The 144,179-nt window shown below is 34.6% G+C and overlaps 4 protein-coding genes across 11 annotated transcripts in view; 2 read left to right on the forward strand and 2 right to left on the reverse strand.

Moving 5' to 3' along the window:
- Window positions 1–31,265: 31,265 nt before the first annotated feature.
- On the reverse strand, window positions 31,266–60,487 carry LOC138316221 (anamorsin homolog). 3 transcript variants are annotated; one of them, XM_069257808.1, is made up of 7 exons: window positions 60,341–60,487; window positions 57,689–57,905; window positions 55,681–55,910; window positions 54,064–54,217; window positions 51,213–51,356; window positions 50,203–50,318; window positions 31,266–33,624 (listed from the first exon to the last, which is right to left on the reverse strand). In XM_069257808.1, the coding sequence occupies exons 2-7, from the start codon at window positions 57,891–57,893 to the stop codon at window positions 33,511–33,513; spliced, it is 963 nt and encodes a 320-aa protein (XP_069113909.1). In that variant the 5' UTR covers window positions 57,894–57,905; window positions 60,341–60,487; the 3' UTR covers window positions 31,266–33,510. The 3 variants fall into 3 exon arrangements, with proteins under 3 accessions (XP_069113909.1, XP_069113912.1, XP_069113910.1); XM_069257811.1 differs by having other exon boundaries at window positions 57,731–57,905; window positions 60,341–60,486; XM_069257809.1 differs by lacking the exon at window positions 60,341–60,487 and adding an exon at window positions 59,948–60,198.
- Window positions 60,488–60,678: 191 nt separating this feature from the next.
- LOC138316222 (targeting protein for Xklp2 homolog) lies at window positions 60,679–92,612 on the forward strand. 3 transcript variants are annotated; one of them, XM_069257812.1, is made up of 14 exons: window positions 60,679–60,876; window positions 63,056–63,256; window positions 64,678–64,806; window positions 66,849–66,996; window positions 69,944–70,318; window positions 70,520–70,829; window positions 71,059–71,257; window positions 71,645–71,789; window positions 72,063–72,270; window positions 72,725–72,826; window positions 75,698–75,871; window positions 80,457–80,609; window positions 91,505–91,616; window positions 91,953–92,612. In XM_069257812.1, the coding sequence occupies exons 1-14, from the start codon at window positions 60,771–60,773 to the stop codon at window positions 92,246–92,248; spliced, it is 2,658 nt and encodes an 885-aa protein (XP_069113913.1). In that variant the 5' UTR covers window positions 60,679–60,770; the 3' UTR covers window positions 92,249–92,612. The 3 variants fall into 3 exon arrangements, with proteins under 3 accessions (XP_069113913.1, XP_069113915.1, XP_069113914.1); XM_069257814.1 differs by having other exon boundaries at window positions 80,457–80,603; XM_069257813.1 differs by having other exon boundaries at window positions 64,681–64,806.
- An 8,347-nt stretch (window positions 92,613–100,959) lies between these two features.
- LOC138316223 (proteasome assembly chaperone 2-like) lies at window positions 100,960–131,996 on the reverse strand. Its single transcript, XM_069257815.1, has 7 exons — window positions 131,810–131,996; window positions 126,046–126,217; window positions 125,850–125,908; window positions 123,766–123,884; window positions 120,841–121,047; window positions 102,652–102,769; window positions 100,960–102,210 (listed from the first exon to the last, which is right to left on the reverse strand). Exons 1-7 carry the CDS (start codon window positions 131,870–131,872, stop codon window positions 102,100–102,102), a joined length of 849 nt encoding a protein of 282 aa, XP_069113916.1. The 5' UTR covers window positions 131,873–131,996; the 3' UTR covers window positions 100,960–102,099.
- Window positions 131,997–132,186: 190 nt separating this feature from the next.
- The window catches only part of LOC138316224 (uncharacterized), a 19,190-nt gene continuing 7,197 nt past the window's right edge, over window positions 132,187–144,179 (forward strand). The window contains exon 1 of one of the 4 annotated variants that reach the window (XM_069257818.1): window positions 132,187–132,227. The gene's annotated coding sequence lies outside the window, so the exon portion shown is untranslated. Of the gene's footprint in view, window positions 132,228–142,136; window positions 142,702–144,179 lie in introns of those variants that run through there. The other 3 variants (XM_069257819.1, XM_069257820.1, XM_069257817.1) reach the window with 3 other exon arrangements.

Genomic DNA, 144,179 nt, shown 5'->3' on the forward strand with positions numbered 1-144,179 from the left:
CCTGAATTATTGAATAAGATATTAATGCGCCACAATTCAATTTGTTTAATTGTAAGTAAGTAAAATTACGGAAATTTATGCCTAATTAGTATCTGATTGAGTTATCTTAATTAAACTCTTAACATGATCTATTCACAGTTAACACAATTGTGAAGAACCTCTAGATCTATGCCGTACAACGTATCTTTCCAGGAATTTAAATGCATACGTTCCTCCCTCTCCACCTACGATCCCTGATGTTTGGTGATCAAAACCAATCAAAATGATAACGTTCTTCATTATCATAAGACATATATTCTTCAATGCCAATTAAAAATTATAACCCTCTTTGTTGTCTATTTTATATCTGTCTCTCTCTCTCTCTCTCTCTCTCTCTCTCTCCCTCCCCCCTCTCTCCCTCCCTCTCTCTCCCCTCTCCCCCCTCTCTCTCCACCCCCCCCAACCCCAATCTCTCTCCCTCTCTTACAATCTCGAGACTCACCATGATTGTGTAATATTCTGTTTGCCATCTTCATATTGTTGATAAGTGATTGTAACTTATGGTTGAGAGAGCTTTATATATGATGATAACTTGTACCCAATCCTTAATAAAATCTGTTTAAACTAAAATCAATTGTGAGCTGATTATTTTTTTATTTTTTTATATTTTTTTTTTTTAGAAAAAAGAAAGATTTTTATTACTTAAAAGAGGGAAATGATACAATAAGCTGCCCTCACACAGGAGGGGATCCATTCAACTCGCAACTTTTATACGTATTATTTAAATTCAAAAGACACGTAAAAGCTGTGTGAGCTGATTATAGTAATAGACCCATCACCTAGCCTCGGTACACTTGCACACACCTTGGAATGGATGCCTGAAAATACTCTGTCCTTTCGGACAATACCAAAATGACGTACCGTAAGTATACGTTACATTGGTCATCGTTTGTAAGTGATGTCCAGACATGGATCATTGATCATTCATATTGACCTAAGAATAAGACAAGAATGTGTATATATTCAGCTACGTTTGACATCTTAATTCTAGACCCGGTAAAAAAACATTCGGACCAACCGTGAACACATGGATATAAGTGTTATAATTTAATTATTTCATCCGGAAATCAGCTCTATAATGTATCTTCTCGTGTACAGTTTTACGTCGGTTAATGACGACACATTCTGACAGAATAATAAATGGTAGTTCTGACTTCTGACTCCAGCAAGTTGTGAGATAATCAACTGATGATTATCCTATATGTATACTGTATACGTGCAAGTGCGAACCGATAATTATAAATAATTAATCGGGTGCACTAAATAGCCGATTCGCTGAAGTTACCTTTGCTAGATTAGTCATAAATGATATCTCAAAAAGGTGTTCAAAACCAGTAACAAAACGGAAGTAATCTGGAAACTTCGGTAAAATATATTTATATTGCATCATCATGCAGCATAAATGAATTCCTTTCGTTTGTATGTCTGCTAAAAGATCATAGATTAGAAAGACATTTGAGGATGGGAGGGGGAGTCATGGATGTAAACAGTCGGATCTTAAATTAGAATATATTTTTGTTATGATTTTTCTCTTCCCTTTCTTTTCTTTTTAGTTTTCAGAATGGCCATTTATTTAACATATTATTTCTCAAGAACAAAACTCTACTACAAACAGTCGTAACATTTTATCGACAAATTATGTGAATATCCGTTGATAAAAAGTGAGTCAGGCTTTGTTGACATTGCCCTCAGAAGGTGTTCGACTCTAAACGAGATACTCTATATCGCATGTAAGACTGTCCTATATATAGCTGGTAAATACACCCCAGTCAGCCTCGAGAGGTCTGTGGTTTCCTTATCAAACATATATTCTATATTCTGTGTGTCGGTCCTGGACACCGTAATACTACACACCTGTCCATGTTTTACCTGTATTTATATTTGACACTAAGTAAATATGATAATCGTACCGGATTACTGATTGATGTCATATACAGCATTCCCTACATAAGGGTTAGAAACATATTGTAGAGGGCTCATGAATATTGTAGAGAGATCTTAGATATAGTAGAGGGCTCGTGGCTATTGTAGAGGACTCGTGGATAATGTATAGGGCTCGAGACTATTGTAGAGGGCTCGTGGATATTGTAGAGGGATCGTACATGTAGATATTGTAGAGGGCTCGTGACTATTGTAGAGGGCTCGTGGCTATTGTAGAGGGATCGTACATGTAGATATTGTAGAGGGCTCGTGTATAATGTATAGGGCTCGAGACTATTGTAGAGGGCTCGTGGATATTGTAGAGGGCTCGTGACTATTGTAGAGGGCTCGTGGCTATTGTAGAGGGCTCGTGGATATTGTATAGGACTCGAGACTATTGTAAAGGGCTTGTGGATATTGGTAGAGGACTCGTGGCTATTGTAGAGGGCTCGTGGATATTGAGAGATGGCTCATGGATATTGTAGAGGACTCATGGACATTGTAGAAAGCTCGTGGCTATTGAAGATGGCTCGTGAATATTGTAGAGGGCTCGTGGATATTGTAAAAGGATCGTTGATACTGTAAAAGGATCGTTGATATTGTATAGGGTTCATGGCTATTGTAGAGGGCTCGTGGATATTGTAGAGGGTTCGTGGCTATTGTATAGGGCTCGAGACTATTGTAGAGGACTCCTGGATATTGTATAGGGCTCGAGACTATTGAAGAGGGCTCGTGGATATTGTATAGAGCTCGAGACTATTGTAGAGGGCTCGTGGCTATTGAAGAGGGCTCGTGGCTATTGCAGAAAGATCGTACATGTATATATTGTAGAGGGCTCGTGGATATTGTAGATGGCTCGTGGCTATTGTAGAGGGCTCGTGGATATTGTATAGGGCTCGAGACTATTGTAAAGGGCTTATGGATATTGGAGAGGACTCGTGGCTATTGTAGATGGTTCGTGGCTATTGTAGAGGGCTCGTGGATATTGTATAGGGCTCGAGACTATTGTAAAGGGCTTGTGGATATTGGAGAGGACTCGTGGCTATTGTAGAGGGCTCATGGATATTGTAGAGGACTAATGGATATTGTAGAAAGCTCGTGGCTATTGTAGAAAGCTCGTGGCTATTGAAGATGGCTCGTGAATATTGTAGAGGGCTCTCGTGGATATTGTAAAATGATCGTTGATATTGTAGAGGGTTCATTGCTATTGTAGAGGGCTCGTGGATGTTGTAGAGGGCTCGTGGATATTGTAGGGGGTTCGTGGCTATTGTAGAGGGCTCGTGGCTATTGTAGAGGGTTCGTAAATATCGTAGAGGGCTCGTGGATATTGTAGAGGACCCGTCGCTATTGTAGAGGGCTCGTGGCTATTGTAGAGGGCTCATGGCTATTGTAAAGGGCTCGTGGGTATTGTAGAGGGCTTGTAGCTATTGTAGAGGGCTCGTTGATATTATAGAGGGCTCGTGGCTATTTTAGAGGGCTTGTGTAATTGTAGAGGGTCCGTGGCTGTTGCGGTTTTACTGCCAATACAGTGTAACTAATTTTAATCTCATTATCGCTCCTAAAGATGGCTAACCGCAACTCCAGCAATTCTCCAATCTCACAGGAGACACTTCAGTTGATGTTCATATTTTGGTTCCGTGGTTTGCTTTCAGTGTGTGAAAGGTTTTAGTAGTAGAGAACCGGAGTATCCAGAGGAAAAACACTGTTTAACGCAAAACATCTTATATTCCCCATAAGTGGGTATCTAGAGGTATCTGATTAGTTGTTGAATTTGATTCTTGGAATAACGACAAAGAATTTGTCGCAATGGTTTGAGAGGTTCCAAAAGTACAGTTACGCCCACTCTTCATCCGACCCAATGGTAACTTACTTGTACTTTATTTCTAGAAAGATCACTTATTTTACAGTCTCTACTCCATCAACAGGTTTAACATTAATCATGTGTTGGCTCCATGTCCTGGTTTATGAGTTGTGTCCTTTGTAGGAAGTGTATATTTTGAATTTCAGAGTTATATCCCTTCATATGAGTTGTGTCGCTTGTCGGCATTTATATTTTGTACAGGTGCAAGTATGTTATTAAATTATTCGTAAATCATTGGTTTTAAGTCGATTTTGATATGTCCGAAATGTAGATTTACTCAACATGATAGTGTTAAAGGTGTTTAAAGGTATTATAAATTATAATGATGATATTTTTCCATTTGCATACCACATGTTAATCTTAGGAAACCCTAGTGCTGGTAAATTAGGACAGCAATATGTCTATGTCGATGTGATTTTGTGGTGGTGTATTCTCTGTACTTTATAGTGTTTGTGCTGTCTCAGTAGTCATTGAAGAAATATAGAACTTGGACATAGCAATTCTCATCTTATTTTGTTATGTTCAATACATAGACCTCTAAGATATAATATGAAGACGTGTTCATATATCTGATCGTCAGAACCACATGGATACTGGGAATATATTACATGTATATACGTGTATAGTACTATGTAGAACACAAATTTTACCGTTTTTTTCGAGACCCCTAAAACGTCTAGAATGGTCTATGGACATTGGTCGATCCATAATGTTATAAACTGTATCTAATTATCATATCCCTGTGGTCAGAACATTACACTGCTTGATATGTGATTCATAGGAATGTAGGTATCTACATGTAGTAACGAACACACAGACACTATCATAGGAATGTAGGTATCTACATGTTAGTAACGAACACACAGACACTGTCATAGGAATGTAGGTATCTACATGTAGTAACGAACACACACACAGACACTCGCCATAGGAATGTAGGTATCTACATGTAGTAACGAACACACAGACACTATCATAGGAATGTAGGTATCTACATGTAGTAACGAACACACAGACACTATCATGGACATAGGAATGTAGGTATCTACATGTAGTAACGAACACACAGACACTATCATAGGAATGTAGGTATCTACATGTAGTAACGAACACACAGACACTATCATAGGAATGTAGGTATCTACATGTAGTAACGAACACACAGACACTACCATAGGAATGTAGGTATCTACATGTAGTAACGAACACACAGACACTATCATAGGAATGTAGGTATCTACATGTAGTAACGAACACACAGACACTACCATAGGAATGTAGGTATCTACATGTAGTAACGAACACACAGACACTATCATAGGAATGTAGGTATCTACATGTAGTAACGAACACACAGACACTATCATAGGAATGTAGGTATCTACATGTAGTAACGAACACACAGACACTATCATAGGAATGTAGGTATCTACATGTAGTAACGAACACACAGACACTATCATAGGAATGTAGATATCTACATGTAGTAACGAACACACAGACACTATCATAGGAATGTAGGTATCTACATGTAGTAACGAACACACAGACACTATCATAGGAATGTAGGTATCTACATGTAGTAACGAACACACAGACACTATCATAGGAATGTAGGTATCTACATGTAGTAACGAACACACAGACACTATCATAGGAATGTAGGTATCTACATGTAGTAACGAACACACAGACACTATCATAGGAATGTAGGTATCTACATGTAGTAACGAACACACAGACACTATCATAGGAATGTAGGTATCTACATGTAGTAACGAACACACAGACACTGTCATAGGAATGTAGGTATCTACATGTAGTAACGAACACACAGACACTATCATAGGAATGTAGGTATCTACATGTAGTAACGAACACACAGACACTATCATAGGAATGTAGGTATCTACATGTAGTAAACGAACACACAGACACTATCATAGGAATGTAGGTATCTACATGTAGTAACGAACACACAGACACTATCATAGGAATGTAGGTATCTACATGTAGTAACGAACACACAGACACTGTCATAGGAATGTAGGTATCTACATGTAGTAACGAACACACAGACACTATCATAGGAATGTAGGTATCTACATGTAGTAACGAACACACAGACACTATCATAGGAATGTAGGTATCTACATGTAGTAACGAACACACAGACACTATCATAGGAATGTAGGTATCTACATGTAGTAACGAACACACAGACACTATTATAGGAATGTAGGTATCTACATGTAGTAACGAACACACAGACACTATCATAGGAATGTAGGTATCTACATGTAGTAACGAACACACAGACACTACCATAGGAATGTAGGTATCTACATGTAGTAACGAACACACAGACACTATCATAGGAATGTAGGTATCTACATGTAGTAACGAACACACAGACACTATCATAGGAATGTAGGTATCTACATGTAGTAACGAACACACAGACACTATCATAGGAATGTAGGTATCTACATGTAGTAACGAACACACAGACACTATCATAGGAATGTAGGTATCTACATGTAGTAACGAACACACAGACACTATCATAGGAATGTAGGTATCTACATGTAGTAACGAACACACAGACACTATCATAGGAATGTAGGTATCTACATGTAGTAACGAACACACAGACACTATCATAGGAATGTAGGTATCTACATGTAGTAACGAACACACAGACACTATCATAGGAATGTAGGTATCTACATGTAGTAACGAACACACAGACACTATCATAGGAATGTAGGTATCTACATGTAGTAACGAACACACAGACACTATCATAGGAATGTAGGTATCTACATGTAGTAACGAACACACAGACACTATCATAGGAATGTAGGTATCTACATGTAGTAACGAACACACAGACAATGTCATAGGAATGTAGGTATCTACATGTAGTAACGAACACACAGACACTATCATAGGAATGTAGGTATCTACATGTAGTAACGAACACACAGACACTATCATAGGAATGTAGGTATCTACATGTAGTAACGAACACACAGACACTATCATAGGAATGTAGGTATCTACATGTAGTAACGAACACACAGACACTATCATAGGAATGTAGGTATCTACATGTAGTAACGAACACACAGACACTATCATAGGAATGTAGGTATCTACATGTAGTAACGAACACACAGACACTATCATAGGAATGTAGGTATCTACATGTAGTAACGAACACACAGACACTATCATAGGAATGTAGGTATCTACATGTAGTAACGAACACACAGACACTATCATAGGAATGTAGGTATCTACATGTAGTAACGAACACACAGACACTATCATAGGAATGTAGGTATCTACATGTAGTAACGAACACACAGACACTATCATAGGAATGTAGGTATCTACATGTAGTAACGAACACACAGACACTATCATAGGAATGTAGGTATCTACATGTAGTAACGAACACACAGACACTATCATAGGAATGTAGGTATCTACATGTAGTAACGAACACACAGACACTGTCATAGGAATGTAGGTATCTACATGTAGTAACGAACACACAGACACTGTCATAGGAATGTAGGTATCTACATGTAGTAACGAACACACAGACACTATCATAGGAATGTAGGTATCTACATGTACGTAACGAAACACAGTAAGAACACACAGACACTATCATAGGAATGTAGGTATCTACATGTAGTAACGAACACACAGACACTATCATAGGAATGTAGGTATCTACATGTAGTAACGAACACACAGACACTATCATAGGAATGTAGGTATCTACATGTAGTAACGAACACACAGACACTATCATAGGAATGTAGGTATCTACATGTAGTAACGAACACACAGACACTATCATAGGAATGTAGGTATCTACATGTAGTAACGAACACACAGACACTATCATAGGAATGTAGGTATCTACATGTAGTAACGAACACACAGACACTATCATAGGAATGTAGGTATCTACATGTAGTAACGAACACACAGACACTATCATAGGAATGTAGGTATCTACATGTAGTAACGAACACACAGACACTATCATAGGAATGTAGGTATCTACATGTAGTAACGAACACACAGACACTATCATAGGAATGTAGGTATCTACATGTAGTAACGAACACACAGACACTGTCATAGGAATGTAGGTATCTACATGTAGTAACGAACACACAGACACTATCATAGGAATGTAGGTATCTACATGTAGTAACGAACACACAGACACTATCATAGGAATGTAGGTATCTACATGTAGTAACGAACACACAGACACTATCATAGGAATGTAGGTATCTACATGTAGTAACGAACACACAGACACTATCATAGGAATGTAGGTATCTACATGTAGTAACGAACACACAGACACTATCATAGGAATGTAGGTATCTACATGTAGTAACGAACACACAGACACTATCATAGGAATGTAGGTATCTACATGTAGTAACGAACACAACACACAGACACTACCATAGGAATGTAGGTATCTACATGTAGTAACGAACACACAGACACTATCATAGGAATGTAGGTATCTACATGTAGTAACGAACACACAGACACTACCATAGGAATGTAGGTATCTACATGTAGTAACGAACACACAGACACTACCATAGGAATGTAGGTATCTACATGTAGTAACGAACACACAGACACTATCATAGGAATGTAGGTATCTACATGTAGTAACGAACACACAGACACTATCATAGGAATGTAGGTATCTACATGTAGTAACGAACACACAGACACTACCATAGGAATGTAGGTATCTACATGTAGTAACGAACACACAGACACTATCATAGGAATGTAGGTATCTACATGTAGTAACGAACACACAGACACTATCATAGGAATGTAGGTATCTACATCTAGTAACGAACACACAGACACTATCATAGGAATGTAGGTATCTACATGTAGTAACGAACACACAGACACTATCATAGGAATGTAGGTATCTACATGTAGTAACGAACACACAGACACTATCATAGGAATGTAGGTATCTACATGTAGTAACGAACACACAGACACTATCATAGGAATGTAGGTATCTACATGTAGTAACGAACACACAGACACTATCATAGGAATGTAGGTATCTACATGTAGTAACGAACACACAGACACTATCATAGGAATGTAGGTATCTACATGTAGTAACGAACACACAGACACTATCATAGGAATGTAGGTATCTACATGTAGTAACGAACACACAGACACTATCATAGGAATGTAGGTATCTACATGTAGTAACGAACACACAGACACTACCATAGGAATGTAGGTATCTACATGTAGTAACGAACACACAGACACTATCATAGGAATGTAGGTATCTACATGTAGTAACGAACACACAGACACTATCATAGGAATGTAGGTATCTACATGTAGTAACGAACACACAGACACTATCATAGGAATGTAGGTATCTACATGTAGTAACGAACACACAGACACTATCATAGGAATGTAGGTATCTACATGTAGTAACGAACACACAGACACTACCATAGGAATGTAGGTATCTACATGTAGTAACGAACACACAGAAACTACCATAGGAATGTAGGTATCTACATGTAGTAACGAACACACAGACACTACCATAGGAATGTAGGTATCTACATGTAGTAACGAACACACAGACACTATCATAGGAATGTAGGTATCTACATGTAGTAACGAACACACAGACACTATCATAGAATGTAGGTATCTACATGTAGTAACGAACACACAGACACTATCATAGGAATGTAGGTATCTACATGTAGTAACGAACACACAGACACTATCATAGGAATGTAGGTATCTACATGTAGTAACGAACACACAGACACTATCATAGGAATGTAGGTATCTACATGTAGTAACGAACACACAGACACTATCATAGGAATGTAGGTATCTACATGTAGTAACGAACACACAGACACTATCATAGGAATGTAGGTATCTACATGTAGTAACGAACACACAGACACTATCATAGAAATGTAGGTATCTACATGTAGTAACGAACACACAGACACTATCATAGGAATGTAGGTATCTACATGTAGTAACGAACACACAGACACTATCATAGGAATGTAGGTATCTACATGTAGTAACGAACACACAGACACTATCATAGGAATGTAGGTATCTACATGTAGTAACGAACACACAGACACTATCATAGGAATGTAGGTATCTACATGTAGTAACGAACACACAGACACTATCATAGGAATGTAGGTATCTACATGTAGTAACGAACACACAGACACTATCATAGGAATGTAGGTATCTACATGTAGTAACGAACACACAGACACTATCATAGGAATGTAGGTATCTACATGTAGTAACGAACACACAGACACTAACATAGGAATGTAGGTATCTACATGTAGTAACGAACACACAGACACTATCATAGGAATGTAGGTATCTACATGTAGTAACGAACACACAGACACTATCATAGGAATGTAGGTATCTACATGTAGTAACGAACACACAGACACTATCATAGGAATGTAGGTATCTACATGTAGTAACGAACACACAGACACTATCATAGGAATGTAGGTATCTACATGTAGTAACGAACACACAGACACTATCATAGGAATGTAGGTATCTACATGTAGTAACGAACACACAGACACTATCATAGGAATGTAGGTATCTACATGTAGTAACGAACACACAGACACTATCATAGGAATGTAGGTATCTACATGTAGTAACGAACACACAGACACTATCATAGGAATGTAGGTATCTACATGTAGTAACGAACACACAGACACTATCATAGGAATGTAGGTATCTACATGTAGTAACGAACACACAGACACTATCATAGGAATGTAGGTATCTACATGTAGTAACGAACACACAGACACTATCATAGGAATGTAGGTATCTACATGTAGTAACGAACACACAGACACTATCATAGGAATGTAGGTATCTACATGTAGTAACGAACACACAGACACTATCATAGGAATGTAGGTATCTACATGTAGTAACGAACACACAGACACTATCATAGGAATGTAGGTATCTACATGTAGTAACGAACACACAGACACTATCATAGGAATGTAGGTATCTACATGTAGTAACGAACACACAGACACTATCATAGGAATGTAGGTATCTACATGTAGTAACGAACACACAGACACTATCATAGGAATGTAGGTATCTACATGTAGTAACGAACACACAGACACTATCATAGGAATGTAGGTATCTACATGTAGTAACGAACACACAGACACTATCATAGGAATGTAGGTATCTACATGTAGTAACGAACACACAGACACTATCATAGGAATGTAGGTATCTACATGTAGAAACGAACACACAGACACTATCATAGGAATGTAGGTATCTACATGTAGTAACGAACACACAGACACTATCATAGGAATGTAGGTATCTACATGTAGTAACGAACACACAGACACTATCATAGGAATGTAGGTATCTACTATCATAGGTATGTAGGTATCTACATGTAGTAACGAACACACAGACACTATCATAGGAATGTAGGTATCTACATGTAGTAACGAACACACAGACACTATCATAGGAATGTAGGTATCTACATGTAGTAACGAACACACAGACACCATCATAGGAATGTAGGTATCTACATGTAGTAACGAACACACAGACACTATCATAGGAATGTAGGTATCTACATGTAGTAACGAACACACAGACACTATCATAGGAATGTAGGTATCTACATGTAGTAACGAACACACAGACACTACCATAGGAATGTAGGTATCTACATGTAGTAACGAACACACAGACACTATCATAGGAATGTAGGTATCTACATGTAGTAACGAACACACAGACACTATCATAGGAATGTAGGTATCTACATGTAGTAACGAACACACAGACACTATCATAGGAATGTAGGTATCTACATGTAGTAACGAACACACAGACACTGTCATAGGAATGTAGGTATCTACATGTAGTAACGAACACACAGACACTATCATAGGAATGTAGGTATCTACATGTAGTAACGAACACACAGACACTATCATAGGAATGTAGGTATCTACATGTAGTAACGAACACACAGACACTATCATAGGAATGTAGGTATCTACATGTAGTAACGAACACACAGACACTATCATAGGAATGTAGGTATCTACATGTAGTAACGAACACACAGACACTATCATAGGAATGTAGGTATCTACATGTAGTAACGAACACACAGACACTATCATAGGAATGTAGGTATCTACATGTAGTAACGAACACACAGACACTATCATAGGAATGTAGGTATCTACATGTAGTAACGAACACACAGACACTACTCATAGGAATGTAGGTATCTACATGTAGTAACGAAACACACAGACACTATCATAGGAATGTAGGTATCTACATGTAGTAACGAACACACAGACACTATCATAGGAATGTAGGTATCTACATGTAGTAACGAACACACAGACACTATCATAGGAATGTAGGTATCTACATGTAGTAACGAACACACAGACACTATCATAGGAATGTAGGTATCTACATGTAGTAACGAACACACAGACACTATCATAGGAATGTAGGTATCTACATGTAGTAACGAACACACAGACACTATCATAGGAATGTAGGTATCTACATGTAGTAACGAACACACAGACACTATCATAGGAATGTAGGTATCTACATGTAGTAACGAACACACAGACACTATCATAGGAATGTAGGTATCTACATGTAGTAACGAACACACAGACACTATCATAGGAATGTAGGTATCTACATGTAGTAACGAACACACAGACACTATCATAGGAATGTAGGTATCTACATGTAGTAACGAACACACAGACACTATCATAGGAATGTAGGTATCTACATGTAGTAACGAACACACAGACACTATCATAGGAATGTAGGTATCTACATGTAGTAACGAACACACAGACACTATCATAGGAATGTAGGTGTCTACATGTAGTAACGAACACACAGACACTATCATAGGAATGTAGGTATCTACATGTAGTAACGAACACACAGACACTATCATAGGAATGTAGGTATCTACATGTAGTAACGAACACACAGACACTATCATAGGAATGTAGGTATCTACATGTAGTAACGAACACACAGACACTATCATAGGAATGTAGGTATCTACATGTAGTAACGAACACACAGACACTATCATAGGAATGTAGGTATCTACATGTAGTAACGAACACACAGACACTATCATAGGAATGTAGGTATCTACATGTAGTAACGAACACACAGACACTATCATAGGAATGTAGGTATCTACATGTAATAACGAACACACAGACACTATCATAGGAATGTAGGTATCTACATGTAGTAACGAACACACAGACACTATCATAGGAATGTAGGTATCTACATGTAGTAACGAACACACAGACACTATCATAGGAATGTAGGTATCTACATGTAGTAACGAACACACAGACACTATCATAGGAATGTAGGTGTCTACATGTAGTAACGAACACACAGACACTATCATAGGAATGTAGGTATCTACATGTAGTAACGAACACACAGACACTATCATAGGAATGTAGGTATCTACATGTAGTAACGAACACACAGACACTATCATAGGAATGTAGGTATCTACATGTAGTAACGAACACACAGACACTATCATAGGAATGTAGGTATCTACATGTAGTAACGAACACACAGACACTATCATAGGAATGTAGGTATCTACATGTAGTAACGAACACACAGACACTATCATAGGAATGTAGGTATCTACATGTAGTAACGAACACACAGACACTATCATAGGAATGTAGGTATCTACATGTAGTAACGAACACACAGACACTATCATAGGAATGTAGGTATCTACATGTAGTAACGAACACACAGACACTATCATAGGAATGTAGGTATCTACATGTAGTAACGAACACACAGACACTATCATAGGAATGTAGGTATCTACATGTAGTAACGAACACACAGACACCATCATAGGAATGTAGGTATCTACATGTAGTAACGAACACACAGACACTACCATAGGAATGTAGGTATCTACATGTAGTAACGAACACACAGACACTATCATAGGAATGTAGGTATCTACATGTAGTAACGAACACACAGACACTATCATAGGAATGTAGGTATCTACATGTAGTAACGAACACACAGACACTATCATAGGAATGTAGGTATCTACATGTAGTAACGAACACACAGACACTATCATAGGAATGTAGGTATCTACATGTAGTAACGAACACACAGACACTATCATAGGAATGTAGGTATCTACATGTACTACATGTACATGTAGTAACGAACACACAGACACTATCATAGGAATGTAGGTATCTACATGTAGTAACGAACACACAGACACTACCATAGGAATGTAGGTATCTACATGTAGTAACGAACACACAGACACTATCATAGGAATGTAGGTATCTACATGTAGTAACGAACACACAGACACTACCATAGGAATGTAGGTATCTACATGTAGTAACGAACACACAGACACTATCATAGGAATGTAGGTATCTACATGTAGTAACGAACACACAGACACTATCATAGGAATGTAGGTATCTACATGTAGTAACGAACACACAGACACTATCATAGGAATGTAGGTATCTACATGTAGTAAACGAACACACAGACACTACCATAGGAATGTAGGTATCTACATGTAGTAACGAACACACAGACACTATCATAGGAATGTAGGTATCTACATGTAGTAACGAACACACAGACACTATCATAGGAATGTAGGTATCTACATGTAGTAACGAACACACAGACACTATCATAGGAATGTAGGTATCTACATGTAGTAACGAACACACAGACACTATCATAGGAATGTAGGTATCTACATGTAGTAACGAACACACAGACACTATCATAGGAATGTAGGTATCTACATGTAGGTATTAACGAACACACAGACACTACCATAGGAATGTAGGTATCTACATGTAGTAACGAACACACAGACACTATCATAGGAATGTAGGTATCTACATGTAGTAACGAACACACAGACACTATCATAGGAATGTAGGTATCTACATGTAGTAACGAACACACAGACACTATCATAGGAATGTAGGTATCTACATGTAGTAACTTCCGATACAAAATATGATGTCACACAAGTGTCTCTGTTGACAAAAATGTCAACTCCAAGCTTGATTCCACCACTCTTGAAATGGAAAGTTGATAAGTTCTATCTAGATTTCCATAACACAATTGTACTGATCTGATATAGAATTGAATAGAATCTTACACTCATGGCTTGATAATATTAAATTTATTAATCTCCTTAAACGCTTTGATATGCCACTTTCCACAGTGTTCATAGACACTCAATCATGTCCAGAGAAGGGCATCAAAACTTATTCTGGGACTCAAAAACCTAACATACGAGGAACGCTTAGAAAGACTAAATCTTCCAACTTTACAACATCAGAGAACTAGAGACGACATTATAACTGTTTTTAAAAATAGTTAAAAACATATATGATCATAGAGTCACTGAGAACTTTTTCCAAATGGACAGTACAGGCAAGAGAGGTCACTCTGAGAAAATTTTTAAGAAACGTTGCAATTTAGAATTAAGAAAGAATTTCTTCAGTAACAGAATAGTAGACATATGGAATAATTTGCCGCAACATATTATAGATGCAGATACTGTATACAACTTTGAAGTAATGTTAGATAAACACTGGAAAAAATATTTGTTTTAAAATCTAATAGTCTATATTGTAGGATCATAGCCATTGATATACTGGAATTTATTTACTTATTTTATGAATGCATATTGTTGATATGGATATAGAGGCTTCCAGCCTGCATCCATCAATTGTCCTAATAAATCCTAATAAAAAAAAATGTAAGTCTGATTAAGATCCTCTATCTATCATACATAAAACATTGTTATATATGTTATTGAGATATCATAAGGTACTCTAAAAGAGATTAAAATAAATGCTGCAGATATTACGATGCCTTAATTCAATATGAGAGTTACTAAACCCCTGTCATAGCTACATTTGTACGTGTAAGAGCTTAGGCCTACATGTCCATGCATATGTAGATCTATGGTATAAGTTGATGATGTCTTGTTTAGGTCTCCGTTTTGCTGCTTTTATTGCAATACATGATGTTCAACATGCAGGTTGGGTATCTGGGTGTTTTGTGGTCCTAGTTCTCCTCGCAACATAATGTTGTTTAACATATTTGTGTCGCTTTATTTACACTTTGCATCGTTCAAACTGCCGATTTGTCGTAGGGAAATTTATCAACGTGACCCTGTGGATTTATTCTTTGCTACTAAACATGGATTCACTATTGCAGATGCCCCAACAAATGTGTTTTACCCTATTTTTACTTCATTTCAGGCCAGGTTTCGGATTGTCTGCATGTAGTGAAAACCTACTTTCGCTTCGCGTATGTCTGGCATATCGCTTATGTCATTGAAGAAAATAGGCGCGCCGCTTAAGACTCGTACAATTGGAAAATCGACGAAATTGGATAGAGATGAGAGATACTGTTCTGTACCAAAATTATTTTTTAAATGACAATGAGTTGAGAGCTTGCTATCCTTCAACATACTGCGTGTTGTGTGCCACAATTTAATATAATGTTCACGAAGACTTGTACTAGTGGATAGTGTTACAAAACTTTAATTATGGGGTATTATTAATTTGTTTCTTAATGATTTTTTATGATTATATTTTCGACGATTTTACGTTTGCCAGATATTCCCTGCAATACAAGAATGCATGTATCATATATCTGCATATGTATCAGTTATGTTCTGCGTATGGTTGTGTTGTGTTGTTTTGTGGTTGTGTGTGTTTGTGTTGTGTGTTGTTTGTTTGTGGTGTTGTTGTGTGTTGTTTTGTTGTTGTTTTGTTGTTGTGTGATGTTGTGTTGTTATGTTGTGTGGTGTTGTGTTGTTGTGTGTTGTGTTGTTGTTGTAATATCTTGGGTTCCGTCGATATTCAAAACACAACTCGTGCAAATGGCGGTGATCTTACTACTAATTTATTCTAACAGTAAAACCCGGAAACCGGATACAGAGTTCCGGACGTCGTCCTAAAAGCGGACAACAAGGTTACACATGATGTAGCGACAACACATCTTGAACAATTAATGTCACTACACTACACTCCTCCCCTTTTAACGTTAATGTTCCTGACACAGAGCACAGTGTGTATCGTTCAGAACTCTTTAAAGTCATTCACAAACTTGCTGAACAAATCAACTTACACTGTCAATAAAAAAATTATCCTCAAAAGACCTACTTGATCTTCATTATCTTTTTCCAAAATTTAACTTTTTATCAAAACTCTTAAAAAAACACTTTAAACACAGTTAATAGTATTTAACACAATCAACAGTTCACAGATCAAGTCTTGATGGTGCCTGGCGCGTCCTTGGTGGATTGCGGCGTACAGGAGTCATCGGACTGGGATTTGGCGGGCTTACAATAGGCATAGGACTGGTGGTGGGAGCTGGCAGAACTCCTTTTGGACTACTGTCATTATGTGTTACTTTTGCCGGAGAGGGCATCGCTGGTGGTTCCTTTACATTTAGAGATTCTGGCGGTAAAGAAACGACTAGTTTCGGAGATCTAGCGATTGTCTCGGGTAACACAAATGGACTGTCGTTTGTCATAGGCACTTCCTCATTTAACAGTTCTTCCCCCGATGCTAAGATGTGATCGACATGTGCGTAACGAATGTTTGGTCCGACGCGCACGAGGTACGTAAGAGGACCTAATTGCTTCACAATCTTGCCCGGAATCCATTTCTCATGACCCCCACGGAAATTCCTAACACGTACAGTCTGCTTAGGTGAGAATGTTCGAACTTTGACGCGTCCTTTGTCATGTTGGCGTTTCTGTTCGGCTTGCTTACCTGCCACATGCCTTCCTAGATTTGGTTTCAGCATTGATAACTGGGTTCGGATTTGTCGCTTAAGAAACAATTCAGCGGGCGATACTCCAGTTACCGAATGTGGTGTTGATCGATACTTCAGCAAGAAATTACTGAGTCTATGCTGAATAGAAAGCTGACCATTCCCATCAAAAACTTGCTTCTCGAGCGCACACTTAAGTATCTGTACCGATCGTTCGGCAGCTCCGTTGGAAGCGGGATGGTACGGTGCCACGAGCGTATGCTTCACTCCGTTTTTGCTAAGGAACAGTTCAAATTCACTGGATGTGAATTGCGGCCCATTGTCGGAGACAATCTCCTCTGGTAGACCATACGAACTAAACAGTGAACGCAGAACCTCAATCGTTCTACTAGCGGGAGTCACCTCGATCCACTTTGAATGACTATCAATAACGACCAAAAAGTTCTGTTGTCTTTCTCCGCAAAGTCTATATGTAGACGTTGCCACACACGTGTAGGCCATGACCAAGAATGAAGCGGAACTACCGGAGACATGTTTCGCGTAGCCTGACAAGCACTACAGGCTTTCACCATGCTCTCATGCAATGTCTTTGTCCAGATTAGGCCACCACAGATAACTCCGGCCTAGCGCTTTCATACGACTCATTCCAACATGCTGGTCATGAAGATCTGACAGAAGTCTCTCGCGATAAGTTGGCGGTATAACAACACGCAAACCCCACAACACGCATCCTTGCTCACTTGACAGTTCATCTTTGCGTTGGAAGTACGGCTGTAGATCGCTATCTGATGTATATTCAGCCATCCCCTAAGGGTGTAGTCAAGTACTTTCGAGAGTACAAGGTCGCGTCGTGTCTCTGTCGCTATATCATCAGACATAATCGGCAAGTCGTCCAGTATTGTGAAATGGTAAATGTCAAGCGGTTATCAAGATATCGTCTATACGACACATTACATGCGGTATTCCTTGTAGAATTTGATCCATGACTGACTGGAAGATGGCTGGAGCTGACGACACACCAAACGCTAATTTGTGATATCGAAACAGACCTAGATGTGTGTTGATTGTCAGGTATTGCTTTGATTGTTCGTCCAGGCTCAATTGCTGATATGCCTGCGATAGATCCAACTTTGTGAATTTTTGTCCACCGGCTAGTTGAGCAAACATTTCTTCCACATTTGGTAGTGGATATTGCTGTTCGTCCAGACACCTATTCACAGTCACTTTGAAATCGCAACAGCGGCGTATCGATTTGTCCGATTTTGGCACGACAACTATCGGGGTGGCCCAATCGCTTCGCTCGACTCCCGATAAAGCTCCTTCGCTCTGTAGTCGTTTGAGTTCTTTCTCAACGCGTTCCTTCAATGAGAAAGGCACCGGTCTTGCCTTACAAAAAATCGGCTGTGCACCATCTTTGACCTTGACCTGCGCTTTGAACTCGGTTATGGTTCCTAAACCCTTTTCAAACAGTTTATGATGCTTCGCAAGCAGCTTGTCGACTTCAGATTTCACACCATCGGATTTCGGATAACGCTTCAAGGCAAAAATACTTGGCCAGTCTAACTTCACGTGTTTAAGCCAGTTTCTACCTAGCAATGACGGTCGATCGCCACAAACAACACGTAATGGTAACACATAATTCTGACTACCATAGTTCACTGGAACTGATATCTCACCAAGTAATGGTACTCGTCCTTCACCATAGTCTCTAAGCCTTACGGTCGGTTTTTGCAAGGGCAGATGAGAAAAGTACCGGTCATACACATTCTCCACGCACACGGTTACTGCCGCACCCGTATCGATCTCGAACTCGACCGGATTACCGTCCAGCTTTAGATTTACCTTGTATCCTGAATTGTCCGAATCATTCACTGAATATAGTCCAAATAAGAATCCATCTTCATCGTCATTGTCCCTGTCACATTCCTCTACTTCGACATACTTATTCTGAGCACCTACATGACCTTTGGACCTTTTGTTTGGACATTTTTTCCCGATATGTCCAATCTGCTGACAAGAGTAGCACTTCTCTTTGATAAACTTACAGTCCGACTGTGCATGCTTTCCTCCACACCGAAAACACGACTTCAGATTGTCCGGCTTTTTAGACTTCTCACTTTGACCTAGTTTCAAAGATTTTCCCATACGACTCCGATTAGACTTACGGTTTACATAATTGACCGTCTGGGTTACCAATACAGGCTGTCCCATCTCCTCTGTGTTTTTGGTCGCCATCTCTACAGCTAACGCTATCTCGGTTGCCTTGGCAAGATCCAAATCTTTTTCGGCCAACAGTTTCTTTTGGATTACCTCACTCATTAACCCACAAACCAGTCTATCACGTAGGGCTTGATTCAGAAAATCTTGAAAGTCACAGTCTTTGGCTAATTTCTTAAGACTCACAACATAATCAGACACGGATTCCCCCACTTGCTGTTTCCTACTGTGAAACTTAAACCGTTCAGCTATTACGAGGGGTTTTGGGGCGAAATGTCCTGACAATGCAGTCTTTATTTCATCATAGGACTTCGTACTTGGGAGGTCTGGGGTCAGAATGTTTCTCAATAACGCGTATGTGTCAGCCCCTACCACGGCTAGAAACACAGCAACACGTTTATCATCGGCAATGTCATTGGCTGCAAAAAATTGCTCGAGCCGTTCAATGTAACAATTGAAATCTTCTTTCCCCTCCACGAACTCGCCTATCCGTCCTACTTTCGCCATAGTGCTTATCTACATAAACACTGAGTTGGTTATTCGACAAAATCAGCCTCGTCGCCAGTTGTAATATCTTGGGTTCCGTCGATATTCAAAACACAACTCGTGCAAATGGCGGTGATCTTACTACTAATTTATTCTAACAGTAAAACCCGGAAACCGGATACAGAGTTCCGGATGTAAAAGCGGACAACAAGGTTACACATGATGTAGCGACAAAACACCTTGAACAATTAATGTCACTACACTACAGTTGTGTGTTGTGTTGTTGTTCCGTGTTTATGTAATGAGTTGTTACGTGATGTTTTTGTGATGTGTTGTTGCATTATGTTGTGTTATGTTGTGTTTTTGTCGGATGTTATCTTGTTGTGTATTGTTGTGTTGGTAGGTGGTGTTGTATTGTGGCTGTGTTGTGTGTTGTTGTGTTGTGGTGTTGTGTTGTGTTGTTGTGTGATGTTTTGTTGTGTGATTTTGTGTTGTGTTATGTTGTGTTGTATGATGTTGTCGTGTGTTGTGTTGTTGTGTGTTATTGTGTTGTTTTTGGGTGGTGTTGCATTGTTGTTGCGTGGTTGTGTGTTATGGCTTTGTTGTGTGTTGTGTTGTTGTGTGATGTTGTGTTGTTGTCGGGTGTTGTATTGTTGTTGTGTTGTATGTTGTGGTGTGGTTGTGTTGTGTATTGTCGTTGCGTGGTTGTTTGATGTTTTGTTGTGTGATTTTGTGTTGTGTTATGTTGTGTAATGTTGCGTTGTTGTGTGATGTTGTCGTGTGTTGTGTGTTTTGTGTTGTTTTTGGGTGGTGTTGTATTGTTGTTGCGTGGTTGTGTGTTGTGGTTGTGTTATGTGTTGTTGTGTGATGTTTTGTTGTTATGTTGTGTTGTGTTGTTAAGTGTGTTGTGTTTTTGTGGTGTTGTTGTTGGGTGGTGTTGTGTTGTTGTTGCGTGTTTGCGTGATGTGTATTTGTGTTATGTTGTGTTGTGTGATGTTGTGTTGTGTGGTGTTGTTGAATGTTGTTGTTGGATGTTGTTGTATTGTTGTAGCGTGGTTGTATGTTGTGGTGTGGTTGTGTTGTGTGTTGTTGTGTTTTGTGATGTTTTGTTGTGATGTTGCGTCGTGTTGTTGTGTAATGTTGTCTTGTGTTGTGTTTTGTTTAGTGTGATGCGTTGTTGTGTTGTGTGATGTTATGTTGTGTGATGTTATGTTGTTTGATGTTTCGTTGTGTGATGTGTTGTTGGTTGGTGTTGTGTTGTGTAGTGTTGTGGTGTTGTGGTGTCGTGTTGTGTTGTTGTGTAAAAACGAGTTCTTTATGGGGTCACTTTTCAACGGGGTCTATTTTCAACGGGTCGGTGTAAAAAATGCGCTGAAAGTTCAGTTTTCAACGGTTTTCGGGGTCATTTTTCAACGTTGAAAAATGACCCGAGGTCAATTTTCAACGGGGGTCCATTTTCAACGTTACACCGGTAAAAGCAAATTCCCAAAGTCAACAAATTCATGGCTATGAATTTTTGACACAATTTTTGTATCTAAGTTTAGCCCCAGAGGTAAGGAGATGCTGCTGTAAGGTGACACATTATTAGTCTCACCTGTCATGTTGTTAATAACAGACTGTAATGGTGGCAGGATAGTACAAGGTGGCGAAACTACCATATTATCAGTCTCATCTTGCAATTGTACTATAGGTGTTGCAGACATCTGGGTTGTGGAAGAAGATGATGTAGCAATTGGTGCCACAAGTGGTGCCCCCAAGGCAGCAGATGGATGCATCGTAGGCATTGGTACAAGTGGAGCACTTTGGACTACGGAAGGTGGTGTAGTAGTTGGTACTACAGGTGGTGCATCAATAGCAGCTGATGATGATGTCGCAGCAGTTGGTACCACAGGTGGTGCCCCCAGTGCAGCCGAAGGTGGTGCTCTTCTATGGGCTGTATGTAATGAAGGCAATGTGGCACCAGTTGCCACACCCTTTTCCAACATTTGCTGCATTAATTCCGATGCTATTTCTCTAGCGGAAGGAAATTGTGACTGTCCAGAATTTGATTCATTTACAGTTGAGTTTGGTTCCGCAGTGTCCTGTTGGTTCTCATGAACTCTGACAGCTCTATTATTAAGGGCTGCCTGTCGCCTTGGTAGGCGTCTTATTGGACCCATATCTGAAATAAGTGATAAATAAAGAAAACCCTTTGTTCGAAACTTGATGATTGTGAACATTTCATATAATACACCTGATACATATTACTACTCGAAACCACCTTGGGTAAGAGTTGAAATCTGCAATATGTATCAATTATATCATATTAAGATAGGTGATTTATGCATTAACCAAGCACTCAATTACCAACCTGTTTGGTAATGTAATCAGTACTATATATGCTGGTATCTTTTTGCTGGTACCTAATACATAAACATATTGTTACAAATTGCCAATTCAATTAATTATACCTATACATACCTATGATGTAAGACAAAATATTTATAATTGTACACACCTTAGATGTAATCAACATTCACCTGTACATACCTGTGATGTAAGGCAATATTAAAGTGAACAGTCGGGCAAGGATGGCTAAAGTCGGTAAAAATGGTGTGAATGTATCCAGTATAATTTCTTATGAAATAGAAATAGAATATCTCTCGTCAAAATCTGTCTGCGTACGAAGAAATTAATTTTAAGTATAGGAATCCTAAAACGTCCTCCCGGCTGACTATGTCGGTGGCTACATTTCCACGCAGCCTCGCTTTCAATGCTTCAACTTTTATTTATTTCAATGGTCAGAACTGGGAAATGTAAGCAGAACTTGACCGTGGTATTAATATGTGAGAACTTTTGGAAGGCCAATGAACGCATTTAGACTGGTTTTCTTTGCCCGACTATTCACTTTAAGTTGTACACCTTTAGATGTACTCACCATTCACCTGTACATACCGGAGATGTAAAGCAATATTTAATTGTACACACCTTAGATGTACTAAACATTTACCTTTACATACCTATGATGTAAGGCCATATTTAATTGTACATACCTTAGATGTACTAAACATTTACCTTTACATACCTATGATGTAAGGCCATATTTAATTGTACATACCTTAGATGTACTAAACATTTACCTTTACATACCTATGATGTAAGGCCATATTGAATTGTACACACCTTAGATGTACAGTACTAAACATTTACCTTTACATACCTATGATGTAAGGCCATATTTAATTGTACATACCTTAGATGTACTAAACATTTACCTATACATACTCATGATGTAAGGCCATATTGAATTGTACATACCTTAGATGTACTAAACATTTACCTGTACATACCTATGATGTAAGGCCATATTGAATTGTACATACCTTAGATGTAATAAACATTTACCTTTACATACCTATGATGTAAGGCAATATTTAATTGTACATACCTTAGATGTACTAAACATTTACCTGTACATACCTATGATGTAAGGCCATATTGAATTGTACATACCTTAGATGTACTAAACATTTACCTTTACATACCTATGATGTAAGGCAATATTTAATTGTATATACCTTAGATGTACTAAACATTTACCTGTACATACCTATGATGTAAGGCCATATTGAATTGTACATACCTTAGATGTACTAAACATTTACCTTTACATACCTATGATGTAAGGCAATATTTAATTGTACATACATTAGATGTACTAAACATTTACCTGTACATACCTATGATGTAAGGCCATATTGAATTGTACATACCTTAGATGTACTAAACATTTACCTGTATATACCTATGATGTAAGGCCATATTGAATTGTACATACCTTAGATGTACTAAACATTTACCTGTACATACCTATGGCGTAAGGCCATATTGAATTGTACATACCTTAGATGTACTAAACATTTACCTGTACATACCTATGATGTAAGGCAATATTGAATTGTACATACCTTAGATGTACTAAACATTTACCTGTACATACCTATGATGTAAGGCCATATTGAATTGTACATACCTTAGATGTACTAAACATTTACCTATACATACTCATGATGTAAGGCCATATTGAATTGTACATACCTTAGATGTACTAAACATTTACCTGTACATACCTATGATGTAAGGCCATATTGAATTGTACATACCTTAGATGTACTAAACATTTACCTTTACATACCTATGATGTAAGGCCATATTTAATTGTACATACCTTAGATGTACTAAACATTTACCTGTACATACCTATGATGTAAGGCCATATTGAATTGTACATACCTTAGATGTACTAAACATTTACCTGTACATACCTATGATGTAAGGCCATATTGAATTGTACATACCTTAGATGTACTAAACATTTACCTGTACATACCTATGATGTAAGGCCATATTGAATTGTACATACCTTAGATGTACTAAACATTTACCTGTACATACCTATGATGTAAGGCAATATTTAATTGTACATACCTTAGATGTACTAAACATTTACCTGTACATACCTTAGATGTACTAAACATTTACCTTTACATACTCATGATGTAAGGCAATATTTAATTGTACATACCTTAGATGTACTAAACATTTACCTTTACATACTCATGATGTAAGGCCATATTGAATTGTACATACCTTAGATGTACTAAACATTTACCTTTACATACTCATGATGTAAGGCCATATTGAATTGTACATACCTTAGATGTACTAAACATTTACCTTTACATACTCATGATGTAAGGCCATATTGAATTGTACACACCTTAGATGTACTAAACATTTGCCTATACATACCTATGATGTAAGGCCATATTGAATTGTACATACCTTAGATGTACTAAACATTTACCTATACATACTCATGATGTAAGGCAATATACTCACCATTCACCATTTATGTAAGTAGGATGTATTAAGTAGGATGTTAGTAGGATGTATTTAAGCAGGATGTATGTGAGTAGGATGTTAGTAGGATGTATTTAAGCAGGATGTATGTAAGTAGGATGTATGTAAGTAGGATGTATTTATGTTAGTAGGATTTATGTAAGTAGGATGTATGTGAGATGTATGTAAGTAGGATGTATGCAAAGTAGGATGTATGTAAGTAGGATGTATGTAAGTAGGATGTATGTAAGTAAGATGTATGTAAGTAGGATGTATGTAAGTAGGATGTATGTTAGAAGGATGTATGTAAGTAGGATGTATGTATGTAAGTAGGATGTATGTAAGTAGGATGTATGTAAGTAGGATGTATGTAAGTAGGATGTATGTAAGTAGGGTATGTTAGTAGGATGTATGTAAGTAGGATGTATGTAAGTAGGATGTATGTAAGTAGGATGTATGTAAGTAGGATGTATGTAAGTAGGATGTATGTAAGTAGGATGTATGTAAGTAGGATGTATGTAAGTAGGATGTATGTAAGTAAGATGTATGTAAGTAGGATGTATGTAAGTAGGATGTATGTAAGTAGGATGTATGTAAGTAGGATGTATGTATGTAAGTAGGATGTATGTAAGTAGGATGTATGTAAGTAGGATGTATGTAAGTAGGATGTATGTAAGTAGGATGTATGTAAGTAGGATGTATGTAAGTAGGATGTATGTAAGTAGGATGTATGTAAAGTAGGATGTATGTAAGTAGGATGTATGTAAGTAGGATGTATGTAAGTAGGATGTATGTAAGTAGGATGTATGTAAGTAGGATGTATGTAAGTAGGATGTATGTAAGTAGGATATGTAAGTAGGATGTATGTAAGTAGGATGTATGTAAGTAGGATGTATGTAAAGTAGGATGTATGTAAGTAGGATGTATGTAAGTAGGATGTATGTAAGTAGGATGTATGTAAGTAGGATGTATGTAAGTAGGATGTATGTAAGTAGGATGTATGTAAGTAGGATGTATGTAAGTAGGATGTATGTAAGTAGGATGCATGTAAAGTAGGATGTATGTAAGTAGGATGAATGTAGGATGTATGTAAGTCAACATGTGCCATGGAGAGTTTATCAACACCATAATTATAACACCACATATTAAGTAGAAATCCAGTAAACATTTTACAATCTAACCCTTAATTGGAAAATAATAATAATTGTTCTGGAAACCAATTTACCTGAGAAAGATTTATAGAGAGTACTTCTATTATTTGGTGCTTATATAGTGGAGGTTCTTAAATTTGTAACCTAAGTTTCCTTAACTTCAGTAATGCTTTCCTATTGAAAATTTTTAAGTTAAGGAAATCCTTCAAGTTAATGTTCGTGAAGCTGTGGCCTGTACAATATATTGTCACATATTCATTAGAAATATAGTGATTATCTTACAATCTAACAAGGTATTTGGAAAATCTTGAAAAATTATGTTGGAAACCATTTGCTTTAAAAGGTAGTACTACTCTTATTTGGTGTTAATGCACTGGAATTTCTTAAGTGTTTAAGCTGAATTTAAGTGTTCCGAATGAACAGTTCATTTTTCAGTACATATAACCTATAGTATATTGAACTACCAGGTTTATTGATTATCAATTTACAAATAATTTAAGTCTAACTATTCAGTATATTTACGCTTTACATAGAGTATACAGTACATTGAACTGTTCTGTTATTTGCTTTTCACATATATTTCGGTCAGAGAAAAATATATAATTATACATTTCCAGTTTTGCATTACTTGAATAAGTATAGAAAACCATCCATTTCCTCAAGTGTTATCTGGGTTAATCCCTTGTTGATAAAAGACGCCTTCAAAGCCTGCCAACCTTCCACAGCTGTCGTTATATCAGGCCAAATGAGTCAGTGCTATCCAATATCCTTACCTATACTTTTTCACATGTCAAGATTAAACGATTTGTATTGAATTGTGAACTTCAATTCAATTACACTATATACATTTAAATGTGTTTGGCAGGCTTAAAGGGTGTGAAGGTTGCAGTTTATATTCAAAATTTCGTCGAATCTGCAAGACGACAAACCATCTCGATCTGCTTTGAACAAAGTGCCATGTCTAATTCAAAAATCATGCCAAGGACAAAGTTGAATGGAGCTTGTTTACCTCATGTGGACAAGTCTGCCTCACCAATTCATTAGTTTTACTGGATTATGAATATATAATATTTAAAATGTTTCATAATGTTGAAAGAGGATTATTTTTGACACATTGAAAGGACTGCCATTTTTACGGATTGGAAAATGTTGAAATTGCCTTTCGTTAATGTCCTACATACACGAATAATGAATTATCTGCGAGATCCCAATTCGTGTAATAAGAGTTATATTTGATCTGCTGACAAGTGACACCCACATTTACTCAAGACCAATATGTATCAAGGTTTCATGTTTTATGTTCAGTAGAATCAAATGTAAAAACTTAACAGTCACTACTGAAATATCCCAACCTGTCTCTCTACCACAATGTCTGTCATAAAATCCATCTCCCTTTCAATAGCCCCTCATGATGAAAAGACTATCACAAAATCCCTCTCTGACACAAAATTCCTGTTGTCACAAAGTCCCTTTCTGTCATGAAGTCTCTCTCTGTCACAATATCCCTCTTTGTCACCAAGTCCCTTTCTGTCACCAAGTATCTCTTTGTCCCAAAATTCCTGTTGTAACAAAATCCCTTTCTGTCATAAGTCTCTCTCCGTCACAATATCCCTCTTTGTCACTAAGTCCCTCTCTGTCACCAAGTATCTTTCTGTCCCAAAATTCCTGTTGTCACAAAGTCCCTTTCTGTCATGAAGTCTCTCTCTGTCACAATATCCCTCTTTGTCACCAAGTCTCTTTCTGTCACCAAGTATCTCTTTGTCCCAAAATTCCTGTTGTCACAAAATCCCTTTCTGTCATGAAGTCTCTCTCTGTCACAATATCCCTCTTTATCACCAAGTCCCTCTCTGTCACAATATCCCTCTTTGTCACCAAGTCCCTCTCTGTCACTAAGTCTCTCTCTGACACAAAATTCCTGTTGTCACAAAGTCTCTCTCTGTCATAAAATTCCTCTCTGTTATCAAGTCACTGTCTGTCAAAAAATCTTTTTCTATCATTTCCCTCTCTGTCCCAAAGACCATCCTTGTCAAAAAATCCTTTTCCATCATTAAGTCCCACTTGGTCCCTCCCTGCCATAAATGTGTCCCTGTTGTAAGCCCCTCTCTGCGACTAAGTCCCCAGCTCACAAAGCTTCCCTGTTGTTAAAAACCTATAGCACAAATTCTTCATCCCCACCCATTCACCCATTAAGGTAAACTCTTTCACAATCCTGCAAGTCACAATTGCCTTACCTATTCCTTTCTTCAAATTCAGCATTGTTGCAAAACTCTTGTCACAAAATTTCACTCTATGACAGCTCCTAATAATTTCAAAATTTGTCCTATTAAATTTATTTACCCTAGTCACAAAAAAAAATGTTTTGTCACCACATATTGTGTCAACAAATGAAGAAAAAGGTCATTCTTGATTCTTCCGAGGAAAGTTAAGCAATGGGCCCATGGGACTATTGGCCCATCTGACTATTGGCAAAATACAACACCTCAAAGAATATAGTAGTGGCAAACAATTAAAGCAATACAAAAGAACTCTCTTGTTTGAAGAAGTTCAAGTTCTGATATATTTGATGAATTAGACCAAGATTAGAATGAAGATCCCTTACTCCTCACCATGTTACAAGTCCAATATCCTTTCGCTTTGTCTCTTCCTGTTTACAAGAAATTGTTTAAAGATTTTAGCCTAATTGATGCCAGTGACCTTGAATGAAAGTCAAGGTCATTCATTTGAACAAACTTGGTAGCCCTTCATCCCAGCATGCTGCAGGCCCAATATGAGTACCTGGACCTTTTGGTTCTTGAGAAGAAAATTTTAGCCTATTTGATCCCTCATTGAATTGAACAAACTTGGTAGCCCTTCATCCCAGCATGTCACATCCCCAATATCAGGTCTCTATGCCTCTTAGTTATTCACAAGAAGTCAATTAAAGATTTAAGTCTATTTGGACCCTGTGACCTTGAATGAAGGTCAAGGCCATTGATTTGAACAAACTTGGTAGCCCTTCATCCAGGCATGTCACAGGCCCAATATCAAGTATCTAGGCCTCTTAGTTATTCACAAGACGTTATTTAAAAGATTTAGCCTATTTGACCCCTATGACCTTGAATGGAGATCAAGGTCATTCATTTGAACAAACTTGGTAGCCCTTCATCCCAGCATGCTGCAGGCCCAATATGAGTACCCGGACCTTTTGGTTCTTGAGAAGAAAATTTTAGCCTATTTGACCCATGTGACCTTGAATGAAGGTCAAGGCCATTGATTTGAACAAACTTGGTAGCCCTTCATCCAGGCATGTCACAGGTCCAATATCAAGTATCTAGGCCTCTTAGTTATTCACAAGAAGTTGTTTAAAAGATTTAGCCTATTTGACCCCATGACCTTGAATGGAGATCAAGGTCATTCATTTGAACAAACTTGGTAGCCCTTCATCCCAGCATGTCACGGGCCCAATATCAAGTATCTAGGCCTCTTAGTTATTCACAAGAAGTTGTTTAAAAGATTTTTACCTATTTGACCCCTGTGACCTTGAATGGAGATCAAGGTTATTCATTTGAACAAATTTGGTCGCCTTCCATCCCTGCATGTCTTTAGGCCTCTTAGTTATTCACAAGACTTTATTTAAAAGATTTAGCCTATTTGACCCCTATGACCTTGAATGGAGATCAAGGTCATTCATTTGAACGAACTTGGTAGCCCTTCATCCCAGCATGTCACAGGTCAATATAAAGTATCTAGGCCTCTTAGTTATTCACAAGAAGTTGTTTAAAAGATTTTTGCCTATTTGACCCCTGTGACCTTGAATGGAGATCAAGGTCATTCATCGAACAAACTTGGTCATCCTTCATCCTAGCATGTCATAGGCCCAACATCGAATAAGTCAAATATTTTGCATGGTCCCGCTGACTTCGACTTAGCTGATGGTTTGTATCATCCGTGTTTTACTGTTCATGAAGACAATGACGTCTAAGTTGTACTGACTGTACCGACTGTTGCCAGGTTGGCCTTTTACACACATATTGGTTTAAGATAGGCAATAAATATATAATAGGAACATTTTTTGATAAAACAATAACATTCGTTAGCATTGTTACAGTTGATCTGTCATATTCGGTCAATCCGTCCGAGACTTGACTTGACGCTGGGATGTTCAACACAAAAAAAGAAGTTTTGGTATATTTTAGAAGGTAGGGACTACATAATGTATTCAATTCAACCCCAGTATTCCATTCAAACTTGTTCGATTCATCCATGCTTTATTTACTAAATACAAAGAAGGAAAATAATCGTGACCTATTGAAACATTCAACTCGTCAAATGTATTCCATTCAACCCTGTTCGACACAAATGATTTTTACTGTATCTTGTGTTTTTTACAATACAAAATCCCAAATCTGTCCTAAACACCATTGATCACTGTACATTACAGACATATATCTAGTGCTGCTATACATAATTCATACAGAATCCAAAGTAATATATATTTGCACTTTCTGGTGTGGAAAGATACTCAGCACTATAGAGAAAGTAAGATCGTGATTTTTGTGTGTTAAACAGACATATACATACATGATTAAACACCAATTATTATTCAAATGATGATTATCATTTATGCTCTGTTGGCGATAAAGCATCTTTAATATTTGCAAGAAATAAAACAAAGCCAATCACTCCTTCCTCTATCTTTTATTGACATGGTGTTGTGTCTAAAGGGACACAACTTCCGATCATTTACACATCACTAAACTTAAAAACAATTAAAACCATTATTATGTTTCGACTATATAGACAAAAACATCACTTAATTACTTAAGATTATGAATAGTCTACATTCAGTGAACCATTAACCAAAATCTAAATATGTAAGTATTCAGATCCACTGGCTATAACGGTCATTGAGAGTAAAATGAAGATTAACATTACTGGATGCATGTAGAATATACTGAACTGATATAAGAAATTCAGAAATGTATTTGAGCACACAGTAACACTGCATTAATCCAAACCATTATCACGTGTAACTTGTAATGGACATTTGATAGACTTCATTTATAGATTCTAACTTTCATCCTCTAACATTTCCACCCTATCTGTTTAATCCTCTATCATTTCCAACCTATCTGTTTAAAAGTCCCTCAAATATATGTAAAATATCAGAGAATATTTACATTTCCGTTTTCTCTTTGCTATATAACCTTACCAACTGCGAAATCATTTACACTTTCATAAATGCAGTGGTTGCTACGCAAGAATACACACACATGAACATTGACTTCCGCAAGTAGTGTGAATGCGCATCTGATTAGGCCTATTGTATCTGTATTGACTAAACTTAAATGTAATGTGAGTATGAATGTAATGTAAATATTAAATTATATATCAGAAAATAAATGTATTTAACAAATATTGTTTAAATGGGATGAAAAAAAGATAAAGTTAATGTGGAACTACATTTTGTGTACTCTCTGAATTTGACAACATTTCCCGCCAAATTGAAGCCAGCTGTTCCGGGATTCCACCAATCGACCGGCTGTTCCAACAATCTTATAACATTGAAAAAACAAAGTTTTATTTTATTTGAACACTTAATCTAAATAAAATGGTCAACATGACGCGCTAACACACGTCATTTAAAATTTCTTTACAAAAAATGCAGTTGACTCACCAGTAAACAACAAAAAATAAAAATCATTCCTTAAAAATGCTCCACCGCTGACAAATGGTATTTTTTCACTATTAAAAACAGGAGCAGAGGATTTAGTATTTTTCATCAGTTACAAAAGTAACTTACTTTACAATATTACCACCATTGAAAAGTTTGAGCTTCTAATTTTACTTCAAGTTAAAAATATAAAAAATAATTAATTGCATCCTGAAAAAATTCCGTGCCGCTATATCCTATATGGGATGAAGTACTGATTTCGCATGCACCAAAGGCAAAATAATTTATTTTATATCTATTTTTGTGTTAATTAGACATATAAATACACGATTAAACACCAATAATTGTTCAAATGATGAATATCATTTATGCTCTGTTGGCGATGCAGCATCTTTAAATATTTGAAATCTGAACTGCATTCATTAACTTCCTTTGAACAAAGTCATTCATACGCTTTGGTGGGAGGTAAATTTTTGGACTGGTTTTAGTCCAATCATTATGCTCTAAAAGTTAAAAGTGTTTGACAGTTTTTTTGCCTGCTGTAGGCTTTATCTTATCATTACCAGTAGTAGGTTCATGTGATCATGAACGACATTACAAAAAGCTCTCTTGGTAGTTACAAAATGAGGTTAACTTGAAGCCTCAGATCCACATATGAAAAAAACAAAAAAATTTCATACCAACAAAAGTCTAAATTGTGATTCTTAGTGAAAACTTGAATTTGTTTTACCTATAAACTTAATGGTTAGCCATATTTTCCATTACACATGAATAAACAAGACTGATTTTTCTCACACTAGACAATGCTAGACAATGACATGACAACAAAGTCGATGGTTGACAGCCATATTCTTTCACAAGTTATTCCTGTCCACTTGACAGACCCTATTCTATAAATCTTGTGCTGATGTATTTATTATTTATTCCATGGGCTAAAATGATCTACCTGACTAAAGGACTCCAAAACCAACACTTCTACCAGGGTTACATTTTCTCCTAATCACTTCTTATCTAATTCATTGATGGACAGTATTTATAAATAAAATCTGGATTTCATGTGTGTAATATGAATAACTCAAATAACTCACAGAAAGGCTGACATTTTTTTTCTGTAATCATACAACATGAACACAGGAATTTACCACTGTAATAGTCCATGGATACCATAACAAAATGTCACTGATCGACTTTTCTCATAATCACAACAAAATCTTCTGTCCAAGGATACCACTATACCTAATGTCAGACTAACATCAGGCATCTGCCTTTAGTTGTCGGTCATTCAGCATCACCTTCTCTCCGGGCTTAAATGCTGGCATTCCAAGGTACGGACAGCTAGCACAGCGGAAAGCATCGCCAAGGTAACACTGAAAAGGAATATCTCATCAGTTCATGTACAAGAATGAAGATACTTGAGATTTATAAAATTAAACCATAGATTATTCTACATTTGCATATTATAGAGTTATCTATTGTTAAGTATGGATTGTTACACTGTACTTCTATGATCATATTACAGAGTTATCTATTGTTAAGTATGGATTGTTACACTGTACTTCTATGATCATATTACAGAGTTATCTATTGTTAAGTATGGATTGTTACACTGTACTTCTATGATCATATTATAGAGTTATCATATTTTTATTGTTAAGTATGGATTGTTACACTGTACTTCTATGATCATATTACAGAGTTATCTATTGTTAATGATATTATATGTTAAGTATGGATTGTTACACTGTACTTCTATGATCATATTACAGAGTTATCTATTGTTAAGTATGGATTGTTACACTGTACTTCTATGATCATATATAGAGTTATCTATTGTTAAGTATGGATTGTTACACTGTATATGATCATATTCAGAGTATCTAGTTATTCTATTGTTAAGTATGGATTGTTACACTGTACTTCTATGATCATATTACAGAGTTATCTATTGTTAAGTATGTATATTACAGAGATATCTATTGTTAAGTATGTATATTACAGAGTTATCTATTGTTAAGTATGGATTGTTACACTGTACTTCTATGATCATATTATAGAGTTATCTATTGTTAAGTATGGATTGTTACTGTACTTCTTATCTTCTATTGTTAATATATTACAGAGTTATCTATTGTTAAGTATGGATTGTTACACTGTACTTCTATGATCATATTACAGAGTTATCTATTGTTAAGTATGGATTGTTACACTGTACTTCTATGATCATATTATAGAGTTATCTATTGTTAAGTATGGATTGTTACACTGTACTTCTATGATCATATTATAGAGTTATCTATTGTTAAGTATGGATTGTTACACTGTACTTCTATGATCATATTATAGAGTTATCTATTGTTAAGTATGGATTGTTACACTGTACATTCTATGATCATATTTAAGAGTTATTTACTATTGTTAAGTATGGATTGTTACACTGTACTTCTATGATCATATTACAGAGTTATCTATTGTTAAGTATGGATGTTACACTGTTACTTCTATGATCATATTACAGAGTTATCTATTGTTAAGTATGGATTGTTACACTGTACTTCTATGATCATATTACAGAGTTATCTATTGTTAAGTATGGATTGTTACACTGTACTTCTATGATCATATTATAGAGTTATCTATTGTTAAGTATGTATATTACAGAGTTATCTATTGTTAAGTATGGATTGTTACACTGTACTTCTATGATCATATTACAGAGTTATCTATTGTTAAGTATGGATTGTTACACTGTACTTCTATGATCATATTATAGAGTTATTTATTGTTAAGTATGGATTGTTACACTGTACTTCTATGATCATATTATAGAGTTATCTATTGTTAAGTATGGATTGTTACACTGTACTTCTATGATCATATTATAGAGTTATCTATTGTTAAGTATGGATTGTTACACTGTACTTCTATGATCATATTACAGAGTTATCTATTGTTAAGTATGGATTGTTACACTGTACTTCTATGATCATATATACAGAGTATGTATATTTATCTATTGTTAAGTATGGATTGTTACACTGTACTTCTATGATCATATTACAGAGTTATCTATTGTTAAGTATGGATTGTTACACTGTACTTCTATGATCATATTACAGAGTTATCTATTGTTAAGTATGGATTGTTACACTGTACTTCTATGATCATATTACAGAGTTATCTATTGTTAAGTATGGATTGTTACACTGTACTTCTATGATCATATTACAGAGTTATCTATTGTTAAGTATGGATTGTTACACTGTACTTCTATGATCATATTACAGAGTTATCTATTGTTAAGTATGGATTGTTACACTGTACTTCTATGATCATATTACAGAGTTATCTATTGTTAAGTATGGATTGTTACACTGTACTTCTATGATCATATTACAGAGTTATCTATTGTTAAGTATGGATTGTTACACTGTACTTCTATGATCATATTACAGAGTTATCTATTGTTAAGTATGGATTGTTACACTGTACTTCTATGATCATATTATAGAGTTATCTATTGTTTGTTACACTGTATTATGTATTACAGAGTTATTATTGTTATGGATTGTTACACTGTACTTCTATGATCATATTACAGAGTTATCTATTGTTAAGTATGGATTGTTACACTGTACTTCTATGATCATATTATAGAGTTATCTATTGTTAAGTATGGATTGTTACACTGTACTTCTATGATCATATTACAGAGTTATCTATTGTTAAGTATGGATTGTTACACTGTACTTCTATGATCATATTACAGAGTTATCTATTGTTAAGTATGGATTGTTATGTACTTCTTGATCATATTACAGAGTTATCTATTGTTAAGTATGGATTGTTACACTGTACTTCTATGATCATATTACAGAGTTATCTATTGTTATGTATGGATTGTTACACTGTACTTCTATGATCATATTACAGAGTTATCTATTGTTAAGTATGTATATTACAGAGTTATCTATTGTTATGTATGTATATTACAGAGTTATCTATTGTTAAGTATGGATTGTTACACTGTACTTCTATGATCATATTACAGAGTTATCTATTGTTAAGTATGGATTGTTACACTGTACTTCTATGATCATATTACAGAGTTATCTATTGTTAAGTATGGATTGTTACACTGTACTTCTATGATCATATTACAGAGTTATCTATTGTTAAGTATGTATATTACAGAGATATCTATTGTTAAGTATGTATATTACAGAGTTATCTATTGTTAAGTATGGATTGTTACACTGTACTTCTATGATCATATTACAGAGTTATCTATTGTTAAGTATGGATTGTTACACTGTACTTCTATGATCATATTACAGAGTTATCTATTGTTAAGTATGTATATTACAGGATTGTTTACACTGTACTTCTATGATCATATTACAGAGTTATCTATTGTTAAGTGTATGGATTGTTACACTGTACTTCTATGATCATATTACAGAGTTATCTATTGTTAAGTATGGATTGTTACACTGTACTTCTATGATCATATTACAGAGTTATCTATTGTTAAGTATGGATTGTTACACTGTACTTCTATGATCATATTATAGAGTTATCTATTGTTAAGTATGGATTGTTACACTGTACTTCTATGATCATATTACAGAGTTATCATTGTTAGTATGGATTGTTACATGTATTCTATGTATATTACAGAGTTATCTATTGTTAAGTATGGATTGTTACACTGTATTATTATCAGAGTTATCAGAGTATCTATTGTTAAGTATGGATTGTTACACTGTACTTCTATGATCATATTACAGAGTTATCTATTGTTAAGTATGGATTGTTACACTGTACTTCTATGATCATATTACAGAGTTATCTATTGTTAAGTATGGATTGTTACACTGTACTTCTATGATCATATTACAGAGTTATCTATTGTTAAGTATGTATATTACAGAGTTATCTATTGTTAAGTATGGATTGTTACACTGTACTTCTATGATCATATTACAGAGTTATCTATTGTTAAGTATGGATTGTTACACTGTACTTCTATGATCATATTATAGAGTTATCTATTGTTAAGTATGTATATTACAGAGTTATCTATTGTTAAGTATGGATTGTTACACTGTACTTCTATGATCATATTATAGAGTTATCTATTGTTAAGTATGGATTGTTACACTGTACTTCTATGATCATATTATACAGAGTTATCTATTGTTAAGTATGGATTGTTACACTGTACTTCTATGATCATATTACAGAGTTATCTATTGTTTGTATGGATTGTTACACTGACTTCTATGATCATATTACAGAGTTATCTATTGTTAAGTATGGATTGTTACACTGTACTTCTATGATCATATTACAGAGTTATCTATTGTTAAGTATGTATATTACAGAGTTATCTATTGTTAAGTATGGATTGTTACACTGTACTTCTATGATCATATTATAGAGTTATCTATTGTTAAGTATGGATTGTTACACTGTACTTCTATGATCATATTACAGAGTTATCTATTGTTAAGTAGTATTAGAGTATGTTAGATTGTTACACTGTACTTCTATGATCATCATTACAGAGTTATCTATTGTTAAGTATGGATTGTTACACTGTACTTCTATGATCATATTACAGAGTTATCTATTGTTAAGTATGGATTGTTACACTGTACTTCTATGATCATATTACAGAGTTATCTATTGTTAAGTATGGATTGTTACACTGTACTTCTATGATCATATTACAGAGTTATCTATTGTTAAGTATGGATTGTTACACTGTACTTCTATGATCATATTACAGAGTTATCTATTGTTAAGTATGGATTGTTACACTGTACTTCTATGATCATATTACAGAGTTATCTATTGTTAAGTATGATTCTATTGTAAGTTGATTGTTACACTGTACTTCTATGATCATATTACAGAGTTATCTATTGTTAAGTATGGATTGTTACACTGTACTTCTATGATCATATTACAGAGTTATCTATTGTTAAGTATGTATATTACAGAGTTATCTATTGTTAAGTATGGATTGTTACACTGTACTTCTATGATCATATTATCAGAGTTATCTATTGTTAAGTATGGTTGTTACACTGTACTTCTATGATCATATTACAGAGTTATCTATTGTTAAGTATGGATTGTTACACTGTACTTCTATGATCATATTATTGAGTTATCTATTGTTAAGTATGGATTGTTACACTGTACTTCTATGATCATATTACAGAGTTATTCTAAGTATGTTACAATGTACTTCTTATACAGAGTTATCTATTGTTAAGTATGGATTGTTACACTGTACTTCTATGATCATATTACAGAGTTATCTATTGTTAAGTATGGATTGTTACACTGTACTTCTATGATCATATTAAGAGTTATCTATTGTTAGTATGGATTGTTACACTGTACTTCTATTATCTATTGTTAGTAGAGTTATCTGATCATATTTGTTATCTATTGTTAAGTATGGATTGTTACACTGTACTTCTATGATCATATTACAGAGTTATCTATTGTTAAGTATGGATTGTTACACTGTACTTCTATGATCATATTATAGAGTTATCTATTGTTAAGTATGTATATTACAGAGTTATCTATTGTTATGTATGGATTGTTACACTGTACTTCTATGATCATATTACAGAGTTATCTATTGTTAAGTATGGATTGTTACACTGTACTTCTATGATCATATTATAGAGTTATCTATTGTTAAGTATGGATTGTTACACTGTACTTCTATGATCATATTACAGAGTTATCTATTGTTAAGTATGGATTGTTACACTGTACTTCTATGATCATATTATAGAGTTATCTATTGTTATGTATGGATTGTTACACTGTACTTCTATGATCATATTACAGAGTTATCTATTGTTAAGTATGGATTGTTACACTGTACTTCTATGATCATATTACAGAGTTATCTATTGTTAAGTATGGATTGTTACACTGTACTTCTATGATCATATTACAGAGTTATCTATTGTTAGTATGGATTGTTACACTGTACTTCTATGATCATATTACAGAGTTATCTATTGTTAAGTATGGATTGTTACACTGTACTTCTATGATCATATTACAGAGTTATCTATTGTTAAGTATGGATTGTTACACTGTACTTCTATGATCATATTACAGAGTTATCTATTGTTAAGTATGGATTGTTACACTGTACTTCTATGATCATATTACAGAGTTATCTATTGTTAAGTATGGATTGTTACACTGTACTTCTATGATCATATTACAGAGTTATCTATTGTTAAGTATGTATTGTTACACTGTACTTCTATGATCATATTACAGAGTTATCTATTGTTAAGTATGGATTGTTACACTGTACTTCTATGATCATATTATAGAGTTATCTATTGTTAAGTATGGATTGTTACACTGTACTTCTATGATCATATTACAGAGTTATCTATTGTTAAGTATGGATTGTTACACTGTACTTCTATGATCATATTATAGAGTTATCTATTGTTAAGTATGTATATTACAGAGTTATCTATTGTTAAGTATGGATTGTTACACTGTACTTCTATGATCATATTACAGAGTTATCTATTGTTAAGTATGGATTGTTACACTGTACTTCTATGATCATATTATAGAGTTATCTATTGTTAAGTATGGATTGTTACACTGTACTTCTATGATCATATTATAGAGTTATCTATTGTTAAGTATGGATTGTTACACTGTACTTCTATGATCATATTATAGAGTTATCTATTGTTAAGTATGTATATTACAGAGTTATCTATTGTTAAGTATGGATTGTTACACTGTACTTCTATGATCATATTACAGAGTTATCTATTGTTAAGTATGGATTGTTACACTGTACTTCTATGATCATATTACAGAGTTATCTATTGTTAAGTATGGATTGTTACACTGTACTTCTATGATCATATTATAGAGTTATCTATTGTTAAGTATGGATTGTTACACTGTACTTCTATGATCATATTATAGAGTTATCTATTGTTAAGTATGGATTGTTACACTGTACTTCTATGATCATATTACAGAGTTATCTATTGTTAAGTATGGATTGTTACACTGTACTTCTATGATCATATTACAGAGTTATCTATTGTTAAGTATGGATTGTTACACTGTACTTCTATGATCATATTATAGAGTTATCTATTGTTAAGTATGGATTGTTACACTGTACTTCTATGATCATATTATAGAGTTATCTATTGTTAAGTATGGATTGTTACACTGTACTTCTATGATCATATTACAGAGTTATCTATTGTTAAGTATGGATTGTTACACTGTACTTCTATGATCATATTACAGAGTTATCTATTGTTAAGTATGGATTGTTACACTGTACTTCTATGATCATATTACAGAGTTATCTATTGTTAAGTATGGATTGTTACACTGTACTTCTATGATCATATTATAGAGTTATCTATTGTTAAGTATGGATTGTTACATGTACTTCTATTGATTATATTGATTGTTACACTGTATTCTATGATCATATTACAGAGTTATTCTATTGTTAAGTATGGATTGTTACACTGTACTTCTATGATCATATTAAGAGTTATCTATTGTTAAGTATGGATTGTTACACTGTACTTCTATGATCATATTATAGAGTTATCTATTGTTAAGTATGGATTGTTACACTGTACTTCTATGATCATATTATAGAGTTATCTATTGTTAAGTATGGATTGTTACACTGTACTTCTATGATCATATTATAGAGTTATCTATTGTTAAGTATGGATTGTTACACTGTACTTCTATGATCATATTACAGAGTTATCTTGTTAAGTATGATTGTTACTGTACTTGTTATGTATCATATTACAGAGTTATCTATTGTTAAGTATGTATATTACAGAGTTATCTATTGTTAAGTATGGATTGTTACACTGTACTTCTATGATCATATTATAGAGTTATCTATTGTTAAGTATGGATTGTTACACTGTACTTCTATGATCATATTATAGAGTTATCTATTGTTAGTATGGATTGTTACACTGTACTTCTATGATCATATTACAGAGTTATCTATTGTTAAGTATGGATTGTTACACTGTACTTCTATGATCATATTACAGAGTTATTATTGTTAAGTATGGATTGTTTTACACTGTACTTCTATGATCATATTACAGAGTTATCTATTGTTAAGTATGGATTGTTACACTGTACTTCTATGATCATATTATATAGAGTTATCTATTGTTAAGTATGGATTGTTACACTGTACTTCTATGATCATATTATAGAGTTATCTATTGTTAAGTATGGATTGTTACACTGTACTTCTATGATCATATTACAGAGTTATCTATTGTTAAGTATGTATTATTACAGAGTACTTGTTATGTATGTATATTACAGAGTTATCTATTGTTAAGTATGGATTGTTACACTGTACTTCTATGATCATATTATAGAGTTATCTATTGTTAAGTATGGATTGTTACACTGTACTTCTATGATCATATTACAGAGTTATCTATTGTTAAGTATGGATTGTTACACTGTACTTCTATGATCATATTATAGAGTTATCTATTGTTAAGTATGGATTGTTACACTGTACTTCTATGATCATATTACAGAGTTATCTATTGTTAAGTATGGATTGTTACACTGTACTTCTATGATCATATTACAGAGTTATCTATTGTTAAGTATTGTTAGTATGATTGTTACACTGTACTTCTATGATCATATTACAGAGTTATCTATTGTTAAGTATGGATTGTTACACTGTACTTCTATGATCATATTATAGAGTTATCTATTGTTAAGTATGGATTGTTACACTGTACTTCTATGATCATATTACAGAGTTATCTATTGTTAAGTATGGATTGTTACACTGTACTTCTATGATCATATTACAGAGTTATCTATTGTTAAGTATGGATTGTTACACTGTACTTCTATGATCATATTACAGAGTTATCTATTGTTAAGTATGGATTGTTACACTGTACTTCTATGATCATATTACAGAGTTATCTATTGTTAAGTATGGATTGTTACACTGTACTTCTATGATCATATTATAGAGTTATCTATTGTTAAGTATATTGTTAAGTATAGATATATTACAGAGTTATCTATTGTTAAGTATGGATTGTTACACTGTACTTCTATGATCATATTACAGAGTTATCTATTGTTAAGTATGGATTGTTACACTGTACTTCTATGATCATATTACAGAGTTATCTATTGTTAAGTATGGATTGTTACACTGTACTTCTATGATCATATTATAGAGTTATCTATTGTTAAGTATGTATATTACAGAGTTATCTATTGTTAAGTATGGATTGTTACACTGTACTTCTATGATCATATTACAGAGTTATCTATTGTTAGTTATCTATTGTTAAGTATGGATTGTTACATGGATTGTTACTTCTATGATCATATTATAGAGTTATCTATTGTTAAGTATGGATTGTTACACTGTACTTCTATGATCATATTACAGAGTTATCTATTGTTAAGTATGGATTGTTACACTGTACTTCTATGATCATATTACAGAGTTATCTATTGTTAAGTATGGATTGTTACACTGTACTTCTATGATCATATTACAGAGTTATCTATTGTTAGTTATCTATTGTTAAGTATGGATTGTTACACTGTACTTCTATGATCATATTACAGAGTTATCTATTGTTAAGTATGGATTGTTACACTGTACTTCTATGATCATATTATAGAGTTATCTATTGTTAAGTATGGATTGTTACACTGTACTTCTATGATCATATTACAGAGTTATCTATTGTTAAGTATGGATTGTTACACTGTACTTCTATGATCATATTACAGAGTTATCTATTGTTAAGTATGGATTGTTACACTGTACTTATTATGATCATATTACAGAGTTATCTATTGTTAAGTATGTATATTACAGAGTTATCTATTGTTAAGTATGGATTGTTACACTGTACTTCTATGATCATATTACAGAGTTATCTATTGTTAAGTATGGATTGTTACACTGTACTTCTATGATCATATTACAGAGTTATCTATTGTTAAGTATGGATTGTTACACTGTACTTCTATGATCATATTATAGAGTTATCTATTGTTAAGTATGGATTGTTACACTGTACTTCTATGATCATATTATAGAGTTATCTATTGTTAAGTATGGATTGTTACACTGTACTTCTATGATCATATTATAGAGTTATCTATTGTTAAGTATGGATTGTTACACTGTACTTCTATGATCATATTATAGAGTTATCTATTGTTAAGTATGGATTGTTACACTGTACTTCTATGATCATATTACAGAGTTATCTATTGTTAAGTATGGATTGTTACACTGTACTTCTATGATCATATTACAGAGTTATCTATTGTTAAGTATGGATTGTTACACTGTACTTCTATGATCATATTACAGAGTTATCTATTGTTAAGTATGTATTGTTACACTGTATATCTATTATATATTGTTACACTGTCTGATTGTTACACTATTGTTAAGTATGTATATTACAGAGTTATCTATTGTTAAGTATGGATTGTTACACTGTACTTCTATGATCATATTATAGAGTTATCTATTGTTAAGTATGGATTGTTACACTGTACTTCTATGATCATATTACAGAGTTATCTATTGTTAAGTATGGATTGTTACACTGTACTTCTATGATCATATTATAGAGTTATCTATTGTTAAGTATGTATATTACAGAGTTATCTATTGTTAAGTATGGATTGTTACACTGTACTTCTATGATCATATTATAGAGTTATCTATTGTTAAGTATGGATTGTTACACTGTACTTCTATGATCATATTATAGAGTTATCTATTGTTAGTATGGATTGTTACACTGTACTTCTATATCATATTACAGAGTTATCTATTGTTAAGTATGGATTGTTACACTGTACTTCTATGATCATATAAGAGTTATCTATGTTAAGTATGAGTTACGAGTTATCTATTGTTAAGTATGGATTGTTACACTGTACTTCTATGATCATATTACAGAGTTATCTATTGTTAAGTATGGATTGTTACACTGTACTTCTATGATCATATTACAGAGTTATCTATTGTTAAGTATGGATTGTTACACTGTACTTCTATGATCATATTACAGAGTTATCTATTGTTAAGTATGTATATTACAGAGTTATCTATTGTTAAGTATGGATTGTTACACTGTACTTCTATGATCATATTACAGAGTTATCTATTGTTAAGTATGGATTGTTACACTGTACTTCTATGATCATATTATAGAGTTATCTATTGTTAAGTATGGATTGTTACACTGTACTTCTATGATCATATTACAGAGTTATCTATTGTTAAGTATCTATTGTTAAGTATGATCATATTATAGAGTTATCTATTGTTAAGTATGGATTGTTACACTGTACTTCTATGATCATATTACAGAGTTATCTATTGTTAAGTATGGATTGTTACACTGTACTTCTATGATCATATTACAGAGTTATCTATTGTTAAGTATGGATTGTTACACTGTACTTCTATGATCATATTACAGAGTTATCTATTGTTAAGTATGGATTGTTACACTGTACTTCTATGATCATATTACAGAGTTATCTATTGTTAAGTATGTATATTACAGAGTTATCTATTGTTAAGTATGGATTGTTACACTGTACTTCTATGATCATATTACAGAGTTATCTATTGTTAAGTATGGATTGTTACACTGTACTTCTATGATCATATTATAGAGTTATCTATTGTTAAGTATGGATTGTTACACTGTACTTCTATGATCATATTACAGAGTTATCTATTGTTAAGTATGGATTGTTACACTGTACTTCTATGATCATATTACAGAGTTATCTATTGTTAAGTATGTATATTACAGAGTTATCTATTGTTAAGTATGGATTGTTACACTGTACTTCTATGATCATATTACAGAGTTATCTATTGTTAATGTATTGGATATGTATTTTACACTGTACTTCTATGATATTACAGAGTTATCTATTGTTAAGTATGGATTGTTACACTGTACTTCTATGATCATATTACAGAGTTATCTATTGTTAAGTATGGATTGTTACACTGTACTTCTATGATCATATTACAGAGATCTATTGTTAGTATGGATTGTTACACTGTACTTCTATGATCATATTACAGAGTTATCTATTGTTAAGTATGGATTGTTACACTGTACTTCTATGATCATATTACAGAGTTATCTATTGTTAAGTATGGATTGTTACACTGTACTTCTATGATCATATTACAGAGTTATCTATTGTTAAGTATGGATTGTTACACTGTACTTCTATGATCATATTATAGAGTTATCTATTGTTTAAGTATGTATATTACAGAGTTATCTATTGTTAAGTATGGATTGTTACACTGTACTTCTATGATCATATTATAGAGTTATCTATTGTTAAGTATGGATTGTTACACTGTACTTCTATGATCATATTACAGAGTTATCTATTGTTAAGTATGGATTGTTACACTGTACTTCTATGATCATATTACAGAGTTATCTATTGTTAAGTATGTTATTGTTACATGTTAGTTATTACAGAGTTATTATTGTTAAGTATGGATTGTTACACTGTACTTCTATGATCATATTATAGAGTTATCTATTGTTAAGTATGGATTGTTACACTGTACTTCTATGATCATATTACAGAGTTATCTATTGTTAAGTATGGATTGTTACACTGTACTTCTATGATCATATTACAGAGTTATCTATTGTTAAGTATGGATTGTTACACTGTACTTCTATGATCATATTACAGAGTTATCTATTGTTAAGTATGGATTGTTACACTGTACTTCTATGATCATATTACAGAGTTATCTATTGTTAAGTATGGATTGTTACACTGTACTTCTATGATCATATTACAGAGTTATCTATTGTTATGTATTGTATACTTCTTACAGAGTTATCTATTGTTAAGTATGGATTGTTACACTGTACTTCTATGATCATATTACAGAGTTATCTATTGTTAAGTATGTATATTACAGAGTTATCTATTGTTAAGTATGGATTGTTACACTGTACTTCTATGATCATATTACAGAGTTATCTATTGTTAAGTATGTATATTACAGAGTTATCTATTGTTAAGTATGTATATTACAGAGTTATCTATTGTTAAGTATGGATTGTTACACTGTACTTCTATGATCATATTATAGAGTTATCTATTGTTAAGTATGGATTGTTACACTGTACTTCTATGATCATATTACAGAGTTATCTATTGTTAAGTATGGATTGTTACACTGTACTTCTATGATCATATTATAGAGTTATCTATTGTTAAGTATGTATATTACAGAGTTATCTATTGTTAAGTATGGATTGTTACACTGTACTTCTATGATCATATTATAGAGTTATCTATTGTTAAGTATGGATTGTTACACTGTACTTCTATGATCATATTATAGAGTTATCTATTGTTAAGTATGGATTGTTACACTGTACTTCTATGATCATATTACAGAGTTATCTATTGTTAAGTATGGATTGTTACACTGTACTTCTATGATCATATTATAGAGTTATCTATTGTTAAGTATGGATTGTTACACTGTACTTCTATGATCATATTACAGAGTTATCTATTGTTAAGTATGGATTGTTACACTGTACTTCTATGATCATATTATTACAGAGTTATCTATTGTTAAGTATGGATTGTTACACTGTACTTCTATGATCATATTATAGAGTTATCTATTGTTAAGTATGTATATTACAGAGTTATCTATTGTTAAGTATGGATTGTTACACTGTACTTCTATGATCATATTACAGAGTTATCTATTGTTAAGTATGTATATTACAGAGTTATCTATTGTTAAGTATGGATTGTTACACTGTACTTCTATGATCATATTACAGAGTTATCTATTGTTAAGTATGATTGTTACAGTATTCTATGTCATATTACAGAGTTATCTATTGTTAAGTATGTATATTACAGAGTTATCTATTGTTAAGTATGGATTGTTACACTGTACAGTTATCTATTGTTAAGTATGTATATTACAGAGTTATCTATTGTTAAGTATGTATATTACAGAGTTATCTATTGTTAAGTATGGATTGTTACACTGTACTTCTATGATCATATTACAGAGTTATCTATTGTTAAGTATGGATTGTTACACTGTACTTCTATGATCATATTACAAGAGTTATCTATTGTTAAGTATGGATTGTTACAGTACTTCTATATCATATTATAGAGTTATCTATTGTTAAGTATGGATTGTTACACTGTACTTCTATGATCATATTACAGAGTTATCTATTGTTAAGTATGGTATTGTTACACTGTACTCTATGATCATATTAGAGTTATCTATTGTTAAGTATGGATTGTTACACTGTACTTCTATGATCATATTACAGAGTTATCTATTGTTAAGTATGGATTGTTACACTGTACTTCTATGATCATATTACAGAGTTATCTATTGTTAAGTATGTATATTACAGAGATATCTATTGTTAAGTATGTATATTACAGAGTTATCTATTGTTAAGTATGGATTGTTACACTGTACTTCTATGATCATATTACAGAGTTATCTATTGTTAAGTATGTATATTACAGAGTTATCTATTGTTAAGTATGTATATTACAGAGTTATCTATTGTTAAGTATGGATTGTTACACTGTACTTCTATGATCATATTACAGAGTTATCTATTGTTAAGTATGGATTGTTACACTGTACTTCTATGATCATATTACAGAGTTATCTATTGTTAAGTATGGATTGTTACACTGTACTTCTATGATCATATTATAGAGTTATCTATTGTTAAGTATGTATATTACAGAGTTATCTATTGTTAAGTATGGATTGTTACACTGTACTTCTATGATCATATTACAGAGTTATCTATTGTTAAGTATGTATATTACAGAGTTATCTATTGTTAAGTATGGATTGTTACACTGTACTTCTATGATCATATTACAGAGTTATCTATTGTTAAGTATGGATTGTTACACTGTACTTCTATGATCATATTACAGAGTTATCTATTGTTAAGTATGTATATTACAGAGTTATCTATTGTTAAGTATGGATTGTTACACTGTACTTCTATGATCATATTACAGAGTTATCTATTGTTAAGTATGGATTGTTACACTGTACTTCTATGATCATATTACAGAGTTATCTATTGTTAAGTATGTATATTACAGAGTTATCTATTGTTAAGTATGGATTGTTACACTGTACTTCTATGATCATATTACAGAGTTATCTATTGTTAAGTATGGATTGTTACACTGTACTTCTATGATCATATTACAGAGTTATCTATTGTTAAGTATGTATATTACAGAGTTATCTATTGTTAAGTATGTATATTACAGAGTTATCTATTGTTAAGTATGGATTGTTACACTGTAGTATGGATTGTATCTATTGTTAAGTATGTATATTACAGAGTTATCTATTGTTAAGTATGGATTGTTACACTGTACTTCTATGATCATATTACAGAGTTATCTATTGTTAAGTATGGATTGTTACACTGTACTTCTATGATCATATTACAGAGTTATCTATTGTTAAGTATGGATTGTTACACTGTACTTCTATGATCATATTACAGAGTTATCTATTGTTAAGTATGTATATTACAGAGTTATCTATTGTTAAGTATGGATTGTTACACTGTACTTCTATGATCATATTACAGAGTTATCTATTGTTAAGTATGTATATTACAGAGTTATCTATTGTTAAGTATGGATTGTTACACTGTACTTCTATGATCATATTACAGAGTTATCTATTGTTAAGTATGGATTGTTACACTGTACTTCTATGTATATTACAGAGTTATCTATTGTTAAGTAGATTTACAGAGTATATATTGTATCATTGTTAATGTATGGATTACAGAGTTATCTATTGTTAAGTATGGATTGTTACACTGTACTTCTATGATCATATTACAGAGTTATCTATTGTTAAGTATGGATTGTTACACTGTACTTCTATGATCATATTATAGAGTTATCTATTGTTATGTATGGATTGTTACACTGTACTTCTATGATCATATTACAGAGTTATCTATTGTTAAGTATAGATTATTACACTGTACTTCTATGATCGTACATCATATTTTAGGAAAATGACAAAAATGTTTAATCACAATCGATCCTACCTGCAAAGGCAGATAACTCTAATATCCAAAGACAAAATATACAAATTACATTTTCAAGAGAATAAAAAAGAAATTTTATGGCAAAATAAAGAAACATCTACATTCAATAACTGATTACAAACTAGAAGACTCATTATAACAAGAGGCCCAGAGGGCCTGTATCGCTCACCTGGTTTGTAATGCAAAGTAATGTTCTGAATCCAGGTTCATTGCTTCTTTTCTCAAGGAATTCGAATATTTACCTCAAATTCCTTTATTGGACCCCGCCCCTCCTGCCCCCAGGGGATCAGAGCCAAAATTTATACAAGTTCTGTTCCCCTTCCCCTCAAGGATGTTTGTGGCCAAATTTGGTTACAATCCATACAGAACTCTAGGACAAGTAGCGATTTATAGAATTTACCTCTAATTCCCCTATTGGACCCCACCCCTCCTGCCCCCGGGGGTCAGAGCCAAAATTTATACAAGTTTTGTTTCCTTCCCCCAAGGATGTTTGTGGCCAAATTTGGTTACAATCCATGCAGAACTCTATGACTAGTAGCGATTTATAGGAAATGTTGACGGACGGACGATGGACGGACGGACGACTGACGCCGGGCCATGACATAAGTTCACCGGCCCTTCGGGCCAGGTGAGCTAATAAAACAATTAGTGTATAATGGGTATTATAGTCACACTTACACTTCCACAGGCGGACGTTGCTGCTTTAGGCTTGGGTGCCAGGCCCTCTAGTTCCTCTGCTAGACCACATGAACAGTCCTTACAGGCTTTCTTCTTAGCTCTGCCTCCACAATCAGCTGGTAAAATAATAAACAATTATTTATTGCAAACACTGGATGTAGTTCAATGGCTACTAGAGAAACTATTATAGATTTCAACATAAATAGCATGCTTCACATCAACATTTTGTTCATGTTTTTGTCATTTGTTCCGAGTTGTTGGCAACCCTGTATTTTCTGTTGGAGATATTTTTATCATGGACAAAAATGGGTTTCATTATCATGGCACTGGTCAGAGAAGGTTGATGGCTATTTTCAATAACGACGTACTTAACGTTTCAACCAGCATATCCCAACAATATTCAACGTTGTGGAGCATATATTTCATGTTATGCAACACTGTCTCTGTAACAATGCTGTATTTACCGAAAACAACAGAATTGGTCATCCTTACATTAATATACATATAGCTAGAAGATAACTGAAAACCAATTTTTACCAGTAAAGCGAATGATTTACACATGCTACACATCAGTTTTGTTATGTGCAAGTAACACTCACTTTTTTTTTTTAAGTTTCCAGTCAAAGTGAAGATGACCTGGTTTTTGTTGGTTAAAGACTGGTTTACCACAGCCTACACATGAATATTTAGATAGAATGTAGCAGATTACAAATATTTGTAACAATTTTGATCAAACGTTGCTAGATGAGAGGCCCGATTGTATCATCAATACTGATTTACCTGTGAGGCTTTGGCGACACCGGTGGTCTATAATTTGTACACGACACACTCAAATAGTACTTCGATACAAGTGAGTGAGAGCAGTAGGGGAAGATATCTTCACCACTCAACCACCTTGTCTTTAAAATTTTGATAGTAAAGTTTGCTTTTTATACGTAACAATAAGGGTTACCAGTTTATTGCCCTTGAATAATATTAAAAATAATGGAAAGTTCTGACACTATACTTACCCTTTAGAGAAGCAGGATCTGGTTTCTTTAAATCATCTTCATCCAAAAGATCATCATCATCAACCATCTCCACTTCTTCATCCATCATATCCATACTTGATAATTTCCACACTTTGGCTACATTTTCATCAACTTTATGTTCAGCTGTGTGATACAAACAGACAATTTTATAGACCAACAAAAACACAGATTACCACTATGAACTTGATATAACATAAGCCTTTCTTAAAGCTGACAATGTAAGTTAAAAAGTATTCAATTAAGACTGAAAAAAAATATAAAAAATAAGTACACTTGTATTTCAAAAATCGTTTATTAGACATCCTCCTGTTGAGGTCAGCCATTTTTGTTTTTCTCTCTACCGTTTTCAGACGTGCTCACCAACCCCTATATAAAGCGCGTGAATTGACACACGTGCGTTTATTCATGTACATATTTACCTAGCAGTTGTCCACTGTGTATCACCTACTAATATGTAAATGAAGACCATAAAGCTGTGTAGGGCTTGTTTTAGCAAGAAAACATGTCAACTCCTCTAAACTGTCATTTGATTAGATGTTTCACAAAATGAACTTTCAACACAAGTGAATAGAAATCCAAATAATAATCCGTCCACAAATCTCCATGTATACGGTCATACTCGATGTACTCGACTGGCCACGTGCATGTGATCACCTGTCCCGAACAAGTGACGCTTCCATATATAAACTATCGAAAGACACACACATGTACATGTACATTCTTGTAAGAGTAAAACCTATTGTATATTGAAGTGTTTTATTAGCTCGTATTTGACATATTTTGGGATCTAGCTGACAATATCACTTCAATGAAACCTTGTCAGGTGATTGCAGAGTTTATTTTTAGTTTGACTATGTTATCTGCTATTAGAATTTCTGAGTTTGTTTACGTTATAATCAAAATGGATCTCGCACGTGGAAAGGAGGTATTAATTCATTCATTATTTTTTATTCAACTAAATAGATCTGTTTATGGTCCTTGGAAACTCTATTTGAGAAAACATTGTCCGTACTAACCATTTTATTCCTATGGCACGGCCCCAGTTTACACGTAAATACGTCTAGGGTACATTGTACAGTAGATCTAGAACCGGTCAGGTGTTAGATGTTACACCTTGATCAGCAAGAATTCAACTGATTTTTGGTGTGTGTGGTTCATGCGCTTTATATAGAGGTCAGTAGGCATGTTGTATCCAAGCACAGTTAAAACAAAATGGCGACTGACCGTCTTTAACAACAAAAGGGGTTATCTCAGAAACGAATTTTGAAAAAAAACAACACTTTTAAATTATTTTTTTTATTAATCTCAAATGTATATTTTTTAACTTGCATTGTCAGCTTTAAAGGCCCACTACCTTTCCGAAACGGCTTTTAATTTTTAAAATGTGAATGTAAAACAAGATCAATAATTTTGTAGAGTTGCAAAAGTTATTAGCTTACCGTTATACTACATTTATCATCACCTTCTGAACGATTTGATTAGAATAAATAAAATGTTTATTTTCATAAAGCGGGTCGTATTATGTTTCCTGCCGTCGTCCTAAGTACCGCGCTGTAGTTGATTATCATTGCTCCAGACGGCAAAACAGCGAATTGACTCTCCACTGTTTTCATATATTACGCAGGAAATCTTGCATATATTTGGTGTGGTAACCTTATTTTAGGTCATCGGTATGCATTTTCTGATGTTATTAATGTTTTTTAAGAAACCTTTATATTTTGCTCCGGAAAGGTAATGGGCCTTTAAGTGTAATTAATTACCCTTGTTGGGAAACATAACAATGTTTAATATAAGTGAAAAAAATGAGTTTTTAGGAAAAATTCACATTGATCATTTCATGTATGATTGTACAATATCGGAAGCAATAAGTGTATATATACACCAATCCTCCTGGATTAATAGAATCTTTCTCTACCTAGAGGGTGTGGCAACGAAATCACAACACAATTCATGAACATCTAACACAAGGCTTGCCGAGGGTTGGCCATTCAGGAATTCCCCTGAGGGTTGTGATTTTGTTGTCACAACCTCATAGGTAATGAATTATTCTGTTTCTCTCGTATACAAAAGAAAAAGAAGCATTTTCACCGAAATACAAATATGGTTCTGTTGTTTGCAAGCCAATATTGATGACGTCATCAACAATGCACACTATGGTCACATCGCTTGAAGTCATGACGTCACGTAATTGTCTTCAGGTTCAAAAGGTTAGCACACCAAATCTCTCATACACTAGAGGTTGACAGGGAAATCTCCCACGGCTAAAACCAGTGACAAATCAGTGAATGGTGGGAGAAAGCATAATCATTGTCAAATACTTACATATTATGTAGCTTAGAAAGACTGATAACTGTGTTTATAAACTTTATATATTTTCTTACATTGATTGTGAAACAAGTTATACAACTTATACAAATCACTTTTGATGGCCCAGATGGAAGCGTGCGAGGGGTCTTAGAATGGGAGGAAACTGGAGTGCCCGGAGAAAACCCACGTGATTGGGTAGGTGACCCCTGACCTTTTCACGTCCTTTTCACGTCCATGCTGGGAATTGAACCCCGGCCGGCTAGGTGAAAGGCGAGTGGCTTAACCACTACACACCCGATCACCCCATCATGAGACTTTTTGGTAGATATGGTCCGATATAATATATATATTCTATTACCTTTTCTTTTTTCCCCAATGAAATTTTGAGTTGTGAGGACGAACCCACTTCAATACAAATCTAGGCTAGGTGAAAGGCGAGTGGCTTAACCACCACACCACCCGATCACCCCATCATCAGATTTTTTGTAAGATATGGTCCAATATAATATATATATTCTATTACCTTTCTTTTTTCCAAATGAAATTTTGAGTTGTGAGGACGAACCCACTTCATATCCCGGCTTGAAGCATATTGAGTATGACATGTTAACAGCTGATAGCTGTAATGCAGACTGTATGGTCTTTTGGTCTTCATCTGTGAGCTTTACAGAAGCAGGCTAGAGAGAAAGAAAATACAAAACTTAAGAAAATGAGAGAAAACCTGTTGATACAATTTATTACCATTATAATCATAATTAATTTTAAAGTTGATCAAACAATGACTACAAAGACACTTGCAAAAAAAATCTCATTTTACATTTACATCTTAAAATTACAGCTGTTTCAATTAACGTATACAGTGAACCCGCGAAAATCCGGATGCCCATAGTCCGGGAAACTCACAATCTGGACGGAAATGTCAAGGAAAAGATTTCCGTAACGTCATTTATACTCACTAGTCCTGTAATTCGGATTCCGAATCCGGAACTACATATTGGGTACCAAATGTAATTTTCAAAGTCCCACAATAATCTGGACAATTTTCAGTCACCACGTGCTGAGAAAATCCAAGGCCAGCTACAGTCATGTGTAAAATACACACTATCACTTGACACCGTGTGTGTTGTCATAACGACGGCTGCCAGGTCATAGCCACAGGCTTTTTTCTGAACACCTTTGTCACGGGTACATGCAGTCATGTAACAGTTCGTTTGTTTTCTATGGGAGATCAAACTTCAGGTGATAATTGAAATACGCCATATATTTTTACAACACACTTTTAAACATGCAGTTTGAGCTTTGATACGTATGCTGTAGATATCTTACTGGTTTCGCATGCAGAATATATCGCTTTGAATTTCGGGTACAATAAAGTGAGATTATGCTCGCAGAATTAATAAGTACTTTAAATGTATGTGAATCTATTCAAATTCATCGTCTATGGTATATGATATAAAGGCTAAGGTACATGCAATATACATGTGAGTGACATTGTGCACGGAAGTTCAATGTGAACATGCACATGGTTGTTACACACATCTGCAAGTCAGAAAGCAAAGACTTATGGAAATGGTCAATAAAAACAAACAATATGCAAAATACCAATTATATTAGTCCATTAAAATGTTTACAACTATTTATCATCACAGTTTTCTTATGTCAAGGACGTAGATATCGATGCTTGGTTAGCTATTTTGAAACATAATTTGTTGTACTACAGATCAAGAGTGGAATACGTAGCTATATGCATACATCATACACAATTAACAATTAATTGCTTTTGGATTCATCTTTTAAAAAAGAAATACGTTTATTTCATATTCTAAATGTAATAATATGAAAAAACACCTATAAAACATAACAAATGAAGTATTTATTATAGTACACGTATATTACATAAAAGCCTATCATCGATTACAAGGTCAAGGGGAGTAACTCGTACATGACATGTAAGAACACGGAATTCAGCAGTCAGGAAAATTTGTAATCTGACAGTTTAGGCTGGGAACGAAGGTGTCCGGATTATCGAGGGTCCACTGTATATATTTGAAATTTTAGTAATCTTTTCCCATAATACAAGTTAAACATTTTACATTTGCTGAACAATTAACATAAAAATGACTGTGTTGATGTAACATACCTCAGATATATCCACAAATCCAGATAATTTTAAGGCAGATGACAATCTTGCTGTTGTTTTCACTTTAGAATCTGTAATTTCTGATGATACAGTTGGTTCAAAAATAAAGAAGGTTCCTTTTGGCTTAAGGATACGACAGATTTCTCCAAGGCAGTCTGTATTGTGTAGAGCACTCGATGGCTGTAGTAATCCTGACACCACCACATCAAATGCAGAGTCTGCATGAGAGGCTGGAGTAAATAATGAAATTTCTCTATTAAAATATATGGTCACCACATATATATGTTAATCAGATAGGACATCCCTTAGACCCCTGAGAGTTTGACTCTTGGGTTTGAACCACATGTCTATATGTCATGTTTTGACTCTTCAGATTTTTGATTCCTGTAAATAGTAATTTGACTCCTGAATCTGCTAATATCAACAGTCAACTGGATGCCCTGTTAATTCATTAATACATTTTAAATGTAATTTGTAAAAGGTTAGAATAAAAAGAACCAAACAAATGTACTGTAGTAAACTCAAAGTAAATGATATCCAAGGCAGACTTACACATGCCAGCCTTTCAATATACTCTGATTGAATTGACTTAAACATGCTAGCCTTTCAATATACTCTGATTAATTGACTTATACATGCCAGCCTCTCAATATACTCTGGTTGAATTGACTTACACATGCCAGCCTTTCGATATACTCTGGTTGAATTGACTTACACATGCCAGCCTTTCAATATACTCTGGTTGAATTGACTTACACATGGCCTGCCTTTCAATATACTCTGGTTGAATTGACTTACACATGCCAGCCTTTCAATATGCTCTTGTTGATTTGACTTACACATGCCAGCCTTTAAATATGCTCCTGTTGATTTGACTTACACTTACCAGCCTTTCAATATGCTCTGGTTGAATTGACTTACACATAGCCAGCCTTTCAATATGCTCTGGTTGAATTGACTTACACATGCAAGCCTTTCAATATGCTCTCGTTGATTTGCCTTACACATGCCAGCCTTTCAATATGCTCTGTTGAATTGACTTACACATGCCAGCCTTTCAATATGCTTTGGTTGAATTGACTTACACATGCCAGCCTTTCAATATACTCTCGTTGATTTGAAGTTACACATACCAGCCTTTCAATAAATATGCTCTGGTTGAATTGACTTACACATGCCAGCCTTTCGATATACTCTGGTTGAATTGACTTACACATGCCAGCCTTTCAATATACTCTGGTTGAATTGACTTACACATGGCCTGCCTTTCAATATACTCTGGTTGAATTGACTTACACATGGCCTGCCTTTCAATATACTCTGGTTGAATTGACTTACACATGCCAGCCTTTCAATATGCTTTGGTTGAATTGACTTACACATGCCAGCCTTTCAATATACTCTCGTTGATTTGAAGTTACACATGCCAGCCTTTCAATAAATTTGCTTTGGTTGAATTGACTTACACATAGCCAGCCTTTCAATATGCTTTGGTTGAATTGACTTACACGTGCCAGCCTTTCAATATGCTTTGTTAAATTGACTTACACTTGCCAGCCTTTCAATATGCTCTGGTTGAATTGACTTACACATGCCAGTCTTTCAATTTGCTTTGGTTGAATTGACTTACACATGCCAGCCTTTCAATATACTCTCGTTGATTTGAAGTTACACATGCCAGCCTTTCAATAAATTTGCTTTGGTTGAATTGACTTACACATAGCCAGCCTTTCAATATGCTTTGGTTGAATTGACTTACACGTGCCAGCCTTTCAATATGCTTTGTTAAATTGACTTACGCTTGCCAGCCTTTCAATATGTTCTGGTTGAATTGACTTACACATGCCAGTCTTTCAATTTGCTCTGGTTGAATTGACTTACACATGCCAGCCTTTCAATATACTCTCGTTGATTTGACTTACACATGCCAGCCTTTCAATAAATATGCTCTGGTTGAATTGACTTACACATGCAAGCCTTTCAATATGCTCTGGTGGAATTGACTTACACATGGCCAGCCTTTCAATATGCTTTGGTTGAATTGACTTACACATGGCCAGCCTTTCAATATGCTCTGGTTGAATTTTCCCAGTATCTCCTACAAGTTTGTTCAGTGATTCGATGACATTCTTGAAGCTCTCTGGTGGCTGATTTCCTGACCACAAGAACAATACTTTCTGTCCATTTTTCACTGCAATTTTGTCCATGATCATGTTATTTGTTTTCTGTGGCAAAAATAAGAAAGAATAATGTTAAAAAACAAAAATGGATGTAATAAACTAGTCTGTGGAAGTTGTTTATAAGATATTGACTATGTCACTACTGTTACCTACCATTTAGTATTGAGAAACTATGATGTTAAATTAGTTCCTAGAAAGTCGGGGTAATAAGTTTGATTAGCGACAATGATTTGTAATTAATGTAATGATCAGTTGGTACCTTTTAATCATCTGGAGCTAATCACTCCACATCTCAAGCATGCATACACATGCATAATCTATATTATATACATTGTGGTTTACTACAGCTTGACAAATTAGGGGGTGTTGTTATAGCAGTTTGGCCTATTCACAAAGCAAACTTAGAGATGTGTCATAATCAATGTATTAAATCATGGATATTATGTGGAGTTGGAAAACTGTTTCCTTAATTCGGACACAGGAAGTATAAACTAGATGCAGTTTTGTGCAAGACTGCATTCAAAGTCACACTCACGGGAGATTACAAAATATTTACATTTTTTTTAACACAATAAAAGGTAAACTCTCAAAATAGAACCTTGAATTTAAATTTTGTTTAAAAACTTAACTTTGAAGCCGTTTATGTGAAAGCTTCAGAATTTTCAGTCTGACAACGGAAAAATGAATTTGAGATATATGTACTATAACCACAGTCACATATTTTTGGTGAAAGTAGCAATGTTCTATCCTCTGATAACGTTTTTTCTAGTTACATATTCAATGTAATGAGTTCAGCAAGGCTAGGATTCAAATATAACCAGAGACCCAGAGGGCCTGTTTCACTTACCTGGTTTTTTTTTTTTTAGTAATTATAACACAGACCGACCATTTGCACAATTTTCAGTAAGTACTCCATTATGATGTTACCAGTCAAATTTTGTTAAATTCTGATCAGCGGTTATGGAGAAGAAGTCGATTGTTGACGGATGGACGGACGGACGGAGGACGGACTCCAGACGCCATGGTATCGCATAAGCTCACCTTGGTCCTTCAGACCAAGTGAGCTAAAAATGATTAAACTCTTACATTTGAATATGAGTCTGTGTCAACACCTATATTATAAACATATATACATTGTATATGAAAATAAGAAATGGTCCAATTAAAAAAGCAAAAAAACAGGAAATTCACCTTTCATAAGCTATTCCAAATATCAATATTAAGAATGTTTATGATATTAAATGTACATATAGTTGGTAAAATAAATCCTTAAGACAACTAGAATACCTTATAAGCTTTGCTATTCAAAAATGCATCGGTGAGGTACCGTTATCACGATGTTGCAGTTACCTTAATCACGGCAAAATTTACATTTTGAGTTACCCTAATGTCTGTGGATCTCTCTGCATATGACTTACCATTCAAATTTGCTAATATTGTTAAAAGACTGATCTAATGCTGTTATGCCAGCAAAATACCTGTCTATTCTGAGAATAGACAGTACGATTTTCTCGTATTTTTGTATCGTCGCCATTTTTGGATAAGGGTAACTGCATTTACCTTATCCGGTTCACCCTTATCCGGTTCTCCCTGTGATTTTATTACCATTTATTTTGATACATAATTGATGTAGGCTGTAAGCCTCTATATCCATATCAATTAATATACACATAAATAGTTATTTCAATTCCGGTATACAATAATGGCTACAATAGAATATTCATACATTTGCATGACACATACATGTTGATTAAATTTTGAAACCAACACTTTTCCAGTAATTGTCATGCAACATTTCAAAGTTATACACTGTGTCCACATTTACATTTTTCTGTGGCAGATTGTTCCATAAATCGATTAACTGGAGCACTGAAACATGTATTACGGATAACAGTATTTCAACACCTGCACCAAAACTTTAACCTGGTAATTTTAGTCCATTTCAAATATGTTTGGCCTAAAATTATATTTGTTTAAACTAGTTTAATCGAGAAAGCTAACTAAAAGCTCCACAACAGCTGGAACCAGCTAACTATGGTTTCTACAAAGAGGTAACAGGTAACAGGCCTATATACTATTTGACTAACCTAAAGTGTTTCAATTCTCTAGAAAGTTGCAGGTGAGTTCCATGTTGCAGTTTAATAGGGCTAGTTAGTCTCATGTAAAACTGTAAATAACAGGAAGGCACAAATTTTCTTATGATTAATCGCGACAACACATGGATTTATTCACTTCGTCATGCCTGTAAGGTTCCCAAAATTAGCTATTAGACTGACTCTAGTCAGCTGCCTCAGTGTCTATCAGCTGTCTTGTAACTTGTTATAACGTATTGGTGTAACGTTAGGCCTACTGTCACCAATCGTCTGTTTAACGTCAACTAATTAGTCATAGCGATGGAGTGTCACATACTATGAATTAAATAACAAAATGCCGACTAATGATATACAGTAGGCCTACATTTAAATATAATTCATACTAACGTTTAGGACTAGTAACGAGTGGGATGATTTTTGCGTTGTGTCGGTTCAGATTCTGGTACACACACATAAACAATATCACTCAAGTGTTTGCAGTGGTCAGGTTTTTCAAGCGCTGAAAGACATTGATTATCAAACCGGAAAACTTCAAAATATGAAAATATTGTTTTTTTCTTAATCTGCTTTAGAGTGAAAATACCTCCCTTGAAAATTTAAAATCATTCTATCAATTCAGAACAGTTGAATGTAAATAAACACATTTTACATAGAAACAAATAAGTTAAATTTAACCAATCAAAATCGTTCTAATTTTGGTTGTCTTCTAGGTTGAATGTGATTGGTCAATTTTCGAAGTGCGGCAAGATCAAATTTTAGACCTAAACATTTTACAATTCCTACATTTTTCGAATCTATGTGACTGCAATCGCAAAGGATGGGGAGCGTAGAAAGGGATGACGAATGGGAGTATGTTGCACCTCAATATGTAGACTTTTCCACGAATCCACTCGAAGATAAAGACAATCCAGATGCCTGGTTTGGTAAGTGCATGCGCGGGTACAACAAACAAAATCAGTTCAAACCATATCAAAGTTCAAACTTTTGTTCCTGAGTTTGATGAACTTAAGTGGTGTATGCTTGTAACCACTGATCTAATTTAAGAAGTGAATACGTCATAAACATTAAAAGAATATGCATACGAAATGGGAATAAAGAATGTGTGTAACTGAACTCGAAACGGGGTACTGAGTGGGGACAGTTTCAACTAATAAACAACAGTAAACAGTGGCACTCCTCCCAAGTCAACATAGACACGAAAAAATTTAGCTTCCAAAAAAGCTAAAAAGGCTACCATACAGCATTATTTATTAGGAAACAATGCTAGGAAAGCTTGACGAATTGTTCTGTTCACAGTTAGCTAGCTGGCATAGTTCTATTGTAAACGGTGGTTTCCAACAATATACATGTATAGCAATAATAATCAACAATACATGTAATAATTTACAAGTCTACTTACAGTAGTAAACTACGTCTGTACAGTTTGGAAGTAGTATTGAAAGAGAACGCTTGGCGGGCGCCACGTAACCGCGTTCACAACACTTCTTATGACAATTCACTTTTGAAGAACAAGGATTTATAAGTGAGAAGGATTCGTCACTGTCTCTTTACGCTACAAAACGCCATGGGAGACGCATATGAACGGGGAATAAAAACCAATTTTCTCAACAAATACTTGTCTTATCAAGTCAAACAAAACACTAATGTAAAATTAATTAAATTTCACATTTAGCACTTGCTTTAAGGATAGAAGATTTAGAAGAAATGTCTTAAATTATCATTAAAAAAATACGACAGCTCGCTTCAGAAAGTAAGACGGTAACCCTCGCACCTGCAAGCTACATCGAAGGCTGCGCTGGTGGATATCAAAGGAAAATCAGTCGTCGCCCAACGTCACGGTCAGTGCACAAAGACTAAATTTAAGCTCCTGCGTTGTACTTGCCCAAAACCCAATGTGACTTATCCTTCTCATATACATCCTTGTTGAAGAATGATGATTCAAATGCTTTCACATTCAATGTGAAAGATAATCAACTTCATGATATTCATGAAAGGGCCACTAGCTATATAGGCTACCTTTCTGAAACAAAAAATAAAAGTTTCTTTAAAACAATTTTAACATAATAAAATTGATAACGATTGTCAAAGATGAGGTTACAACACTAAACAATTTTACCTTTTGCCGTCTGGCGTAGTAATAGTCAACTAATGTGATGTAATTATGACAACATCGGGAAACATAAATTAATACAGGGATGAATCTAGGATTTGGGGGAAACTACATTTTTCAAAATAGGGGAAAATTTTACAATTGTAGGAGAATTCTACTTTTCTTATTTTGGTCCAAAATTATATTCATTTTGACGAAAAAGTACTGTTAAACAACTTATTTTATATTTAGATTAAATAAAGCAAGATTTTAAGCTCAATAATGAAAAAAATGAGTTTATCATAAAATATGCAGTAGCTGTATGATAGATAAGAATAAATTTGCAAACAAAAGCCTAAACAGTAATGAAAGATAAGGCACAGGGGAAATTGTGTTACAAAAACGGTAATTTTTTCGTTTCAAATGGGTGAATTTTTAAATCTTCAGGAGAATTTCAGGCTAGAGGGGAATTCATTCCTTGAGGGGAAACTACTCCTATAAATGGTAGTAAATCAGAGCTAGATTGATCCCTGATAATACAACCTGCGTTATGAAAATTAACACTTTGTTTATTTTAAAAATTGTTCAGAAGGTGTATAATGGGCCTTTTCCTAATGCTAACAAGTTTTCCATCTAATATGTAATGTACTGATTGATATGTACATGAATTTGGACATGTTGTATGAATTAGTTAAATTGATAATAAACGCATATAGAAACAAGCATAACATTTCGGTTAAAACTGTACTTTACTTTAGCGCATACATTTCCACAAATATCCCCTAAGTAAAGCCTAACTTTGTTTCAGCATCTCCCATGTACGGACAGTTTTTAAAAGTAGGTCATGATCATCTAGCTTACAGTACTAGTGTATCCCTTATAATTAAAACAGGAAGACATTTTAGTGATGTCATACTCTTATTGGATAATTGATTTTTTTTATTTTGCTTGTTGCATCTAATATAGGATCTTTTATGATCACATTGTTAAAGTTTTCTGCTGTTCCTCTGTAGATTGTCCTTCTATTTGTGGAATAGAGGAAGAGTTTTTAGATGAAGATGAAGACTACAATGTCTGCAGTGGTGTTGATGTAATTGAAGATGCTGAGGTTGTGGGTGCTGAAGATACTGCATCTCCAAAAGAGGAAACAAGAAGACTCACTCGATCCTTTGCTTCTACACCTGTCAACATAAAAGGACTGCCAGAGGCATCAGGTAACTTTTCTTGTAATGTCATTATGTACATGTCTAACTTTTAGTTAGGCAGGGGAAACACACTGCTTAGTTGTGATTAAAGATGCTCCACTGCTAACAAAAGGTATTTTTTCTCTATTAAAAACAGGAGCAGACAAATAAGTAGTTTTCTTCAGTTACAAAAGTTACTTACTTTACACCAATACCACAATTGGAAAGTTTGAGCTTCTAATTTTACTTCAAAATGAAAATTACCGGGTAATTAATTGTATCCTGAAAAAATTCTTTGGCACTATGTCCTATATAGAATGAAGTACTGATTGAGCATGCACCAAATGCAAAATAGATAAATTTTATTTCATCAGCTCACCTGGTCCGAAGGACCAAAGTGAACTTATGCCATACCGTGGCGTCCGGCGTCCGTCCGTCTGTCCGTCAACAATCGACTTCTTCTCCATAACTGCTGGTCGGAATTCAACAAAATTTGACTGGTAGCATCCTTATGGGTTACTGACTGAAAATTGTACAAATAATGGGGCTGACCCGCCAGGGGCCTGAGGGGCGGGGCCAAAAGGGGCTGATTTGGCTATTTCCATATAAACAACTTCTTCTCTGAAACTAAGCATGGGATAGCATCCATACTGCAATGGTAGCATCCTTATAGGGTGGGTATTCAAAATTTTACAAACAATGGACTTGACCCACTGGGGGCCAGAGGGGCGGGGTCAAAAGGGGTCAATTTGGCTATTTCCATATAAACAACTTCTTCTCTGAAACTAAGCATGGGATAACACTCATAATACAATGGTAGCATCCTTATATGGTAGGTATTCAAAATTGTACAAACGATGGGGCTGACCCCCCAGGGGCCTGAGGGGCGGGGCCAAAAGGGGTCAATTTGGCTATTTCCATATAAACAACTTCTTCTCTGAAACTAAGCATGGGATAGCACTCATAATACAATGGTAGCATCCTTTTAGGGTGGGGATTCAAAATTGTACAAATGATCGGGTTGGCTCACCGGGGGTTTGAGGGGCGGGGTCTAAAGGGGTCAATTTGGCTATTTCCATATAAACAACTTCTTCTCTGAAACTAAGCATGGGATAGCACTCATAAGGCAATGGTAGCATCCTTATAGGGTGATGATTCAGAATTGTACAAATGATGGGACTGACCCCCGGGCCTTAGGCGCGGGGCCAAAAAGGTTAATAAAGCTACTATGTTTATGCTCAGTCAGTATTTAAAGGTAGCATTTGTTTTATTTTATTTTACTTTTTTGTAAATCAGTGTTCCAATGTTTCATTTAAAATATTGAAACGTATCATCCAAATATGAAATATATAAGTACAATTAATACACCTATTACAGTATTCAATTTACTATATATATATATATATACTAATATTATATTAGTGTTAAGACATGTGGAAGTCTTGCTTCAGCAGATACTAAGGAGACTCCTGCTCAGAGAACACCAAGAAGGACACCAAGAAGGACACCAAGAGGAACACCTGCAAGCACTAATGTAGCTGCCAATCCAGAAGTCACAGAAGTCAAGTATGAAATAAAAGGTGAGTGTTATTTAACTGTTAATAATTAATTATGGCTGTGTGGCAGGAAAAAGAAGGTATCGTTACATATTATACATATTTTATGAATTTGATATGGTATATATTAGGGCTGGATCAATATATCGATATACCGATACGTATCAGTTTTCAGCAGCACATCAAATATCGATACACAAACATGCTGTATATCGCTGTATCGTTTTAACAACTCAACCTACTGTTTTCGTTATAGAAATAGGAAATTCCAAACAAAATTTATTCTAAAACATCATTCAAGTGAGAGCATTGCAATCAAAAGGAAGTGTTTACAGCATCTGTGCTACCTAGATGGATTAGAAATGCCTTTTCATAACTAAAATACGAATTGACAGAAATTAATTAACACAGATGATAAACCGAATCAAATTTTTGGTAGATTTTTTCCAGTTATAGAATGTTTTATCAAAATTGTCTTTTATTGTCACAATATTCAAAGCACAATGGTCAACTGAATTTGAAAAAGAGGTCCACTGTATCGTCAATATGTATCATGTATTGTTTCAGTGTATTTTCAATACGTATCGTATCAGTTTAGACCTTCCAATACCCAGCCCTAGTATATATTTCTATAACAGGTCTTTACAAAGTTTTAATTTTTGTTCTGTGCCATTGTACTAATTAACATCCAGCTGAATTTTTACTCGAAAACATTTTTAGGTCACCTGACAATAGGTCATGATGACCTATTGCTTTTGTCAGTCGTCTTGCGTTGTGCGACGTCCATTAACATTTCCTTGTGAATGCGATAACTTGAGTACACCTTCATCAAGCTTAATGAATAGACAAACATTGGAAAGATCTCGAACGAGTTCGAAAATCAGCTTGATTCGACAGTATTTTAAGGAGTTATTGCCCTTTGTACTAATAATTAGTATTGGACCTTGTGAATGCGATAACTTTAGTTAATGTTCACCGAGCTTAACGAAACTTTGTATTTAGACTAACATTGGAAAGATCTCGCATGAGTTCGAAAATCAGCTTGATTTGACAGTAATTTACAGAGTTATTGCCCTCTGCACTTATAATTATTGTTGAACCTTGTGAATGTGATAACTTAAGTAAATATAAACCAAACTTAATGAAACTTTGTGTGAAGACGAACATTAGAAAGATATGAGACAACTTTGAAAATCAGCATTATTCAACAGTAATTTACAGAGTTATTGCCCTTGGCACTAATAATTACTATTGGACCTTGTGAACGTGATAACTTTAGTTAATATTCACCGAGCTCAATGAAACTTTGTATTTGGAAAGATCTCTGACGAGTCAAAAATCAGCTTGATTTGATAGTAATATATGGAGTTATTGCCCTTTGCAATTATAACTATTGAATCTTGTGAACATGATAACTTAAATATGCACCAAGCTTAATGAAACTTTTTATGTAGACTAACATTGGAAAGATCTCCGACAACTTTGAAAATCAGCTTGATTCAATGTAACTTACAGAGTTATTGCCCTTTGTGATTATAATTATTGAATCTTGTGAACATGAGTAACTATGATCCGAGCTTAATGTAATTTTGCATATAGACTAACATTGGAAATATCTCGAACAAGTTTGAAAATAAGCTTGATTCGACTCTTAATTTATCTACAGATTTATTGCCCTTTGCAATGTTAATGTCAGTAAATATGCACCAAAAAAATGCAAGTTTAAAGAAACTTTGTATGTAGACCTATTAAATGTACATGTATATAAGTTCTTATTTCGTGAACAAAAGACACTCAGTTTGCTAGTAAATTACATAACTAATTTGTATCAAATATCAGGTGACTGTTAAGGCCCATGGGCTTCTTGTTATTTGTTGATATAGAGTCAGAAAAGATAAAAAAATATCTGTTTACCATTCTTGTATGGAAACATTTTGTATCTCAAACCCCATACAGATTGGTAAGTCATATTATGGATTGACTTTGGTGAACTTGTGATAGGTAGTGATAGATACTGTTTTGAGTCTGTTATCTTGTGTTTCTGATTTTCTGTTTTGTTTTATCAGAGGACACATCAACTGAACCAGCATCTGGTAAAAACATATGTACTAATCTGGCTCAATGGAGAGCAAAGAGCAAGAAGGATGTGTCACAGACTTCCAAGAACAATAGCAAACCCCAACCAACTAAAGTCAAGAAACTACCTACAACTGGGTATGATCACTGTATACTGTAATCTCTGTATATATACACGCAAACCCCAACCAACTAAAGTCAAGAAACCACCTACCACTGGGTATAGTCACTGTACTAACTACATACATATACTGGGCATTCCATTTGCGGATTTGTGCCAGTTGTATAAGACAAACCTGCTGTATCTCAAATGGAACGCGCCTTATCAGCAGAACTGTACCGTAGGGTACTGAGAATATTTATATCTGATGAAATTACATGGATTGTTTATTTCAATCTGTGCCAAAACTATTTAGGTACAGAGGATTCCGCTTATTTGCATAGGTCATTTTCCAGAAGAAAATATGCAAATAACCGGAGTATTCGAATAGGCGGAGATGACATTTTGCACCTCCGTTTGACACCACACATATGTATGTGAATAGGCAAATAGATATCGTTTCGTTTACTTGATAAATACGTAAATTATTTACACTTAAAACAAACCACAAGTAATTATTTTCGAAGTTGTAAATCGATTTTAATTGTTTAATAACAAAAAATATTCCAATATTAGATTCTTGTTTACGTTAGATTGACACGTGAATATTTGAGAAACAGCTAAACGATCGATATCATATGCAATTAGATTCTACTAAACAGGATTGGATTTGTGTCTACAATTCTGAACCTAAATAATAAACAAATTTACGTACATTTGCCTGGCAAAATGAACTTACGATCGTGATTAAACTTCAAAGTGCCGATCAACTAATAGTGTTGCTTTTACACATGTGCATATGAATTCGAAAATGGCGGCAGGTGATGAAGCCATGCGTTCACTCGACCTAAATGTCTTTTGAGAATTCTCCCTGTATTGTTGATCTATACGGCGAATAGTTTGATAACATTTCAGAAATTAATGCATATTCAAGTAGCAATGAAACAATAAACGTAGCAAGTATCTTTTGTATCCTAAGCTTACATACTGTACGAAACTTGCGGTAGTCATTGTACGCCGACTTTGCATGCTTTTATGTCTCGTTCAACGAGACGCTTGATACGCACATGTCTGTCGTAGTCAACAAGACTCTGGTTGAACGAGACTACTCATGAATGGCGATTGTTGTAAGGAAGCATGGTTTCTCCAACCGATCGCGAACTAAGGTACGTTACGTTAATAAATAAACATATTTGAAAGTGCAAATGCTTTAATTAGATGTTTGAGTCAGTGAATATACTAAAGTTATGATCAACCGCTGCTGATGTAAATCGTAACAGCGTCGAATACCTTTGCAGATTCATGCATAAAATAACAAGCCATACTATAACGTTAATCTGTTACCAGGATGATTTCTAGTAAAAGCGAAGTATCTTGAAACATATATCGGCGAATTTCGCTAAAAATATATTGCAAAATTGAAAAATATTCGATTTTATTTTTAGAATTTCCCAAATATTTTATTCAAATAACCGGAGGTCATGTAAAAGTCTATGCAAATACACGGAGTTGAAAAACAAAGATAAAGAAGGAAAAAATCGGGACCGCAGAATTTTATGCAAATAACCGAAATATTTGAATAACCGTTATTCGATTATGTGGAGTCCTCTGTATTACTTTTATATCCATTTTATTGTTAAAACAGAAATCACTTGGTTTTTATATTCAAGGCTTATCTTTCATATGGGTACCGCTACTTCCATAACAAGAGAGTTGAATGGTCAACCTTTTTTTTTATCAGGCTTTTTTTGCTGACTGTCGACTCTCATTTCCAAAGCCCTGTTTCTTTGATGCGCCTTCCAATGTCAAATGAAGGCGGAAGGGAAAATGCAATAATATAAATATAGCTCTAACAGAGATAACATTGATGTGTACTTACAGTTTATGTTTTGATTATCCCCTTGTATAGTAAAACCATAACTTGATGCCTCATAAAGTAATATTTTATCGGATTAAGTTTGATGCATTCTTTCAGTAACATTTTGACCTAGTTTTTAATATGGCAGTTTGGTTACTACAAAAAACGGAATTCTGCCTGCTTGAATTCGAATTCCGTTTTTTGTAGTTACCAAAACCAAAAATGCTTGATCTGCCTTCACTTTTACTTGTATTCTGGCAGAATACAAGTAAAAGTGAAGGCAGATCAAGCATTTTAGTGACTTTGCAATTTGTCTTTTCTTCTAACCAGCTGGATCACTAAGATTATGAAGTTTTGTCTGGGTCTTGAAAGTTTATGTTAGGACGATGTAAATATTTGTTTTAGATGGATTTTATGGCTGATTTTGTCAAAATATTTGTTTATCTATGAAAAAGAGGTAGGCATTTGACATTGATGACTATCTAAATGTAATATAAAGGCTTTAAATTGTCACAATCCCAATTTTGAAGATGTAACCCTCAGCATCTGGTAAGTGTCTCGTCGTGTTTAGACCTCTAACATTGTTGGAGAAGAGTATCGCCATCATGGAAAATCCATATGCGTTCTTTTAGGCAGTGCTGTATAAATTTAGTACAACTGGCACGAATCCGTAAAAGAAATACACCTGTAATTAGATGATCTCTACATTATATACTGGGTATAGTCACTGTGTTCTCTGTGCTAAGTACATACTAGTGTTGTAACAATATATTAATTTGTATCACAGTTTAATACAAAAAAATGTTCATGTACATAACAACAAGCAATATAAACTGAAATGAGATTTAAAGTATCCAACACCTTTTCTTTTCCGCTGTAAACATGGCTGATCATTGCCATTGCAGTTTATTTGTTCATCAATGATTTAAAAATATCTCTTTATACAGTTTTGAGTACATAAAGGAGCATTTTTACCAGTACCTTACTATTGTCCATATAAAAAACCAATTTGTCATCTTTATCATACGGTGATTGATTATCATTGAATGTTCACAGAAACGTGTTGACCTGAATGATCACAAAAACATGTTGACGTGAATGTTCACAAAATTGTGTTGATGTTTTAGAGCTGAAGCCGTCCAAAAAGAAGAACCACGAAGTAGGTCAGCATCACTGAAGCGATCAAGGTCATTTAGAAGATCTGCAGACACAACAAATCTCTCCAGTTCAATGGATGGGAAGTCCTCTGATGGCCTAAAGAGGACCAATTCAATGAAAAGATCCATAAGTCAAACACTTACTAATAACATATCAGGCTCGTCGTTTGATAATAACTCGAAACGTCATCATTCTCGTGGACATTCCAGTGGACGTGCTAACTCAACAGATGGACAGACGCGCCAAAGATCAAGCTCTACTAGCTCTGATACAAAGGATGACCAAAAAGCTCCAGCCTCTAAGATGCCGAAGCTGACCTTTCCATCCACACCATCCTTCATGAAGTAAGTGAAGCTCTTATCTCAGGGCTTTGTCCACTGATTTAGAAAAAGGCTTGATTTTTGGAAGAAAGTTATGAAAAATAAAAGGACACCTTCCTGGCCCGATATTAACAAAAGAATTAATCATTTTAATGCAAATATGAATTATATTCTTGCGTAGTTTTATGAAATTCTTTTAGTAAAACAAAAAATGTTACTTTGAAGGAGGGCACCTACAACGAAAGTAAACGGAGAACAGTACAAGAAGGCTGAGGACAGGGAACTGGAAAAAATTGCCTTGATGAGAAATGAGTTGGCTAAAAAGCGTAAGCTAGCTCAAGAGTCGTACAAGAAAGCAATGACTGGCACAGCCAGTCAGCCTGTTGTTGCCATCAAACAACCAACAAAGACCCAAGAATTCCAGTTCCAGACAGATAGTCGCATTAAATCTACACATGCTATGGAGACCCGCAGTGAGAGCAAAGAAAGAGACTTTGTGGAATCTCTCCGTTCTAGGAGTACAGCCAAGACATCTGTAAGTTGGGTGTGAAATCATTCACATTGGATGATTTTACTGATTTGCTAATGGAAAATTAAGTCAATTCCATAAGCTGGTTATCTAGATGAGAAACCAAGTTCATGTAAAGTTATCAGGGATTTTGAATTATGGCACTTTGAGGTAATGTGAGTTTTAACTTAAATGATTAATTTTCATAACATTGAAGAAACAAATTATCAGTTTTTAAAAAAAAAATTGTTTTCAGCCCCAACAGACAAACCACAAGAGTGCCACTATCCCTAAACCATTCAAACTTACTGACTGTAAGAAGCGTAAGTTAGGCAGTATGGAGGATCTAAGTAAGGCAGACACCTTCCAGAGTATGGCTGAAAAAGTGAAGGCCTTCCACAGACAGACACCAGAGCGATTCAGGAGCAGGGGGCGTGTCGGCAGTGCTGACAAAAGTATGTTTACTAAGTTCAGGCTGTGCTGGTAAACGTGAATTTTAATATACTTTAGCTTTGTATTTCAGTGCTCCAGTTATTAAAACGATACACAGGTAAAATACCCATTAAAATCTGTCAATCACCCTAAAAATTTATGAATGGGTACTGATTACCGTTACAAATATTTGTATACATCCAGAAATAAAATCTTAAAATATTGTTACAAGACACAATCTACGGCGTTATGCAAGAAAAATAACCGTCTATTTTAATAACAGACAGTACAATTTTCTCATATTTTTGTACAGTCGCTATGTTGGTTATGGGTAACTGCAGTTACCCTATTCCGGTTCCCCCCTGAGGGATATGTTAAAAAAGTAATATATTAAAACTGTTTTATGATAGATGAGGTACATCGTGGAAGATCACGGTCACCTAACAAACTGACCCACCCAAAGACTCCCCAGTTTGAGACGAAGGGAAGGACACGATCCCACCATATACCATCTCAACAGGAGAGGGAGCAGGAGGAGATTCAGGAAATGAAAAAGTAATTTGATCATTTGTGGTGTTTAATAGTGACAAAACACTTTACATAATTAAACTGGTGATAGATTCACTGTGCAGAATATCACTTAAAGGTGTTAAATTACTGGCAACTTATAGGTTTATGGTATGTATGTATACATTGTTTTCTTACAGGATATTTAAGGTTAATAGATCTTCAATAGAAAAAATTGGTTTTAATTTCATTTTGGCTTTTGTATCTGAGAATGTTTTGTACAATGATCATCAGATAGTTTTATGCTATTCATTTTATTAGGAATCAGTTTAAAGCTCATCCTGTGAATGAGAGGATCTTGACAAACCCTAACACCGGTGTGAGGAAAATTCCATCTAAGCCTTTAACACACCCTGAAGAATTCCATCTAACGACGACAGATCGACGGACCCATGACAGTTCCACAGAGGACGAAAAATTTGAGTTTCATGCCAAACCAGCACCTAAAAAGATACTCGAAGGTCCAGTGGTAAGACAATTACTATTAATTGTTGATTAATTAATCAATTGATGATTGCTGCAATGAAAACTCGTTTATACAGCAGAAATTTCATTTTTATCCTTCTATTTAAGAATAGGAGAAATGATAAAAGATAAACAAACCAAGTAGTTAGTGATATCTCAATCTACCTGACAGACTAAGGATTTTATTAAAGCTAGACTTTATTACAGATAAAGGGTTCATTCAGTCAAAATATCTCTGACTTTAATAACAGTAATTATCTAATCTTGAATATAAAAACAACAATTCTTCCTATGAAGTGTGATGACTGTTATCGTCAGTTTGATTTACTCTGTAACATGAAATATCCTTAACCTTATTATCACTCATTGATAAAAAAAAATTTCTTAGTCAGCCCTGACCGTATACATTTGCATTGTTTTCCATTCATGACTAAACCATCATATATTGGATTTTATAGGGAATTAAACCAGCTAAGGTGGCTGCTGCAACTGTTCCTAAATCACCAGCATTTGCCTTGAAGAATCGAGTGCGCTTGCCTACTGAGTTTGAGGAATCTCAGGTATCCTACATTCCTTGTTTGAGAGTCAGTGAGACTGTCTAGTTGTTCACTCTATAATTTGCGTTTTTTAGGTCACCTGAGACGAAGTCTCAAGTAACCTATTCTAATCCTTTTTGTCCGTCGTGCGTTGTGTGTCCGTAAACAATTTACATTTACGACTTCTCTCCAAAACCGCTGAAGCAATTTCAATGAAATTTTGCACAAACCTTGCATAAGCCCATTAAAATTGTGAATTATATTACCCTTATCCCCTAGGGGGCTGTGGTAGGGGCCAAAAGGGGTAAAATTGGCTAAAATTTGAAAAATCTACTCCACTCAAAAATGTGGGAGAATCAAATACTCTTCATAGATAGAAAGGTCTCAAGGCTCTCTAAAAAATTTGTGAATTCTATGACCCTGGGGTCTCCGGTTTCCCCCTGGGGAGGGGATCAAGTTTACTATAGATTATATAGGGAAAACACATTTTTGAGCATTATTTGGTCATTAGATGTTGTCAGAAATATCCCTATGAATCCTATTAACAAATTTTCCATAGCTGACCCTTAGGGGCGGGGCCAAAAGGGGTCAAATAGGCCAAAACTTCAAAAATCTTCTGAAATTCTGGAACTGGTAGAATCAAATACTCTCATAGATTGAAAGGTCTTAAAGGGACATGAACCTTAGATAAGTTGTTCTGTATGCTTAGATATGGTTTTCATATGTTTATTGAATATTTTATTACAGGATTGGTTATCTAAAACGACTGGAAAAAATGGGGAATACCTACCACAAAAATGATAAAAATAGACCATCATATTCTATTTATGGAACACAAAACGAAAGCTGGTCGAAAGCAAGGTTATATTGTTCAACAGACTTGCTGATACAACAAGGAATATTAGTTGTCCACATTTTAAGATTATTTTCTAATTAATGATGGTTGACATATGAAGCTGTATTTGTTAATATTCGTTACAAAACAATTTGTATTTAGCGTATGAATGATAAGTCAAAAGTCAAACGAGACTTTTAATTCATTGAGGCACCTCAAAGAGAGATTCTTGACTTATTGCACATATGTACATCACGCAAGTATAAAGTGGGAAGTTGCTTCCGTCTCTTGCATTTCAGCGATCCATTGATATTTACCTACTTTCCCAATCGCGCACGTTACTGACTCTTGTCGTACTACGTTTTCTATCGGAATTAGTTTTTGTTCAGTTCACGCACGTTTTTGACCCACCATTTTGTTTACATTCATTAAATTTGTGCCGTGCATTGTGGGAGGTCACTAAAGTTCAGCACTACTATTTGTATCACACTCAGTCTACAAAATTCGACCGGGCCAGTTCAAAATACCGAAAGATGGAAATTCCATTATAATTATTTTATTTGACACATTTGCACAATAACTGATATATATTACTTAGTAAGGTATCTGACACATCTTAAATATGTATTTTACACAAATTTACAAGGTTTATTTAGGTTCACATCCCTTAAAGGTCCTTTACAAAAATTGTGAATTATTTGATACTGAGCTATACCCCCCCTGGGGGGTGTCAAGTTTACTACAGTTTATATAGGAAAAACACATTTCTGAACATAATTTGCTTATTTTTCATAGAAAATTAGTCAAACTGGGTTAGAATTATTAGCCTGAAATAGCATTTTAACACATATCCATATTGGTCCTGGCCGACCCCCAGGGGCCAGAAGGGTAAGGCCAAAAGGGGTCGAAGTGGTCAAAATTTCAAAATCTTCTCCACTCACAGATGTGGTAGAATCAAATACTCTTCATAGATAGAAAGGTCTATAGTTCCTCTACAAAAACTGAATTATATGACCCTGGGGTCTCGGGTTTCCCCCTGAGGAGGGGGTTTAGTTTACTATAGTTTATATAGGGGAAACACATTTTTGAGCATTATTTGGTCACTAACAATAGGAAATTAGTCAAATGTTGTCAGAATTATCCCTATGAGATGGCCATTGAATCCTATTAACAAATCTTCCATGACTGACCTCCGGGGGCCTTAGGGGCAGGGCCAAAAGGGGTCAAATAGGCTAAAACTTAAAAAATCTTCTTCTGAAATTCTGGAACTGGTAGAATCAAATACTCTTCATAGATTGGAAGGTCATAAGGTCCTTTACAAAAATCATGAATTTCATGGCCTTCGGATCTCAGATTTTTCCATGGGGAGGGGGTCAAATTTACTTTAGTTTATGCACTGTATAGGAAAAACACATTTATGAACATTATTTGCTTACTTTTCATAGGAAATTAACCAATCTGGTTTAGGATTATTAGCCTGAGATAGCATTTTAACGTCATATCCATATTGGTACTAGTCAACCCCAAGGTGCCAGAGGGCTGGGTCAAAAGGGGTCAAAATGGATGACATTTCAGAAATCTTTCTTCTGAATTCACAGATTTGATGGAACAAATACTCTTCATAGATCAAAAAGTCAAATATATAAAATTACTGACTGACTTCAAGGGCCTGATGGGCCAATATATAGTGGTTATATATCTTTGTTTCATTCTGTATATGAACTCAGGTGACAGTTAAGGCCCATAGGCTTCTTGTTTAGAATGTGAACTGAGTAGTTGAAATTAAACAGATTCTTGCAGTGATAAAGTTCAATTATAACAATTTAGATGTATCTTTGCATATGAAATAAACAACCAAATTTGAAAGTATGAATCAAAGGTGCACATGTGTTGAATCAGTGAACATAAAGAAAAATGTAAATATTCAGTAATCAACTGTCTTAGAGAAAGTTCATTGTAATCAATATCCATTGTAAAGTCTCCTGGTACTGATAGCAGGGGAAAATTTCATTTTATAACGTGTTAAAAATACAATTAGCAGTTGTGTGATAAACTTACAGACTGAACCACAAAAAGTGAAGGCTAATCCAGTACCTCATGTAGGAGTGCCATTCCAGCCCAAACTCGGCCATAAGAGCACAGTTCCAGAGCCTTTTACTTTTGAGGAGAGAGATCAGACTGTCAGGGCAAAGAAGGAGGAGAAAATCAAGGAAATATTGGAAGAAGAAAAAAGGGTAAAACATGTTTTCTTTTTATACTTGTTTTAAAGGGTTTGTGACACAAAAAGTGATAAGCTGTCTATAGATCAGGCCCCCTTTAAGATCATCAAAATACCCCCATTCCATGGGGATGGCAAATACACACACTGAGATACCAGGCTATACATAGGGCCATCTGGGCAGAAATATATATATATATGCAAAAATTTATTGCGATAACGAAGCTGGTTCACCGACTGGCTCACCGCTGCTGATGAGACAGACACGAATAGAGCTTAACACCTAAACTTACAGTTATCTTATCCTGTGTTTCACATGAAATAATTACAGGCTGTCATTATAAATTCAGTGTGGTGCAATGTGCTGCTTATGGCTGCTATAACAATCACAGAAATAAGATAAGTTAAAATAAGATAAGTTTTTTAAAACAAGTTCTTTTGCTTTCCAAAGAAGAAGAGTATTCAAAATACATGGACACACAGTGTCAATTTTGAGGTGACAGAAAATCACCATTTGTGTGATTTGTGTGAATGGGGTTTTATATGGAGACATTAAATTACTTCAGGATCAATTAAATTCATGTTTGAAAAGGTGACCTATTATCTATGACCTAATAATGGTATTTATTGTACATTTATTGTGTCGCCTGCAACGCAAGGGCGACACTTAGGTATTACTATGTTGGTGTCGGCGGCGGCGGTGTCGGCGTCCTGGAAACGGTTTCCGTGCGATAACTGAAGTATTTATTGTCCGATTTCAACCAAATTTGGTATATAGCTTTATATCAATGAGATCTCTAATGAGTTTGATAATGGTCAAAATCCGTCAATATTTGTAAGAGTTACGGGACTTTAAAATCGTCAAAACAGAAAAATCCATGGTTTCCGCTCAATAACTTAATTTTTATCATACAATTTCAACCAAATTTCATAAATTGTTTTAAATCAATGAGATCTTAGATGAGTTCAATAATGGTCAGAATCCGTCAATATTTGCAAGAATTACGGGACTTTGAAATCATCACAACAGAAAAATCCATGGTTTTCGCTCAATTACTTAAATATTTATTGTCCGATTTCAACCAAATTTGGTATGTTGCTTTATAATAATGAGATCTTAGATGGGTATGATACTGGTCAAAATCTGCCAATATTTGCAAGAGTTACGGGACCTTAAAATAGTCGAAATATGGCTTCCGCTTGAAAATTTTAGTATTTATTGTCCGATTTCAACCAAATTTGGTATATTGCTTTATATCAATGAGATCTTAGATGGGTTCGATACTTTTCAAAACCCATCAATATTTGCAAGAGATATGGAACTTGATTACTTCACCTAAATTATTAACAATATTTTCAAGTGTAAATAACTATTTTTTGTGATGCTGTGCAGGCGACACATCCACTTCCGTGGAATTCTTGTATAGGAGATTTCAGAAAAGATGGCGATGACGTCACACAAAGGTACATCCGGGCGCTCAAAGGTACAACTCCGTTATATCTACACATAAACATAGAGGGAAAACAGCCGCTTGCGATGTTTGTTTACATTTAATTGTAATAAATAGTACGACAATCCGAGAACTATTGCGTTATTTTATTTATAAAAAGGGTAAGTAAAAATATTTAACAATAATATTTAGATATAAACATCTGGTATTTATATATTTTACTCCGTTTATACTCCATTTTCTACCGCCACGAGAAAAAAACACGTATAAACATTGACAGAAGTTACAAAACTGACAGAAACTACAAATTAAATTCCAAGTTTCCCCAAATATTATACTGATATTTTAATAAGCAATTACAGTTTTCTAAGTCTTACTTGGTAAAACACCTTACGATGTGTGATTATGACCAAATTAAAATTTGCCTTCGTAGATACCCAAGCGCACTGCAGCCATTACGTACAGTACTGCCGAGATCCCGAATTTCGTCATTTTTCATAGTCACAAAATTATGTATTCTGGTTAACTTTTCCGTTAGAAATTTTGGAATTTAGTTTATAACATTCAAATGAGTCATTTTATAGTTACTTTTTATCATATTTTTAAACAAAACTTCGAGTATTTTAGAATTCTCAAAGCCGTGCGCAATGTGTCCTGGTCGGCATTTATACATCGTAGTAATTACGATCTACATTGTAGCTATATTCATAAATCTAAATGTAGTCTATCTAACATGTATTCAAATTATTTAAAAGTAATATCACCTAAATTTGGGACTTCACATAACGGCACATGGAATAAAAATGATTAAGAAATAAAAAATAAACTCATGAAATTGAACGATTTCACTATTTTATTTTTCGAGATATCGGCAGCCATACTGTACGTCTACGTACACATACATTTATATCTTCATTTATGTGTAACGGTGGTTTATACCATTCATTTAAAATAATATATACATGGGAAATAACGAAATATATATATTTTACAAGTACTTATTGAGATATGTGTTGGTAATTACGTATAAATATTATTAATTTCCCAATTATCGGCTGTTGCCCGGGGTGATCTACATGTACCAGCGAAGCCATGCACGAGCGGCCGTGGTCTGGCCAGGTGGTTCACATTTCGTTATATTTATATTAAATAGTGTTATGAACAGATTTTTCGTGTATAACAGAAATATGATACATTGAAATCAATTATCTATTCATAACTTTTTCACAATATGGATTTCTACATGTGAACAAAAAGCGGGTACGTGTGACGGCCCGGCACCGCTTCGCAAGCTGGCTTCAACACAAAATCTAAACAAATATATTTAGCAATAAAAAATTGTAAATATAAATGTCTGTAACCTCTGAAACAATAGGAAACTATTTTGAAATCAGAATTTGCAAGTATGAAAGTGTATACTTTTGTCAACGTATCGATTGTGTATCAGGGATGTACGTATCTGTTATTGTTTTTATTAGTCGCCATACCGTGTTTGTACCTTTGAGGACCCGGATGTAAACTTTCTGTGACGTCACGCCATCTTTTCTGAAATCTCCTATTATAATTACTCAGCCCTGTTTGTTAGTAAACATTATACATGGAATGTGCGTGTTTCAAATGTTTGTTTGCTTGTAGCAACTAAAGGGCAATTTATCATCACCATTGCCTGCTACTAAATTACTCATAAGAATGCTACAGTACACATTATTAAATAGATAATTGCATGATATCAGTAATAGTATCTGGCTGTGTAGTCATATAAATACATTATATCGAGAAGAGGGTTGATGTAATGTATATAAATATTGCAACAAAAATAACATTTCGTTAATAATAAATATATCAATAGGTAAAATTAATAACAATATAAACAATTTACAGAGATGTTTTTTATTGAAAACTATGCTATTGACATAATATATCTCACGACAGCAGACCGTAGATTCCGATTCCGTAACCATTAGATCACAGAAACCACATGAACACCTGTTGAAAATAAAAAATATAACTAAATATGTATCGGCAACATAAAATGGAAAAATTGACTTTTGGTAATTGAACCATGTACTTAACTTTGTCTCACAGTAGTAACCAATGTCATTATCATACATTCCTCTGTTGTTAAGAATATAATCCTCATTTACCGAATTCTTCAATTGTTTATTGACATAGTAATAAAGTGTATTGCACATTGTTGTCATTGATGTTGATTAATAAGAGACATTTTATTGCGATACATGTATATTTCTAATATGTAGGTATGTAAAATTAGTGTAGTAATTATATAAGTCGTAAGTCACTGATATCAATCATACAAATGCATTAAGATTAATGCATTTATAATGTAATAAAAGGAGAAATTCATTGTTCTCAATGGATAATTTTAATGTAAAAGAAAATATATTATGTAAGATATATTACAGATTATATTCACTTATTAAAAAGAAATTCTCTGATGAATACCCATGACGGCATCCACATCTATATTTAATGCTAATAAATTAAAATAATTATAGGTGTATTACCAACCATGCTGTGTTTGTCAACCGATCCTCTTGATTACCTTCTTGGTTTTTTTGATCAGCATCTGAAACATCTGCCGATGTTATCCCCCTTCTCTGTAGAAAGCGAATTATCAGTGTTCATCAAAGAGTCAAACTGGTATGGGATACTGTCTGGAACAAAACCCAAAGCAGGGATATCACTTTCATTGTTTTCCACTGCAAATATTTAAAAAAAAAAAAATACTAGAAGACTAGTTTTTCTCTATAAATATACAGTATCTACAGCAGACAGCAGAGCATGGTGAAACGGATGATGCGTTGGTACCATGTGACCGGCTAGCTCATTAAAGTTTTCTCAGCCGCAGCAATTTACCTTCACTGCCTTAAAGTAGATAAACAGCTTTGCGGAGTGCTGTGAAATGTGTGTCAGCTAACATTGATTGGGGTCAAACTATCAGAAAATGTATAAAAAGGTTTTTGTGTTACAAACCCTTTAAGGTTAAAGTGAAGTACACCAAAGTAAAATGTATGCATTGATAGATAACATACTGGCTATTAATATCTTCATATATTTTATGTGTTGTAAACATTTTAAAGTAAAAGGTAAATATTATAAAGTTTTGATTAGTGTATATTTTCAATTCAGGCACGAGAGTTTCAAGCTCAGGGTTTCCCTAGCCAGATATGTGATACACTTCCTCAGAAACAAACCAAACCTCCGACTCGAGCACAGCCTTTCCATTTTGACATTGATGTGAGAGGAGCGAAGCGAGCAGAGGAATGGAGTCGTAAGGTACATGTACGTCTCCTACTTAATTATCAGGGTCCCGTATCTTCCTACAGTCATCACTGAGTAATGTGTGTCTGTCTGGCTTCCAAGTATTTTCCCAAAAAACTTTTGGAACTGCACAAGCTGATGTGCAATAGTCTTCTATTTTTCCCCCCAGAATAATTCAAGAAGACACTGAATACTATGGTCATAGATTTAAAGAGGTCTGGAAATTCACATTGGCAGCAGTGGTCCCTAAAGAGTCTTTTTGTTTTGTTTATGTCAGTTTTCCATAAAAATCGGTATTAGTGGTGTTTGGGGTCACTAGTCATTTTATGGTGTCAACTTATCAGGGGTGACGTGGTTTAAGTTATTGGATAACACAGGAATATGTTTATGTCCCTGTGTATTTGTGTATCTGTGATGTTATGTATGTCTTGTTGGAGTTTACACTGTCGGTAATGATTTACACATTGACAGAGTTCACATGGTCAGTAATGTTTTACACATTGACAGAGTTTACACTGTCGGTAATGTTTTACAGATTGACAGAGTTTACATGGTCGGTAATGTTTTACAGACTGACAGAGTTTACATGGTCGGTAATGATTTACACATTGACAGAGTTTACACTGTCGGTAATGATTTACACATTGACAGAGTTTACACTGTCGGTAATGTTTTACACATTGACAGAGTTTACATGGTCGGTAATGTTTTACACATTGACAGAGTTTACATGGTCGGTAATGTTTTACACATTGACAGAGTTTACATGGTCTGTAATGTTTTACAGATTGACAGAGTTTACACTGTCGGTAATGTTTTACACATTGACAGAGTTTACATGGTCGGTAATGTTGTACACATTGACAGAGTTTACATGGTCAGTAATGTTTTACACATTGACAGAGTTTACATGGTCGGTAATGTTTTACACATTGACAGAGTTTACATGGTCGGTAATGTTTTACACATTGACAGAGTTTACATGGTCGGTAATGTTTTACAGATTGACAGAGTTTACATGGTCGGTAATGTTGTACACATTGACAGAGTTTACATGGTCGGTAATGTTTTACACATTGACAGAGTTTACATGGTCGGTAATGTTTTACAGATTGACAGAGTTTACATGGTCGGTAATGTTTTACACATTGACAGAGTTTACATGGTCGGTAATGTTTTACACATTGACAGAGTTTACATGGTCGGTAATGTTGTACACATTGACAGAGTTTACATGGTCGGTAATGTTGTACACATTGACAGAGTTTACATGGTCGTTAATGTTTTACAGATTGACAGAGTTTACACTGTCGGTAATGTTTTACAGATTGACAGAGTTTACATGGTCGGTAATGTTTTACACATTGACAGAGTTTACATGGTCGGTAATGTTGTACACATTGACAGAGTTTACATGGTCGGTAATGTTTTACAGACTGACAGAGTTTACACTGTCGGTAATGTTTTACAGACTGACAGAGTTTACATGGTCAGTAATGTTTTACACATTGACAGAGTTTACACTGTTGGTAATGTTTTACACATTGACAGAGTTTTCATGGTCGGTAATGTTTTACACATTGACAGAGTTTACACTGTTGGTAATGTTTTACACATTGACAGAGTTTACATGGTCAGTAATGTTTTACACATTGACAGGTAATGTTTTACACATGACAGAGTTTACATGGTCGGTAATGTTTTACACATTGACAGAGTTTACATGGTCGGTAATGTTTTACACATTGACAGAGTTTACATGGTCGGTAATGTTTTACACATTGACAGAGTTTACATGGTCGGTAATGTTTTACACATTGACAGATTTTACATGGTCGTAATGTTTTACACATTGACAGAGTTTACATGGTCGGTAATGTTTTACACATTGACAGAGTTTACATGGTCGGTAATGTTTTACACATTGACAGAGTTTACATGGTCGGTAATGTTTTACACATTGACAGAGTTTACATGGTCGGTAATGTTTTACACATTGACAGAGTTTACATGGTCGGTAATGTTTTTACACATTGACAGAGTTTACATGGTCGGTAATGTTTTACACATTGACAGAGTTTACATGTCGGTAATGTTTTACACATTGACAGAGTTTACATGGTCGGTAATGTTTTACAGAGTTACATGGTCGGTAATGTTTTACATTGACAGAGTTACATGTCGGTAATGTTTTACACATTGACAGAGTTTTACATGGTCGGTAATGTTTTACACATTGACAGAGTTTACATGGTCGGTAATGTTTTACACATTGACAGAGTTTACATGGTCGGTAATGTTTTACACATTGACAGAGTTTACACTGTTGGTAATGTTTTACACATTGACAGAGTTTACATGGTCGGTAATGTTTTACAGACTGACAGAGTTTACATGGTCGGTAATGTTGTACACATTGACAGAGTTTACATGGTCGGTAATGTTTTACAGATTGACAGAGTGTACACTGTCGGTAATGTTTTACACATTGACAGAGTTTACACTGTCGGTAATGTTGTACACATTGACAGAGTTTACATGGTCGGTAATGTTGTTTTACACATTGACAGAGTTTACATGGTCGGTAATGTTTTACACATTGACAGAGTTTACACTGTCGGTAATGTTGTACACATTGACAGAGTTTACACTGTCGGTAATGTTTTACACATTGACAGAGTTTACATGGTCGGTAATGTTTTACACATTGACAGAGTTTACATGGTCGGTAATGTTTTACACATTGACAGAGTTTACATGGTCGGTAATGTTTTACACATTGACAGAGTTTACATGGTCGGTAATGTTGTACACATTGACAGAGTTTACATGGTCGGTAATGTTTTACACATTGACAGAGAGTTTTCATGGTCGGTAATGTTTTACACATTGACAGAGTTTTCATGGTCGGTAATGTTTTACACATTGACAGAGTTTACACTGTCGGTAATGTTGTACACATTGACAGAGTTTACACTGTCGGTAATGTTGTACACATTGACAGAGTTTACACTGTCGGTAATGTTTTACACATTGACAGAGTTTACACTGTCGGTAATGTTGTACACATTGACAGAGTTTACATGGTCGGTAATGTTTTACACATTGACAGAGTTTACATGGTCGGTAATGTTTTGACAGGTTTACATGGTCGGTAATGTTTACACATTGACAGAGTTTACATGGTCGGTAATGTTTTACACATTGACAGAGTTTACATGGTCGGTTATGTTTTACACATTGACAGAGTGTACACTGTCGGTAATGTTTTACACATTGACAGAGTTTTCATGGTCGGTAATGTTTTACACATTGACAGAGTTTACATGGTCGGTAATGTTTTACACATTGACAGAGTTTACATGGTCGGTAATGTTTTACACATTGACAGAGTTTACATGGTCGGTAATGTTTTACACATTGACAGAGTTTACATGGTCGGTAATGTTTTACACATTGACAGAGTTTTACACTGGTTGGTAATGTTTTACACATTGACAGAGTTTACATGGTCAGTAATGTTTTACACATTGACAGAGAGTTTACATGGTCAGTAATGTTTTACACATTGACAGAGTTTACATGGTCGGTAATGTTTTACACATTGACAGAGTTTACATGGTCAGTAATGTTTTACACATACAGAGTTTACATAATGACATGACAGAGTTTACATGGTCGGTAATGTTTTACACATTGACAGAGTTTACATGGTCGGTAATGTTTTACACATTGACAGAGTTTACAATGACAGGTTTCATGGTCGGTAATGTTTTACACATTGACAGAGTTTACATGGTCGGTAATGTTTTACACATTGACAGAGTTTACATGGTCGGTAATGTTTTACACATTGACAGAGTTTACATGGTCGGTAATGTTTTACACATTGACAGAGTTTACATGGTCGGTAATGTTTTACACATTGACAGAGTTTACATGGTCGGTAATGTTTTACACATTGACAGAGTTTACATGGTCGGTAATGTTTTACACATTGACAGAGTTTACACTGTTGGTAATGTTTTACACATTGACAGAGTTTACATGGTCAGTAATGTTTTACACATTGACAGAGTTTACATGGTCAGTAATGTTGTACACATTGACAGAGTTTACATGGTCGGTAATGTTTTACAGACTGACAGAGTTTACATGGTCAGTAATGTTTTACAGACTGACAGAGTTTACATGGTCAGTAATGTTTTACACATTGACAGAGTTTACATGGTCGGTAATGTTTTACACATTGACAGAGTTTACATGGTCGGTAATGTTTTACACATTGACAGAGTTTACAGTAATGTTTTACACATTGACAGAGTTTACATGGTCGGTAATGTTTTACACATTGACAGAGTTTACATGGTCGGTAATGTTTTACACATTGACAGAGTTTACACTGGTCGGTAATGTTTTACAGATTGACAGAGTTTACATGGTCGGTAATGTTTTACACATTGACAGAGTTTACATGGTCGGTAATGTTTTACACATTGACAGAGTTTACATGGTCGGTAATGTTTTACACATTGACAGAGTTTACATGGTCGGTAATGTTTTACACATTGACAGAGTTTACATGGTCGGTAATGTTTTACACATTGACAGAGTGTACACTGTCGGTAATGTTTTACACATTGACAGAGTTTACATGGTTGGTAATGTTTTACACATTGACAGAGTTTACACTGTCGGTAATGTTTTACACATTGACAGAGTTTACACTGTTGGTAATGTTTTACACATTGACAGAGTTTACATGGTCGGTAATGTTTTACACATTGACAGAGTTTACATGGTCGGTAATGTTTTACACATTGACAGAGTTTACATGGTCGGTAATGTTTTACAGATTGACAGAGTGTACACTGTCGGTAATGTTTTACACATTGACAGAGTTTACATGGTCGGTAATGTTTTACAGATTGACAGAGTGTACACTGTCGGTAATGATTTACACATTGACAGAGTTTACATGGTTGGTAATGTTTTACAGATTGACAGAGTGTACACTGTCGGTAATGTTGTACACATTGACAGAGTTTACATGGTCGGTAATGTTTTACAGATTGACAGAGTTTACATGGTCGGTAATGTTTTACACATTGACAGAGTTTACATGGTCGGTAATGTTTTACACATTGACAGAGTTTACATGGTCGGTAATGTTTTACACATTGACAGAGTTTACATGGTCGGTAATGTTGTACACATTGACAGAGTTTACATGGTCGGTAATGTTTTACACATTGACAGAGTTTACATGGTCGGTAATGTTTTACACATTGACAGAGTTTACACTGTCGGTAATGTTGTACACATTGACAGAGTTTACACTGTCGGTAATGTTTTACACATTGACAGAGTTTACATGGTCGGTAATGTTTTACACATTGACAGAGTTTACATGGTCGGTAATGTTTTACACATTGACAGTAAGTTTTACACATTGACAGAGTTTCATGGTTAATGTTTTACACATTGACAGAGTTTACACTGGTCGGTAATGTTTTACACATTGACAGAGTTTTCACATGTCGGTAATGTTTTACACATTGACGGAGTTTACACTGTCGGTAATGTTGTACAATTGACAGAGTTTACATGTCGGTAATGTTTACACATTGACAGAGTTTACATGTCGTAATGTTTTACACATTGACAGAGTTTACATGGTCAGTAATGTTTTACACATTGACAGAGTTTACATGGTCAGTAATGTTTTACACATTGACAGAGTTTCATGGTCTATGTTTAGCAGTTTACATGTCGTAATGTTTTACACATTGACAGAGTTTACATGGTCGGTAATGTTTTACACATTGACAGAGTTTACATGGTCGGTAATGTTTTACACATTGACAGAGTTTACATGGTCGGTAATTTTACATGACAGAGTTTACATGGTCGGTAATGTTTTACACATTGACAGAGTTTACATGGTCGGTAATGTTTTACAGATTGACAGAGATGGTCGGTATGTTTTACACATTGACAGAGGTCGGTAATGTTTTACACATTGACAGAGTTTACATGGTCGGTAATGTTTTACACATTGACAGAGTTTACATGTCGGTAATGTTTTACACATTGACAGAGTTTACATGGTCGTAATGTTTTACACATTGACAGAGTTTACATGGAGTAATGTTTTACACATTGACAGAGTTTACATGGTCGGTAATGTTTTACACATTGACAGAGTTTACATGGTCAGTAATGTTTTACACATTGACAGAGTTTACATGGTCGGTAATGTTTTACAGACTGACAGAGTTTACATGGTCAGTAATGTTTTACACATTGACAGAGTTTTACATGGTCAGTAATGTTTTACACATTGACAGAGTTTACATGGTCGGTAATGTTTTTACACATTGACAGAGTTTACATGGTCGGTAATGTTTTACACATTGACAGAGTTTACACTGTCGGTAATGTTTTACACATTGACAGAGTTTACATGGTCGGTAATGTTTTACACATTGACAGAGTGTACACTGTCGGTAATGTTTTACACATTGACAGAGTTTACATGGTCAGTAATGTTTTACACATTGACAGAGTTTACATGGTCAGTAATGTTTTACACATTGACAGAGTTTACATGGTCGGTAATGTTTTACACATTGACAGAGTTTACATGGTCGGTAATGTTTTACACATTGACAGAGTTTACATGGTCGGTAATGTTTTACACATTGACAGAGTTTACATGGTCGGTAATGTTTTACAGATTGACAGAGTTTACACTGTCGGTAATGTTTTACACATTGACAGAGTTTACATGGTCGGTAATGTTTTACACATTGACAGAGTGTTTACACTGTCGGTAATGTTTTACACATTGACAGAGTTGTTTTACATGGTTGGTAATGTTTTACAGATTGACAGAGTTTACACTGTCGGTAATGTTTTACACATTGACAGAGTTTACATGGTCGGTAATGTTTTACAGATTGACAGAGTTACACTGTCGGTAATGTTGTACACATTGACAGAGTTTACATGGTCGGTAATGTTTTACACATTGACAGAGTTTACATGGTCGGTAATGTTTTACACATTGACAGAGTTTACATGGTCGGTAATGTTTTACACATTGACAGAGATGTACATGGTCGGTAATGTTTTACACATTGACAGAGTTTACATGGTCGGTAATGTTTTACACATTGACAGAGTTTACATGGTCGGTAATGTTTTACACATTGACAGAGTTTACACTGTCGGTAATGTTTTACACATTGACAGAGTTTACACTGTCGGTAATGTTTTACACATTGACAGAGTTTACACTGTCGGTAATGTTGTACATGACAGAGTACATGTTGTTTACACATTGACAGAGTTTACATGGTCGGTAATGTTTTACACATTGACAGAGTTTACATGTCGGTAATGTTTTACACATTGACAGAGTTTACATGGTCAGTAATGTTTTACACATTGACAGAGTTTACATGGTCGGTAATGTTTTACACATTGACAGAGTTTTCATGGTCGGTTATGTTTTACACATTGACAGAGTGTACACTGTCGGTAATGTTTTACACATTGACAGAGTTTTCATGGTCGGTAATGTTTTACACATTGACAGAGTTTTACACTGTCGGTAATGTTTTACACATTGACAGAGTTTTCATGGTCGGTAATGTTTTACACATTGACGGCGTGTACACTGTCGGTAATGTTGTACAGATTGACAGAGTTTACACTGTTGGTAATGTTGTACACATTGACAGAGTTTACATGGTCAGTAATGTTTTACAGATTGACAGAGTTTACATGGTCAGTAATGTTTTACACATTGACAGAGTTTACATGGTCAGTAATGTTTTACACATTGACAGAGTTTACATGGTCAGTAATGTTTTACACATTGACAGAGTTTACATGGTCGGTAATGTTTTACATGGTCGGTAATGTTTTACACATTGACAGAGTTTACATGGTCGGTAATGTTTTACACATTGACAGAGTTTACATGGTCGGTAATGTTTTACACATTGACAGAGTTTACATGGTCGGTAATGTTTTACAGACTGACAGAGTTTACATGGTCGGTAATGTTGTACACATTGACAGAGTTTACATGGTCGGTAATGTTTTACACATTGACAGAGTTTACATGGTCGGTAATGTTTTACACATTGACAGAGTTTACATGGTCGGTAATGTTTTACACATTGACAGAGTTTACATGGTCGGTAATGTTTTACACATTGACAGAGATGTTTTACACATTGACAGAGTCTGGGTAATGTTTTACACATTGACAGAGTTTACATGGTCGGTAATGTTTTACACATTGACAGAGTTTACACTGTCGGTAATGTTTTACACATTGACAGAGTTTACATGGTCGGTAATGTTTTACAGACTGACAGAGTTTACATGGTCGGTAATGTTTTACAGACTGACAGAGTTTACATGGTCGTAATGTTTTGGTAATGTTTTACAGTTACATGACAGAGTGTACACTGTCGGTAATCTTTTACACATTGACAGAGTTTACACTGTCGGTAATGTTGTACACATTGACAGAGTTTACACTGTCGGTAATGTTTTACACATTGACACATTGACAGAGTTTACATGGTCAGTAATGTTTTACACATTGACAGAGTTTACATGGTCGGTAATGTTTTACACATTGACAGAGTGTACACTGTCGGTAATGTTTTACACATTGACAGAGTTTTCATGGTCGGTTATGTTTTACACATTGACAGAGTGTACACTGTCGGTAATGTTTTACACATTGACAGAGTTTACACTGTCGGTAATGTTTTACACATTGACAGAGGTTTACATGGTCGGTAATGTTTTACACATTGACGAGTTTATGTCGGTAATGTTTTACACATTGACTAGGTTGGTAATGTGTAATGTTTACACATTGACAGAGTTTACATGGTCAGTAATGTTTTACACATTGAGTTTACAGTAAGTTTTACAGTTTACATGGTCAGTAATGTTTTACACATTGACAGAGTTTACATGGTCAGTAATGTTTTTACACATTGACAGAGTTTACATGGTCGTAATGTTTTTACACATTGACAGAGTTTACATGGTCGTAATGTTTTACACATGACAGAGTTTACATGGTCGGTAATGTTTTACACATTGACAGAGTTTACATGGTCGGTAATGTTTTACACATTGACAGAGTTTACATGGTCGGTAATGTTTTACACATTGACAGAGTTTACATGGTCGGTAATGTTTTACACATTGACAGAGTTTACATGGTCGGTAATGTTTTACACATTGACAGAGTTTACATGGTCGGTAATGTTTTACACATTGACAGAGTTTACATGGTCGGTAATGTTTTACACATTGACAGAGTTTACATGGTCGGTAATGTTTTACACATTGACAGAGTTTACATGGTCGGTAATGTTTTACAGATTGACAGAGTTTACATGGTCGGTAATGTTTTACACATTGACAGAGTTTACATGTGTAATGTTTTACACATTGACAGAGTTTACATGGTCGGTAATGTTTACATGACGTTTTACACATTGACAGAGTTTACATGTGTAATGTTTTACACATTGACGAGACATGTTGTTTTTATTTACTGTGGTAATGTTTTACACATTGACAGAGTTTACATGGTCGGTAATGTTTTACACATTGACAGAGTTTACACTGTCGGTAATGTTTTACACATTGACAGAGTTTACATGGTCGGTAATGTTTTACACATTGACAGAGTTTACATGGTCGGTAATGTTTTACACATTGACAGAGTGTACACTGTCGGTAATGTTTTACACATTGACAGAGTTTTCATGGTCGGTAATGTTTTACACATTGACAGAGTGTACACTGTCGGTAATGTTTTACACATTGACAGAGTTTTCATGGTCGGTAATGTTTTACACATTGACGGCGTGTACACTGTCGGTAATGTTGTAATGTTTTACACATTGACAGAGTTTTCACTGTCGGTAATGTTTTACACATTGACAGAGTGTACACTGTCGGTAATGTTGTACAGATTGACAGAGTTTACACTGTTGGTAATGTTGTACACATTGACAGAGTTTACATGGTCAGTAATGTTTTACAGATTGACAGAGTTTACATGGTCAGTAAGTTTACATGTTTTACACATTGACAGAGTTTACATGGTCAGTAATGTTTTACACATTGACAGAGTTTACATGGTCAGTAATGTTTTACACATTGACAGAGTTTACATGGTCAGTAATGTTTTACACATTGACAGAGTTTACATGGTCGGTAATGTTTTACACATTGACAGAGTTTACATGGTCGGTAATGTTTTACACATTGACAGAGTTTACATGGTCAGTAATGTTTTACACATTGACAGAGTTTACATGGTCGGTAATGTTGTACACATTGACAGAGTTTACATGGTCGGTAATGTTTTACACATTGACAGAGTTTACATGGTCGGTAATGTTTTACACATTGACAGAGTTTACATGGTCGGTAATGTTTTACACATTGACAGAGTTTACATGGTCGGTAATGTTTTACACATTGGTAATGTTTTACACATTGACAGAGTTTACATGGTCAGTAATGTTTTACACATTGACAGAGTTTACATGGTCAGTAATGTTTTACACATTGACAGAGTTTACATGGTCAGTAATGTTGTACACATTGACAGAGTTTACATGGTCGGTAATGTTTTACACATTGACAGAGTTTACATGGTCGGTAATGTTTTACAGACTGACAGAGTTTACATGGTCGGTAATGTTTTACAGACTGACAGACTTTATACTGTTGGTAATGTTTTACAGATTGACAGAGTGTACACTGTCGGTAATCTTTTACACATTGACAGAGTTTACACTGTAGGTAATGTTTTACAGATTGAGGGTAACAGAGTTTACACTGTCGGTATTGTTTTACAGATTGAGGAAGAGTTAAGACAACAGAGACAGCAGGCTTCATTTAAGGCTACCAGCAGTGAGATCCTAACCAAGAAACCTTTTATACCAGCCAAATCGTTCAAGCCTCTTACAGGTAATTCATTCACAGCCAAATTGTTCAAACCCCTTACAGGTTATTCATTCACAGCCAAATTATTCAAACCCCTTTCAGGTAATTCAGCCTACTATTTCAAACGTAACCCTTACAGGTAGTTCATTCACAGCCAAATTGTTCAAACCCCATTCAGGTAATTCAGCCTACTATTTCAGATGTAACCTTCACAGGTAATTCATTCACATCCTACTAGTTCAAACCCTTTAATACAGGAAAAGAAGTGATAATTTCTAATTTCTGGATACTGTTACATAATCCAATGGATTGGGCCTAAGTTGAACACTGGCATATTAAGACATATTTTCTTCTTTACAGATGTGAATGACTTTGAGCTTTACACAGACAAGAGATCCAAAACACGAGAAGCATATGATCAAAAAAGAAAAGCTCAAGAAGCAGAGGCAGAAGCTTTCAAACGGCAACGTGAAAAACGACAGGCAGAACAAGAAAAAATTGCTATTGCAAAATTAAGAGCAGAAATGGTGCCAAAATCTCAACCAGTGAAACACTTTAAGACTGTAGAAGTTTTACCAAGTGAAAGACCAACAACAGTTCCAATGGCACCCAAATTCTCCACAGACAATCGACTGCGTAGCAGCGTTCGTGTATAACATACCACTGTTGTCTTTTTACAAAGTGTTAGATCAGTCAAATCATTATTGGTTGACCAGACATCATCAAATGAAATAAATTCTCTTTGAGAAAAAATGGTGATTTGAAGGTTATAGCTATACAGCATTTGATTTTAAATTGTACATTTAGGAATTGTCTATATGTGAATTAACCATTGTTAAAACATTGATCCAACGTTGATATCAAAGACATATTTTAGATTTAAATTTGCAATGTGAAAGATATTGTTGCTGAGATGGATTGAAAATAATACCGTAAATTGGGATATTTTGGCGTTGGAAAATTTGGTGTTTTTGTATCAAAATAGGGTGATTAAATTTTGGGGCGTTTAAAGTTCATTTGTCTCACATTCCCCAAAATTTTCCCTGTCGTTCAATATTTTTCATATTTGATTTATGAAGTAAATATGTTGTTATGCATCTTCTGTCAAAGTTTCGAAGAAATTGAACCATCCATTTTTTCTAAATAAATATTCAAATTTGCCATTTTTGAGTAGATTCTGCACATGATAAAACAGCATTAGTCTGTACTAAATCTGCCCTGTAAATGAAAATAATTAACAAAATGTTCTACGATATATATATTGTTTAATTGATGTGATATATATCAATCCTTTTTTGAAGAAAATGCTTTACTTCTCGTCATAATTAATTTCTAGTGATCATTTTTGGAGGAAATTAGGTAAAAAAGACGCAAGTAAATTACCTAAAATATTCTCACCAAAATGAAAATAAATCAAAATTGTGAAGTTCAATTTTTATAGAAAAATAACAGACTAAAAAGTGACAAAGTTGCTTTTAATCAGTCAATTTTCAAGAAAATTGAACCACAATTTGTCAAGATAGAGCATTTTTAGCACCAAAAAACCTTCATTTTTTATTGAAAAAGACGGGATTCACAATAGAGTTTATCTCCCCTAATATGTATACTTTTTATACAATCACTGCAGAATTTTCTGTTACAATATAGCCTAGATGTCAATACTTTTAGTTTTAAAATCATTAACAATGTTTAATTAATATATATTTACCAGAAAATAGCAATTTAAGATTGATAGGATTATTTGTGTTGTTATTTTTCAAACTAATAAAATAATTTATTCATAAATTCAAACTTCAGAAAAGGGGGGTATTAATCAAATCGCGGTCATTCAAATGCTTGAAGAGCTTGGGGCACTGTCATAACTCAAGCGTCTGTATGAAAAAATCATGATCTGTCTCCCTTACCATGAGACTACATTCTTAAATTGCATTTTAAAAAAAAAAAAAAAAAAAAAACTATGTGAAAATTTACTTTTGGTGTGTTAAATTTTGGGGCTTTCATGCCAAACGCCAAAGAAGCCAAAATATGACCACATCCAAAATATCCCAATTTACGGTACACTAATTTGGTCTTGTAGAGGAAGGAAGGCAAACAGATACTGATGAAATGGCCTTAACGGAAAGTTTAATATTTTTTGGATAGAACTGATCAATAAGTAGTCCGCTAAACCTGCCTATATTATTAGGCTTTTTAATTTTTTTTTTAATTTTTTTTTTTTGCCTAATATATAGTCAGCTCGCAGTACCTCTTAAAAATGTGAAATTGTAGAACAGATTTGGCCTACGCTACGTCATCAGTATATTTCTAATATATCGTCCATGCAATGCCAGGAAAACGTACACATACCTGTTTATTGGGATCTTATGTACTCCACTGCCCCCATGTTACATCCAATATATGAAATTTAACAACTCTGCACAATGAAATACTTCCGAGACCCTTCTATTTCACACATTTGTAATGGCCGCCGTTTACACATTTAGTAGAGCAAACGGTAGCCAATCAACGTCGCTTCCGGTTTTATCTTTAAAAAAAACCATGTGTAGTTGAAAGATAAACAAAATGCTACCATGTATATGCAACGTGAATATCGCAAAAGTGATGCAGCACCAGCAATAGTTGTGTTCAATTTAAATGTTTGACAACTTGTCGTGTATGTCTACCATAATTTCACTATAAAAACTCTTACTGGCTAGCATTTTGATTATCTATCAACTACACATGGTTTTTTAAAAATAAAACCGGAAGTGACGTTGATTGGCTACTGTTTTGCTCTACTAACTGTGGCAAGTATATTAGGCAAAAAAATAATAATTAAAAAAGCCTAATAATATAGGCAGGTTTAGCGGACTAATCAATAGGTACCTGTAACTTGCCTTGAAGTTTCATTGTGTTGGAGAAATCATTCTAATTCTGTTGATATTTTATTTTCTAAAATATTGAAATGTTTAATGCTAAATAGCCTAATAAACATATGCATGCATTAACATGACTTCCATGGACCAAAACATTTATTTAGTTTGTTGTATAGGACATACTAAGTGGTAAAAAAAAAAGAAAAAAAAGCTTGTGATCCTTTGTAAAAAAATGTCCACATTTACTTTTCCATTTATAAATATTATGTATCACACCAATTTTTTCAGAACATAAGTTGTATTTTTTCATATTTTACTAACTGCATGCATGTAGCTTGCCCTTTCGAGATACTTTGAAGATTTATTATTTTGAGATACATGTCCTATCTGATCCTATGGAACTGGATTTAATGGTTTTGAGACATGTGTAATGTCAATTTGGTCGAGATGCATGCATAGCATACGGCGTGTTTCAAGATAATTTGAAATTTCATCATGCTCAGTGTCATAATGCAATATGACTGACACTGGAGAACCAGTGTGAGATTTTAATAAACTTATAATGATCATTTACTTTGACAATTTTTAAATAAATGTGAACTAAAGATGCTCCACCGCTGACAAATGGTATTTTTTCACTATTTAAAACAGGAGCAGACGATTAAGTATTTTTCTTCAGTTACAAAAGATAATTAAATTACACCATTGCCAATGTTTGAGCTTCTAATTTTACTTAAAGTTAAAAATATTAAAAAAAAGAATTAATTGCATCTCGAAAAAATTCAGTTGCACTATATCCTATATGGAATTAAGTACTGGTTGCTCTTGCACCAAAAGCAAAATAAATAATTTTATATTTTTTTGTGTGTTAATTAGACATTTATATACATGATTAAACACCAATTATTGTTCAAATGATGAATATAATTTATGCTCTGTTGGCGGTGGAGCATCTTTAAAGATAAAATTGTAAAATACATTTTTTGATTCATGTAAATATTTTATCATTTTGAAATGAGTGTCTTGTGATAGTAAGTACATATGTAGGAATGCTTAGAACTTTAAGTTTTATTCACAATGAAAGACATCATGGGTTGACTATGTGGAAACTGGAGCCCTGGAATATGTACTATTAAACAACTAAAACTTTGTTTTCACGGCTGTTATCTCTTCAACCCAGTTACCTACAGGTTGGAAAAACATTCTCACACTCAAGTTTTAAACTGTTGACATGTTTGAGAAAAGTCTTTGTTCCTCATTAAGCTCAAATGAAAACGCTTGCATATTGCAGAACGTTCTTGCCTTTTTAGGTCACCTGAAACAAAGTCTCATGTGACCTATTCTAATTGCATTTTGACTGTCATGCAACGATAAACAATTTACATTTTCGACTTCTTCTCCAAAACTGCTGAAGCAATTTCAATGAAATTTTGCACAAACCTTCTAAGGCATAAGGACAAACAAAATTGTGAATTATATGGTCCCAGGGGGCTGTGGGAGGGGCCAAAAGGGGAAAAATTGACTAAGATTTCAAAATTCTTCTCTATTCACAGATGTGGTAGAACCAAATACTCTTCATTGAAAGGCATTAAGGTCTGTTACAAAAATTGTGAATTATATGACCCTTTTTGCTCAACTTTCATAGAAAATTGTGTCAAACTTGGTTAGAATTATTAGCCTGAGATAACATTTTATCCTCATATCCATATTGGTCATGGCCGAACCCCTGGGGGCAGAAGGGCGGGACCAAAAGGGGTCTAATTTATATAGGCTAAAACTTCAAAAATCTTTTGATTTCACAGATTTGATCGAACCAGACACTCAACATAGATTGGAAGGTCTTAAGGTCCTTTACAAAAATTGTGAATTTCATGTCCCTGGGATCTCAGATTTTCCCCTGGGGTGGGGGTCAAATTTACTAATTAGTTAATATATAGGAAAAACACATTTATGAACATTATTTGTTTTTCATAGGAAATAGCCTGAGATAGCATTTTAACATCATATCCATATTGGTCCTGGCCAACCCCAGGGGCCAGAGGGCTGGGCCAAAATGGCTAAAATTTCAAAAATCTTTTGAATACACAGATTTGATGGAATCAAATAATCTTCATAGATTTAAAAGTGACATTTATAAAATCACTGACCGACTTCTAGTTTGGTTTTGTTTAACGTTTGCAAAGCAAATTGGAATTTTAAGCATAAGGCTCGGTTATATAATACAATTACTATCAAAATGAAAAACAAAAATAAAAATTCTAATACAAAGGTTCAACTTTAAGGTTTATTCTAATTCGTAAATACTTTTTACAGATTTGAACCAATTTTACAATGCATCAGCACTCAGGTGACCGTCAAGGCCTCTTGGGCCTTTACTGTATCTTCATGTTGAAAGATACAGCATCTTAACATAAATTGGTAATGGTAGATTTGTTCATCCCTTGTGTGTTTACATCAGAAATACATTGAGAGAACAAATTGAAAATGACAATGATCAAAGTACAATTAGAAAAACAAAACCGTGTAGTACATGTGTTTGAGTATGGGAGTTGTATCAGTAAGAATGAGTGGGTGGATTTTTTAGATGTGTGTGTAGTCATTACATATATGTATAGTATAACACTGTATACAATTTCACTTTGTATGAACACATAATCATGTTTTCACCCATATGTTATCTCAATTTTAAGATATTTGTATCTGATTTAAAATTTCTGTTTCCTCCTTTCCTACCACTCTGTTTTTCTTTACTTACTGGAGATTAAACACACACAATACAAATTGTAGAATAGTCATTACTGGTAGTTTCATTTGTATACAGGTTCATATCATTTTCATGACTACACAATATATTATGGAATATTACACAACTTACAATATTTTAAATATTTAAAAACATTAATGGTAATTAGTACAGTCGTACTTTAAGGATATTTAGGTATCATAAATAATTCAGTTGTCAGGTTTGTAATGTTTATGGTACAGATTAAAGGTGTCAAACTATTACGATATACTATTGTGATGACAATAAAATAAACATTTTACATCCTACTTTTCTGACTTTTTATCCTGTGTACTTCACTACCTTGCCTATGGCAAGAATTTTACAATTAATCACATGCCATCTGTTTAACAGTTTCCTTTCCATGAAGCCAAGATATCTAATATTCAATATAAAAAAATAAAACGTCAGTGCTAAGAGATAGATCAAGAGTGTTCAAATGAATGACTATGCCTTCAAATGAATGACCTTTGCCTTCAAGATACAAAAATATAATCCTTTGTCAGAGACAGTATTGTACGGTAGTGCAATCAATTGTTAGTCTGTGACGATGCAATAGTCTGCCAGATCTTACAGTTGATCTGTATCATACTTCGGTCATTCACTACAAATTGCAAGTCGAGTATGCTACAATTATCTTAGAACTAAAAGACCTAGACACCTGATATTCTGTGTAGTATATATATTGGAATGAAGAGCTACAGTTTGTACCAATGAATGAACTTGGCCTATAGTTTAGATAAAATTCTCTTATATACTTGGATGCCGCCTTCACCGTAGCAAAGAGGTCAAGAGACCAAGTGTGAGGCACTACATTGAGTGGAAACCATGTGGCAAGAGTTTGTAGAAGAATATTGGATTACTTAAAAATGAAATGTCACAGTTAAATTGGTTTATTTCAAACTTTGTCATTTTAACAGACAGGACCATTTTTAGCTCACCTGGTCCAAAGGACCAAAGTGAGCTTGTGCGATACTGTGGCGTCCTGTGTCCATCCGTCAACAATTGATTTCTTCTCAATAACCGCTGGTCAGAATTCAAAAAAATTTGACTGGTAGCTTCCTTATGGGTTACTGACTGAAAATTGTACAAATGATGGAGCTGACCCCCCTCGGGGTCTGAGGGTCGGAGTCAATTTGGCCATTTCCATATACCCAGGGTAAACGACTTCTTGTCAGAAACTTAAGCATGGGATAGCACTCATGATGCATTGGTAGCATCCTTATAGAGTGGGGATTCAAAATTGTACAAATGATTGGCCTGAGGGACAGGGCCGAAAAGGTCATTTAGGCTACTATTTTCATATAAATGACTTCCTCTCTGAAACTATTGCATCATTATATGGTTGGGATTCAAAATTAAACAAATTGTGGGGTCAGTTTTGCTAATTTTAGCTCACCTGGTCCGAAGGACCGAGGTGAGCTTATGGGATACCGCAGCGTCTGGCGTCCGGCGTCCGGCGTCCGTCAACAATCGACTTCTTCTCCATAACCGCTGGTCGGATTTCAACAAAATTTGACAGGTAGCATCCTTATGGGCTACTAACTGAAAATTGTACAAATGATTGGGCTGGTCCCCCGGGGGCCTGAGTGGCGGGGCCAAAAGGGGTCAATTTGGCTATTTCCATATAAACGACTTCTTCTCTGAAACCAAGCATGGGATAGCACCCATAATGCAATGGTAGCATCCTTATAGGGTGGGGATTCAAAATTGTACAAATGATGGGGCTGACCTCCCGGGGGCTTGAGGGGCGGGGTCAAAAGGGGTCAATTTGGCTTTTTCCATATAAATGACTTCTTCTCTGCAACTAAGCGTGGTATAGCACCCATAATGCAATGGTAGCATCCTTATAGGGTGGGGATTCCAAATTGTGCAAATGATGGGGCTGACCCCCCGGGGGCCTGAGGGGCGGGGTCAAAAGTGGCCAATTTGGCTATTTCCATATAAATGACTTCTTCTCTGAAACTAAGCATGGTATAGCACCCATAATACAATGGTAGCATCCTTATAGTGTGGGGATTCAAAATTGTGCAAATGATTGGGCTGACCCCCCGGGAGCCTAAGGGGCGGGGTCAAATGGGGTCAATTTGGCAATTTCCATAAAACGACTTCTTCTCTGCAACTAAGCATGGTATAGCACCCATAATGCAATGGTAGCATCCTTTTTAGGGTGGGGATTCCAAATTGTGCAAATGATAGGGCTGACCCCCGGGGCCTGAGGGGAGGGGTCAAAAGTGGTCAATTTCCATATAAATGACTTTTTCTCTGCAACTTAACATGGGATTACGCTCATAATGCGGGGGTCTGAAGGGTGGGGTCAAAAGGGGTTAATTTAGCTATTTCCATATAAACGACTTCTTCTCTGCAACTAAGAACGGAAGAGCACTTATAATGCAATGGTAGCATCCTTATAGGTTTGGGATTTGAAATTGTACAAATGATAGGGCTGACCCCCGGGGCCTTAGACAGCAATAGATGCGAGGTCAAAAAGATCAATTAGGCTACTACTTTCATATAAATTACTTTGTCTCTGAACCTATGTATTGGTTGTGATTCAAAATTAAACTTTGGGAGTCAATTTTGCTTATTTTTCTAATTGTCGAGTCTTGTGATAATTACTAACAAAAAACCAGGTGAGCGATACAGGCCCTCTGGGCCTCTTGTTCTAATTGTAAGAGTCTTTGTGATAATTACTAAAAAAAAAACATGTGAGCAATACAGGCCCTTTGGGCCTCTTGCTAGGTTATCTAACCCGAAGGGTCAAAATGACCTATTGTCATCATGCACCGTCCATCATCGTGCGTAAAAAGTTCAAAAAGTTCTCAACAGATTTAAACAAAATTTGGCCTGAAACTTCCTTAGGGGAAGGGGAAAAGATTTTGTTTAAATGGTGACTCTGACACCGCTGGAGCCTGAAAGGCCGGCCCCCAATAGGTTAAATAGACTTGTCTTAAAGTTCTTATTGGATTTTGACCAAGTTTGGTCAGAAACATCTTTGGGGGAATGTTAACAGATTTTGTATAAATGATGGCTCTGATCCCCCTGGGGCAGGAGAGGTGGGCCCAATAGGGGAAATTTTGGTAATTTTTTAAAACGCTACTTGTCATAAAGTTCTCATTGGATTTTTACCAAATTTGGTCAGAAACATCTTTGGGTGAATTTTAACAGATTTTGTATAAATGATGGCTCTGATCCCCCTGGGGCAGGATGGGCGGGGCCCAATAGGGGAAATAGAGGAAAATTCCTTCAAAATGTTACTTGTCATTAAGTTTTGAAAGAATTTCAACCAGATTTGTTCTAAAATATCTTTATGGGAAAGGGAGCAGATTTTGTATAATGTATAAATGGTTACTCTGACCCTCAAGGAGCAGGACAGGCTTGGCCCTGATAGTAGAAGATGACAAAATTGTTTTGAAAAAGCTAGTAGTCATTAACAGATCAATAAATTTTGACCAAATTTTATCAAACAACGTTTTGGGAATAGGAAAAAATTTTGTATAGTGACTCTGCTCAACATCGTTGTTTCGGTGTCTATTTCACCAAATATATGTTTTCCCTCCTTCCTGTTAGAATTTGTTGAAATGATTTTCAAATGACCGTTAAGGCCCATGGGCCTCTTGTTATATCCAAGGATGCGCCCATCGTCAGAGACCCATGGGTGATCGCACTACACTTATCACCTGTGGGATGTGCCAGGATAGGGACAACAAGTACAACACAAACTAGTAAACATTGTATAAAGTTTTTATGTGCAATCACTGCCAGTTAACACTTGTGCACAATTGTACATCAACATATTCCACTATAAAGAATAAGTTTTCAAAACATGTGAAAGAATTATGTAAACATCTTGTGGAATTTTTATTTCAATAAACTAACAGGAAAACTCTACACTAGAATGATTACCAGATTTTTAGTGTTAGAAATTTGACACTACCACAACTCTAAATCTGATATCAGTCGAGTAGAGATGGGTACCCTGACTGTAAATCTGATTTCAATCGAGTAGAGATGCATACCTTGACTCTAAATCTGATATCAATCGAGTAGAGATGCATAACCCCACTGTAAATCTGATATCAATCGAGGAGAGATGCATACCCTGACTCTAAATCTGATATCAATCGAGGAGAGATGCATACCCTGACTCTAAATCTGATATCAATCGAGGAGAGATGCATAACCCCACTGTAAATCTGATATCAGTCGAGTCGAGATGCATACCCTGACTCTAAATCTGATATCAATCGAGTAGAGTTTGAGAATTGGATAGTGGATTAAACTTTCGATATCTCTTATGCTGGACATGTTAAATCTGCATCTCACTAGTTTCATAATTACAAAAACTGGATATTTCATTCTGTGAGAGTCAAATCTGTGACTTAATATCGATATATTGTTCATCATTGTACAGGGAGTTGGGATACATATAGCATGTAATTATAAAGCACACAAACATCAGGTACCATGTTCATATTAATCAATTCCTTTCTACTTCATTGTCTGTTGCATTCTTCACAGTTCAATCCACACTTCTTGTGAGTTGTAGTCTTCTGTTCATCTCTCACACATCACAAAGTAGAAAATTCGCACACACCCCACAAAGGTTCAACACTTTGATGTGAATGGAAACATTATCATGAAGAAATTCCCTGATTGAGACATGTTTCATGTCGTTTTCTGACTTGTGCCATGACCATACATTCAGTGCCATGACCATACATTCAGTGCCATGACCATACATTCAGTGCCATGACCATACATTCAGTGCCATGACCATACATTCAGTGTGTACGGTGTATTCATTTTGTCTTCCGATTGCCATTATTGTTCGTATTAATGAGACTAACTGTGATGGCCCTTACTTGTGTCAGTGAAACAGTGTCTGATCTACTCTAGCACCAAATAAATGTCGCCAGGACAGAGGAATTTTCCAGCCTGGCGATGGTTTGATTATTTCTCCCTCCTCATTTTTCTTTGGCTGATAAAAAACAAAAACCAAACATTCTGTCAGTATTGTTTTTCATTCGTTAATGAATAATACATGTAATACAGACTATGCTATAGAAACAAACAGACTTGAAAACTCAATGATTACAAATATGAACAATTAGAATAATTCAAAATTAACATTTCCGACACACATAACTCCGGTATTTTCTATCATAATAGAGTAACTTGTAGTTGACAACATCAATTTTATTTACTCTGACCGTCCAGCAATTATCATTTTCCTCATATGAGCTTAATTATGCCTGGTCTCATAAATGTCCCTCTGAATCCAACATCAGGCTTTTATTAATGATACTAGAAAAAAAATCTTTTGAGTAAAAGAAAACTGATTTCTGATGATCTTGAATAAAATGTCTGCAACATGAGAAAAACACACTTTATAATATTGTTTCCTTGTTAGAATACCAACCTTCATGTCCACAAGATCGAGCCACTGATTAAGACGTGAGGCCAGGAAGATGGCGTCCTGTGCATTATCTCCTTCCGAGCAGAACAACAGTAACACTAATACTGGCATCTCTTTACCACTGCAACACAGCAATTTGAGGTAATTATTTAATCATTAATATGAATGATATACAGTTAACACAGCAATTTGAGGCAATAAGTTAATCATTAATGTGAATGATATACAGTTATCAATAGTTAGATATTTTTATGTTCACATTTTATCAAATCAATGATAAGAAATGCTTCGCGTCTATCAAGGATTTATAAGTGAGAAGGATTCGTGACTGTCTCTTTACATTACTAAACACCACGCGAGATGCCTATGAACCGGGAATAAAAACCGTTTTTCTCAACAAATACTTGTCTTATCGAGTCAAACGAAAAACCATTGTAAAGTTTATTAAATTTCATGACGTATATTACTTGTTTTAAAGACGGAATATTTAGAGGATATGTCTTAAATTTTCGTTAAAAAAGATCGACAGCTCATGAAATGACGGCCCCGCTTCAGAAAGTAAGACGGTAACCCTCGCACCCGCAAGCTACATCAAAGGCTGCGCCGGCGGATATCAAAGGAAAATCAGCCGTCGCCCAACGTCACGGTCAGTGCACAAACACAAAAGCGCCTGCCTTGGACTTCCCCCAAACCCAGTGTGACTTATCCTTCTCATGTACGTCCTTGCTTCTATGAAGAAATTTCTTCCATTTTTTGTCTATGACTTCATAAACCCAAAAGATATTGAGAATGATGCTTAAATATTTGTCCTATCTTACAATTCCTCTAATATGGACTTAGCTATACTCTGTTCTATATTTGGACTATCTTACAATTCCTCTAATATGGACTTAGCTATACTCTGTTCTATATTTGGACTATCTTACCATTCCTCTAATATGGACTTAGCTATACTCTGTTCTATATTTGGACTATCTTACCATTCCTCCAATAAGAACATAGCTAGACCTTGTTCTATTTTTGTCCCATCTTACCAATCCTCCAGTAAGGACAGAGCTATACCTTGTTATATATTTGCATTCAGTAAGTACATAGCTATACCTTGTTCTATTTTTGTCCCATTTTACCATTCCTCCAGTATTAATAACATAGCTATACCTTGTTCTATATTTGTCCCATCTTACCATTCCTCCAGTATTAAGGACATAGCTATATCGTGTTCTATATTAGTCCCATCTTACCATTCCTCCAGCATTAAGGACATAGCTATAACTTGTTCTATATTAGTCCCATCTTACCATTCCTCCAGTGAGGACTTAGCTATACCCTGTTCTATATTTGCATTCAGAAAGAACATAGCTATATCCTGTTCTATTTTTGTCCCATCTTTTTTTTTTTAATTTTTTATTTTCCAAACAATGTTTTAACAAAGACTACATTTGCCACATACATATATATACACATTACTTCCATTTCCATCCATTCTGGCATTTTTCTCTCATACACATTATTATTGTTGTTTACATTGTTTTTTATTATTATTTATGAAAAAGGGGCAGGGGGTAAGAAAAAAAACAGATAGGGAGAGGGGAAGAAGGTAAAGGGGGATAAAGGTATGAAGAGGGATGGTATATAAACTAGTAAATAAACAATTAACATAAGAGATAAAAAAAAAGGGGGGGGGGAAAGGACAGAGAATGGATATCACTTCACAGCTCTATACAAATATATACATAGTGCAAGCATGACACATGGAAAAACATGTATAAATAACTATTTTAATTCAATTTAAAATATGGACAAACTGTCTGGGGTTTGCAAGTTCCACTAGTTTTGACCATTTTTGCCAATCTTTATTGAATCTATTAATTTCTTTTTCTCCTTTACCAAAAGCTATATATTTTTGAATATAGTAATACTCTTTAATAGAGTTTAAAAAAGCTGTCACATTTAATGAACCATGTAAGCATCTAGTTTTGTAAATATAATGTTTAATATAAAGAACAATTTCATTATCAATCCTATGATATATACAATTTTGATCTAGTTTCCCAAAAAGCATAGTTTCTTTATTAATAGCAAAAGGAATCAAAGTACTGAAAGTACTAAATGGCTCGGTCTCAATGATTGGAGGATATATTTCTAAAGTCAACATTTTTTTGGACAATAAGAAATAAAGTTTGCTAGTGTTCCTTCCAGTTTGGACTTTTGAGGATTCCTTGGACACCAAGGTGTTAAATAAGAAACATATACTATACTCTTAGGAGCCCATTCTAATATTTCCTATGGTGTTATATGCCAAATGACTTTATAGCATCTTTAACCTTTTCCTTGTTAATTTGATGTCAATTAAAATATCCATTCTGAATTGCTATTCTCATTAAGTTCCTGGGACCAAAGTATCAGTTAACAAGTATTGTTTTGCAGCAGAGACAGACAAGAGGCATATTTTTCTATGCCAAAATGTCTTAAATATAGAATATGTCAGTCCTCAAGAAGACTTATCAATATAGTCATACCATTTCTGAATAAACTGGTCAATTGGTCTACTTTTAACAAGTTTTTGTAATTAGTCTTTTGTAAAACAGCAAGTTGATTGATATATCCAAACATGATTTAAACTAGCTATGATAAAATATCTTAAACATCTTACAGCCATTTAAACAAGAGCTGTCGGGGAACAGTAAAGCTCGCCTATTCAGAAGAAGTTGTTGTTCAAGTATTTACTATTTAAACATGGAAGTATGACAAATTAACAGACTAAAAAAAAAACCTAAAAGGCCCCAAATTGGTTGTATTATCACGTTCAGCATCCATACACATTAGGAAAATAAAATCATAAACATTTATGATGACTTAAGCTTAAACAATTGACGAAACAGAAGCTTGCTCAAAAACTTTACCGTGAAATGGGACGCCAACGCTGAAGCCGACGCCGACGCCGACGCCGGGGTGACAACATTAGCTCCCCCTATTCTTCGAATAGGCGAGCTAAAAACGTATGGTCTATTTTCATGTTAAGTATACATTATGCCAAAAAGTAATCATTCTACATTTTATTCCAATATCAATTGGGTATCTTGTTAGCTCGCCATAAACCATGAATTGTTTTATACACTTTTTTAACTTGAGGAAATTACAAATGATTTTTTCTACAATATTTGTATTTTCAAATCCCCATACTTCTGATGAGTATAATAAAACTGGCATTACAAGTGACTAAAATATTTTCAGTTTAAAATCAACAGGAAGGGATACATTCCTTTGTTTCTTAAAAATAGTAGACACTGATTTTATTGTTTGTTCAGCAGTTTTTTCCTTTTCTTTAAAAACGCTACCATTAATGTTAAAAAATATACATAGATATGTATACCCTTCTTATCAAAATAATTCTATATCCCATAACGTAAACTGGTGTTGTTGGGCCAATTTACGTTTTTGAGAATATTACAACTTTTATCTTTCTGATATATTAGATAATAATTTCCATGTAATGCAATAATGTAATGCAATATTATTCAAATCTGTTTAACATTTGTTGTAGAACAGTGTCATCGCCATATAAAATGATAAAAGTTTGGGATACATTTCAATATTATCTGTAAATAATTTGTCAATAGTTGTCAGACAATTAACATTCTTTTTCCGCCAGATAAGATTCCAAGTCATCAAGGTATATTGAAAATAGGAAAGGAGATATAAATAAGGTACCATACTGTGCATGTATATGTTCAATGTAAATTAACAATGTAAGCTGATCTTGCAGAATTGCCTTACAGCGTTATAATAAATGCAGTTGTCTCATTGCATTGGATATAATTGATTTAAGGCAGTTCATGTGGCGACCGAAAAAGGTAAAATCACCATTTTCAGAGTGATCAGAGAAGATTGATAGTCAAGGAGGGAAAACATAAGACAACCTGTGTTATGCAAATTATTTATCTAATTTATTTTGAATAAAGTATGCCGAAGATGATGATTAGTGTATTATTAACAATAATCTTAATATGTTTTCTAACAAGAGATCCCAGAGGGATCTTGGCGCCCACCAAAGAATGATCTATGACTGACAATGGAAAGAGGGATCTTTTCCCGGCTTTTCAAACTTTTTCAAACACACTACATATAAAATTTGAGACAGATCGCTATAGTACTTTCTAAGAAATAGTGGTAACAAACTACAACAATGAAATCTAAGGTGGCGGCCGGTTGGCCATCTTGTTTACCGATCAGTCCCGAAAGGCATTATGGATTAGTCCTAAAAGGTACTATGCACAACAAGGGTACAAGGGGAAACTATGCATGGAATTTGAGAAAGATCCCTTCAGTACTCGCTGAGAAATAGCGATAACAAACTTTAACTATCATAATCCAAGATGGCCATCGGTCGGTCATCTTGTATACCGATCGGTCCAAAAATACAATATGCACAACTAGGGTCCTAGGGGAACCTGTATATGAAATTTGAGACGATCCCTTTAGCACTTTTTGAGAAAAAGTGATAACAAACTTTAACTATCAAAATCCAAGATGGCCACCTGCCGGCCATCTTGTTGACCGATCGGTCCCAAAATGCAACATGCACAACTAGGGCCCTAGGGGAACCTATATATGAAATTTGAGAAAGATTCCTTCAGTACTTTTTGAGAAATAGCGGTAACAAATTTTAACTATCAAAATCCAAGATGGCCGCCTGTCAGCAATCTTGTTCACCGATCGGTCCCAAAATGCAATATGCACAACTAGGGTCCTAGGGGAACCTGTATATGAAATTTGAGAAAGATCCCTTCATCACTTTTTGAGAAATAGCGGTAAGAAACTTTAACTATCAAAATCCAAGATGGCCGCCTGTCGGCCATCTTGTTGACCGATCGGTCCGCAAATACAATATACACAACTAGGGTCCTAGGGGAACCTGTAGAAGACATTTGAGAAAGATCTCTTCAGCACTTTTTGAGAAATAGCGGTAACAAACTTTAACTATCAAAATCCAAGATGGCTGCCTTTCGGCCATCTTGTTGACCGATCAGTCTCAAAATACAATATGCACAACTAGGGTCCTAGGGGAACCTGTATATGAAATTTGAGAAAGATCCCTTCTTCACAATTTGAGAAATAGCGGTAACAAACTTTAACTATCAAAATCCAAGATGGCCGCCTGTCGGCCATCTTGTTCACCGATCGGTCCCAAAATACAATATGCACAACTAGGGTCCTAGGGGAATCTGTATAAGAAATTTGAGAAAGATCCCTTCAGCACTTTTTGAGAAATAGCGGTAACAAACTTTAACTATCAAAATCCAAGATGGCCGCCTGTCGGCCATCTTGTTCACCGATCGGTCCCAAAATGCAATATGCACAACTAGGGTCCTAGAGGAACCTACATATGAAATTTGAGAAAGATCCCTTCTGTACTTTCTGAGAAATAGCGGTAACAAGAATTGTTAACGGACGGACGGACGGACGGACGGACGGACGGACGACGGACCACGGACGAAAGGCGATTTGAATAGCCCACCATCTGATGATGGTGGGCTAAAAATATTAACAACTAATGTCATATTGTGTTATAAATTTAATGTTTTATTTATTCTTTTTATTTCAAGCATGTAGATGTCATAGAAAATAAACAAATACCAAGTATATGCATATTAAAGTAAAATTCACAAATCACAACACTTATGTGTATTGTATATATGGAATGAAGATGATGATGGTAATTATTTGGATCATAAATGTTTACAACATTAAATGTATTATATATATGGAATTTGAGTATGATGATAGTAATTATTTTCATATAAAAAACTATTACAGTATTAAGCTACCACAGTTGAAAATGATTTCTTTCATTTTGTTCACACATTTTTTCTCCTGGACTGGTTCCAATTGAAATGATACTTGCATGTAGACATTCTGTAAAACATAAGAAAACAATAAATGTATTAACAGAGTAATTACCGAAAAGGCTAATATCATATAATTAAACACTTTTTTTTTTATAAATAACAATACCAGTTTAGAGTAAATATTATTGAAATTTATTTTCTGTTGTTCTTTAGTCCTCCTGTTCTTTGGAGTTTTGTCCTTCATAAATTGATTGTAATACAGCAGTTGTCATATAATGTATCTGATAATGTGCACACAGAAGTATAAGTATATGCATATGCATGTGTGCATGGGCACAGTGATAAGTTCATTTTGCCGAGTAAAAAGTTCAAAGAACTAGTATTGTTCATACTCAAAGATGTAATCGCACTAAAAACAGTGATCGTGTAGGCTTTTGTGTGATTGCATTTGTAAGGGGTGTATCTCTGAACGCCAACATTTTGGATTTAGCTGTAGAGTTGTTTGTTGTGACAGTGGTTATAGTCTTTTTCCTAAAGGCAGACCCAATGCCACAGGTAAATTTACCTGTAAAAGTTACCTGTGTTGATACTTATCTAAGTGTATATTGATTAATTTTCATTTCAATAAGTGTTCATATTTAATATCAGATACATATATACATAATATATGTTTCTGTTAATATCTATGAAAATATAACAATAGAATCTATGGATGAAATTAAATTAAATTCACAATGATTTTATTTCAAGAATTTTAAAGATTTCCTTCATATATCTAAAATCTCTGGTATAAATCTCATTAGATTTTCAATAGATTGATACTAAAATCAAGCAAAGTTCTTTGAAACTTATTTCACATGGAAGTAACTTTACCATTCAGAAATATCAAAGAAAAAATCCAAAAAGGAATTATCCAGTTTCAACTTAGTGTAACACTAATTTGATTAAAAGTTTGAAATAATATAAGCCTTTTGCCTGTTGAAAAGTGATATATTTCCACAAGGTCTTCCATATATGTCTGTTAAGTGACCTTATATACATATATAGTACATGTACATGTAACATCTGCGTTAATAACCTACCAAAGAGCGTTAATAACCTACCAAAGAGTAAGTGAATTTATGTCAAATATGATTTCCAAATTTTACTTGTACTTGTACTTGACTGACCTTTTTAAGTTAACAGAACATACAATATATTTTGAAAGTTGCATTAGGATGCATCATTTATCATAATTATATAATTTTCCTGCTTTCTTATCCTAAGATGGTATTTCTAGATCAGCGTGATGTTACATTATAATGTAAATGTACATGTACATTTATTGTATATCATTATAGCAAAAGAGCATCCAATAATTAAACTGTTGTCCGTTAACAGCGCAGTAAAATTATATATTTTTGTGCATGTTAGAAATAACATATAAATTTCTTTCCTATGGTTGAATTTCGGTCAAACATTGTTACTAGATACAAATTGGTATATGTACTATAATCTTTAAACAGAAAAAATTAGAAAACTGTTAATTTGGTATTCTGAGCACTAAAAGTTTGCAACATTTTGAGAATTACAAGACCTTCAACATATGGACTTGAAATAATTTTGCCAGTATTGCAACATTAACATCTATAATGTGTATTAAAATGAATATGGTTTAGACCCTAAGTAACAGTCTTCAATCTCATTTCATTTAGTATTTTTACATTATTAAGTGACTTCTAAAAATATTTTGTATCAAAAATACATATAGAACATTAAACCCCAATTATATATTATTACCAATGTTTATAAAACATCATAATGTGTGTTTGTGTCGGCTTCAATAGATTACCAACTTAAACTATAATCAACAGGTCAAAATTTCCGACAATATTAATTTAAACTTTTGTGATATTGTTTTTCTCCACTCATTTTCTAACCAAATACTTCACGGTGTACGTCTATGCGATAAGAGAAATCATGCGCAACTATGCACGGTCACAAGAAATGAAAGTTGGCTAAGAATGTAGCCCTACTGGAACTCCTATGTCAAAACAGAATACTGTTACATTCGAATATACACTGATCAAGAAACCTGTTTTTCTGATAAAATTGAGATATGATTTGTAAAAAAATATTTCACCTGGAACTCAAAATGCATCGTTCTTAATAATCCACATGTAGCTCCATATTAATTCTTAGCATATTAAAGCACTGATTATCTTTGATTAATAATTTACGTTGTATATAATACGGAATATATTGAAGGAATTTTTATCCAAAACCCACCAATGTTACCTATGATACTGATTGAAATACAGGTAAATCTCAAGTGACTTTACAGGTGAAAATAAAGACAGCTTATATGAAACAGTATATAATTGCCTTCCTATTGTTTCCTAAAACAACACCTACCTGTGGTTGATAAATATGTTGGCGTTAAGAGAACACCCCTTTGTAAGACTGTGCCAGGTGGTAGAGATTAGTTCCGCTCGAGTGATCACACAATGCAAGTGAGAATCGGGAGTATGTTTATGTAAGTTTTAATTACTAATCTCTGATGATTGCTGATAAAGTATAACTCAGGATAATTGCTAAACATTTAACCGTTTTCTCCACGTTTGTTGTAGATTGAAACAGCTTTTTAAGTGCCGTTCTACGGAAGAATTATGAAAAAGAAATCGGCATTTTCATCGATCTACAAATGAAGTAGTCAAAAAAAATCTCACTTCGAGTTATACGAACATTTTATGTATGATTTTTGTCATTCGGACCAAAAATACTTCGTTAATTACGTAGTTTACGGAATACGTTATATATATTATCAGAACGTCAAGCTCCTGTAGGCCTACATGTGATGAAAGTGGCTAAAATGTTTTTAGTGACAACCTCTATACGTGCTTTAATATGTATATATAATCTGATAATGTATACATGTGCTTATAAAATTATCGATAATTATGGATGTGGTAAATATTCATACCTTATTAACTGCCGTAAGTTGGAAGATTACGCCAGCTTGGACATTTAGAAAATGTTCATCGTCTCTCACGCGCTATTTGATCAGTTTACAAAGTTTATCCTAAATTTTCTTAGAGTTGTCTTTCTTCCATTGTGGATTTACACGTACATGTGGCATAACGCAGCCGTGATAAACAAATCTCCATTTCGTCCCGAGATTTATTTGCTCCCGAACTAATATGATTCAAATTACAAAAATCATTATTGTAAAAATTTTGATGTTTGAAGTGAAACATTGATTTCATTTTTTCCGTTGCGGGATAATTGTCACTAGTAGGGACAAAACGCGTGGGGCGAAGCGAAGCATTTTCGGGACGAAACGTCTTCATGCATTGTTAACAACATTTTAGGGACGGAAAGTCTAGATACATTGTAAACAATTCAAGTGAAAATTTTCCAACCTAAGATCATTTGGATAGTGTATATGGTAAGGATATGAAAGCAGTTATCTACTTCTATTTCAACATTACAGATACGCTTATTTCAGTAACTTTCATATTCAAAATTTGCTATTTAAAATTCCCGGTAAAATCAAAGTTGTTGAATACACTGCCGTTAGGAGCGCTAGTATCTGCGAGCAAGTTCTAAGCCAATCATATTGAGGAAATTGACTGAAAGAGAATTTTGCAACCACGATCACAATGGCGAGGTGATCCTCGCCAATAAAAAGAATATCCAAAAGGTTTTCAAAATTGGCTAAAAAGTTCTGAACTTCAGAGCATTCCCAAAAAAGATGTATGATGGTCTCCCTTTCTAATGCACATAACATACAGTGAGGATTATTTGAAAGACCAATTTTACAAAGATATGTATTAGTTGTTAGAATATGATGGGAAATTCTGAACTGAAGCCATTGAAGTTTAGTATTATTAGTAGACATGAAGGGTATATTGTATATTTGTTTCCACATTTCTTCAGCATAGTCAAAAGAGGTTCTCCATTTATGCTGGCCAGTTATATAGCCGTATCATTTTTAACTAGAACTCTGTAAAAATCTTGGACTCCACGGTTATTTTTCAATATTAATTCAAGGCTAAAAGGAATAATTGGGTAAAATAATTTTTCATTTGGTACATGTACATTTTTCAGATACTTTTTAATGCTAGATATAAGTCCATGATACTGAAGATAATTACTTATCGCATCATAAATATTACAGAATTCATCATACGTAAAAACAGAAAATGGAGAAACACTTTTTAATAAGTCTTGTATGGTTATGATTCCCTTTCTAAACCAAGATATGTAACAAACAGTTTTGTTTCCAACAATAATATTTTTGTTGTACCAAATTGGAATTTTGAATACAGAGTATTCTTCTGCTTTTAACTGGTTCCCCTTTGATCTTAATTTGTACCATGCTGTAAAAACATCTTTCCAGAAAGCATTTCTACAATTTGTCAAAATCTTACTAAGGTATTTACTTCCAAAATTCGCCAAATGATGAAAATTAACTTTAGAGTTTAGAATCATACGCCATTTACCATTAGATCTAAATATTCTCCTTATCCACCCAATTTTTAATGAATCTATAAAAGCTGTGAGATTGATCATTTTTAAGCCTCCATCCATATAACTTTGTATAATTACATCTCTCTTAACTTTATCTGAACCACTATTCCATAGATAGTTAAAAAGAATACTGTTGAGCTGTTTTACAAAACCTTCATCCGGATTTGGAAGCGAGATAAAAAGATGATTTAATTGCGAGATCAAAAGAGATTTTATAATACAGATTCTACCAATTGGTGAAATTTTCCTTCTGTTCCATGTCTGCAATAGATTTTTGAGTTTAATTAGTTTTTTATCATAGTTCAATTTTGGTATTTTGTGAAGATCGACATGAAATTCAATACCTAGAAGTGTAAATTTAGTAACCCCCCATTGCAAGTTCAAGCCTGGCATTAGTGTATCACTGCTATACTTTTTACTACCAATCCAAATAACCTGAGATTTTCCTGTATTAATTTTAAGTCCTGAAATTTTTGCATAATTATTTAATTCCATAACTGCAGCCCTTAATGAATTTTTGGTACCATCAAGTATTAAGGATGTATCATCAGCATATTGAGAATTTAAAATATTACAATTTTCTACATTTATACCAACAATATCTCTGTTATTTCTAATACGTATGGCTAAAACTTCTGCACAGATAATAAATATATAAGGGGCAATTGGATCGCCTTGACGACAACCGCGCATAATATTAAAAAAAAGAAGACAAATTACCTCCCTGATTAATTGCAGAGCTAGCATTACAATGTAAAACTTTCATCCAATTCCTAATACTGTTTCCAAAATTAAAATATTTTTGTCCCATCTTACCATTCCTCCAGTAAGGACATAGCTATACCTTGTTCTATATTTGTCCTGTCTTACCATTCCTTAAGTAAGGACATAGCTATATCGTGTTCTAAATTTCTATTGTCTTACAATTCCTCCAGTAAGGACTTAGCTATACCTTGTTCTATATTTCTATTGTTCTACAATTCCTCCAGTAAGGACATAGCTATACCCTGTTCTATATTTGTCCCATCTTACCATTCCTCCAGTAAGGACATAGCTATACCCTGTTCTAAATTTGTATTGTCTTACTATTCCTCTAATAAGGACTTGGCTATACTCTGTTCTATATTTCTATTGTCTTACAATTCCTCCAGTAAGGACATAGCTATACCTTGTTCTATATTTGTCCCATCTTACCATTCCTCCAATAAGGACATAGCCATACCCTGTTCTGTATTTGTCCTGTCTTACCATTCCTTAAATAAGGACATAGCTATACCCTGTCCTAAATTTCTATTGTCTTACAATTCCTCCAGTAAGGACTTAGCTATACCTTGTTCTATATTTCTATTGTTCTACAATTCCTCGAGTAAGGACATAGCTATACCCTGTTCTAAATTTGTCTTGTCTAACTATTCCTCCAGTAAGGACTTAGCTATACCCTGTTCTATATTTCCATTGTATTACAATACCTCCAGTAAGGACATAGCTATACCCTGTTCTATATTTGTCCCATCTTACCATTCCTCCAGTAAGGACATAGCCATACCCTGTTCTATATTTGTCCTGTCTTACCATTCCTCTTGTAAGGACTTAACAATACACTGTTCTTTATTTGTCCCATTTTATCCTTCCTCCAGTAACGACATAGCCATACCCTGTTCTATATTTGTCCTGTCTTACCATTCCTCCAGTAAGGACATAGCTATACCCTGTTCTATATTTGTCTTGTCTTACCATTCCTCCAGTAAGGACATAGCTATATCCTGTTCTATATTTGTCTTGTCTTACCATTCCTCCAGTAAGGACATAGCTATACCCTGTTCTATATTTGTCCTGTCTTACCATTCCTCCAGTAAGGACATAGCCATACCCTGTTCTATATTTGTCCTGTCTTACCATTCCTCGAGTAAGGACTTAGCTATATTACCATTCCTCCAGTAAGGACTTAGCTATATCCTGTTCTATATTTATCCCATCTTACCATTCCTCCAGCATTAAGGACATAGCTATAACTTGTTCTATATTTGTCCCATCTTACCATTCCTCCAGTAAGGACTTAGCTATACCCTGTTCTATATTTGCATTCAGTAAGATCATAGCTATATCCTGTTCAATATTTGCCCTGTCTTACCATTCCTCCAGTAAGGACATAGCTATGCTCTGTTCTATATTTGTCCTGTCTTACCAATCCTCCAGTGAGGACTTAGCTATACCCTGTTCTATATTTGCATTCAGTAAGAACATAGCTATATCCTGTTCAATATTTGCCATGTCTTACCATTCCTCCAGTAAGGACATACTGTCAAGGGTTTGCAAGTTCCACTAGTTTTGACCATTTTTGCCAATCTTTATTGAATCTATTAATTTCTTTTTCTCCTTTACCAAAAGCTACATATTTTTGAATATAGTAATACTCTTTAATAGAGTTTAAAAAAGCTATCACATTTAAGGATGTACTCCTCTGAGAAGTCAAAATTTTCTTGTATTAAACTTTTTTTCTCATATAGATTTTTGGAAATAGGAGTTCATACCATAAAAGAAAATGGAAGAAAAAAAATATGTCCGTGTGCTCGTTTTTGAGATGTTGTCACTTAAAGATACCTAGTTGACAAAATATTGGATTTTATGGGAATTTTGCCGTTTTGACCATATACACAAGACACTAAAGCCATAATTTCCTAACTAGGTGTTTGATATGTATGGATGTTTGTAGAATTTATTTTCTAGTAGTCTTCTTTAAAAAAATACCAGTTTTGATTAATAAGACTAATATTTTTTCTCAGAATAACAACATATGCTACCCCTACCCCTTAATTTTGAGCTACAAAATGCACCATTTTCAGTCATTTTTGCCAAATTTAACCCTTTATAGAAATACTTCTGGTATTAAACTTTTGTTAATATTTTGCATATCAACAGGGAAAAGGTTGCTCTTTCTAAATCAGGCAGAAAAATTGGGGGTCCGTGTGCTTACTTTTTTGCCCCATTTGAATATTTGTTATTTTTCAGTATTTTAGAGTAAAAAATAAAAGTGCTCAAATTACCATTAAATGTAAAAATAAAGTGACAAAAGTGTATCATTTCACACATTAATGCTCAATATTTTAATTACCATGAACCCAGTAAAGATTTACAGCAAAAATAAGCTCGATACAGCTAAAATTGCTGGCGCAGTGATGATTTAAGTAAAAACAACTTTAGTAAAAAATGGTAAACATGTGGCTCGTCTTGAAGTGAAAAAAGACACTATTTCAAAATGGCCGCCAAATGAGCCATTTCTTAAAATCCCCGTATAAAAAAATCTACTAAAAATAGAAATGTAATTTTTTGACAAAATTTGCAACTGGCAACTTGCTACAGATATTGATAAATTTTATTTGAAAATCTGATAACTTCTTTGATCTTTTTCGTAACGAGACTAATGGGACTGAAACCTCAGAAGAATACATCCTTAATGAACCATGTAAGCATCTAGTTTTGTAAATATAATGTTTAATATAAAGAACAATTTCATTATCAATTCTATGATATATACAATTTTGATCTAGTTTCCCAAAAAGCATAGTTTCTTTATTAACAGCAAAAGGAATAAAAAGAATATCCAAAAGATTTTCAAAATTGGCTAAAAAGTTCTGAACTTCAGAGCATTCCCAAAAAAGATGTATGATTGTCTCCCTTTCTAATACACATAGCATACAGTGAGGATTATTTCCATTGTATTACAATACCTCCAATAAGGACATAGCTATACCCTGTTCTATATTTGTCCCATTTTACCATTCCTCCAGTAAGGACATAGCCATACCCTGTTCTATATTTGTCCTGTCTCACCATTCCTCTTGTAAGGACTTAACAATACACTGTTCTTTATTTGTCCCATTTTATCATTCCTCCAGTAACAACATAGCCATACCCTGTTCTATATTTGTCTTGTCTTACCATTCCTCCAGTAAGGACATAGCCATACCCTGTTCTAAATTTGTCTTGTCTAACTATTCCTCCAGTAAGGACTTAGCTATACCATGTTCTATATTTCCATTGTATAACAATACCTCCAGTAAGGACATAGCTATACCCTGTTCTATATTTGTCCCATCTTACCATTCCTCCAGTAAGGACATAGCCATACCCTGTTCTATATTTGTCCAGTCTTACCATTCCTCTTGTAAGGACTTAACAATACACTGTTCTTTATTTGTCCCATCTTACCATTCCTCCAGTAACGACATAGCCATACCCTGTTCTATATTTGTCTTGTCTTACCATTCCTCCAGTAAGGACATAGCCATACCCTGTTCTATATTTGTCCTGTCTTACCATTCCTCCAGTAAGGACATAGCTATACCCTGTTCTATATTTGTCTTGTCTCACCATTCCTCCAGTAAGGACATAGCTATATCCTGTTCTATATTTGTCTTGTCTTACCATTCCTCCAGTAAGGACATAGCCATACCCTGTTCTATATTTGTCCTGTCTTACCATTCCTCCAGTAAGGACATAGCCATACCCTGTTCTATATTTGTCCTGTCTTACCATTCCTCCAGTAAGGACTTAGCTATATCCTGTTCTATATTTATCCCATCTTACCATTCTTCCAGTATTAAGGACATAGCTATAGCTTGTTCTATATTTGTCCCATCTTACCATTCCTCCAGTAAGAACTTAGCTATACCCTGTTCTATATTTGCATTCAGTAAGAACATAGCTATATCCTGTTCAATATTTGCCCTGTCTTACCATTCCTCCAGTAAGGACATAGCTATGCTCTGTTCTATATTTGTCCTGTCTTACCAATCCTCCAGTAAGGACTTAGCTATACCCTGTTCTATATTTGCATTCAGTAAGAACATAGCTATATCCTGTTCAATATTTGCCATGTCTTACCATTCCTCCAGTAAGGACATAGCTATGCTCTGTTCTATATTTGTCTTGTCTTACAATTCCTCCAGTAAGGACTTAGCAATACCCTGTTCTATATTTGTCCTGTCTTACCAATCCTCCAGTAAGGACATAGCTATACCTTGTTCTATATTTGTCTTGTCTTACCATTCCTCCAGTAAGGACATAGCCATACCCTGTTCTAAATTTGTCTTGTCTAACTATTCCTCCAGTAAGGACTTAGCTATACCATGTTCTATATTTCCATTGTATAACAATACCTCCAGTAAGGACATAGCTATACCCTGTTCTATATTTGTCCCATCTTACCATTCCTCCGGTAAGGACATAGCCATACCCTGTTCTATATTTGTCCAGTCTTACCATTCCTCTTGTAAGGACTTAACAATACACTGTTCTTTATTTGTCCCATTTTATCATTCCTCCAGTAACGACATAGCCATACCCTGTTCTATATTTGTCTTGTCTTACCATTCCTCCAGTAAGGACATAGCCATACCCTGTTCTATATTTGTCCTGTCTTACCATTCCTCCAGTAAGGACATAGCTATACCCTGTTCTATATTTGTCTTGTCTCACCATTCCTCCAGTAAGGACATAGCTATATCCTGTTCTATATTTGTCTTGTCTTACCATTCCTCCAGTAAGGACATAGCCATACCCTGTTCTATATTTGTCCTGTCTTACCATTCCTCCAGTAAGGACTTAGCTATATCCTGTTCTATATTTATCCCATCTTACCATTCCTCCAGTATTAAGGACATAGCTATAGCTTGGTCTATATTTGTCCCATCTAACCATTCCTCCAGTAAGGACTTAGCTATACCCTGTTCTATATTTGCATTCAGTAAGAACATAGCTATATCCTGTTCAATATTTGCCCTGTCTTACCATTCCTCCAGTAAGGACATAGCTATGCTCTGTTCTATATTTGTCCTGTCTTACCAATCCTCCAGTAAGGACTTAGCTATACCCTGTTCTATATTTGCATTCAGTAAGAACATAGCTATATCCTGTTCAATATTTGCCATGTCTTACCATTCCTCCAGTAAGGACATAGCTATGCTCTGTTCTATATTTGTCTTGTCTTACCATTCCTCCAGTAAGGACTTAGCAATACCCTGTTCTATATTTGTCCTGTCTTACCAATCCTCCAGTAAGGACATAGCTATACCTTGTTCTATATTTGTCTTGTCTTACCATTCCTCCAGTAAGGACATAGCCATACCCTGTTCTAAATTTGTCTTGTCTAACTATTCCTCCAGTAAGGACTTAGCTATACCATGTTCTATATTTCCATTGTATAACAATACCTCCAGTAAGGACATAGCTATACCCTGTTCTATATTTGTCCCATCTTACCATTCCTCCAGTAAGGACATAGCCATACCCTGTTCTATATTTGTCCAGTCTTACCATTCCTCTTGTAAGGACTTAACAATACACTGTTCTTTATTTGTCCCATTTTATCATTCCTCCAGTAACGACATAGCCATACCCTGTTCTATATTTGTCTTGTCTTACCATTCCTCCAGTAAGGACATAGCCATACCCTGTTCTATATTTGTCCTGTCTTACCATTCCTCCAGTAAGGACATAGCTATACCCTGTTCTATATTTGTCTTGTCTCACCATTCCTCCAGTAAGGACATAGCTATATCCTGTTCTATATTTGTCTTGTCTTACCATTCCTCCAGTAAGGACATAGCCATACCCTGTTCTATATTTGTCCTGTCTTACCATTCCTCCAGTAAGGACTTAGCTATATCCTGTTCTATATTTATCCCATCTTACCATTCCTCCAGTATTAAGGACATAGCTATAGCTTGTTCTATATTTGTCCCATCTTACCATTCCTCCAGTAAGGACTTAGCTATACCCTGTTCTATATTTGCATTCAGTAAGAACATAGCTATATCCTGTTCAATATTTGCCCTGTCTTACCATTCCTCCAGTAAGGACATAGCTATGCTCTGTTCTATATTTGTCCTGTCTTACCAATCCTCCAGTAAGGACTTAGCTATACCCTGTTCTATATTTGCATTCAGTAAGAACATAGCTATATCCTGTTCAATATTTGCCATGTCTTACCATTCCTCCAGTAAGGACATAGCTATGCTCTGTTCTATATTTGTCTTGTCTTACCATTCCTCCAGTAAGGACTTAGCAATACCCTGTTCTATATTTGTCCTGTCTTACCAATCCTCCAGTAAGGACATAGCTATACCTTGTTCTATACTTGTCCCATCTTACCATTCCTCCAGTAAGGACATAGCTATACTCTGTTCTATATTTGTCCTGTCTTATCATTCCTCTAATAAGGACTTAGCTATACCCTGTTCTATATTTGTCCTGTCTTACCATTCCTTGAGTAAGGACATAGCCACACCCTGTTCTATATTTGTCCTGTCTTACCATTCCTCTTGTAAGGACTTAACAATACACTGTTCTTTATTTGTCCCATTTTATCATTCCTCCAGTAACGACATAGCCATACCCTGTTCTATATTTGTCTTGTCTTACCATTCCTCCAGTAAGGACATAGCCATACCCTGTTCTATATTTGTCCCATCTTACCATTCCTCCAGTAAGGACATAGCCATATCCTGTTCTATATTTGTCCCATCTTACCATTCCTCCAGTAAGGACTTAGCTATATTACCATTCCTCCAGTAAGGACATAGCTATACCCTGTTCTATATTTGTCTTGTCTTACCATTCCTCCAGTAAAGACATAGCCATACCCTGTTCTATATTTGTCTTGTCTTACCATTCCTCCAGTAAGGACATAGCCATACCCTGTTCTATATTTGTCCTGTCTTACAATTCCTCCAGTAAGGACATAGCTATACCTTGTTCTATATTTGTCCCATCTTACCATTCCTCCAATAAGGACATAGCTATGCTCTGTTCTATATTTGTCCTGTCTTACCATTCCTGCAGTAAGGACTTTGCTATGCCCCCTCCTGGTATATAGATACAGTCAGGCTGTTTTAGTCCATTTTGCAGCTCCTCTGGGGTTGGTGCAGGAAAGGTATGTCTGCGTTCTAGTTCCATCCAGTTCAGTGGAGAAGTCCTAAACCTTTGGCCAGTCGTCAATTCCTCCATGGACTTAGAGGCCAGAAAACGGAGTTGGTCACTTTAAACAGATTGTGTGAAGTATTAATCTACCAGTATATGACAACAATAAGATTAAAGTCTTCCACTTCACTAATAATCAGAAATCGTTTTAAAAACTTGCTTAATGGTATGATAATAGGGAATCTATTGTTTATTCTCCACTAAACGTACAAATTCCATTATAAAGTGTCCTCTATCAATATCGAGACTTAAAAATCATGTTTGTATATAATATTTGTTTCACACGTGAAATGTATTGATTGATTTTCGAAAATAATCAAGTGTGGTTCCTCGGACCAATTAAGATTTTTCTCATCATCACATTAAATATGGCTCTTGTGACGAATTTCGACTGTCCTCTTAAGCTATAATGTATTTCATAAATCATCTGTGACTAAGTAAATGGGTAAATGTTACATTTTTTCCTATCATATCATAGATATTAGCATACGCAATGAGAATAGACAAATATTGGCACACAAAATGCTTAGATATTTTTTTTATATCTCATTTTATCATTGTCACAAACTATGCTGGCAGATACGTTACCAACAAATAAAATCATGTACACAATTGATATATTATCAAATGTCCACTTTTTTTCGTGATAATGAACTTTAATTTGTATACTTATTTTTACCTTTATGACATGGACACATCCATTCACAATTAAATGGACAGGTGCGATCTAATCTTGAAAATATACATGTTACGCAACGACATCAACAGATACGTTACTACTATGTACTTGATAACATAAGATGCCACTTTCCCACAGAGATAAATTCACATCACAGTTTGAAAAGTATATTATACTAAGTGTTACAATGTTTGTGGTTTGGTCGACAATTCACACAGTGTCATTTAAATGATGAGAGGGGTTAGTGTCGGTCAGTACGTTACCGACAGATACGTTATGGAAAAATACCCATATCGACAGAAATTCTCACGCTTGTCATAAAAACATTCGAAATTAGCTTAACCACGTGGCAAGTGTCCGAGAGTTTGTCAATAGTTTATTAGCGGGAAGATTCGTTGTGTTGCCAGTGTTGGGAAACTCGAAATAAGAAAAACCTTTACTTTCCTTTAGTATATACCTGTACATAGTAACATATATATACATTTCTGACAATAATCACATGATTTCTAACACTAGTTAGCTGTATTGATTAAGCTATTAGGTATATAGTTAATTGTTAAATGTATAAATCACATATCAAAATAGTAACGTATCTGGTATAAAAGATCATGTATCTGTTTGATGAAAGGTGTACCGTTAACTCTAATATTTAGTGTAAAACTAATAATAAAAATAGTGTTACATCGACTAATTCAAATACATTTTATAGCCAGATATTGTTAGAATGTTTGTTAATCTAATGATACGGTAATGTGATATATAAACATGAAATAACATATCTGTTTATTTGGTAACGTACCTGTCATATTTGGTAATATATTTGTTCTTTTGTATGTAAACTCCAATTTGAGTGAACTTGGTTTCATTTGTTGCAATTTGTTTCAGACTAGAAATGGTCAGAAAATTTAAGTTTAGGATTGTTTGTGGCAATCAAATATGATGGAGACTGATACGTTTCTCAGGTGAAGGAAGGCGAGGACAATGAGAATGATTTATTCCTTTCCTTCATGTCAAAAAACATCAACAAAGGACAAGTGAGGTTTCGTTGGCCAATAATATCAGACGAACTGTTTATCCTGAGTTATCACATCAACCTGTCAGCTGTGCGGGTCGTTTTTTCCCCAATTTAATGACAAGAACGCCGAAACCATCCGCAGTCAATGAGAATCGGTGTAGACAGATACGTTACCAATATGGTACAAACATAATCATCCCTTCATCGACGCCACTTTTAATAGTTTTTATCTATCATTTGATAATTTCGATGTTGTAGTTTTGATTACAAGTTTTGAAGCAGATTCGTGTTATTGAATTTGTTTATTTTCTAATACTTCATAAAGACATATATCCCAAGAGAACAGATATGTTACCGCTGCGAATTTAGGCAAAAATCATCTAAAGTACTGCAGAGAAGTGAAACCGCTGAAAAGTACATTTTCTTTGATGCATTTTGACGAATTAATGAAACAGAAAAACATAATAATCCTGTCAGATTTCTACAGTCATATATTAAGTATGTTGTAACATATACGTTACTGTTTAAAGCAGGATTTTAATGTCCTATACAGTAATTTGTGATTTATACAAATAAAAAATTACTGACATGTACTTATGCCGATATAAGTACAGTTTGATAATAAGGAAAAATATAGAAACAAAATACAAAAGTCCAAAACCAAAGCAAAAATTCAGTTAAAGTTTATATTTTGTGGCATTTCTAATGACAAACCTCAATTTAGTTCATTTTAACAAAGTCACGTATCTGTTATTTACCAAAATATGATGGTTGACTGTAACAATTATAACTTTTCTATAAGTAAAGATAGGAGCCAGCCCTTATGGATTTAAAAAGTAGTGATATTTGCCAAACAAATGACAATACATAAGAACTTTGTTTTCAATTTTCATATTTTATGTTTTTATTTCTGAAAACATGCAAATTAGTGGAGAATGAACGTATAGATAATTTCATGCATAGAGTCTGCATTCTACATTACAATTGATATTCAGTATTTGATTATTCATTTTTTTAGAATTTAAACATTGTAAATAATCATCTCTCTGCTAGATATGCTTTATCTTGATTTGAAAGCTTACCCCTGAAGCTGTATGTCCAGACGTTCCTCACTATGACTGCTGGTCAGAATAACAAGCTTAGCAAAGGACTTACTGGTGATCCACTCCTTCAGCCACTGTCTATACAGGCCCCTTTTACCCTGTGTTAGATAGACACACATAACAACATGTAACATAGTCAGAGTTTGTAAGACACAGTAAATGCCTTCACATTCTCAATCATAGGAAATCTCAACGGGACATGCTGCATACGTTTTTAAATGCTAAAGGAGAGACAAAGAAGGGAAGCAAAGGGAGAAAGAGGAATTAAAGGAAGGAAGGAGTTTGTGATTGTTATCTATGAGTGCTATTTATTGTTGCTGTAAAAATAGTAGAGCATAAATGATATTCATCATTTGAACAATAATTAGTGTTTAATTTTGTATATATATGCCTAATTAACACAAAAAAATAACATAAAATAATTTATTTCGCATTTGGTGCATGCGCAATCATTACTTCATTCTATATTGGATATAGTGCCACGGAATTTTTTCAGGATGCAATTAATTATTTTTCATATTTTTAACTTGAAGTAAAATTATAAGCTTAACTTTTCAATGGTGGAGCATCTTTAATATTAGACTTGTAATTCTGCAGCACTATGATGCTTTATGATACGTTCCAATACAAAATATAATAATTCTCCGTTCAGGTAACCTCAACATGACCCCTGGCCTAGAATCTGAAACATCTCGGGATGCACTAGTAGCCATTTATACATCCAAGAGAGCTGCAGTGGCGTAGGAAGATGAAACGTCATGGGGGGGCAAAGGTCCTCAATATTTTGTAACCCCAACCCCAACCCCCCCTTACGAGAGGAGATTAATTCAACTCCCAACCATATAATATATGCTTTATGTACATTTTTCATATATCACTAAATTTAATCCTTGTACACATTTATAGACAGTGGGGTCGCTAAAAGGAAATTAACAAAAACGCAAATTGGCCAAATTAGCGTGTGAGCGTCGAAGGCGCGAGATTTTTGTGTTTTGTTAGGGGTCTGAGGGTGACCCCCAGGATGAGTTTTATGTATTTTGATGATTTTGAGATCGCCCGAAAGTGCGAGATTTTGGTGTTTGGGGGGGTCGGGGGTCTCCCCCGGAAAAAAAATTACAATTTAGAATGGCTTAGATGAGTTTTACGATGCATTTTGATGAATTTGTGAGCGCCCAAAGGCGCGAGAATTTGGTGTTAGGGGGGTCCGGGGGTCTCCCCCGGGAAAAAAAATTACGATTTAGAATGGCTGAGATGAGTTTTACGATGCATTTTGATGAATTTGTGAGCGCCCAAAGGCACGAGAATTTGGTGTTAGGGGGGTCCGGGGGTCTGCCCCGGGAAAAAAAATTACGATTTAGAATGGCTGAGATGAGTTTTACGATAAAGTTTAATGATTATAAAGCGTTCTTAACATGGTAATTTTTCGATTTAAAGCTACCTGCATTTAGAAATGATAATTGTGTCGTCATAACACTACGCAACCCTTCTCGGCACATTGTTGTGTAACATAAAAAATGAATTAATTGTTTCGCTAAGACATATAAACAAATTGATCTTTTAAGAGACATTTTTCTAAATAGTACATAGAATCCCTTGATGGACATTTTTAGTCTAGTTTTTGTGTATTGAATTTTCACTATTTAAGGTTTGACAATATGTGCTTGAACGTTTTAGGAAATGCGCTGCACAGCGGAAAATTTTCTAGAATGAAGTACGAAAAATGTGCAGGAGGACCCTTTTTTCTTTCAAATAAGCATTTTTAGAAAATTTCAGTCGGCGAAAATGGGGGGGCAAAAAGACATGTTTGCCCCCCCGTCCTCGGGAACGGGGGGGGCAGTTGCCCCCCCTGCCCCCCCCCCCGCTTCCTACGCCCCTGAGCTGTCCACACTGAAGATTAAACTAGAAGAATATATATACAACACAACATGCTGATAAGCTAATCATAGGGGTCATGCTGAGATGACCTCATAAGGAGAGTTGCTAGATCTTGAATTGAATCATAGAGCATCGAAGTGGAGCGAAATTACAAGTCTAACTGTAATTAGATTTTAATTGCATCTTACCCGCACAAAGGGAGCCCTTTGTTGAATCACCACCACCTTATGTTCAATACTTTCGTAGACTGAAAAAAAAACATGCATTAGTTTACACACCAGAACACATATTTTTTTATAATTTGTTTATATATTTGAAACAGACCATCAGGTTACTGAAATATAGCATTAAGAAAACTCATTTGCCCTTTGAAATTTGACCTACCATCACAGCTTGTTACAAGTTTACAGTCATTAAAGTCTTCGTGAGCGAATGGATCATTGCCGACCAGAGGAAGGATGCTTTCATGATGAATATGTCCTACCCTTTCCATCCATAGTGTAGATATCAACAGATCTACTGCTAGTTGTCCAACATTACCAACAGACACTGATGGCTGCAACATCAGAACACATTATTGTACAATAACTCAATCTAAAATCAATGAAATAAATGTCATTACATGTGTTTGAGACTAAAACAAAAATTTGGTTAGCCTGTGTTGTGTTATATTAATATTTATAGTTAATATGAAGGTGGCCGAATTTACTGATTCAGACAAGTCTAAAACCCTGACAGCCAATCCCCAAAAAGATAAAACTAGTCCAAGGTAAAAATAAAAAGTCTCAAACAGATGCCTTATAAGTTGACTATTAGTGTTGGATAAATGTCAAAACATTTAACCATGGGGCCAACTTGGCCCTTATCAAGGAAAACCTTAGAATTGTGTCACTTTCATATTTCTGACTATTGCCTAGATAGTTTTAATGCATAATCTTTCCTGAGATATACTAATATGTAACAGGAGTCTAAAGAGAAGAGAAAATGAAGCAACCAGACCAGTGTTTGAACCAGGACCCCTAAAAGTCTTTGCCTCTGAGGATACAACTACACAAAATTGCATGTTCTTATTTCGCCTGCTCCCAGCCAGATATGGGTTCAAACACTCTACATGTAGTTGAATGATCTAATACCGATGATCGACTCATTCCTGTTCTGTTATCAAATGTTTGGCGACTGTCAATTGATAAATATCTCTGAGTCTCATCTTAGGCATGCATTAAATATATAGAGAATACATGGTTAGTATCTTACAATACAAGTTTTATTTCGGTGCGAGACTTAAAGGATTTGTGCAGTCAAAAATGATAATTTCAGTTTATGCTGGAAATGGCTTTATAAGCATGTGTAGAAACCTCTCCGTACCGCGCGCGACCGGAATAACCCATAAGCCGTCGATATCGAGGTCAAATTTTCAGACCACCCGATTATGCATATTTTCTAGCTCTAAAGCGTGTGACGTCATAATAGTCCGTGGCTTATAGCTGTACTATAACTGATGTGCTATCACTTATATCGACGGTCACAGGAAAAGTCGATCAACAATGTTTTATGATTATTTTTGAGTGAAGTTAATCGTACAATAACTTTGGCTCGAATATAAATAACTAAAAGAGTGAAGTTCGATGTTTCAAATACTCTAATTTATGCTCTAGTAGCAGGTATCTTCGTGTGATTATGAAAGAAAATCCGCACAGAAATAAAAGTTTCGGATTTCTTTTGTCGAGGAGTTCAGCAAAGAATAAGCTTTAATTAGATAATATTTTCCTGTAGTCTGTATCTTTGATACATTGTGAATTGCAAAGTTTTTGACTGTAAAATGAAATTTTACGTATAACAAGTAAAGAAATCCTTGATTAAAGCATCATGGATATGATGCTTGACGTACGTACACACCGATGATTGATTATTACAAACATTGTGTTGTGTTTGTAACCGAATAAATTGAGATACATTTATTACAATACCGTAATACGTTTCAACATGTGGTAGAAAGAATTTATTTTTGATAGCATAAAAGATCAAAATATTGAAATATTAAGCAAAGCAAACTATTTTTTAAAGACAGTGCGGTCGCGTTCAATTTTTAATCGATATACGAATAGATACACCGATATAGATGTATAATTAGCCATGCCTTTGATTTGATGGTTATGTAATACCTGGACCAGGATGTTGTTTACCTGTATACAATGCCATTCATCGAACTCACCTGTAATTACCTGGCCGCGGGCAGTTTGCTAATCAGTGGACTATATCGGGTATTTGGTATTGTCTTACTGTCAATCAGATTAGGACATCCGTTAATTGGATCGTGATTTGAATTATGGAAACACCGTACATCTATGATCTAGGTATTTGATTGTCACCTAATTTTTTAAAATGAAGATGTAAAAGCAAATGGAAATAAAATATCCCTGATCATACCTAGGAATATATATTACACACAGACACATATATATATATGTCGTACACAGATAAAATAATAATGGAAGTTGACTTATTTAGAAACAAAAATGGTTCTAAGAACTATTTCAACTAAAGGTTTAACCTTAAAAATTATTCCAGTCAAGTACTGTAATAACGGAATCGTGGCATATATAGCAATCTTCCGTAATTTCTAAGGTATAAGTAAGAATTCTAAGCATGTATATTCACCGTTTCGAATGTACATGTATAGTCATATAAGAAGGGTTACAGCATTACCACACTAAATATACTTATTTATTTTATTTTTTGTTCATATATCACATTATTTAAATCTCGGTATGATATACAAAAGGATCGACAATGAATAAAGGATCGACAATGAATAGGCTATTTTAAGGATTAGTATAATTTTCAAGTAATGTTGGTTTTTTTTTCAAAATCTACACTTATACTGTAATTATAAAACCTATATCAGAAATATCATTGATGTATTTCTGCTTTTTAGTAAACATTATGGATAAAGTTTCAAAGGCAACATTATAGCTATACATGTTATTTTTGGTATAAGATCGGTACTGTTACTCCAATATCACATAACTGACAACCGTCTACATTTTATTTTTACTCAAAAACTGTGCCATTTTTGCATCGTTATGGAAGAAGTTTGAAACAAGGAGCCGCAAAGCTTGGCATTATCCCCCGCGCCCAGTTGTGTATGAAAGCTCAAACATAAAATAAATGAAGCTCATTGTAACTAAGAGTTTAAATCTTGATATTGTCATCCATGTAGGTTTAACTATTTGAACAGAGCTAAGTATTGTCCTTGAATAAATTCATACAACAATATATCCGCTCTCCAGTAACATGACATTTAAAAGAATAATTTAAAAGATCATGTACAGAAAGTTTCGTGTAGCCAAGTTGAACGGTTTTTGAGTTATAGCCTGAAATAGAAAGGAAACTTTAATAATATGGTATTTTTAAATAAGTTTCCATGGTAACAGAAAAAGTATTGAAAATGAAAGATTCCCATTAGCAAAAGGCACAACTAGAGCACTAGCCTAACATGTACAGAAAGTTTCGTGTAGCCAAGTTGAACGGTTTTTGAGTTATAGCCTGAAATAGAAAGGAAACTTTAATAATATGGTATTTTTAAATAAGTTTCCATAGTAACAGAAAAAGTATCGAAAATGAAAGGTTCCCATTAGCAAAAGGCACAACTAGAGCACTAGCCTAACATGTACAGAAAGTTTCGTGTAGCCAAGTTGAATGGTTTTCGATTATAGCCCGGAATAGAAAGGAAACTTTAATAATATGGTATTTTTTAATAAATTTCCATGGTAACAGAAAAAGTATTGAAAATGGAAGGTTCCCATTAGAAAAAGGCACAACTAGAGCACTAGCCTAACATGTACAGAAAGTTTCGTGTAGCCAAATTGAACGGTTTTCGAGTTATAGCCCAGAATAGAAAGGAAACTTTAATAATATGGTATTTTTGAATAAGTTTCCATGGTAACAGAAAAAGTATCGAAAATGAAAGGTTCCCATTAGCAAAAGGCATAACTAGAGCACTAGCCTAACATGTACAGAAAGTTTTGTGTAGCCAAGTTGAACGGTTTTCGAGTTATAGCCCGGAATAGAAAGGAAACTTTAATAATATGGTATTTTTTAATAAGTTTCCATGGTAACAGAAAAAGTATTGAAAATGGAAGGTTCCCATTAGAAAAAGGCACAACTAGAGCACTAGCCTAACATGTACAGAAAGTTTCGTGTAGCCAAGTTGAACGGTTTTCGAGTTATAGCCCGGAATAGAAAGGAAACTTTAATAATATGGTATTTTTGAATAAGTTTCCATGGTAACAGAAAAAGTATCGAAAATGAAAGGTTCCCATTAGCAAAAGGCACAACTAGAGCACTAGCCTAACATGTACAGAAAGTTTCGTGTAGCCAAGTTGAACGGTTTAGGAGTTATAGCCCGGAAACGATACTCGGACGGACGGACGGACGGACGCACGGACGGACAGAGCCCAAATCAATATCCCCCGCAAACGCGTTTCGCGGGGGATAATAAAAACACGCATCATAGATATAATCGTGCTTATTTTTGTGATTTTACTCGTAAAAAGATAGTGTTACATTATACTGTTTTTTTTATTACACAGAAATTTACATAATATTCTATCTAAATCTCAGTCCAGACTGATCCGAACATCATTTTGATATCGCTATCAAATTGGGCTGATTATCTAATCTAAAGTTAGATATATATTTGTTTGAATGTTTGAAATGGTGTAAATGGAATATTTTGAAACTGAAAATATCTACATCATAAAGCTAGAATAACCATTTACTCGAAAAACTCAAATTGTAGATCTAACGTATACGTATACGTACATGTGCTGTATAGATGTATAGTACTAGGCTTACCTTGTGTAGCCGCGGACTACTCTGACATCACAAGACCACGTGACCGCCTAGCTCATTATCTCTGAACCCTTGTCGGCACTACCCGTAAATCACGACCAAAACCAACCGATAGCGCTAAAAGCTAGTCGATTCCTTGGGTGGGACTTGATTTTTCATTCATCCAAAGCAATATCCTGACGTATTATCAAAAAAAAATTTTGGCTGCACAAATCCTTTAAGAAAGGCGAGATGACACAGTATTTATATACCGTGTATTCTGTTTATCCTACAACCATTATGACATTCAAAATGAAAGCAAATTGCCGGATATTTACTTGGTTCGCTCGAAGCGGGATGCTTCTTTGATGCGGAGGAAAAGAATCATTCCTAAAACTGAAGGATGTGGGAAGTATATGCACATTCGCATAAAGTACCAGTAATTCTATTCAGTGTGTAATATCACTGAAACAATATAAAAATACTCCAAAAACATCAAAGAATTACTTTACAATACATGCCTTTCCTATAAGCCAAGAAGAATACAATAACTTACAAGATTTTCGATATCATAAAAATCATGTCATTCCGGTAAATGTAATGTCGCTTTTTGGTGGGATTGAATGACGTTTCATTCAACGAAAGGTTAAAGTTCTGGGTCAAGTTACAAAAAGTTCTGTCATATGACTGTTGGCACAATACTCTCGCCCTGTTACATTTGGTGCCGTAGACCACTCCAAGCGAAAGCTATACGAGATTGAGAGGCTTTGTTGGAAACAGAACCTGAGTTGGTCTTTGTTCGGAGGCGGACACGTTTGAAAGGGGGTAGTGGTGTAGCAGGTTTTAATTGTACATAGTGATACAGTCGCCTTCTAGCTTCATACTAGGGGAATTTCCCTTTGGCTCAGTCGGTAGAGCGGCGGACCAATAAGTTCAGTGTTGCGGGTTCGAGCCCTGCTGCCGGCACACTACTCTCGCCCTGTTACATTTGGTGCCGTAGACCACTCCAAGCGAAAGCTAAACAAGATTGCATGAGAGCTAGGCTTCGTTGGAAACAGAACCTGGGTTGGTCTGTGTTCGGGGGCGAACACGTTAGAAAGGGGGAGTAGTGTATACGTAGATACACGTAGAAATTATGACAAGTTCAAATTGTTTTTTTTATCAGTTTCTTGTTTTAAAACATGAAATAAACATAGGGAGTTATTCTGAATCCTAAACACAATAACTGAACTGGATGATGTTCCCGTTAGTCAGTTAGTCTGTTAGTCCCGAGGAAAACATAGATCACACAAATAGTGCAAATGATCGATCTTACCACAATCAGCGTGTAGTCTTGCCATTCCCGTAGTTTTCTTTTGGGGTCCGATTGTATAAACATTTTTTCTCCGATGTATGTTTATTTCTGAGAAGTGTCTACACAAAGAGGGAAATATCACGTCATGTAAACAAACGCATTGTCATGCACCACAAGGGGGCCGCCATTATGAATCGTACTGCACACGTGAAATTAGTTCTGACGCTTTCACATTTCAGATCGACACCATCAGTCTGCGTTAAATTGTTTATTTAAATCATTCCTTAAGTTTTTTGTTCACTTATTAATATTTACATAAAGAGATTTTAACATCGATTATGTATTTATATATCATTCCGATACATTATAATGAAATTCAATATATTTTACTTTTATCGAGTAAGTGAACCGATTACACAAGGGCGGAAGAGGAGGATAGGTAATTATGGCTTTATATTATTTCAATCATTTATTTGCTTTAAATAGTTAAGGCACGGCAGCCCATTTGGGGTGTTTATGTCTGTATGAACGCTTTTACAAATCCACGTGGTTTAGGATCTCGAATGCCTTTATTGAGGTCGAAGGTCAAAGGTAAAAACATAGATGACAGACTGAACAACACGAAACTGGTCGTGCTCATGGTTTAACATGAAAAGCTTTCATTGAACGAAAGTTACGTTGACGTCAAATTGTTTGAATGTCAACAATCACGTCGTCAGTACGGTCATCCTCGATACTCCAGGGGTTACTATCACTAACGTTATGTCAGTGGATTATATCATCAGTGATAGTAACACCTGAAGTATCAAGGATGTATAACGGTATAAGGTCTTTGACAATGTAGTTGCCGCTTATAGAGGATACTACAAGGATGACTTATATGAATATTGTATCCCATCCTCGATACTCCAGGGGTTCCAATCACTTACGATCTCTACACCCCTGGACTATCTCATAGTGAAATTGAAGGTAGCTCAGCGGAAAACATTTGACCAATCACAGGCCAGCAAAGATTTCCTTTGAAGACTACAGAGAGAACGACGCCTAACATCAAAGCCAAACAGTAAACCACAGTGTACCGTTATACGGCTCTTTTGATGTACATCAAATGACTAAATTACCTGTTCTGTTACCTCCAGTTTTACTATGAGATAGCCCAGGGGTGTAGAGATCGTAAGTGATCGGATTCCCTGGAATATTGTATCCATGCATATGGCAGCACCTTGTCTTGGACCAACACCTTCCCACTAGGTCGTAAACAACAAGTGGTTGTCGACAGCTAAGACTCACCACCGGTCGAAGTTACCTGCGGTGTAACCCAAGATACAGTTTTATGAATCATTTAAATTTGTTACTCATCTTCATCGATGACATTGACTCAGTAATCGACTGTTCGCCGACCACCGTGTAGTTTACCATATGCTGCAAACGATCATCTTTATGTAGAAGAATAGAGAAAAAGACACATTCCTGTAGAGTGCTCTGACCAGGAATCGAACCCGGGTCTCCCGTGTGAAAAAACTACGGATCTACGGACTGAAGCTATAAGAAGCATGCTCCGTATTTAAGATCATATGCAAACCACACCGACTGGCTTTTACACGACTGAACCTAGCCGTTTCCTTGAAATTTCATACTCTCAAACCACTTTCAATGGCCCGGTTATTTAATTGCACCGATCTAGAAGAACAGGGAAATTACATAATCCTGTCGAGTGTCCCAACCAGGAATCAAACTCGAACTGAGCCAAAGAGGAATACTCCGTCAGCTGAGTGACATTGGCCATATTTAACACCACTGTTTTAAATATTTAACACCCTACAAAAGAGTCTCCGTAAACACTCTAGTAGAACGGAGTGATACTTGGCAGTTGGAATTCAATGTCAGTAAATGCGCAACCATGGACAAATAAAAAGGGGGAAAATACAGTTGGCATACTCAATGAAGCATCAGACAGTCCAAGTCGTAAAGTCGTAAAATTGGCTGGTCAACCCTAGGCTTGCCGAGGGTTGATGGTCAAAATCTTTCCCGAGGGTTGAGATATCCATGTCCACCTGACAGGCCAATGTTTGATTCTTTTTCTCCCATACTTTGAAAATTCAGATGATATAACGTCCATTTGCGTAAAAATGGTTCCCTACCCTTAAGACAGAGTTATCTTTTCCCTAGTAAACGCGGGATAACGCTGTCAAGAACAGGAGAAAACTCGTATCACATCTAAACTATCACGACACACTGGAGAGCTTCATAACTGCTGTCCAATCGGGATGTCCCTGTGTTTTATTATCTAAATACATGTGACGGCTTCTTACTTTGAGTAATCACATGGAGGCGAAGTTCTTTGAATTATGGCATATGTAACATCTATTCTTGTTGTGTCTTGTTATATCGTGATAAAATGAAAACGAGAAAAACTGAACTGACGCTGATTACTGTACTGACATATTTCCTCGCAGTTGTGTTTTCCACTATGCATGGAATACACTGTACATCTTATGAGGGATGCAAAAAGCGGAAATGGCCGGATCAACATTTAATTTGAACTCGTCTTCGAAGGGAAATCTTGCCAAAAGATCCTCCAGAAGTACCTTCTAGCGACAGAAGAGTTACAAAGCTATTGATTGGAAGTTATGATTTCGAAGTAGAAGAGGGTCTATTCTTACCCGGGGCTCGGAACACTTGCCGAATACTATACATATATATTGTGCGACCTAGACGCTGGCAATAGGCGCGATCCAGAAATGTTGTACATCAACCATTGGTTGTCATATTAAAGTTCGATCGCATTCGTTTTGAATTCCATCCTTACACTTTGTCGAGGGTTCCTTCCAGATGTTTTAACTACTATTTGGGTAACAACCAGACATTCATTTAACAACGTTTTGTTTTCGAGTTGACATTTCCCGTCTGGTAATCGTTGATAAAATGTAAAAACAAAATAAGACCCTACCCATGAATTTATGGGTGAATTGGAAATTTCCCAGAGACCACAGAATACCAACGGGACGGACTATTAGTTTGACAATAAAAAAAACTGGCGGCAATCGGATAGGACATGCTGCACTGAGAGTTTTCCCAATACCTAAAATAAGCGATTTCCACTCTCGCATCGTCATGGCTAGACGTTTTTCCATGTGAAAGTCTATGGAAGAAATGTTCCAGATATTTAGAGCATTTGGAGTCAATATGGACATATTATCAGCGTTGCGTTTGGTACTAAGTAGTCATGGTTGATGGACGTCAAAGGAACTGATGGTTCTTATTAAGTCTTCTCTCGGCCCTTTTAGCTGCTTAGTTATCTGTAAAAGCAAAATTCGACGGACAGCTTGTTGGTGCCACCATATAATTATCAAATAATGGTTGTGGTATCTGTGAATATTTAAACAACATTAATATCTACCTCCTAATTCAGACTGCTATGGGTTCGGAGTATTCCATGTCAATATGCAACGAGACTACAAACCGTTCGTTCCCTTCACTTCTTTGTTTTGATGAAGATGCACAACTTGGTGTAGATTAACTGCCATTGTCTTTGATTAACATTTGGCCTCTCAATGGAAGATTGATAATATGCAATATTATGCCGTAAAGTAATATTGGCTCAAGTGGTACACAATAACTACCAACAACTATATACAATAACTACCAACAACTGTATACAATAACTACCAACAACTATATACAATAACTACCAACAACTATACCAACAATTATATACAATAACTACCAACAACTATATACAATAACTACCAACAACTATATACAATAACTACCAACAACTATATACAATAACTACCAACAACTATATACAATAACTACCAACAACTATATACAATAACTACCAACAACTATATACAATAACCACCAACAACTATATACAATAACTACCAACAACTATACCAATAACTATATACAATAACTACCAACAACTATATACAATAACTACCAACAACTATATACAATAACTACCAACAACTATACAACAACAACTATATACAATAACTACCAACAACTCTATACAATTAACTACCAACAACTATACAATAACTACCAACAACTATACACAATAACTACCAACAACTATACACATTACTTACCAATAACTATATATACAATAACTACCAACAACTATATACAATAACTACCAACAACTATACCAACAACTATATACAATAACTACCAACAACTATATACAATAACTACCAACAACTATATACAATAATACCAACAACTATATACAATAACTACCAACAACATACAATACACCAACAACTTACAATAACTACCAACAACTATATACAATAACTACCAACAACTATACAATAACTACCAACAACTATACAATAACTGTATACAATAACTACCATCAACTATATACAATAACTACCAACAACTATACCAACAACTATATACAATGACTACCAACAACTATATACAATAACTACCAACAACTATATACAATAACTACCAACAACTATATACAATAATCCAACAACTATATACAATAACTACCAACAACTATATACAATAACTACCAACAACTATATATACATAACTACAACAACTATATACAATAACTACCAACAACTATATACAATAACTACCAAACTATATACAATAACTACCACAACTATATACAATAACTACCAACAACTATATACAATAACTACCAACAACTATATACAATAACTACAACAATATACAACTATATACAATAACTACCAACAACTATATACAATAACTACCAACAACTTATACATAACTACCAACAACTATATACAATAACTACCAACAACTATATACAATAACTACCAACAACTATATACAATAACTACAACAACAACTATATACAATAACTACCAACAACTATAACTACAACAACTATATACAATAACTACCAACAACTATATACAATAACTACCAACAACTATATACAATAACTACCAACAACTATATACAATAACTACCAACAACTATATACAATAACTACCAACAACTATACCAACAACTATATACAATAACTACCAACAACTATATACAATAACTACCAACAACTATACCAACAACTATATACAATAACTACCAACAACTATATACAATAACTACCAACAACTATATACAATAACTACCAACAACTATATACAATAACTACCAACAACTATACCAACAACTATATACAATAACTACCAACAACTATATACAATAACTACCAACAACTAATACAATAACTACCAACAACTATATACAATAACTACCAACAACTATATACAATAACTACCAACAACTATATACAATAACTACAACCAACAACTATATACAATAACTACCAACAACTATATATACAATAACTACCAACAACTATATACAATAACTACCAACAACTATATACAATAACTACCAACAACTATATACAATAACTACCAACAACTATATACAATAACTACCAACAACTATATACAATAACTACCAACAACTATATACAATAACTACCAACAACTATATACAATAACTACCAACAACTATATACAATAACTACCAACAACTATATACAATAACTACCAACAACTATAACAACTAACTACAACAACTACCAAAACTTATACAATAACTACCAACAACTATATACAATAACTACCAACAACTATATACAATAACTACCAACAACTATATACAATAACTACCAACAACTATATACAATAACTACCAACAACTTATACAATAACTACCAACAACTATATACAATAACTACCAACAACTATATACAATAACTACCAACAACTATATACAATAACTACCAACAACATATACAATAACTACAACAACTATAAACAAATACAATAACTACCAACAACTATATACAATAACTACCAACAACTAACTAACTACCAACAACTTATACAATAACTACCACAACTATATACAATAACTACCAACAACTATATACAATAACTACCAACAACTATATACAATAACTACCAACAACTATATACAATAACTACCAACAACTATAACAATAACTACCAACAACTATAACAATAACTACAATATACAATAACTACCAACAATAACTACTACCAACAACTTATACAATAACTACCAACAACTATATACAATAACTACCACAACTATAACTATACATACTACACAACTATATACAATACTACCAACAACTATATACAATAACTACCAACAACTATATACAATAACTACCAACAACTATATACAATAACTACCAACAACTATATACAATAACTACCAACAACATATACAATACTACCAACAACTATATACAATAACTACCAACAACATAACCAACAACTTATAAATAACTACCAACAACTATATACAATAACTACCAACAACATACCAAAACTATATACAATAACTACCAACAACTATATACAATAACTACCAACAACTATATACAATAACTACCAACAAACAACTATATACAATAACTACCAACAACTATATACAATAACTACCAACAACTATATACAATAACTACCAACAACTATATACAATAACTACAAACTACCAACAACTATATACAATAACTACCAACAACTCTATACAATAACTACCAACAACTATATACAATAACTACCAACAACTATATACAATAACTACCAACAACTATATACAATAACTACCAACAACTTATACAATAACTACCAACAACTACCAACAACTAAACATATACTACAAAACTATAACTACCAACAACTATATACAATAACTACCAACAACTATATACAATAACTACCAACAACTATATACAATAACTACCAACAACTATATACAATAACTACCAACAACTATATACAATAACTACCAACAACTATATACAATAACTACCAACAACTATATACAATAACTACCAACAACTATATACAATAACTACCAACAACTATATACAATAACTTACCAACAACTATATACAATAACTACCAACAACTATATACAATAACTACCAACAACTATATACAATAACTACCAACAACTATATACAATAACTAACTAACCAACAACTATATACAATAACTACCAACAATATATACAATAACTACCAACAACTATATACAATAACTACCAACAACTATATACAATAACTACCAACAACTATATACAATAACTACCAACAACTATATACCAATAACTTAACAATAACTATACAAAACTACCAACAACTATATACAATAACTACCAACAACCTACCAACAACTATATACAATGACTACCAACAACTATATACAATAACTACCAACAACTATATACAATAACTTCCAACAACTATATACAATAACTACCAACAACTATATACAATAACTACCAACAACTATATACAATAACTACCAACAACTATATACAATAACTACCAACAACTATACCAATAAATCTATACAATAACTACCATCAACTATATACAATAACTACCAACAACTATACCAACAACTATATACAATAACTACCAACAACTATATACAATAACTACCAACAACTATATACAATAACTACCAACAACTATATACAATAACTACCAACAACTATATACAATAACTACCAACAACTATATACAATACTACAATAATACTACCAACAACTATACAACAACTTTTACAATAACTACCAACAACTATATACAATAACTACCAACAACTATATACAATAACTACAACTATATACAATACTACAACAACTAATACTACTACCAACAACTATATACAATAACTACCAACAACTATATACAATAACTACCAACAACTATATACAATAACTACCAACAACTATATACAATAACTACCAACAACTATATACAATAACTACCAACAACTATATACAATAACTACCAACAACTATATACAATAACTACCAACAACTATATACAATAACTACCAACAACTATATACAATAACTACCAACAACTATATACAATAACTACCAACAACTATATACAATAACTACCAACAATATATACAATAACTACCAACAACTATATACAATAACTACCAACAACTATATACAATAACTACCAACAACTATATACAATAACTACCAACAACTATATACAATAACTACCAACAACTATATACAATAACTACCAACAACTATATACAATAACTACCAACAACTATATACAATAACTACCAACAACTATACAATACAATAACTACCAATAACTGTATACAATAACTACCAACAACTATATACAATAACTACCAACAACTATACCAACAACTATATACAATAACTACCAACAACTATATACAATAACTACCAACAACTATACCAACAACTATATACAATAACTACCAACAACTATATACAATAACTACCAACAACTATATACAATAACTACCAACAACTATATACAATAACTACCAACAACTATATACAATAATAATATACCAACAACTATATACAATAACTACCAACAACTATATACAATAACTACCAACAACTATATACAATAACTACCAACAACTATATACAATAACTACCAACAACTATATACAATAACTACCAACAACTATATACAATAACTACCAACAACTATATACAATAACTACCAACAACTATATACAATAACTACCAACAACTATATACAATAACTACCAACAACTATACCAACAACTATATACAATAACTACCAACAACTATATACAATAACTACCAACAACTATATACAATAACTACCAACAACTATATACAATAACTACCAACAACTATATACAATAACTACCAACAACTATATACAATAACTACCAACAACTATATACAATAACTACCAACAACTATATACAATAACTACCAACAACTATATACAATAACTACCAACAACTACACCAACAACTATACAATAACTACCAACAACTATATACAATAACTACCAACAACTATACCAATAACTGTATACAATAACTACCATCAACTATATACAATAACTACCAACAACTATACCAACAACTATATACAATGACTACCAACAACTATATACAATAACTACCAACAACTATATACAATAACTACCAACAACTATATACAATAACTACCAACAACTATATACAATAACTACCAACAACTATATACAATAACTACCAACAACTATATACAATAACTACCAACAACTATACCAATAACTGTATACAATAACTACCATCAACTATATACAATAACTACCAACAACTATACCAACAACTATATACAATGACTACCAACAACTATATACAATAACTACCAACAACTATATACAATAACTACCAACAAATACAATAACTACCAACAACTATATACAATAACTACCAACAACTATATACAATAACTACCAACAACTATATACAATAACTACCAACAACTATATACAATAACTACCAACAACTATACCAATAACTGTATACAATAACTACCATCAACTATATACAATAACTACCAACAACTATACCAACAACTATATACAATGACTACCAACAACTATATACAATAACTACCAACAACTATATACAATAACTACCAACAACTATAAACAATAACTTCCAACAACTATATACAATAACTACCAACAACTATATACAATAACTACCAACAACTATATACAATAACTACCAACAACTATATACAATAACTACCAACAACTATATACAATTACTACCAACAACTATATACAATAACTACCAACAACTATATACAATAACTACCAACAACTATATACAATAACTACCAACAATATATACAATAACTACCAACAACTATATACAATTACTACCAACAACTATATACAATAACTACCAACAACTATATACAATAACTACCAACAACTATATACAATAACTACCAACAACTATATACAATAACTACCAACAACTATATACAATAACTACCAACAATATATACAATAACTACCAACAACTATATACAATAACTACCAACAACTATATACAATAACTACCAACAACTATATACAATAACTACCAACAATATATAATTAATTTTTCTTTGTTTTCATACCAAATCTGGCTTTCTGATTGGCCAATATTTTTTTTGCATACCACTATGGAAAAAAAATTCCTAGAATGGCGCGAAACCCCGACGTTATCGTGACGTCACAATAGAGACATTGCGTTGCATATTGATTCGGAAAAAAGAATCCCTTGAAAAACCATTATAACGTTACATTTAAACATACTTCATTTTATCAAATAGAGTATAAAAATAATTATAAGTATTGATGTCACTATTTTTTAATTTTATCGGGGTATGAAAAAAAAATTGTTTGCAAACTGTGTGAATCTGCGTAGCGGATTCTCACAAAAGTTTGCAAACATTCTTTTTTTCATACCCCGATAAAATTAAAAAATAGTGACATCAATACTTAAATAAAATAACTACCAACAACTATATACAATAACTACCAACAACTATACCAACAACTATATACAATATATATATATATATTGATCTTCAACCTTATAGATCTCTATTGCCTCATGGCATCATCTGATTAATGAAGAGAAAACAATGTGCGAGAAATAGTTAAGGTAACGGAAAAACCCGAATTACCAAAACAACCAGGAGACCGGATAATCACAGCGAAACTCGAGCACAAGTTAATGTAGCCAAGGACGTGGGTATCACAACATTCATGGACGTAATTCGGCAGACTGCATTTGCATAAGAATACGTTCTTACCGCTTCTTCGTTTGTCTACAAACAATGTGTTCATGTGTTTTATCATTGGGTTTCCTTTTCTATTAATTTAGTGTCATTCACTCGTGTTGACGTCTGTGCCTAAATAAGGGGTATGCTGTTAGAACATAGATGTTTCTCTGTCAGTCTTATGCAGTTAGGATGCTTCGCTATTGAAGTGGTGGAATTATCTAAAACAAGAGGCCCAGAGGGCCTGTATCGCTCACCTGGTTTGTAATGCCAAGTAATGTTCTGAATACAAGTTCATTGTTTCTTTTCTGAAGGAATTTTAATATTAACCTCTAAATCCCCTATTGGGCCCCACCCCTCCTGCCCCCAGGGGGTCAGAGCCAAAATTTATACAAGTTCTGTTCCCCTTCCCCCAAGGATGTTTATGGCCAAATTTGGTCACAATCCAAGCACAACTCTAGGACAAGTAGCGATTTATAGGATTTACCTCTATTTCCCCTATTGGGCCTCACCCGTTCTGCCCCCGGGGGCCAGAGCCAAAATTTATACAAGTTCTGTTCCCCTTCCAAAAAGGATGTTTGTGGCCAAATTTGGTTACATTCCATGCAGAACTCTATGACTAGTAGCGATTTAAAGGATTTACCTCTATTTCCCCTATTGGGCCCCACCCCTCCTGCCCCCAGAGGGTCAGAGCCAAAATTTATACAAGTTCTGTTCCCCTTCTCCCAAGGATGTTTGTAGCCAAATTTGGTTACAATTCATGTAGAACTCTATGACTAGTAGCGATTTCAAGGATATACCTCTATTTCCCCTATTGGGCCCCTCCCCTCCTGCCCCCGGGGGACCAGAGCCAAAATTTATACAATTTCTGTTCCCCTTCCCCCAAGGATGTTTGTGGCCAAATTTGGTTACATTCCATTCAGAACTCTATGACTAGTAGCGATTTAAAGGATTTATCTCTATTTCCCCTATTTGGCCCCGCCCCTCTTGCCCCTGGGGGATCAGAGCCAAAATTTATACAAGTTCTGTTCCCCTTCCCCCAAGGATGTTTGTGGCTAATTTTGGTTACAATCCATGCAGAACTCTAGGACAAGTAGCATTTTAAAGGATTTACCTCTATTTCCCCTATTGGGCCCCGCCCCTCCTGCCCCCCGGGGGTCAGAGCCAAAATTTATACAAGTTCTGTTCCCCCTCCCCAAGGATGTTTGTGGCCAAATTTGGTTACAATCCATGCAGAACTCTAGGACAAGTAGCGATTTATAGGATTTACCTCTATTTCCCCTATTGGGCCCCGCCCCTCCTGCCCCCAGGGGGTCAGAGCCAAAATTTATACAAGTTCTGTTTCCCCTCCCCCAAGGATGTTTGTGGCCAAATTTGGTTACAATCCATGCAGAACTCTAGGACAAGTAGCGATTTATAGGATTTACCTCTATTTCCCCTATTGGGCCCCGCCCCTCCTGCCCCCGGGGGGTCAGAGCCAAAATTTATACAAGTTCTGTTCTCCCTCCCCAAAGGATGTTTGTGGCCAAATTTAGTTACAATCCATGCAGAACTCTAGGACAAGTAGCGATTTATAGGATTTACCTCTATTTCCCATATTGGGCCCCGCCCCTCCTGCCCCCGTGGGGTCAGAGCCAAAATTTATACAAGTTCTGTTCCCCCTCCCCCAAGGATGCTTGTGGCCAAATTTGGTTACAATCCATGCAGAACTCTATGACTAGTAGCGATTTAAAGGAAA

Source organism: Argopecten irradians, chromosome 2 (assembly GCF_041381155.1).
Source record: "Argopecten irradians isolate NY chromosome 2, Ai_NY, whole genome shotgun sequence".
Classification (NCBI taxonomy): Eukaryota; Metazoa; Mollusca; class Bivalvia; order Pectinida; family Pectinidae; genus Argopecten; species Argopecten irradians.

Coding starts and splice junctions, on each gene's coding strand:
- LOC138316221 (XM_069257808.1), bottom strand. CDS start 57,893: ATGATCATGGACAAAATTGCAGTGAAAAATGGACAGAAAGTATTGTTC. Junction 54,218..55,680: donor GATTTGTGGATATATCTGAG/GTATGTTACATC, acceptor CTTTCTCTCTAG/CCTGCTTCTGTAAAGCTCAC. Junction 33,625..50,202: donor CAACGTCCGCCTGTGGAAGT/GTAAGTGTGACT, acceptor ATTCCTTTTCAG/TGTTACCTTGGCGATGCTTT.
- LOC138316222 (XM_069257812.1), top strand. CDS start 60,771: ATGGGGAGCGTAGAAAGGGATGACGAATGGGAGTATGTTGCACCTCAA. Junction 60,877..63,055: donor CAATCCAGATGCCTGGTTTG/GTAAGTGCATGC, acceptor GTTCCTCTGTAG/ATTGTCCTTCTATTTGTGGA. Junction 63,257..64,677: donor AGGACTGCCAGAGGCATCAG/GTAACTTTTCTT, acceptor GTCTTGCTTCAG/CAGATACTAAGGAGACTCCT.
- LOC138316223 (XM_069257815.1), bottom strand. CDS start 131,872: ATGTTTATACAATCGGACCCCAAAAGAAAACTACGGGAATGGCAAGAC. Junction 126,218..131,809: donor AAGACTACACGCTGATTGTG/GTAAGATCGATC, acceptor CTGATGTTGCAG/CCATCAGTGTCTGTTGGTAA. Junction 125,909..126,045: donor ACTTGTAACAAGCTGTGATG/GTAGGTCAAATT, acceptor TTTTTTTTTCAG/TCTACGAAAGTATTGAACAT.